This window comes from Cibotium barometz, chromosome 47, assembly GCF_041138505.1.
Source record: "Cibotium barometz isolate CiBa-2024 chromosome 47, ASM4113850v1, whole genome shotgun sequence".
Taxonomy (NCBI): Eukaryota; Viridiplantae; Streptophyta; class Polypodiopsida; order Cyatheales; family Cibotiaceae; genus Cibotium; species Cibotium barometz.
Genome location: NC_141092.1, coordinates 7,773,699 through 7,917,877, shown reverse-complemented (window position 1 = coordinate 7,917,877; position 144,179 = coordinate 7,773,699). Strand labels below are relative to the sequence as shown.

The following is a 144,179-nucleotide window of genomic DNA, read 5'->3' as shown; positions in this document are numbered from 1 at the left end:
CACAGTAAAAGCACACAATGTCCTTTTTAGATCTAGATTTGCTTCTAGACTTGCCTCTTTTGTCTTTGTCTCTGTCCTGTTGTCTACCTCTGACATTCATAGCACTAGAGGCTTTAGAACCTGCTCTATACTGCCTATTCATGTCCTCCTGCATGATGGCACCCTCTACATCAGCATAGACCTGCAAATGATGAGAGTTGCTAGTGGCCGTGACAAATGTATCCCAACTAGGAGGCAGACTGACCAAGAGCAATGATGACTTAACCTCATCATCCAAATTCAGCCCATGCTGAATAACATGACTGAAAGTCTTATTAAACTCATTCAAATGAGTCAATACGGATTGCCCTTCTCTCATTTGCAATTGCACAAGCTTCTTCAACCAAAAAACTTTGCTAGAAGCGCTTTGCTGTGCATACAATGTCACTAATCTCTGCCATACATCCCATGCAGTGTTCTCATTCCGAATGCTCATAACGATGTCATCGCAACATGTCAACATAATAGTGGCTTTAGCAAGTGTGTTTAGCCTCCACCATTCAGCATCTGTCATAGACGAAGGCTTCCTGCCTTGCTCCTGAATGGGAACATATTGCTCCTTGAGATACAATATGTTCATGCATTGTGTCTGCCACACATCAAAGTTGCTAGTTCCCTCTAGCTTCTTAATGTTCATCATAGATGACGAATCTGCCATAATGTCCAAACAACAACAACAATAACAAGACAATAATGATGCTCAAACGCTTAGCTCCTTGCAAGCAATCAATGCCGCAAAAGAGTGAAATGCACTACAAGTGCACAACCTGTACAACGAGTGCCCCCAATCGGCTACGAATATAACCTGTATCTGTCACCCAAAGAGAGTACCTCCCACTTCAGGTAAACATCTGATACATGTGTCAAATACACAGGACTCTGAGCATAAGTGTCCAAGCAAGAAACCGCAAAGCGACGGTTCTTCACAAACACCTGCTCAATGCTAACCAAACAATAGCAACCTGTTTGCATCCGTAGCACAAAACAACAATTGTATACATCAGCCCAATGATGTGTGAAATGACCAAACATATGTGCAAACGATCCTCTATCTGTAGCTTAGATAGGCATCCAGCAATCGTACATATCAAAAACAACCAAACATCTAACTGAAACGAGCTGTTTGGACACATAAAGCAAGATGTACACTCAAGCTTCCAGTTGAAAACTCATCTGTTTGCTGTTCACGACTGAAAAACGGGCTGCTCGGCTCTTTCTCCGACGCGCGATGTGGAATGCCTACTGCTCTCCAATGCACGGATCTTCCATAGCCAAAGCTCTGATACCAGCTTGAAGAGAGCGGGAGAGTGAGAGAGAACACACAGAGAACCAGAAAGCCAAAGAGCACACACACAAGATAAGGGGTTAATCCACAATTGTTGTGTGTGTTCCCCACTCACACTTGTATATAACTATAAGTGACATAAGTGACCGTTACAAGTGGGTACATGGCCGGACCCACACAGCTAAGAGAGAGCTATCTAACTAAGGCCCAGAGCCATTACCCCAACAAATATACCCAAAGATATGACTAGACCCAAAAGTACAATAAGCCTAACTTACCTAAATGACCTAACTAACCCAAGTGTCCTCAGTGCACGAGTCAACACTGATGCACTTACAGGGAAAGGTTTTGAATTAGTTGTCGAACTGTTGCAATGGTCTATTGCAACTCCTTGACCAATTGTATGTCTGCGTGTTGGACGGACCCTTTGCTCATGATCTCCCGAATCACCTTTTGTAGTCCCGCGATATCTTGCAGATGCATGTCAATCTGATCTTGATGCTTGCTCCTATTTGGTAGCACCACGTGATGTCTTCCACCACATTATGAACAAGTTTTGTGTGCCATCACCGCCAACGCCGTCACCCAATCTTCACTCTTCCACGTGCCAAAGCATCCATTCATGCAGCCTGATCCTTGCACCATCCATAGGCACATGATCGTTGAAACTGGAATCAATGGGTTTTCGAACAGCACGATCGCCAGTGTTGAACAGTGAAAATAATATCCATACTTTTGCACTTAAAGATAGACTTAACTCAAATAGACATCTCAACCAAAAGAAAACATACTTTTTTCATTATCAGACAACTTGATGTAATCACTAGTAGCTTTTAGGGCAGCGTCAACACTGGGTACAACCGTATTACAGGTACTTGCATGAATACCAAATTGATGACATTTCAGATCTAAACAGTATACCCAAAGATTTGACTAGACCCAAAAGTATAGTAAGCCTAACTTACCTAAATGACCTAACTAACCCAAGTGTCCTAAGCGCACCAGTCAACATACTCACCACTGACATTAAGTTCCCCCAATGGGCAATTCGAACCTGCCACCAACTTATCCAACTATCCACGGCTGGAATATCTAAATCTCCTCACCATGCCAGCCCTCCACCAATTCTTTTAGTACAAGAGCTTCTTCTTTGGTATTTGCAGTTCTCCATCTCTCACACATGGTTTTATGTTGTTCCCTGATGTTCTTTCTCGACATATTTTCTCGTGTGCAAGTTTAGACTTTGCTCCCAAACACGATCTCTCGGGACCTACCATGTCTTTATCTGGTCGTCCATTGTATACTTCTCTTACTTCATTCCAATTTACATGTGCTTCATCTGCCATAAAATCATAGAAATTGGCTCTCTCATATCCACTATGTCCCATTGTCTTATTCAACATATTCCAGAAAAGGACTTGAGACTTACAAAGTTTCATTCCAATTGGAGTCTTTGGCGGGTCAATGTGGCTCATCAATTCATATTCTGATTCCATGTGTGGGTGAATGTGAATATTTTTGGGAATCATGCATGCACGCCCATGCTAACAGTTTGTGATCACCATGCAACTTTATAGGGGCATGGAACATAGCTAAGATAATACCGTTAAAAATTTTCACCCCAATTAGAGTCTTGGGCATGTCAAGGTGGTTCATCGATTCATATTTTGATGCGATGTGCACATTGTGCATGTGAACATTCGAGAATCATGCATCGCACCCATGCTAATGGTTTGAGATCACCATGGAACATTGCAGTGGAATGAAACATAGCTAAGATACGATCCTTGAAAAGTTTGATCCCAATTAGAGTCAATGTGGCTCATCGATTCATATTTTGATTCCATGTGCACATCATGCATGTGAAATTTGTGGAGTCACCCATGCTAACACTATGTGATCACTCTATAAAACTTTGTAGGGGTGTGGAACATAGTAAATATAAGACCTCTTCAAAATATCATCCCAATCAGAGTCTTGGGCATGCCAATGTGGCTCATCAATTCATATTCTAATTCCGTGTAGGTGCACATGAATATTTTTTGGAATCATACATGCACATCCATGCTAACAGTATGTGATCACCATGAAACTTTGTAGGGTTACGGAACATAGCCAAGATAATACCCATGAAAAGTTTCAGAGGCCCAACACACACATACTATCATACCCCACATCAAAACTTGTGCGAAGAACTTAAAGAGAATCTTTTTTAAAAATAACTTGCACTAATTGAAAAAAGATTACGAGCCTAGATGTATGTGTAAGAAAGAGCAACTGCTAGCTATATATCCTCATGTATTTGTGTGTGTGCATGTGAGTGTGTCTATGGATGTATAGCAAAGTGTGTAGGCTGTAAGGTTTATTTTATTAAAATAAAGAACATGTTAATTTCTATGTATTGAAAAATCGAAAAGTATGACAAGAGAACGTACCAGGGGGAGGTATGGTTGGTAGAGGATTGTTGAGAAAATTTGATTAGAGTTTGGCTTTTCATGAGTATTCACAAGAATATGTTTGGGGAGTTTTGCTAATTAAGTAAAGAGGCCAAAGGCCAAAGTGAGTCAAGAGGCCAAAGGCCAAAATGACAAAGGGAGCTATGTGCAACCTTCGACAGTTTTGCAGGGGAAATGTAAAATGTGTGTTTTAGAAGACCAAGACCCATAACATAGCATAATGACAAAAGGATTAAGGGTATAGTGTTAGGAAGTGTGTCACATAACAATTGTCATAAATGTATCAAAAAACATTTTTTCATAAAAAATTACTAGGTACAATAAAAGAAAATTGTGAAAATAAAGGGGTGCTCCCTTTTGTTGAAATGATAGAATTTTATTGAAGAGAGACGTCTGCATACCTGCCACCATCCAACAAAAAACATGGGTAAGCACCAATGTAATTACGTTGGGAAGATAGGTGTCGTTCGACACCTCTCCCTTGTTATCAGGGTCACAATAAAATTTAACTCAACTATCAACAAACGAGAGTAAAGGAAACCAAAAGTGATGTGATCAAAAAATTCCATGCATAGAAGTGAACTGAATAAATTCAAATACAGGGGGTTTATGATTAGTGAAACCATTGAGAGTGGGGATGCTAATTCTTTGCAAAGATATGATTTTAAATTTCTTTTGGGGAAGGGTAGAGAATCAAGAATGATATGTGAAAAAGTGTGGGAGTGAAATTTTGTTTAGGAGGGAAGTAAATAAAAGGGATTAGAAGGTGTGTGAAATTTACAAACCCCACGAAACATGGCACATGAGACTCCTCAAATTTTCATATAAAACTTCTCAGAAATTCGAGTAAAATTTATATTTTCCATAAAAAGTGAAACCATTTTAACTCCATGCATAAATGGTAGAATCAAGGAGATGTCCTCGCTCCATGGTTGGGGAAGACTTACTTGCCCCATCCAAACCAAACAATGTGTTAGAACAACATTGCCTAGTATGGGTAGACAAGTAATACATGTCTTACCTAGCTTGTTATCGCTTATACCAAAGAAGAAAACACTCAACTAGATTCCTTCATAATCATCATCTTCAAGGGGATATTTTGATAACAATAATTAAGGGCGTCAATTTTAACACATATAATCATTTCAATAGTCATTCTGTAGGAAGGGAAATAAATGTTCTAAGACCATATGAAATGGCACCATCAAGTATATGTGTAGGCGTATGTATGTGTCTGTAGGTGTATGTATGTGTCTGTAGACCTGCGGGATCCACAAGGGTTTATCATATCGAATCACGTGAGTGCAAGGGAGGGGGGTCATACAAGGGAAGGAAGGTACATTTTATAAGGTATGGTACCGTATATAGGGGGTAGATAAGGAAAATTTTCATGTGTTTGGTGCACGCATGTGACATCCCCTTATTACTACTAGTGAATCCCCCCGGTTTGTAGAATGGGGGGGTTCACCATTTAGGTGTGTGTACATGCCAACCCAATGTAAAAATGTGTCAACAAGCCTGTATGTGTGAATGTGTGTGTTCATTTGTATTGTGTGAATGTGTGTGAATATGCATGTATTACAACATAGTGAATGTGCACATGTGTAAGTGTATATGTGTAACCTCTGTGTGTGTGTGCGTGCATGCATGCATGGGCGTGTGTGTGTATCACCCTATCTCGAGGGACTCCACATGATGGGGGCAGGACACCCATCAATTGGTTTTCTATCCCACACCAAGTACTGTGAAAAAAGTACTCAAAGTTGATCATAAATGTTTACGAAATGGTTTTATCTCAAGTGTTTTCCACATGCATATTGCACTAATATCACTAATCTCACAAAGGTCATTCCACAACCAACTTGGAGACAATCTAGTCGAAGCACTATGATTATGTGGTGAAAACCCTAGCAATGGTTACCTCATGAAGAATATATCCATCTGGGTCTAAGATGTATCATGAATTTGTATCGCTACTCCTACATACATCTTAGAAAAGTTAGAGTACAACATGGCACCTGGTTAACCCAGCCAAAGGTTAACAGGGTTAATAAGTGTGTGTTTTAAATTTACAAACCCCATGAAACACGGCACATGAAGAGTCCTCAAATTTTCATATAAAACTTCTCAAAAATTCAAGTAAATTTTATATTTCCCATAAAAACTTAAACCATTTTTACTTCCATGCATGAGTGGTAGAATCCAGCAGATGTCCTCACTCCATGGTTGGGGAACAATTATCTGCCACTATCCAAACCAAACAATATGTTAGAACAACATCGCCTAGTATGGGTAGACATGTAATGCATATCTTCCCCAGCTTGATATCACTTATACCAATTATATTTTCCATAAAAACTTAAACCATTTTTACTTCCATGCATGAGTGGTAGAATCCAGCAGATGTCCTCACTCCATGGTTGGGGAACAATTATCTGCCACTATCCAAACCAAACAATATGTTAGAACAACATCACCTAGTATGGGTAGACATGTAATGCATATCTTCCCTAGCTTGATATCACTTATAACAAAAAGAAAACACCCTACTAGATTCCTTCATAATCATCATCTTCAAGGCGATACTTTGATAACAATAATTAAGGGTGACAATTTTAACACATATCATCATTTCAAGGGTCATTTTGGTAAAGGATGGAAAATAAATGTTCTAATACCATATGAAATGCACCATCAAGTATATGTCGAGGCGTATGCATGTGTTTGTAGAATGGGGGGTTCACCAATTAGGTGTGTATATGCCAACCCAATGTAAAAAAGTGTGTCAACAAACCTGTATGTGTGAATGTCTGTGTGAATTTTTATTGTGTGAATATGCATGTATTACAAGAAAGTGAATGTGCACATGTGTAAGTGTATTGAAAAGTGAATGTGTGTGTGTGTGTTTTAAATTTAAAAACCCACAATTGGCACATGGAGATTTTAAAGATAATTCATTATCAATAAAAGAATTTTTTCTATACCAAGAGCTTATTCTTGACAAGGGTAGGAATCCTTTGACAGTCTCCCGCTCCTACGTCAAGAATTACTTACTTGTCACCATCCAAAAAATACCACGTGTTAGGAAAGCATAGCATTCATTGGGTAGACAGATAATGTATGTCTTTCCCGGCTTGTTATCGCTTTACCTACGAGAAAAACACTTACAATGTAATCCCTACAAGGAAAACAAGATAGGTGTCTAAACAAGGATTCATGTTTTTGATTTGTGGGAAGTTGAATGGTTTTTAATCTCCCATTTATGCTCCTTGAATTAGAGGGTTTCACTTGGGGGGTTTCCACACAACCCAGGACTTGTTGATGGTACTTATCCTCGTAACGAGACAATGGGGGGGGTAGTCCACTCTACCCATCATCCTAAGAGACTCTAAAAAGATAATAATGAATAAAAAACATATATATGGGGGATATTCCACTCTTCCTTTTGGGGGGGTTATACCCACTCTACCCAAAGATTCTTAGTTGTTTATACTAGCCATCCGTTATGGAGGCTTAAAAAAGAAGGAAATGGGATGTAATCCTCTTTACCCATCCTTCTTATGATTAGCTTGGGGGGGACTTTTAAGCAACTCTGCCCAATAGTAAAGAATTCCAAATTTATATGTTTTTTGTCCAAGTAAGAGATACTTTTTGGGGGGGTTACATCCACTCTACCCAAAGATTTCCAGCTGTAAATACTAGCCATCCGTATTAGAGGCTAAAAAAGAAAAGAATCCTTCTTATGATTATCTTAGGGGGGAACCACTCTACCCAAGAGTAAAGAGTTCCGAATTTCATTTTCCAAGTTAAAAAAACTTTTTTTCTTTTTTTCTTTTAAGAAAGGAATTAGTTTCTACTTTTTCCATAATCTTGAGACATAAGCATTTTTATTTTTAAAAAACTCCATGGATCTAAACATGCTATTATAGAAGGCTTTAGATGTCCAAAAAAGGTTATAAATATTTTATTGTTTTGGATTTCCAAGTTACTTCCCTAGGAATTTTAGTATTGTAAAAAATAGTGATAAATCTGAAAGTTACTTTTTCCTTTTGAGGGGAGGCAGAAAGAGTAATTTGTTACTTGAAAAAGTTCAGCTGATTCAACTTGTAAAACACCAAATGATCCATTTAATTTTTCATGTACCATATATCAAACACTTTAAGTCATACTCAAAAAATTCAATTTTAAAGTTTCAGAAATAATGAATAATATTTTCAAAGAAGGTGTACTAGAAAAGGTATGTGAATATGCTACTTCTTACACACAAAAATTCCAGGATCTATACACCTTCAAGAAACCATGTAATAACTGCCTGGGGGGTTTGTAGGGTCCCCAAACGATCCATTTAATTATTCATGTACCATATAATACGTTCTCATGTCATACTTGAGAAATAATGAATGATAAATTTGAAAAGGTATACTAACAAAAAAAAAATTGAATATGTTATCTCTTATGAGAAAAAAGATTCAAGGAACTTCATACCTTCAAGAATCCATGTTACTTTTATACATACCACTTATTTTTCCTTTTGTATGAGAAATTTTATATCAAACTTCAAAATGTTTGATAGTTTTTGGAATTGAATCTACAGCATGTGTCCTGAAAAGATTTTTTAACTTGATGTGGGTGCATTTTTAATGAATATCAACTGAACTTCTTCTATTTGTTTCTGGGAAAGGACCAGAAAACCTGGAAAGAGACCATGTCTTTAAATCATCTGAAATGGACCAGAAACACTGGAAAAGGACTAGTGGTACCAAAAAATTCTGGAACAAGGCCAGAAAGTTATATTACAAGTAGAGTCTTTGGAGTGTGATCTCCATTTAGGTCTAGGTTTAAATACACATAGGGTTCTCTATTTATATTAATATGCAATTAATGGCTTCTCGTTATTTGTATGGAAATCTTTTTAATAAAAAGATGTGTGGGAGATGTGTATAGGGTAGGGCTATCCACCTATACCCCTTCCTGATTACCTTTACATTATCCTTTTATCTTTTATAGGAAATAGATATGTATATGATAATAAGGAATTCGTTCTTATTATCTGTTGTATATCTTAGCGGAACAAGGGAAGTCTTAGTCAAAAGAAAAAAAAGGGGGGGGGAATTACTTTGTTGTGGAATATTACATTCGTTGTAGAATTAGATTTAGGTAGGAGAGTATATTAAAAAGAGAAAAAATACTAGCTTTATACTGATGGTCAAATAAGGAGGTAGTGTCTAAACTAGTATTAAAGTCCAAATGTTTGTATGATTATCTAGAAAAAAGGGGTTGTTTTTAAAACTATTTTGGAGAAGTGCATAACGTAAAAAGTTTGTATGAAGATTTAGGAAAAATTGGAGTTTATAGAAACCTAAGGAGATACCTTGGGGAGAGTTTCAGAGCCACATGTGAAAGGAAATCAATGAAAGAACTTAGTTGGAGGTTTAAAAGTTTGAAGGGAGGTGTATAAATACTTAAGTGGGTAAAGCATAAAAATGATTATGTGTAAAAAACTAATAAAAATAGGTTCTAGGGAGATGTGACAAGGTGTACTGTGTGTATATGTGATTAGTGAAGTAGCAAAGTGTATATGTGTGTGTGTAGTGCATCATTTGTTTTTTTGGTCTTTTTTTAAGGTATTAAAATTGGCAAATATAAGAAAATTTATGCATGGAGAGGATGTATATTAATATATTGGGTTATGTACTTTCAACAACAAGCAAGTTCAAGCTAACTCTGTGTATATATAGCGCATCACTTGTTTTTCAACAACAAGCAAGTTCAGGCCAACTCTGTGTATATATAGCGCATCACTTGTTTTTCAACAACAAGCAAGTTCAGGCCAACTCTGTGTATATATAGCGCATCACTTGTTTTTTTTTATTTTTTTTAGGTATTAAAATTAGCCAATATGGCTTGATGGTTTGAGGGATCTAGTCTTGTTCAAGCCAACTTTGTGTGGCCTTAGAAAACAAATTCAAGTATAACTCTATGCCAAGCCTAACAAGGAAGTTCACACTATTCTAAATACCTTCTTGTGACAAACTTGTAGAATTGTACTTACTATAACTCTATGTTGCACATAACTAGGAAATTTATAGTATCATTATGTGTTGAGCATAACTAGAAAGTTTTCAGTATTCTAAATAAATTCTCATGACACACTTGTAGATTGGTATTTTTGGAAACATGACCACTTTATATTATTTAAAAAGTAAACTTAAGTGTCTATTATCCAACTATACAAATAGTACAACCAACCACGTCAATCCTATGTTTAAATGTGAAAATCAAGGCAATTTGTAGATTCATAAGTTTGGAAAGAGAGCTATAGTTGGAAAGGAGAGCTACAGCCTAGAAGAGTAGAGAAATTATATGTCAATTTATAAGTTCAAACAAAGATCTATTACCAAACTCATTCAAGAAACATATGATCAATTATAGCTAGAAAGGAGAGCTACAGCCGCCACCCTGAACAAGGATCTATTACCACAATCCTTCAAGAATCATATGAATCATCTACAGTTGGAAAGGAGAGATATAGCCTGAAAGAGGAGAGAAACTATCTATCACTTTGTAATTTTGAACAAAGATCTATTGCCAAAATCATTCATGAAACATATGAATTAACCACTCAAGTAATGTTCATCCAAATACATAGTAGGATCTACATCACTATATTCCTTCATAGCAAAATTTTATTCACATCTCAACCAAGTATTGTAACTAATTTCAAGAAATATGGGTTTTCACAGCAACAAAATGATTTTTTGTTTTCTACTTACCTCAGCAATATACCAACAATGGGCTGTATAAATACAAATTCTCAATAACTACACCTTACATTTCCATATCTAGTCCAAATGACTTGAAGTCTAAGGCAAGGTCAAAGGGATTGAGAATAGAGCAAGAATTGAATGAAAAGATCCAGAAGCCAAAAAAGTATTGAATCCCACAAACCACCTGATGGGAGATAAGCTCCAAAACAATCATGGTGGCAAATGAGGAAAAACCATAGAGCTCAAGTATACACTGATTAGTAAGCCCATGAGTGCACAATGTCCATGATTCATAGTGATGATGATGATGATGCTGAACCTACTTAGGATGGCACAAAATGAGTATAAAATAGTGCTAGTGTTGGTAGAGGCAAATCAAGACTCAAATATTTTAAGGAGGACCCAAGTGCATATCCTCACACCCTTTATGACAATTCCCACACCATTCATGAGGGTAATCACTTTCTTCATTTTGTAATCCAATGACGAATATTATATGTATCCCAAAATCTCAATAAATCTATTAAGGTGTACATTTCCATGCCTAATCTAAATGAGGGAGAATTACCAAATTTATATATTAACCAATATCAATAGTAGAGTTACCAAATTTTACACATTTGTATCATTTAGGTAGATTTGGAGAAGTGCAATCTATCACCAAACCAATAGATGTCAAGGGGAAATCAGTGAGCATACCTAGTTGCTTGCCATTGAACCACATAGTTGTATTATTGCATGTATGTTCTTGCAAAAATTTTCTTTTGTATGTTGAGGCTGCTTTTGGTGCTTGGTAGGAGTGGAGGTTCTTGATATGGGGGGTATATTTCTTAAAGGCCCTCCTTGTGCTATGCAGTACATGGGGGGTATATTTCTTAAAGGCCCTCCTTGTGCTATGCAGTACATGGGGGGTATATTTCTTAAAGGCCCTCCTTGTGCTATGCAGTACATAGGGAGGAGGGAGCAGATTTATGATATCACTTTGATTCGTGACACACATGTTCCTCATGAGGATATTTATGTGGATCATAGTCATGATGATCATTATTTTGATGATGATACCTATTATAATGTTGTATCTGAGTTTGAGTATTATGATGCTCTAGATTATGATCTAGATTTCATTTCCTACATGGTAGCTCCATGATGATTACTTTAGAGGATGATATAACCATCCATGCTTTCTTGATGCTTAGATCCTATTTGGCATGGTTTTATGGTGATGATCTTTCACCATGTGCTTCATCGACTTATTCTTTTGGTGGTATGCCTTTCTTGGCATGTGTTTCATCTGGAGGATTGACATTGTTATATCTACCAATTGCTGGAGGTTCTTCATCGACATATCTTTATGGTGAAGGGCTATTTTTAGCCTACGATGCAGATGCTCGAGCTTCATACAAATTTTTATATGGCAGTTTTACATGGTCCACTCCATGCTCTTGGAGTGTGGATCTCAGTATTGATTCATGGTTCCATATATTCATAATGAATGCTATAGCATGGTATTGCATATACCTCATAGGATTTCATTTTTTGCATACATCTATCATCTATGTGGGTTCAATCTTTGGATTGGGAATCCAACAACCCACTGGGTGTGCTAGGCGTTGATGGTGTGTGCACACACCTTTATCACTTTAGGGATTATTCTCACAAAGAGTGATATGAGGAGGTACTATGAGGAGTCATATGCCTATTGATGTACGAGAGGATGGTTGATTATGCAGCAGCAACATTCATGCATTTCTCTCTCTTGCACGTGTGTTTGTGAGTATGATGTGGTGTGAGTTCTGTATAAGGAATTTTCCTACCTTATACACTTGGGAGCTAGAAGAGTGACACATAATGCTAGCACAAGCAACACATATGAAAATATGGCATACTTTTAGATATAAGTAAGTATGAGTCATATGAAGACTCCTAACAAGTGAAGAATTCAAATTTTGCGAGAGTATTACTTCTAACTTTATTTCCATCATAGAGAGAGAGGGGGGGACAGAGGGTGAGAGAGAGAAGCAAAGATATATTAACATTAAAAAAGATCCAAAGTCCCTATGAGATCATGAATTGTACAATAATACCCATGGGTATATAGTGCCACATGAAAGCTAAAAATTGAAACACGACTTTAAAAAGCCTCCTAACAAGATCTAATGCCACCTAGAGAGAGAGAGAGAGAGAGAGAGAGAGAGAGAGAGAGAGAGAGCCTAGACAAAGAGATATTAATATCTACAAATGGGCCTATGAGACCATGAATAGCACAATGAAACCATGGGTATACAATGCACTTGAAAACTAAAAAAGAACATGAAATATAAAAATTTAAAGACATGGAAAAAATCATAGTAGAAAAAAATAACATGAAATATAAAAATTTAAAGACATGGAAAACATGGAAAAAATCATAGTAGGCAAAATAAGACAAATAGAAAGTTGAGTCCTACATGAAAAAGCCAATAGTTTTTAAATTAAAACTGGGTAAAATTTGAGTACAATCATCTTGCCTTAGAGCAGCGACTTCCCGATGGAAGATCTCACCTTAGAGTAGTGACTTCCCAATGGAACATGTAATGGAAAACTTGCCAACTCACATCTAGGATGACCAAGTGGTTGGTTATAGATAGTCTACAAAAGCTCCTTCTAAGACTCCATATGGTTAGTAACCATTACATAGTTACAAACCCGCTTGTGTACTCTACTTACACCTTTACGCTTCTCAAAAATAAAGTTTGACTACACACCTATTACTTCCTTACTACTATTTATCAATCATGCTATATTCCTATATGTGTGTTTATGCTCCTCAAAGATAAAGTTTGATTGCACTCATATTACTTCCCTAGTACTATTTATTATCAATCATGCTATATTCCTATGTGTATAAGGTTAATCTTTATGCTCCTCAAAAATAAAGCTTGATTATACTTCTGTTACTTCCTTACTATTATTTATCAGTCATGATATATTCCTATGTGTGTAAGGTTAACCATATATAGAGCATGAAAAACCCTACTACTACATGTATTATCTCTCTCAACAATGGATGGTGCATCAGAGTAAATCTCATACATGGCCATGCTAAGATCAACATATGTTGGCGGGTGAACCAGCTCTAAAAGATCATGCCAACGGTCTCCACCAATGGTCTGCAGCTCAGTGCTAATAGCAGTAAATCTCATACATGGCCATGCTAAGATCAACATATGTTGGCGGGTGAACCAGCTCTAAAAGATCATGCCAACGGTCTCCACCAATGGTCTGCAGCTCAGTGCTAATAGCCTGCTAGTAAGGCTTTGATGGGCCATCATGGTCATCAAGAGTTCTTTCTTGGATAACGGTTTATTCTTTATCTTGGGGGCTAATGGGTGTACCCGGTTGAGTCCATGTATGCTAAGGACAGGAGCAATAGTAGAGAGAGTGTACTTAAGTGTGAGTATGAAAGTTTGAGTCTGGATACTACAATCTGGCATTGTATTGAGTAGAAAAATTTAGTTAACAAGTATGAATATAATTTAGAGACTCCTTCGGTTGTATGTCTTGTTTATGATCTAGAAAGTGAGTAGTTTACTGTGGTGTTCTCTGTACTGAGCCTCTTAGTCATTTTCTGGAACATGGATTCTTATGGACTCTCTTTGTTTCCATTCATAAGTTGTGGCATGTTAATGTTTCTTGCTTCTACATCTCATCTCATCAGCAATCCAAACGTTATATTGAATGTAGCCTAGTCATTAGGAAATTGATTGAGATATTTCTCGTAGACTTGTGTGGTGCTAGTCACCACCTTATTGCATTGGGCACAATCGGATAGCTCAGATGCAAGACACTAGCTGGGTGGTCTTGAACCACTAAAGTGTCAAGTTTGATCAAATGATGACACTTTTAGCGATCGTACTGGGGAAAGTGGTGCTAAGAGATAGGAATTTAGGAAACAAAGAAAGGCAGTAGTGCTAACATGTATAAGCTACATGGATTTTGGGTGGATAAATGGTCTACCTTTGTAGCCAAGGGTTCTACTGTCAAATGTCTCATTCAATTCAAATGTGTGGCATTGATTACTACGAATGTTACTTCATAGAATTCTAACCCTGTGTATAGGTGGATACTCTTTAGTGTCATATTTGTATGACTATCCAAGGCATTTTCTTGTCATTCAACTAACTCACTGATGTTTAGTTGATCGAGTAGAATTTAAGGCTTTGCACTTGGCAAATGGCTCTAAATATTGGGCTAATTCTGGTTGAGAGGGTTGTTCTTGAAGATTTCCATGTGGTTTGAAATTGAATGATTCTATAAAATTTATGCATAACCTTCTTTAATTTTTCTGACTATTGAATAATGCTCAAAACTCCACTTTTAGCATAAAAATATCGGTAGAAATGTGAGGGCATAAGATTTACTTATGCATGGTGAAGTTGAAGCATATGTACAATGATGGTCCAAAAGTATTATGAAGAAATAATAATAATAATAATAATAAATAAATAAAATATACTTCTGTTCCAGGAAACATCATCTCAAAGCTTGTAGTGAGAACCGTGGTTCCTAGATCTAGGCGTCTTTAGAGCACGCTGCATCTCTGCCTCTACATCCTTCACCATTTCCAGCGTCACATGATCTCCCGGCATGCAGACGATGACCTCCACGGACACCTCCACTCTAGTCTGAGCAAACTTACGCAGCTGGCCGCCTCATCCACAGGTAGTTTAGCAGACGCTGTAGTTGGAGTTTCATCTGAAAGCTTTAATGGTGAGCTCTTGATCCTCCTGCAGGAGCAGCTTCTTTTAAACCAATCTGTCACCACATCGCGAACACGCCTACGGCCAGCCACTGTCTGTTTAATGATACCTGTTTCTATGTCTATCGATATGACCCCCAGGTCGGTACACGCCGATGCAGCGATCTGATCAGTGTCACCGCCGACTTCATCATCGCCATCGCCGGCGGCCGCACTTGGGGCATCCTCACCGCTTGCAGACGGCCGACTCAGCATTAACTGCCAATTGACAGACTCCATGATAAGCTTGTACCTCGAGCAGAGGTATAGGAAGGTTGCTACTACCATCGCATGGATCAAACTTCCTAGATAATTTAGTGTGATGCTTCCTGGAACAGATCCAGTGAAGAAGCTTTCCCAGCTTTTCTTCTTCAACTTCACTGTCAATTCTAGCAATTTTCCTTCCATTGCCTGGAGGTTCCTCAACCTTGTTTCTAAGGTATTCTCAAGCTTTGCAACGGTTCTCTCCATGGCGGGTTCGTTCTCTCTTTCTCTCTCTCTCTCTCACATAAATTTGAAACACCTCTACTGTCTGGCTGAGAATGAGAACTAAATGAAGTCAATGAGCTGTGGAATCTTAAGAATCACTCCACAAGAAGAGCAACTACTCGGAACAAACTTCTAGCCGCACATGACTCAGAAAAAGAGAGAAACGAGGGAGGGGGGGAAGGAGACGGAGAGAGCTTATTGTCCAAATTTCACAACACCTCACTCACATCCAAAATGCGTCGTACATGTCAATTCACAACTTTGCATTTTTTTCAAAGCTTCTTTTCAACATTACCCAAAATGTCTCAATTCCATGCAAATTTTATTCAAGCCTGTGGCGTGAATTTCAAAACATGTCAATCCTCTGTCAACCTCATACACTATTGCACGTGCAGTGTGGTAATAGCTAAGAACAATAGAGAGGAAGGAACACCATAGCGAACAACATCCCGCCCTTTCGGTGGCTAGGCATTTTCGGTGGCTAGGCAAGCCTGTCTGGTGAGGGCATTCACCCCTCTCTCTCTCTCTCTATATAGTAATAAATAAGACACCAATACAATAGTATGCATATAGATGGGTTGGCGAATGTTTTTATATATAAGCCTAAAACTTTAAAAACTTGGGTGAATCTTTAAAATTTTCCATCTTACATGGTAGTACTTAGTGTACTTTTGGCTAATTTATCTCCAAAACCCACTAAAAACTAGAAAATTTTGGGCAATTTTTCTTTAAAAAGTATCCGACGAAATAGTTCGGCAATATCAAAGACCCCTCTAAAATAGCCCTTGGGCTAAAAGTAGCCCCTAATGTTTTACTTGTCTCTCTCTTCCTTCGACTCTTCATGTTATTATAGGCTGTAGCATGCAGCTGTGGATTTAATTTGATGCTCTCTCTCCCCCTCCCCCTTGCAAATACACTTATTGATATATAGGTCTTACTACTAGTGGATATCATTGATATTTCTACATGTAAAAATAGTAAGTATTAATTTGATGTTCTCTCTCCCCCTCCCCCTTGTAGATACAATTATTGGTATATAGTTCTTACTACTAGTAGATATCATTGATATTTCTAAATGTAGTAGTATTGATTAACATGTAACTATACTAGGTATCGACTAAACATTTAATAGTTATTGGTATATATACATCTTACTACTCGTGGATCCATATCTTTAATATTCCTATTTGTGGAGTCTTATCAAACACCGAGCAACCTTTTTCGAGCTATTTGAAAATTAAAGCGAAAATTTGAAACAAACTCCAAAAAATTAGAAGTTACCCGATAAACTTTTACAACTGAAAACAATGCAAAATGAAAAGGCCAATTGAAACACCACTCCAACTACAATTTTTTGATTGCACGGAACAACACCCCCAACAATATCTGCATTAAACAAGACCGACTGAAACAAACTCGCCAATCATGGCTCACAAGACAAAAACCATGTGTTGCATTATCCACTACATGCACCAAAACAAATCAAGTTGAGCCACACCCATTGTCTATAAAAACATGACGAGCCTGACATTGATATACATGGTCCTTCTCAAAACGTGCATCTCCAGCCATGGTTCCCATTGCTTTGGCATACTCTGGCAAAACACTTTGGATAGAAAATAAAGAATAAAAATTATTTAGTTTTTGCAAATTCACATGTTTAAGTATATCTCTATATTGTAGATCAAACTTGAATGTTCCTGTGTTTAAACATATGCATGAAGGTAACCAAAATAAAAAACTGGGATCCTCAAGCATTGACCTAATGTAAAACACCACTAAATCCATAACAAAATAGAGTGACATTAGTCCCAAGCGCATCAAAAAACAAAGCTAAATAAATAGTCATCAATGTAGCACTAAATAAGATCTAAATACTCACTAATCATATGGATTCTGTCCCCACACAATCATTAATATCATCATCCCAATCATGTGAACTGCTAGCCTCCCCTTGGCCTCCTTGCCTCTCCTATATAGAAGCAATGGCTGTACTTATGAAGACAGAAGACCCTCGTCAGAGTCCATCAAAGCGCATAAACAACCTGACCTCAAACATGCCTTAAGTAGAGGAGCTATGCCACAGTCCAACTCAAGGCAAACACCACCAAGACAACAGAACAACTCCAAATACCCTGCAGTGAAAGTAACGTTGCGCTCACTCCAAAACACCACGGATCTCCACACCCCCGAGATCCCTAGCACGAGAAACATCAGGCAAATAATGGTATGCCACCAAATCCATAGGATGCATGTGAAGCGCCTCGAAAAGAGGTGCACTCTCCAAGCAGTAAATCGCGGAATCATACCTCCTCATATGCGAACTGCAAAGAGCATAGAAGATGTCTACTACAATAGGATGACAAAAACCAAATGAGGAAAAAAAAACATATATACCGAATAAATTTCCGTGGAACCACTACTAAACACACTACCTCTGTCCGGAAACCACGAGTCTCATAGTATTCAAGGGTGAGTGATGCGTGACAATAACACGACGCCAAATCTCCAAATCCGATGCATGGCAATAGTGCTCAACCCAACCCACTATCTCTCCTATAAAACATAACATAACTTATATCAACCAAATTGCAAGACAAAAGTAAATGCTTGGCAAGTTTCCAACACATGCAATATTACCTCCAATCGATGCCATAATCAACAACCAACCAGAACCACCAAGAGTCGATGCAACCAAACCAACTCCATACCACACATGGTCCTCAGATAATGTATCGCACAGGGGCCTAGAGTCGGTGACACTATCTACCACCACCAAAAGGGAGGTCCAAATCAGCCGCCCAAGAAGCTGATCTCCCTTTCCTTGCTGCATACAGTCTACCCTTGGGTGAGGATTTTTGCATGTGCTCATGAACTATGGTGTAAGATGCATTCTTTGTGCCATTTATAAAACCCTTGCTAATAGCAATATAATCCCCAACAATGGCCAAACACTTTGGACCATCCCCACACGACATATCCGAAACTGGCACATGTGGATGGTAGACATATGTTATCATTCTTTTAGAAATGATCGAGGTTGTTTTGCCGTGATGAAGGCCCTTATCTTGAAATCAATCCAAAGAAAGATTTAATGTCAAACAACTTTCCTTATTCATGCCATTGTCGATAGTCAAAAAGCAAAAATCCCAAGCTCAATTTTAGAGAGGTTGGAAAAGGCTTACCATCATCATGAGCATCCTCAATATTCATGTCTATCTTTGCATCCAATAAGTCCACCTTGGCTGCTCTTCCACAACTTTGTCTTTGTCTTACACATGTAAAACAAATCAACAAGCAACTCAAGACAATGACCAATAGTTAGTAGATTCCTACATTGATAAAGAACACGACTAACCTCTCCTTTGTGTAGGTCTCTTTTTCTCCACCTCCTCATCAACCGCCTTCTCCACATTGAGAGGATGCCCAAGCTTGAAATACTGATGGAGATCTTTCTCCCGCTCCAAAACATGACCTTTCTCAAGGTCAATCCACCAAGGGCACATCTCCAACTCCCACTTAGACAACTTATGCATACTTTGGGGGTATATACACAAAGCCTCATTATCTAGAGCCAACCATTTCTTTGCTCTTACAGTCATGACAGCCAAATAACCCCTTTCTTTCAAATACACAAAATATCTGAAAACGTTAAAAAGCAACATATGATTGAGAATGGTTTTTTGATGAGTTAAAAAAGAATGTAGCATCTTCTCAAGAACATTTCCAATACCACTTGCAAAAAAAAACAACCTATAAATCAACCTCTACGCAGCTATCTTTTCTATGTCAGACTTCTTTGCTACCTTTTCAGCACTCTTTTTTGTTGAAATATACAAGTGAATAGGGTGTGTGCGGGAACAAGCCCTTGGTTAGAGGCTGTAAAAGAGAATGTGTAAATGTGAAAGAACCTGTGAAAAGGTGAGAAGAATCTACTGGGAGAGAATAAAGGGTAGCATGAAAAGATTTAGGAAGTGTGGAGATATTCTGGGAAAAGTGAAGAGGTGGAGAGAATCAAGCAAAAGAGGTGGAGATATTCTGGGAGAGGTGGAGTGAATCAAGGAGAAATCAGTGGGATTAGATGCTTGGATGTAAACTCTATAAATTGAGGCATTGGCTTAATGAGAATTTGCTGGTTTTTGATTTTCCATGCCTACATTAAGCTATTTGCTAATTACTCACTAATTATGTCTTAATTAGTGAGTATAAACTCTATAAATTGAGGCATTGGCTTAATGAGAATTTGCTGGTTTTTGATTATCCATGCTTACATTAAGCTGTTTGCTAATTACTCACTAATTTACTAATCACTTGTTAATGATGTTGATTCTAGTATTTGATCCACCATAGCTCATCACATTGCTCTAATTTCAACATGGTATCAGAGCCATGCCTAGAATCCATCATTTTGTGAGCTCATTATCTTGCTAATTATTTTGCTAATTAGGATTAGTAGAAAATTATAATTTTCTCTCTTTTTTCAACTCACCTCTGAGGGGAGGTGTGCTAGACACTGGTCGCGGACTATCAAGTAAGAGGGAAACTTGGTATAGGGTCTAGGTGTTCTAGGAGGATTCACTTGAGGGGAGGTGTTGAAATATACAAGTGAATAGGGTGTGTGTGGGAACAAGCCCTTGGTTAGAGGCTGTAAAAGAGAATGTGTAAATGTGAAAGAACCTGTGAAAAGTTGAGAAGAATCTACTGGGAGAGAAAAGGGTAGTATGAGAAGATTTAGGAAGTGTGGAGATATTCTGGGAGATATTCTGGGAAAAGTGAAGAGGTGGAGAGAATCAAGCAAAAGAGGTGGAGATATTCTGGGAGAGGTGGAGTGAATCAAGGAGAAATCAGTGGGATTAGATGCTTGGATGTAAACTCTATAAATTGAGGCATTGGCTTAATGAGAATTTGCTGGTTTTTGATTATCCATGACTACATTAAGCTATTTGCTAATTACTCACTAATTACATCTTTGCTAATCACTTGTTAATGATGTTGATTCTAGTATTTGATCCACCATAGCTCATCACATTGCTCTAATTTCAACATTTTTTTCCCTTGTGTCTTGGCCTATCTCAAAAGGGAACAATTGCTTCCTCTTCTCAGTCTTATCATTAATAATCATAGAGCAAGCAATCATTGGGCACCACCATGCCATTAGGCTCATCCACAAAATCTTTAAGGATTGGATTTGTCCCTTGTAAAATCTTTAAGGATAGCATTTGTCCCTTGTAAAATCTTTTCAAGAGTGACCTCTTTTCGAAGCCAGCTTCAAAACAAAAAGAAATCACATCACAAAGGAAAGTATGCATATGACATATTTACAGATTTTGAAAATTACAAATAACTAAACACAAATAGCTATAGAAAACCATGACTTACTTTCTATAGACATGATCTCCGTGCACAAGGCCACGCATATTTTTGGTTGTCTCTTGCTTGCCTCTCTAATAAACCCAACCAAAAGATTTTGGACTCTATTGGTACATCACACAACGCTAACAAATTCAGCTTCTCCAGTGTTGCAAAGCTACCCACATCCCACTTTAAGGACCACACTTTAGCCCACCATGCATCACCATGATTTGGATCAATAATGTTAAGGATCTACACAAATGGATATCATTCTCAACACACTATGTCCAAAATTAACATTGTCTTGAAACACAAATAGAATCACACTATATTAATCTCAATAGAAATGCAATTCATCATTGCAAAACACACTACAAAATACCTTCCCTATGTGGTCACCATATCTCGTAGCCAATTCCTCTATCTCCTTGGGTTCAATTTTTTTCACCTCTTCTTCTTCCATGGTCAAGCGCACTTGCTCAAGCTTTTTGTTCAAGGCCTGAGTAATTGGTACCTTCACATAACATCGAATCTCATCACATAACAATTTAAAGCAAAGCATGAGTATTAAATAAAGATTAAGCTACCAAATACTCATATTTTAAACAAGCTTGCCCAAGTATTTACAAGTAAGAGAGTACCAAGGCTTGGTTCCCTTTGTATTCTTCTTTTTAATCAAAGTAATTAACTTTCTATCTCTCTCTGGCAAATCTTTCATGTAATCATCATGATTGGCAGCACTAATGTTGGCACAATTCCCAATCTCGTCCCGCAAGGTTATAGTTACCAAAGTATGAGTATTCAAGCTTTAAAAAATGGACATAAAAATTAACAATTTGCACGAGCAAAACACCACATGATCAAGATTTTAAACATAAATTTATAAGCAACTTACTAATTTATCCTTTGAAGGCTTGCTATTAAGAGAGAGCGATCTCACTGACACGTGTAGGATCAATGATCGTACACAATACACGATAGTGCTTTGCTCTTGTTTGAGAAAATCTTTCTTTGATAGCTTGTGTCCAAGCCACCATACAATGGTTGCCCTCCCACACATAAAACATCCTACCCACTATGTGCAACTCCGGTCTACTTCTTACCTCCTCCTCAAACTCCCTATTAATGTCACGCCAAATAGCATCCCATCCACTAGTAATCTCATCATTCACATAGGTAGTCTCTTTTCCTCCACATGTCTAAAGAGAAACTATAAATGCTCGCTTTTCTGGCACATATCCCTCTTTGCCAAATGCAATCTTTAAACCAGAAACATATTCCCTTAAACCCCTAACACGAGCATATGGAATAAGTCTGCACAAAGGGATCATAAGACATTGAAAACAACTAAACAGTCTAAGTTTTTGCATGATATCTTCACCTTTGTCAATGTAAATCTTATTCTCATCTTTGTTGTCCTCCAATGTAGGCACCTCCAATCTCATCACATAAGGCACAATCTGTAAGCGAAAGATCCATGCCCCCCTTCGCGCATCGAATTCTAGGGTGCTAGTAGCGGAAGTAGCACTTCTTGCATCAAGCAAAGCCTCTCACTCCGGGCCTCGCCCCCACGGATATCCGAACAAGAGACTAATCCTTCGGTTCTTCCAACCTAGGAAAAACTTCCCTCACCCAGTATACATAGGTGATTCCTACAGGATATTTTATTCTAACGTAGTCAAGGTCTTCACTAACCAAACTAATCCGACCAAACCCATAAGTCTCATGGTCAGATCAAGGAAGAGACTTGTACTTGGATCATAGAGTCCAACACTTTTTCCCTCATCATCAAGAGGCACAGTCGTTAATTCTTTTCCATAGAACAAGGGTTATCTGAGATTTACTTCAACTATCGTAACTTAACAGAATTGAGTCTCATTTTAAAGATCCATCAGTCCAACCTAACCCCATCCAATCCCATGGGTTAGCCAACTACCCAACCACTGAGTCATAGGATCCATTTAGGAATTTGGTTATGTTTTGCCCTAGGTACCAGGAAAAAGAGTTCCCAGGCCCCCTAGCCGCCCCGGCACTTCAAGCAAAGTTCAAGATAGTCACACCACTTACACACCTAATATGACATTGCCTTTTTCACAAATTCAGCTGTCTTTTTCACTGATTCAGCTGTCTTTAAAACAATCTTTTAATGAAACCATACTATCACTGATCATAATCCTCCAAAATATCTAGCTTGAATTCTAATTTCCAATCATTCCTTCATCGGTGTACCTTTGGCATCATTGGCACCAGAACGCTCACCACCTACTCACTCATGGGCCTTTTCGATAGTTCCTAGCTCATAGTACCCGAAAATATAATCACATAAGAAAATCTAGATAGACTCTCCATTGAAGATCAGCAAGATCGACCAACAAATCCATATAAAAGAGCCATGGACTCATCCGTTGAGGACCAGCAAGGTTAATCAACCAGATCCATGCCCGTATTTAGAAAACAACTCTACCACCTTGTTCCATTTTTCTTCCTTGACGCATGCATGGGTATCTTTGGTGACCCAAAGCTCGAGCATCATATGGTCAGTTGGTCGTTGATGCCTTCGCCACCTTTGCTGCCTTGGTCATGGATGCCTTTGTTGCCTTCGTCTCGTGGACGTGGACGCCTCTAGGCTCCTTTTCGCAGGTCACCTAGCGCTTCACTCATAGGCCGCTTCCTTGGTCCCTCATCCACTGTACCGAAAGCTCACCATTTAAATCGAACCGAGGCTGGTCAAGACCTCAGAATGACCTTGCTACGCAAGACGTTCTCCGTTGACTCTCTGTCAGCTATTGCAACTTTATCACTTCGATCTCAATGACCTCATTCACAAGATGGTCAAAATGCTTCCCCAATATTCTTGACATAAAATAATCATTTAAAAACAGGCCATAAATATAGTTTCTAACAAACTCTCATCTTTCCACATTGTTCCACATCATTTCTCGTTATTCCACATTCTTCTACATCAGTTCACATATTGCTTATTCCACATCTAATCATATGTATTCCCATCATCTTCATCCATTCTCATCCAATCACATCATATTACATCTCATCACATCTATCCTCATCACATCTACCCATATCCACATCACATCACATCCCATCCATTCACATCCACCCCGATCCACATCACATCCATTCACATCACATCTCATCCATTCACATCTACCTAGATCCACATCACATAACCTTCATCCACCTTACATGTCATCCATCCATTCACATTACATCACATCCATTTATATTCATTCAGATCCACACCTCATCACATCACATCCATCCACATCACATCTCATCCATTCACGTCTCATCACATCACATTCACATTCATTTACATCTCATCATATCATATTCACATCACATCCATTCACATCTCATCACACCCATTCACATCCATCACATTCATTGCATCCACATCACATCACATATATTCCATCCACGTCTATCCTTATCACATCACATTCCACATCTATCCACATCACATCTCATTCATTCCATCCACATCTATCCATATCTCATCACATCCATTCACATATCACATTCATTCACATCCATCCATTTATTCACATCCACATCCATCCACTCATTCACATACACATCTATGCATTCATTCACATTCACATCTATCCACATCCATCCACATTCGTTCACATTCACATCCATCCATTCATTCACATGCACATCTATCAACATCCATCCATTCATTCACATGCACATCTATCACATCACATCTCATGGACATTGGTATATGTTCATTGCCCGCCTCTCAGCATATATCTCACATTGATGTATGGTGCACATTTGTACGGCCCCCATTATTAGGAGAAGCCATTCGTGCACATATCTTCAGTGGGAACCCCAACTTAGATGCTAGAAGGAGTCATAGTTATAACCGTTGATGGTTAGGAGATGATGAGGGGTACGAGTGTTAACTAGGGTCCACCCGGAAAGGTATACGAAATATTCCTTAGAGTATTTCCTCAGATACTAATTTCATCATTAGTGGGCGGTGGTCAGTTGGGACGCATTATGAATATGTGACCGGTGAGTCGTGTCGATGCAGCGTCATAGCTGCCCGCATCTTGGACGCATCCACTGCACTACCTACAACACTATAAATGGACATAGTTGGCACAATCTAAGGCATCCAATGCTTGTGAGCATATATTCCCTATACTCTCAGTATGCCCTCCATATAGAGTCTGTCTAGATCGCCATCTAATCTCTACACTAGAGCGCACAGGTGGATAGCACCATCATATTGTACCTATCTCTTATTTGGTATAATCATAATTTTAAAGTTCTCTAAATTCCCTCTATTGCATTGTCTAGTGTACTTTCTCTTGCTATATCCTTTTTCATTGTGCCATATTCTTATACCTACTCCCTCTGATTCCCAGAGCATCAGATCCCACCAAACAACTAGTACTCAACAAAGTGCCTTTCTTTTTTGAAACAACAACTGTCTACTTCCAGTGAAGAATCTTTGTATGAGACATGAGTCAATCAAACTTAGATCCGAAAGGAGGATTTGTGGACCAATCTAAAATGGAAAGTGTCATGGTCCAATAGGCACCAAATTCACCCACCAACTCTATCAATAGTGTTGGGAACATCGTAAAAAGAGCTTTTACTTACCCTATCTTTGAGAGTTCTAGTGTGGTGGGCATGTGAGTAGGGACCTCCAGGTTCACTCAAAACGAAACATTTCCTACACTATTCAAAACCATGACTTTTAGAGAGCTTGGTGGAGGGATGGTATAGAATTTAGTAGAGGCATTGCCCACAAGCAACCTAGCCCAATCAACCCCACTGCAAGTTAGACAACAACCTAGGGTCACATTAATATTGCCAAATAAAGACCCACTAGCAGTAGGAGAAGTAACTCCCCAAACAAGATGGTCCCCTGCAATAGTAAACCAAGTGCTGGGGGGAGTATAAAAACCTATCCTAGAATCCCGGAAGGGACAATCACCCATAAAACAACCATAAAACAACCAACAACCGTCAAACAAGTTTGTGAAGCTTGTGGAAGAATGGATGACCCCACCAAGATCTATGCATTTGGTATTTGTTTAAAAAACAAAGTGGACTAGTGGTTTAGATCACTAAACCCCAACGAGAAACAAGCATATGAGATCTTTAGAGAAACCCTTATACTCCAATTCTCTCCAATCAGAGCTAGATGGAGCCCAATATTTCAAATCTACAAGCTCAAGCAAGAAGAGGGGGAGTATAAGAGATTATATTACTAGATCCAAGTACCTTCTAATGAGGTGCAGTCCTCGTCGAGAGAGGCTCGATGATCTATCAATGATTGAATGATTCATGATTGGTCTAAAAAGAAAAAGACTGCATGACCGTCTCTATAAATCTAGACACTACACCTTTGAAGAGTGTTGCCCCATGAGGCAATGAAACTAGTAGACAACTTGCAGGACAGGGATGTTGAAGTCATTCACCCAAATCAAGAAATAGGGGAAGGATCATCTAAGGCCTTAGGTTTCAAAGGAACCCAAACATCAAAGGAAAATATTCTTGTCACCAAGGACATGGGTATTGAAGAGCTAGCTGATAAATTTCTTAACCACCTAGGCCAATAATGGCAAAAATAGCAACCTTAAGGCACTCTGCAACCCGATAACCCTCATCTATCCCCTAGAAGAGACATGTTTTGGTGTGCTCTTTGTCAAAGAAATCATGCAAGCACACAGTCTCCAATGTTAAGACCTAAACCACAATAGTATTGTGCTCATTGTCAAAGGTGCGGGAGTCATGATACTTCTCATTGTTTGTACCAAGGTAACCAACGTCCTGAACTACCTACACCAAGGCAAGTCCTACTCCAAGAAATAACCAACAACAAGCACAAAACCAAGTACCTATGTACCAAAACCCTTTACAAAGAGGAATGTATAGATAACCATAAATGCCATTGCCACCTTCGATATTACCACCTCAACCAGTTCCTCTTTAGGACAACACCAATACAACAATTCTCAATGATGTTACCTATAGACATAATGAGTCCATACCAGGAGACCTACGAGCCATATGACTCACCTGATTCATACAGTTAATACGATCCATATGGACATCCGAAACTGACTCAAAAGATTGACTACACTTCTTTTTTTGAGGCTATGATACAACAAAGAGCACGAGATCTCAATAATATGTCATGGAGGCCACCTCTTAATGTTTTCATTGCAAGGGCCTGCACCGTATTGCTGAGTGTCCACAAAAAGCTCAAGTTCCAAGTGCACCTTGACAACATAATCAAGTGCCAAACCCAACTGTCATACCATATGGTGGCACATGCTACAAATGTGGATTTGAGCATGCTTATAAGGATCATGCAAATAGGGTGACAACCACCCTAGTTGGAGCACTACAGATTACACTGTCAATGAGCCTTAATTTGTACAAGGTGGACTCATTTCCATGGTTCCACTTAATGTAATAACGAGGCTTCAAGCCAAATCAAGGGCAAAAAACATCCAAGGCTACTATTAAAAAAAAAGCTCAAGCCTCAACTTTAAAACAACCTGCTAAGAATGATAAAGCCTAAGCACCAAAAACAATAGAAAACCAAAAAAACCTAATGGACCAGAAACCATGGGTTATAAAAAAATAAGTCCAAGAGCACCCAAAAATGAAATGCACGATCAAATGTTAAAGATGACAATGTCATACGTTTGAAAGGGGTTCAAAAGAGAGTTGAGAAGTTGCCTCCCATGGAGAAATGACAAATGATCTCCCGCCTAACCAAACTCTTAACACATGGAAGAAACCCATTGATTATGAAAATCCTCCCACCAAGAAACTTAAGGAATACCTCAACCTAGTGTTGGAAAAACAGAGGCTAAAACAAGCTCAAGAGCTTGTATGACAAGTTACGTTGACCTAGAGCCAATCTTAAAGCAAGCTGTTGAGTATGAACCACTGAGACAACAAGAATTTACACCAGGCTCTGATTTAGAACTAGTTGTATAGCTAACAAGAATACCTTAGGACTTGGCAAAGGTCATTTACAAACCAGTTTCTATAATAAAAAGGCCATAGAAAGTCCCAATTTCAGAGCCTCTGGCCCCCAAACCATTTCACACAAACCACACATTGCTTGACTCAATTGTGGAGCCACCAATGGAGAATCATGAAATACCTCCAACACCACCACATACAATCTTCTCAGAGGTGATCGATGATGAATTTATATCATCCCCTTCGGAGCTAAAATCTATGAAGGATTCTTCAATATATTTGCCGTATATGATTGTAGGTCATAGCCCACCTCTAAGTGAATGTGAGTACCAACCATGGGATATAGCAAAGGTCTCCAAGCCTTCTTGTCCTTGAAAATCCATTTCCTAATACGTTATCTTTTAAACGGTAACATGCAATTATGGAGATACTTATTAAACTGGATGAATGGTAATTTAAGAGCCCATGTGGAAGATCCAAATGAGCTTGAACCATTTCCAATGGGACAAAATCCAATGTCTAGCAAAGAGCTCTCTCTCTCCCTCACACTCTGAACACTCTCTCTCGCTCCTCTCTCACCCCCCTCTCTCGCCATCAATAATTAATCATGATCAAAGACTTATTTAAGAAATGTTCTTAATCATGGTTGCATATCAATTTAAGAACTATTCTCCTCAAGAAAAAATGCATCCACGGACTCGTTGCAATTGAACGGGTTCACCGGATCGCAAGATGAGATCACACTATTGCAATGTGGGCATATCACAAGTGGCCACATGAAGCGAGGTAACGAACACCTCTCAGTCGCAGATGACTATAGGGGTTAGTTCTTCAACACCCGCCAACAATTGTGTGGCCGACAGTAGTGCCATGATTGTAGAAGAAGAGAAGTATGTAAAAGAGAGTTTCGGCCAAGTGGTTGATCCACGAATTGGGTGGAGGACCACTTGGTCGATAACCAAAACCGCCTTCCTAGAGTATCATTTTGTTGCCTCCTTGCAAACTCAGTAATCCGCACACAAACAAGGATTCCATCAAGGGATTAATCAAAAGCATCGAGGAGAGCACATACCAATCGACAATGGCGGGATTCATTGTCTTTGAGGGATTCCATGGCAAATCACCCGTTTCATTTGACCATTGAAGTGTAGCCAGTCATAACCTATCGGTATTATGTGAGTTTAATAACACGATACTAGAGGAGACCAAAGGGTGGCAACACATGGTTGGGAAGATGTTTGTTGTTTGGGATGGCAACCATTGACTCAAAGCTTGGCAAGAATGGGTAAATACCAATTGATTTGAAAGAGAGAGGATTCCCAAGGTTGGGAATCCTAGAGGAGACCAAAGGATGGCAACACATGGTTGGGAAGAGGTTTGTTTTGGGATGGCAACACATGGTTGGGAAGAGGTTTGTTATTTGGGATGGCAACCATCGACTCAAATCTTGGCAAGAATGGGTGAATACCAATCAACTTGAAAGAGAGAGGATTCCCAAGGTGAATTTCAGAGTGGTCTGATTCCTTGAGGAGGAGGCGGAGTTCTTGTTGGTGCTACACATAGTCAACAAGTAAGTGTATTGTACATTGTTTTTTTGTGTATCAAATGAACAAACATTGTATATGTCATCATTTACCTTGTTTAAAATGCATGAAAATTTTTCAAAGTCACTATCATTCATGTGCCGAACACAATGGCACATGATATATTTATGATGTGGCATGTGGGTCTTGCCAATCCACAATCATTGTTGTCAAATTCAATGATGATGATCATGCATGGACCCAGAAAGCGCTTACTCATCGATGACCTAACAGATCCAAGTGATTGAAGTTTCCCATGGCACTCCTGTCACAATTAGTTTTCAAGGTGTGTGCACGCCTCTTTCTCGAAGCATGTTTTGATTTCGAAATATGTTTCTTAAACATAAACTCTTGCAATCGGAGTTTGATGCCACGTACCAAGCCAAAATCAGTGGCTTGCCTGAGCAAGAGAGTAGAGAATACCAAGCTGAATGTAGCCTGGAGTATGTCGTATTGCTTAGGTAGTTTGAAGTGTGTGAATATACTTTGCTCACGTTTCAAGAACCATAGGGTGTCAAATACATCACATTTTACTATAGAAGCATGCTAAAGGCACCAACCACTAGTAGAGAGGAGTGCAACAATGCATTTGGAAAGCTCCTTTGCCATTACTGATCAGTTCCAGAGATGTGCATTGCTACATCTATTATGTGATGCCCTTCGATGAGATGATGAGTAGATTAATGATATACATTGGCTTCCATCAACATAATATATGTGCAGGCACATCAAAGGCACTAACTGATAGGACAAGGCAAATGGTGTCCAGGGTGCTAGGAGTAGATTGCAATGTTAGGGTAAGGAAAGTTCAAATGTGTGTGGCCAAAGAAATCGTAATGACAGCACTAGTGTAAGAAGGAGGTTCCTCACATTTCATTGTGGGGAGCAAGAGTTCATCAACATTGCAGAGGAGATAGGACCACTAGTGGAAGACAACTGGTAGGCTAATTTGGGCAATCAAGTTTGTGTAAAATACTTATTAAAATCTAGATAAGTAAATTGTGATATTTGAACAATTTGATTTTTAGGTTTCGAAGGTCAGTCACTACAACCCGGTGTAAGGGCCTTCAAAACGAGAGCTTTGGCTTGGATGCACTTTTGAAGTTGAAGCAAGAGTGCACTTACAACTTCTTCCATGGAAGCAAGTTCCGAGGTCAAGGTTCCTCAAGTGAGAAGTGCTATGTTTTCAAGATCTACACCATTGTACCCGCTTTAGGGTTGGATTTAGTGAATCAAATGCGACAGACCGGCTCTGGCAAACAGTGACATGCATGGATACAGTTCAACCATTGTTAACCCATTTCTAGGGTTAACAAGTGCTACTTCCATTATCTTATATCGAGTCAATGTAGATACACCAAAAGGTCATACATTCAAGATATGAAGCAATGGTGTCCAAATCTACAACTTTGACGGGTGCTCATAATGGTTTGCTTTGCTAGAATACTTATGGCGATTTTCGCTTCAAGATCATGTGGTAGCAAGTTAGGATGAAGTCCTAAGTGATGTAATTCATGAATATATTATGAGAGTAGTCATTGTAATAGCATTAGGCCTCTTATGCGCCTAAAGTGCTCGGTCGGCCCCACAGTTTAAATAAGTGTGAACACTCATGGCGACCAGGTATATAAGTGAATATCTCCTATAATACAAAGAACTCTCCCATTGTGAAATAGAGTATTTCTCTTGCTAATCTCTCTCTAATCCATGATAGTGAGTGTGTGAGTGTGTGTAGTGAGTGTGTGAGTGTGTGTAGTGAGGTGAGAGGAGGGACAAGTACATGTAGTGTAGCAATGCGGCGGTGTGACGATGCTTGCAGGAGGCACAGTGGAACTGCTACTCAAGGAGTTGTGGAGCTTGGAGACATCAAGGGTTATGAGCTCGGCCAATGGAAAGATCCTCACAACAGTTACGGTTCACTAGGTAATCTTCTTGTCGGATGTTTTTGAAGGGGGTTTGGGTGAACCATAATATTTTTGGTTCCGCTAACGAGGAGCCAGTCCTTGGCTTTTTCCTCTCTTTTCTCTCTAATCTATGCAAACCCATTGCCCATTGTCTTGATTAGTGGCTTCCCACAAAAAAGATGTGTTTTTTATGGAGATTTGTGACAGTGTGATTTTGCGAGAAATAGCTCTCTTTTTTCTTTTTTGAAATGATAATTTTTTAGCTTAAATGTGTTGTTTTGTTAGTTTTAATCTAGTTTTTTATGTTTTTTAAGTGTGTACATAGAGTGTGTTAGGTTCAGTATTCATCCATTGCATTAAACAATGCAATGCATTGCAATTTTGTGATTTTTAGCTCTCTTTAGAGTTGAACATAGAGATAGAACCATTACTTTTTGCTTGATTTGTGGGTTTGTTGTTTGATTTGTATGCATTAAAGTGTTAGCAAGTACTAGGGGGTAGTTTAATCATTTAAAAAATTTCTTAAAAACTCTTGAAATCAATTAATCTTCCTTAATTGACTGGTTTTTATAGTTAAGGGGTGATTAATCCAATTCAAGAGGTAAAAAAACTAGAAAATGTGTTTTTTGGGGGGTTACAATTGATCATGTAAGAGGTTAAAATTAGTGTTCTTCAATGTTTTGAGAGTGTCTAGATGTATCAAAACACCTAAGTACATCAATTTCTTCATCAATTGGAGGAATTTTTCTCTTTTGCTCAATTTGCATAAAGAGAAGGGACTAAAATTAAGAGTTTAATTAATCTCCAATTATGGACTAATTTACACATTAGTTGAAGCGCAAAGCTTAGCAATCCAAGGATCTATCTAATGATGTGCTTAAAGGTGTGGATTAATTAAAAATTAGTGGTTAAAAATCCTCAAGTCTAAAAGGAGAGAAAGATTAGTGGATGGATTAATCTTTGATTAACTCTTAAATACTTTTTTTCATAACTCATTAAGGCTAATGAACATTGAATGAAGTTGGCAAATGGCCACTTTTGGGAGTCATTTATAAAGGATGTAAGGGAGTGTCATAAAAGTGGACTTTTCTTATTCCCACTTACCTTTTTTGGAAAATGCCCATATCTCCCTAATTTAAAATTCAAAAAATATTCCCTCCACATAAGGAGACTTGAATTTCCCTCGACTCTAAAAAAAAAAACCGTAAAATACCCATTTCACATTTTTGTAAAACACCTGTTTCACGTCCGTGAAAAAGTCCGCGTGTTTTTTTTTGTGACACCCATTTCATGTTTTTGTGAAACACTTGTTTCACATCCATGAAAAGGTCCTCTGCATTTTTAAAAAAAAATACGTGAAACCCCATTTCACGTTGTTTTGAAGCATCTATTTCACATTCATGAAAAGGTCCTCTGCGCGCAATTTTTTTTCCCGTGAAATACATTTCACGGCCTGACTTTCACGATGTGAAACATGTCCATGAAAAAAAGAGTAAAGAAAACAGCCATGTTCGGAGGCTCATATCTCCTAAACCATGATGCACGCATGCTAGTGCTCATCGGAAAGCTCACATCAAGCTCTTTGAAAGTTGTCGAGCATCCGAGGGCAAAATCCATCGTTTTGGCCTCCAACCAGCAACCTCAAAATTTGACCTGGAAATTGAGGTTAAAAGACGAGCCTTGTAGCACTAAAAATTGTCCAAAATAGCATTTAAAAATACCATGTACCATATTTCGACTATTTTTTTAGTGTCTAAATGACAAAATCACAAAAAAATCAGAGAGAAAGTTGTAGTACTCTAAAAATACCACAACTCTGATACAATGTTTTTTCAAATTCTGTTTGGAACACATTAAAAAACGGCTTGTGAAACAGGAAAACTTTTTGGAAAAAAAAAATCATCTTGAGACACTGATGGAAAATAGGTTTTGAGACCTCTTCCATTTGGGATACTACTAGCATGCACTTTTTTCTGAAAAAGTTTATCCTAAGGGGGCGTTCACATGCACTTTTGAGACCTTGGCTTCCATCTGGGACACCTGTGGCACACTTTTTTCATAAAAATACCTCTAAGGAGATTCACGTGTGCTTAGCGCCTAAGCAAATCAGGGCAAACAAGCCCTTGTTTGACGTAAAAAAAGCTGCCAAGTCTCCTAAGGCTGTTGCGGGCTGTAAGAACCTAAAAAGCAAAAAAAAAAATGCATGTGCTCATTAGAGAGCAATCGGCAACATTAAGATATGGCAATGATAAATGGGTCAAGTGGACCACCACTCTCATTGAACCCAATTGGCTGAAATCTTCGAGCCAGTGAGACCCATGCCTCTAATGCTCCTCCCAAGACAATTTGCCATGCCGGCAACAAGCGTGTCATCAGGTTTTACATCCCATGTCACATCAATCCCTCTGAGATTTGGTCCTTTTCTTAGCTCTACCACAAGTCCTAAACCTTTAGAAATGCTAGAAACCAACCCTTTGCAACCCCCAAATACCCAAACCTTGGACATATTGACTAATCTAGGAAGGGGGATTGCCCAAGGACTTAATGAGGTCCTAACCACATTAGCACCCACACACAGCCTCAGCGACTCATCCAAAAACACGGTCGTATACAAATTTCCAAAATCATGGGCAAGTAGGATGAAACAACTGATCCTCTTCAATTCATACAAATGTTTGAACATAGATGTGAAGCCTTTGGAAATCCAAACTGCCCCACCAAGGTACATGCGTTGAATCTTTGTTTAGTAGGAAAGGCTAGTCGATGGTTCATCACATTGATGTCTCCAATTGTTATGGGCTACCGCACCTCCGAAGAGAGAACTCTACCCATTCACAATTGGAAGAAGCAACAGACAACAACTATCATTGGGATACTTACCAATGCTTCGAGCTCACATCCCTTGAGACTCTGCAAGCTTGGAAGCTCGACTCCTCCAATCTCTACCTCCAGGTTGTCACCACTAAGTCGCTCACACCACAATGCAAGGAAATCTTCCTCTCACTCTCTAATACACATGCATGGAAGAGGAACATGTACTAGAGCATTCTCTCTCTCTCTCTCTCTCTCTCACACACACACACACACACACACAAGACAAAGCAAGAGCTCTCATAGCACAAAGGGGAATTGTGTTCTTTCTTTATGAGAAATTTCCTTTTATACATCTAGCCCTTATTCACACTTGGGCACCCAAAACTTAGTAACTAAGGCCTTGGGTGGTCAGTATCTCAAAATGTACAACCTTTATAGTGCCTTTACATAACACTTATTAATGTCCTCAATTGGAGGATTAACGTCCCTCCCTACACCCGCCGATGTACATTCTGTGTCCTCAGAACCTCTTACCTAGGTTGGAAGACCTGGTCGTCGAACTCATGTCTGAACTCATGTCTGTAGAAGTTCCAGCGGGATTGAAGCTTTTTAAGGGTTCTTATAAATACTGAGTGTGATGGCGAGAACCCACCCTAAATTGAACATCATGATCACATGACATATGAGGAACACAAAAAGCAAACTCAAAAGAGCATGCTTAGCATTGTTGAGTGTCATACTGGATCACCGGTTGTGATTGAACCTCATAATGTCAAACCTAAAAAAGCTACCAGAATACAAAACTAGAGGAGGTTCGCTTCCCCTTTCAAGATGAAGTCATACTCTCTACCGCAATAAACTCATCAAGCCAAGAAGAGTCATCAAAGAAAGATTGCATGAATGATGTAGTTGAAAAATCATGTGAGGAATTAGATGAATCCCTTACGGAATTAGCAGTCTCTCAAATCCTCATTTAGAGGAGTGCTCTTCTCTCGTGGAGCTAGCATAGCTTAAGCCCTTGCACCTTTAAAGGCTAACTATGAGTTATACCACGACCTCAAGAGCTACATAGCACAGGCCTATAAGGATGTGTAAGTTTCTAAACAGACCTCAATTAAAGTTTAAAGGACCGAGTGTGCCATTGTATACATTGGTTACTCTTGAAAATTTTGAGAGCCAAGAAGAAGATGAAAATAAATGGGAAAATGAAACCGAAATGGGAACTGAAACTGAATCGGATACGGGAACATCCATGTTTCCACTTGAAGATTCCATCATGGTATGGTTAGATTTTCCTATGGAAAATGGTGTTAAGCATAAATGCACATTGATTAGCCCTCAAGCTATTCATAACAATAGACATGGGTGTCATCAAGACAACCTAAAATTATCCCTAAAGACAACGGTCTTGCAAGAGGTGCCAATGTACAAAACATTGAAGTTCCAGATTGCTTTAGCTATGCTACTCAAACAATTGGTGGAAATGTGGAATTTAGATTCCATTACCCCTAGATCCCCTTGAGTATGATGTCATCCTGGGTGGCACTTGGGTACATGACTCGTGGTATTCAATTGATGAATCCATGCAAACAATCACGTTAAACACTCTTGCACAGCAGACATTGTGAAATTGCTCTTATAAAGGAGGAAGAGACCTTGGAGGAACTAAAACTTCCAACATATCTTACTCACAATATCCCAAGAATTATGGTTGGATTTTACTTTACAATAAAATCACCACAGTCGAAGCATAGCTTTATCCACAACAAGAACACAATCTCATGACCCTCAAGTTATGGGATATGTTAGAGGTCAACCAACACTCACGGCTCATCCAGAGAAAAATCCTTTTAAAAAAGACATCAACATGCCATGTTTGGGGTACTTTGAACAAACAATGTATATAGAATCTAACCCCCTTGCTTGCAAGTTTTTTGTGGTTGAGTATGTGTTGGAAGAAAATTTGATCTTAACACATAAATGAACTATAGCTGCCCAAGCAACACTGTGCTTTGCTAGCGATAATGATGGTCAATGACACAAAGTTGACAACACCATACTCCAAGGAAGAGGATCTAACCCTCATGGATTTCTATGATGCTGAACGCAAAAAGATACAAGCCACTTCCTCGAAATCTCCTCTACACAAAGACCTATCATCTGCAGCATCAATGACCAACTCCGATACAGCATCTTCCCCTTGAACTCCATCCTCACCAACAATATCTAATGTCAAAACCTTACAAAATCAACAACTATTTCTAAAGAAGTCTCCAAGTGCAACCATCTATCTCTAAAAAGGAACCCAAAGAAAAAGCCTCAACCTCAACAACTCCTCATTAACCAACCTTGTCAAAAGAGCATGATGCATGCTCAAAAGCCTCATCATGGAAAGCCATTCCACAAGAGACTCAAGCCTCATTGTCTCAAAAATGCACCCATGAGTCTCAAACCCACAACCTCAGTGCCAACCAAAGTCAAGGAGCACCCCAAACCTTCCACATCATCCAAAAATAAAAAACCACAAAAGCCAAGATGAAGGTATCTTAATGGTATCAAAATGTGGGTGGAAAAGAAGCTACTTGTAGCTCATGGTGGCTACTACAAAGGTGTCAATCCAATTTGGATGACTCAATCATCAAAGCATCTTCCTCAATGCAAAAATCAAAGTCCAAAGAACAATAAAAGTACTCCACAACATTATCCACAAGAGCCTATGCGAGTTCCTCAAAGCACTCCAACAATTCAACAAGTGTGGGTACCAAAAAGATTACTATAAGCTCAAGGCTACTACCAAGGTAATACCAAAGCTTGGATTCCTAAGCGCATCAAGAAGTCACCCAAACCTGCTCAAATAAAGAAGCCTCAAAGGAATCAATCCCATTAACTCCTAATGTTCATCAAATAACAATGGAGACTTATGAGCTCATCAAGGACAAACTCACAATGCTCTTTTCACCCATGTGGATGAGAAGCATGAGTGTAGAAGGTACGCGGTAGACATTAGAACTTATTATTCTCTCAAAAGAAGAGTAGCCTCAAGAACCTATTGCTTTGAAGGTGGTAACAAAAAAATAAAAAAGATAAAAATTTAGAAAAAGATTTTTTAAAAAAGAAAAAAAGAACAAGACAAAAACACAAGGAAGTCACATAAATGACCTACCGAAAAATGGTAGAATATCACAAAAACTCCCAACGATCTTCAATCGCCAGTACATTTTGTTAAGCTTATAGCTTACTATTCTTTTGGCTAAGTTAATTTAGCAGCTGCTCCATGAGTACACATCAATACTCATGCACTGGAAGACATTTTCACCAAATCCTCATAATCGACAACTTTCCAAGTACATCTCTAGATAGAGGGGCCATGGTGGACGAAAGCCTAGTCAATGGTATTTTCCTTCAAATTGCACACCTCTTCATATAAAAACTTGAATCTTCACAACACATTGATCTCTAATCCTTCCTGAAGATATCTAAATTATCCTCGCAAGTCGACGTAATTCTTTCATGCCTCGCCAACAAGTGGCTACTTCAACAATCAGCAGCTCAATAAGAATCTATTAGTTATGTTTCGAGGGAGTTTTGGGTGAGCCATAACGACCACATCCGTAATGAACATCAGATTAGGTCACCATGGCTTGTCATGCGTATGATCCAAGGTAGCATATTACCAATGTAGAGTATTTCGATAGTTAAAGCTAGCTAATTGTGTAACCTCTTAAATGACTAGAGTTTTCGCGCAGCATACAGGATCTTCTACGATTGCGACATGTGAAATGAAAGAGGAGGATATCGAGGCTCAGGCTAACTGGAAGACAATTTGGCATGTGTTCAATGGTGGAAAAAATAACAAACTGTTAGATAGGGAGAGGTCTTGCCTATTTCATTAGGAGCAGAGCATGGTTTCCCACACAAAAAAGTATGTGTGTGAGGAGTGGTGCATGGCTCCTACCAGTGAATCTACATCAAGGGAGGCTCAATTAATACATCAACGGTCGCACAATGGTCATGTGATGGATAGAAATTTGTCAGCAATAGACTCTTGGTTGAGCTAATGGGAGGTGCACATAGCACATTGGGATTCAGTCATGACAACGATAGAGAGAAGTAATGATGGTCCAAATACCCCAAGAACAAACCTAGCAAAAAGAAAGCATGGAAGTTGGCTAGCAAGGGAAGGATATAGACGCAAGATTTCTCTTTACAATGCATGTACTACCGATATGAAAAATGCAATTTTGCAAAACACAAAGGCAATCTCTTACTCTCAAGGGCAAGCACATAGGGAGAGGTCCGAGCTTGGAGAAACTAAAAGAACAGTGCTCTACAAGCCTAGCCTAAGTGGTCTGAATAGTTAATCAGGAAACTGGAGAACATCCATGTATAAGGCGCCTACTCCTCTCACGAGTGACAAAGAAAGTGCACGTTACAAGAGACTGCCTAGTATTGGGGTCATTGATATTGATGATGAGGCCACGCATCATCGACCAGAGTACAACACATATGTAAGAGACCACAAGTATGTTGGGAGGCCACAGAAGATCAATTTCAAGGAGCATGATACAAGCAGTACTCCAGAGAGAACAACGGAAGTCACAGAGGGCAATGTCATTGAGCATAAGGTGAATGAAGCAACGTGTGTAATCCAAAGGACATGCATTGGCAGCAAGGTCACATGCAGCGAAACGCCTCATCAGGATAAGAGGTGTGGGAAACACATACCTAGATCTGCTAAGGGTGTGCCTGCACCTTCCTTTGAAGGCTATTGCAAGCACCCTAATGGTCTCATTAGACAATGGATGTGGTTCTGCCCTGACCATGTGCTTCATTGCTATATTGTGGACAATAACATAGACCCAAAGCCCAATCCACCACCCAAGATATGGCGAGTTGCTATAGAAACCAATCTCAGACAAGGAGGTATATTCATTATGGTTGGGAAGGTGGATACCAGGTGGAAAGCAAGAATGTTGAAGGTGTTATGTCCACCCCATCACATAGCAATGAGGCTTCAAGGTTCTTTACAACAACTGCAACTTCAAAATATCTGCCACATGGGTCTACTACTAACATAGAGACTGGTGGCTTAGGCATGCAAAATAGCATAAGAGTCACGTATCGCACATCGATATCAGAGGAAGCAGCCAAAAAAATAAAGGCCGCTTTGAAAATGAAAGCTATGGTGGTAGAAGAAGTGTAGAGTGAAGCAAAAGTATGAAGTTTTCAAGATCGAATCACACGGGGATGATGCACATGTGGAAAAATATGATGTGCATGTGAAAGATGAGCCGTGTTATACATGTCCAGATTTTGCAAATAGAGAATCCAAGAAGAAGCAGTATCTTGCATGCAAGCACTTATACTTAATTTATTTATGTGTGATAGGCTTAAGCCAAATCGAGAATATGCTCATCCACCAACCTATCCTATCTAACCTTGAGCTTTACAATGCCTTATCTCGTAGGAAAACGTACCCTAATTTGGACAATTGAATGCATAGATAATCAGTTGACCTCTAGTATTTTGAGACCTATGTAACCTTTGTTGGAAGTTGTAGAGGGTTCAATTGTGCAATGTCTAAGGCTTCCCCCCCTCCGTCCCTCTTCCCCCTCTCGCTATGGGTTGTACATTTTCAAGTAGGTCCAGTATTGTAGAATGTTGTCATGTAGATGAATGATATTGTCATGTAGATGAATGATATTGTAGAATGTTGTCATGTAGATGAATGATATTCACATTACGAGCATTTATGGGTTTGAAATCCTGCAACAAACAGGAGAGAATAGAGAAGGTGAAGGTGCTCCAATACATACTCGCTCTTTCCCAAACAAGTTCAAAAGATGCCTTTATTATTGGGGTGTAAAAATTCAAGAAAATATGCCTTTATTATTTGCATTAAAAAAAGATAAATATTGTTTTTTATTTTGTTTGTTGAAAAAGAAGAGTGCACCTCTCCCACTGCTATAAATATAGAGGTAAGCTCCAAAGCACTTTGTTATACACCATTACCACCAAGCCTTGTTAGTAGAGTAAACCACCAAGCCTTGAGTAGAGTAAACCACCCTAAACCCTCCTTTTTGTTTGTGATGGCCTCATGAAATGTTAGCATTGAAGTTGCTGCTGCGCGTATCCACCAGAGGGACGCCACCAATGCGGAGGTCAAGTAGAAGATCATAGATGGTGCACAAGTATGGAAAGGTCTCACATCCTCCACTTCTTAGAAATGATGATGCTATTTCTCAAGTTATTTTTTTTATTATAAAAGTGTTATTCTTACTAAATTTGATTTCTATGCATAGAATTTTTTTATTACATGGTCCCTAATACGTGGGGCGTCTCTTGATTTACATACATGGCAATAATTGCATTCCCATTCCATGAATTTGTCACACAAATTCTTACAAAATTACCACTTGGATCCAAGCATTTTTTTCTTCCCAATGTTGTGCACTTGAGTGTATGTTCCCTATGTTGTTGGACAAGCAAATATATCAATTGAAGAAGCCTCACATTGTGACACATGTGGATCTAAGGTGTTGCAATCCATTACGTACTAGATATATGTATTCACCACATTCACAAGCCATACGGGGTTTACTAAAAAATCTTCATGCTATAAATATAAGAACAAGATTCAAATGACGTTTTACACACTAATCTTGTAAGTTTTATACCTCTAAAGGGCTTCTATAAATATACTACATATTCACCAATTAAAATTTAAAAAACCTTTTAACACTATATATGCAAGATGTAATACAATATAATACAAAAGCATATCATACATGTCCAACAACCTATAAAAAATAAGAACATATCTCAAAAAAAGATAAACAAGACATGAATCACCACTAGCAAGAACCACTACAACCTAGCAAAGGACTCATAGCCTAAACTACGCTATGTAAAAAAGAAGTCATATCAAACAAGTAGCTTACACCAAGGGAGTAGCACAACCCATTGAAGGATCAATACTTCAACGCCTTACACTTCAAAAAAAAAAAAAGAGATAACAAAAGACAAAAGGACCAATTATGTCCAATAGTAGGACAAATTGTCCAATCTATCGCATTTGCTTTTCTATGGCAAGTGATGTAAGACAAGAAAGGACCAAAACTGCCCAATAGTAGAGAAAATGGTTTATTCACTCACATACATAATTATATTGCTCTATAGTAAGGAATAGCACTATCCAATAAAAGACTACTAGTCCAAGCTAAAGCACAAAGTAATCCTAAAGTCTGAACTAAAGCATGCACAAATAGCATACAAATGTAAATCAAGAACAACTACCGCCCAGCGAATGACAAGATGTCCAATCCGTACAGTGTACTCTATGCGAAACGCAAGCTGTGCTATCTGTATTAAGGACCAAAACAGTCCAATAATATGACTAATAGCCCAATCCATAAGCAACACATGGATTTTCTCAAGGATAGCACCTACCTAGGTTGCCTAAACAAGGGGTGTCTATCCAAGAGAAGCATGAAAACACGAGATGTGACACCATGAAGCACCTTTATAGATTTAAATAATAGCCCACCGGGCTTTTTCTCTTTCCCCCCGGCCCTGTTGGGAAATACAAAAAAGCCTGGCAAGAAATAGAAAAAGCCCGTGTGGGAAATATAAAAACCTCAGTGGGCTTTACGTGTATTCCAGGTCAAATATCGACATCGTTAATACAACGTTATTAACATTAATTTTATGCACTATCATCAAGAATTAATAACTTATTGACGGGTTTGTAATCACGTAATTAAATCCCTACTCGCCACTTCTTACAGCACATGAATCTACTTCTCCCTCCACCACCATAGAGGGGCCTGCTCTGCAAACTATGGCAGTATTTACTGGAGACCAGGAGGTTATTACTCCCTTCCAAGAAGAAGCCCTCTACTTACGGTCATCTGGGTAGCCTTCCTTGGCCTTGTGTTTGAAGCTGTCCCTCGCCATGTAGAGGGATTTGCATTTCCAACAAGTTTTCTTGGCACCACTATTGTGCATCATGTCTGTATTGGTTTCTCGAAGGCTCCTCCAGCCACAGTTGTTGTACCTCTTGAGGTGCCTATCCTTAGTGATTTTTATGCTACCAGGGACAATGCTCGCAACATTGGCATCCTCCTCCACCTTGAAGCCTTCTACCTGGGCTCTGTTTCAGCACCATCCACATTTTCAGCTTGCTCTGCTGTGCTGCCACCCACTTCAAGCCATATCCTCTACAAAGGTAAGTCTCCTCGGCATTTGACAGTGGTCGATGCTCCCATTCATTGCATATACCGGTTCTCACTCCATCCCTGGTGGTTCCTGTTTATTTTTCGTCATACAATAACCCTTTCAACCTCGTCCTCAACAATGATGTCCTTTCCACTCTTCATCGACATCTCGGGTGCCAACCGCTGAAGCCTCGGATCCTACTACTTATCTAGCGATTAACGCTACTTATCTAGGGTGCCAACCGCTGAAGCCTCGGATCCTACTACTTATCTAGCGATTAACGCTACTTATCTAGTAGGTAAAGATCTCTTTGGCTCACCACCTACGGCATTCCGTTCCTACACTTTCAACTAGCAGGGGGAATATGAGTGTGTCTGAGCACACTCCGAAGACGTGCCCTCTGCCGCACAAAGATGAAGCAACCAATGGCTTCTCCGACAGTATCTCCCACACTTGCATCACTCATGTTGTACATCTTCAAAGCCCCATTTGATCCGGGCTGAATATGTAACTTAAGCATATCCATCATGCATACATGTACAAACATATAGCGTTCATATGCACTCCGACACCTGTCCATCATAACTTGTAACAACCACTAGCTCATCAAAGTTTGTGTTTGAGCTACCAACAGTCAAGAATCATATTGACCCAGTAGTCATCATCAAGAATCATATTGACCCAGAACTTTGTTGCATCCTCAACAAAAAGCTCGTCGATCTTGCAAACAAGGTTGCATAGCTTGCTTTCTGATCATCTCTGAGAAATTCACCAAGGTTCTCAACATTGTTAGTGATCTTTCCCGGCTTGCAGTAAGGAATAGCGTAGTTAGACATAGGGCAACTCTGTCTTAGTAGAGGTCAGTTTGTTTACCTTCACGAACAATTCAGGCGTAGAAGGCAACGGCCAAGACACCAGAAGCTTGACATATGGTGAAGGGAGAGACGGGCGACACGCACCCGCAGATGGCCAAAATAACTTTAATTGATATAGGCCGCGGTTTTTTTAAATAAATATAAAATATAAAATACCAAGGGGATCTTTTTAATATAAAAATAGAAAGGAGGGTTTTTAAAAAAATATAATAAAAAGGAAAAAAGAGAGTGGGAAAAAAGGAAAAAGAAAAAAGAAAAAGCTTCTTTAATGAAAATTTAGATTAATTAAACAAAAAACAAATATGGGTTTGTTTTTTCAAAGGAATAAATAAAATATAAGGGTTATTTTATTATTATTATATAAATATATATAACAGAATAAAGAAGAGAAATAAGAAAATAAGAGATAAAATAAAAACGAAAGATTTGGGAAGGGTTTAGGGGGACAATTAAAGGGTGGGAAAGAAGGGGGAGCAAAAATTAAGTTTAACAAGGGGTGGGAGGGGGGGCATGCAGGGATGCGTGCGGTGTAAATTGGAGCACATGTGCGCTTCATGGCATGAAAACGTGTGGGCGTAGATGTATGCGGGTGCATACACAGACAATGTGAATGAGCATGCACATGGAGTGAACGTGTGAATGTGGGTGTGTGTGTGGGTGGGGTGTACGTGTGCGCATGGAAAGAGGTGTGAATATACATGCAAATGGGGTGTAGTGCAAGTACGTTGTGTACATGTGCGTACACATGCATGAATGTGAGAGTGTGTGCAAGGGTAAATGCGCAAATGGGAATGTGGAAGTGAGTGTCTACATGGCAAGCTAAACAATGTACAAGTTAGTGTACAAATGAGCACACGTGTGTACGAGGTTTGTTCACAGGCGAGGTGTGAAGGTGTAAATGTGCCTACACGTGAGTGTACAACTGTGCACACGCATGTATGAGGTGTGTTCATAGGCAAATGGAAATGTACATGCAAGGTGTGAAGGTGTAAATGTGCCTACATGCGCATGCGCACGAGTGGATGCATGTGCACGAGAGGATGTGAATGTGTGTATGTGCACGCGCGTGTATGTGTGTGCAAGAGGTGGAAATATGAGTGGTGAAAATGTGTGTGCACATGCCTGTCTGAGATGTGAAAATGTGTGGGCGCACATGTGAAAATATGAAGAGGTGGATGTACATGTGGGCATAAATTCGAGTGCACGTGCGTGTAAATGTGTAGGTGTAAATATGCATGCAACAACAGATGTGAATGCATAAGGGGCACATATGTGGGGTGTGTTCAACATAAATGTGGGTGCACGTGTGTGTGCCAATGCAAGAAGTGTAATTATGAGTGTGTGGGCACAAACAGGTGCAACGAAGTAGGGTGCACATGTGAATGTACATGTGTGAAAATGTGTGGGGAGGGTGCACGTGTATTCACATGTGAAGGTGGGGTGCACGTGTGAATGTGGGGTGCACGTGTGAATACGTGAATGTAAGTGTGTGTGTACACGTGCATGTATGAACGCAGATGAATGTGTATATACAAGTGTGCATGCATGATGCAAATGGGTGGAGTCTGTGCAAATGTGAATGGGTGTGCACGTGTGCAAATGTGCATGCACGTGGTGTAAATATGAGTGTTTTTAGGTGTTTTTTATCTTTTCTTACGTTTTTTGGGTTTTTGTTATTTACTTCATTACTAATAAAGGCTACGTTACATATGTGCTCATGAGCTAGGGTTCGAGGCTTACCATGTGCGTGCTTAATGGGCGAGGACAGAGAATCGTTTGCCAATCCACGGTGAAAACTTGAAGGCCACCAGCGTGGCCGGCTTTGCTGGCATATGAGTTATCTTTCTAGTTCCAGCTTGCTTGCGAGTTGGTGTTACAGCATGGTACACCTAGGTGTTGTGGGATCATGGTGGTCATGATCTTTTTGAGGCATGGGATTGCTCGGTGGAGGCATGGCTTTGGGTTTCCACACCCACTTGGATTTGACATTGGAGGGTACGTTTGTGAGGGTCTTGGGTACAGTTTCCTTTAACTTTGACACCCAGATGTGAGGGTTTCGTTCGTAGAATCTTTGGGCTTCTAACAACTTGGTGGTGACCCAATGAAGCGTCGACTTTTGAGGTGGCACTAGGTATAAGACCGTTGCCTAAATCTTTTTGGCTTCCAAGATAATGTGGAGGGCGAGGTTTTCGAGACTCAAACAGACCAATTCCCTTAGTAGAAGGCCGTGAGCTTGTAGCAGGTTGACGTGGATCCAATGGGACTCAAGGTTTGGGTAAAGCTCTATTGATTGGGGTTCCGCTTGGTAGATCTCCGCTTATAGGTAGGCCTTTGACTGTCAAGTCTTTGCTTTGGTGTTGTACTTCCCTACCTAGCCAGGGTACTCTTGGTAACCTCCCTAACGAGTGATGAGATTAATGACCATGGTGGTGATTGTCTTCGCCAACGAGGTTTTGGATCTCCAAAATGATTTGGGAGGGTGGCCGAGACATAGCAAGGCGAGAGTGTTGTGTAATGTTAGAGGTTACGTGAGGTGGTGGCTTGTCAGTCTTGGGATGTTCATAGATTCTATATGACCTGACATGTAAGACCTTGCATCTCTCATGTAAGGCATTACGAGGATCATGGTGTACAACCCTTCTCTATGAAAATCCATCACCTCGAATGTGTGGTAGAATCTTAGCCCAAAGGTATTAATCTTTAAATCCCTTAGGACACGCCCAAAGGTTTAACCGTGTTGGCATAGCTCATCCTCTTCCTCTGCAAGTTCAAGTTCAATTGTAAGGGCTCTACAATTCCTGTTCATCCAACCAAATAAGTCGCTCCAAAGATGAAAATTTCCTTATAAAAGAGAGCTTGTCGAGCCTAACGAGAAGAAGGATGTGAGGCTTGCTAAATCCGTCGTGCTCATTTAGGTCATACTCACTCAAAGGTGGGCTTGTACCTACTAATGTGTAGGGGATGTACAATGATCTTCCCTGGTGCTTCTAATGGGGTTGAAACGAAATGGTCACCTATCATATCAAGAGAATGTGACAATGATGATGATCCCATGGAGGGCAAATTTTCAGATAAAATCTATTAAAGCAATTTCCTTTTTCTGGCTTTGGTGATTTTTATATACACAGCATCTTTCTTTCCACAAGTATGTAGTTGCATGGCTTTCTAAATGCACGCTTCCGCGCTCTCTCACCTGGTAAGCAAACTATGAGGGCATAAAAGTCGGTGAACAATGTTCTCGTCTCTCGCTTGAAACATGAGGACTAGGGGCGTGCTCAATTCTCTTCTTTGCTCTCAAACATGGCCATTTGCTCTTGGCACGATGGAGGAGAAACCTCATGGAGCTTGAGATTATCTTTTGCAACAAATTGGGCCGTGGGAAAAGACCCTTTGCCTCATAACAAAAGAACTGTTACGTTTGCTTTAAACTGAAGTCTAATCAGGTGATTACATAGAACTCAAATTGTGAAAATTTCCAAGAAGTAGCTGTAACATTAAGGTACATGCACATGACAACTATATAAAATTAATGTTTTATATTGAGAAGAGATGTAGAAACACACTGCCCACAAATACATATAGGATGGCGTCACCAGGAGCAGCAACAGTAGCAATGAAAACAGAACAACAACAACAGCAGGTTAAAGGAATGCCTTAAATGCAAATCTTGGTGCATGATGCTACGGGGTCGTAGGCACTTAAGGACTCGTACTAAATCCACACTCCTTTGCAGGCTATGCCGACAGCGAGGATTTGCAAGTGCAAGTACGCAATCATGCTGTGAGACATCACAGAATACTGATGCAGATGGTGGGGACAAGAGTGCTTGGATGTTTCCATACAGTAGTACCAATTATTTCAAAAGATACAACAATTACCATGTCATTTACTCCAGTTGTTTTAAATGACCTTGATTGTACTTACATTCTCCCTTCAGGAGGAATGGATCATTCCTATCACAGCCCCACCACAAAGGGGGCCTTTCCACAACAAATAGATACATTACCTGATTTACCAATAAAATCTACCTGCACACCCATAAACACTGCTGCCTGTGGATTCCACAAAATATTGTACTACCCAAGCATGGCAGTGCAGCACCTCAGAAGTAAAAGCTTCCCTCAACAGAAAAAATAGAGGGAATAATAATTGATAACTTTTTTGTACAGTAAAAAGGCTCAATCAAACATGCACATGGCAGCCCAAGGAAATTGCTGCATCTACAAGCATTGAAATGGGCATACCCAGGCCCTGTAGATTTTGGATCTCCCGTGTGACACATTGCTCTACCAACAGCTTCCAATCATCATCAGTTCCATTGTCTTTCTGATTATTCATACTTGCTGACTTTGAGTACACATCATTTTGCAAGAGGGTAATACTCAATGCCCTGACATGTGCACTATTATGGGACAAGCAGTGAACAATTGCAGGAAGGCGCCTCTGCAAATTGTGAAAGCAGAGAGAATTTCTCTCTCTCTCTCTCTCTCTCTCTCACCTTGTATACCATGAAGAGATTTACATGGACAATTTTTCACTTTGGTCTCATAGGCCCATTGGGTCTTTAGTAGACGCTCTCTGCTCTCTCTCTCTCTCTCTCTCTCTCTCTCACACACACACACACACACACACACACGCACGCATGCGCGCGCACGCCATGCATGTGCGCTTGCATCACACGCATTGGGGGAGAAGGGGACAAACAAACATCTTCTGTCCAAAGATGAATAAGTATTGGAAGTTTCCCTAGTCCATTCAATCACTTGCTAGCAGTCGTCCTCTCTTTGAGAAACATGCCACTATAGACTAGAAAAGGAGAAGGTAAGGGTAAGAAAGTAAGTTGTGTTAGACTCTTCAAAAACGAGCTGGAGCTCCTACTCTCTCTCTCTCTCTCTCCATGTCAACCATTCGTGCAACCCGTCCCTTACCCAACCTGTGCCAACCCCCCCCCCCCCCCCCCCCCCCCCAAAAAGAACAAATTTCCCCCCCTTGTCACCTTCTAATTCTGCTGCCTGCGCCTTCTGTCATCCCCTTATCTGCCAACCTTCTCCCACCCATCACCTTCACCTGGACCTACCTCCTGCCTTCACCCTGCCCCTAGCCCACCAGCTGCCCCATATCCACCACCTCGACACCCACCCCACCACACACATGAGCGACACTGCCGATATCCAGGCCGCCCAAATTGGGTCTCAACCCTCCAAGTGCTCCTCGCCTCTCCAGAGAACATCCTCACCACATTGTCATGCTCCAGCTACTTCTTGCAGCGGGTAGACTTCCTGAGCAATGTTTTGCTTACCTCCAGATGGGCCACCTGGCACGGGTTTGTCCTCACCAGCGCACGAGAACAGGACAGTCATCAAGAGTCACAAAAGAAGGGGCATTAGACACACAGCACAGCTGTGACGCTCTGTGATAGCCTAATCCTCTCCCCAACAGCCCCTCCTTCTCCGGGAGCCGCGAGATATTTATCAAGCAGTTCGCTTGACCTGTAGTGAAGTCCTGATGTCAGCATGGCTGAAGGCTGCTGGCCAGAACATACTGACTGCGAAAAAGGAGAGCCACAAGGTAGGCTCTATGGTGCATTGGTTAGAGCTAGTGATTGGTTGAGCTAGAGGTACAGAGTTTGAATCCCGAATGTGAAAGTTGCCACCTCTCTCTTGGGTGCTCATTGGGGCACAGAATTTTGGACTTAGAATTTTCCCTTGACGTACATGGACGGTGTAACTATTTGGCCCTCCTAGCTCTATTTCACATGATGGAACACATGCCCGGATACATGGACAAGTTGATGAAAGCATGGGAACAAGAATCATGAAGTTGGCTCAAGAAAAAGCACCAGTCTAATTTGCAGCGGAAGTCTTGTATTGGAAGGATCCTGTCACACAAATGCTCACACCGTCTTCTATATCCTGAGTTTCGTGAGTTTAGTAATCCACTTTAATACTTCAAACTTTAAAGAGATATGAGAGAGAGAGATGAGAACTGTACACCAGATTGGGTCCCGAATTACCCACTGAAGGGCCCCCTATCCTGATAACCAGATAGTATTTGCTTTATTACTTTAGAGAGAATGACTGTGGACTGTAGATAAGCCTAACACAAGATCTCAGAGGATCGGAAGCCTGGCTGAACTGTACACAGCTATTGAAACACCTCAATGAACTGATCTCGAGCCTATGCACTCTTCCCAAGGGCATGAGGAAGGGCTGCACACCTGAGGCTGAGAAAGGACTGCGGTGGACTCTTCTAAGCTATGTAACTATGCTGTAAATGCTTATGAATGATATGTTACCTTCACCAGATGACTGCAGGGGACTGATTGAAGCAAAACGCAAGCTCCAGAAGGGCTGGGATTAGTCTAGGTTGAAGGCGGGGAATGCTCCTAATGCTGAGGATGAAGGCGCCTAGCTTCTGAAGACTGAATGAATGTCTAAGCCCTATGCAAGCCTATTTATACTAACTAGGGGCTGGTCAAGTTGGCTGGTCATTTATTTAATAAACTTTATGTTTATAAATGACATTAAATGCTAAATAAATACCATAAAATATAGAAAAAATACCAAATAAATCCTAGTAAATTCCCTAAGGCTTCTGGGATGTTCTAAATGATACACAAGCATATGAATGCATATTATGCAAGATGCAGAGTGCTTTCTAATGCAAACCCTAAAGCTTCTACTAACTCTACATGCATGAATGATTCTCTCCAAGTGGGTTAAGGGACTTGACTGACTGACTGACCCGCTAAGGCTAAGGAATGACCTACGTAGCTCGTGCCTGACTTATCCTAGACTGAGGATATACAATGGGGTCACGGCGTACAACAAATATCATCCTACTGGGTTCTAATAATGTACAAATGTTGCACTGCTGATGATGAGCCAGTTTGTCACCATGCACTGAGTGCAGAGTGCATGTGACATTCCCTCCTGCTTAGCTTGGCCACAGGTTCATGGCTTCCAAGTAATCCACCAACAACTGGGGGTACTCCTGGAAGAAGAACTCGTCTAGCCATACAGCTTCGTGGGTACATCGATCTCGGAATTTCGTATAGAACTGACATATCCATCGACCGGAACCATGCTTCCAACGATGAAGAAGGATATGCTCGCGCTCAATAACTTCTGCTTCGTCTACCTCATCTGGGTGCTGTTCATCTGAAACATCAAACACTTCTGGACCAACATATGGTTTTAGCCAAGAAACATGGAAAACATCATGCATTGTCCAACTGGTAGGCAATTTTAACTTCATGGAGACATCACTTAACTTTTTGACTATTGGAAGAGGGCCAAAACTATCGAATGAAAGCTTGGGACAATGTTTGCCCACTTGTTTCAATCTTTGTTTCATGATGCACTGAGAGACCCAATCCCCTTCCTTGAAGTAGATATCTCGTCTAAACTTACATGCCTGTCTGTGAACTGAATAATGGCCAGGCTCAAAATTGAGGGCCAAACTGGGTTGAGTACCAAACTCTGCGGAATCGACATACTGATCTTCTAAGTCTTTTCCAGAGATGTTGAGAATGGTAGACTCTTGACTGGTCTGGATGCTGGTCTTTCTACTAAGAACATCTGCTACTGGGTTATACTGACCAGGGATGTACTTGATCATTCCTCCAACTTGTTGGAAGAGCTGACCCTGTCTAGTGTGCTGAGCACTCCACTGGGCAGTTGGCATCATCGGGAGCCACTTAAGTGTTTGGTGGTCTGTGGTGACTGTGAAAATGTGTCCATAAGGAACAGGTTTCAAATGTTTGAGAACTAACTGCTGTTCTAGATTGCCCATGAAAGTCTTGGAAAGACAAGAGGGAAACTTGCTAGGAGGTTCTACTAACTGTGGGATACTGGGTAGGAGATCATCCTTAAAAATGTCTGAATGAGAAAGGAGATCTGCCAACTGAGGGACTGAAGATGATGAGACAACAGTTATTGATGAGAGAGAAGCTGTCTGAGCATAAATTAATGCTCCTTTCTGTTCCCTTGCACATAGCTCGTCGGGCCTGGAGATGAGAAATCATAGGAACGCCAAGAATGCTCCTATCCCCCCCCGAATCATAACAGGCTCTGGAAAACCTTTAGAGATAATAAAGGTGTCATGCCCCCAATTGAGAATAGGTTCATACTGACGAAACCACTGGATTCCTAAGATCCCAAAAGAGGAGAGACAATGAAATCTCGCTGGAACGAGGCCCTTTGAACTTGAAAAGAAAACTATTGTGCCTGCTCAAATATGTGGGTGCGGAGACCAGGTGTAAACCCGTCTACCTCCAAATGATAGGGCACTAAGGTACAGCTCATGTTGGTAGCCAACTAGGGAGAGATGGCATCCTCAGAACTGCCCATGTCAAAAAGGATTATGAACTGTCCACTTTTGGCAGAGCCATAAGCTCGGATCAGGCTTTTCTGTGTGGTTGTTGCCTCACCCTCCTGCCTGGCATCAAGTACCATGGATGGCATGGAATGCATAGAAGGTAAGATCTAAACCGCATTCGTGGCAGCAGGCAGGTCTGGAGGAGCAGGGGATAGTGCGGCAACTGTGGCAGATGTCTCTTTGGAGGCTTACTCCGCTTGCCTTTTTGGACAATCCTTCTTACCATGCCCAATGGTATGACAGAAAAAACATCGGTTTTCTAACTGATATTGACTTTACTCCTCTGGAGGCTATCTTCCTCCAGTGATGCCTGCTTGAGCCTTTTCCTCAGGGGTCTTCTTAGGCTTGGATTCCTTACCCGACTGTAATGACTGCTTGGGCTTGCCTCCGTTTATCTTCATTTCTTCATTTTGAGCGAGAGTCAAAGCCCGGTCATATGTACGGGGTTCGAAGTTACCAACTGTGAACCGGATGTTACAATCCAATCCACGAATGCATTGCTCCATCTTGGCCTACGCAGATAGCCCTAACTGCTGTGCTAAAGTAATAACCTTTTCGGAAAACTGAAGCACTGGGGATCCGTTCTATCTGAGTCCATAGAACTCATCTTTCAGACCAGTCATGTACTGAGGCGGGAGAAATCTGGTCTTCAAGTCATGGACAAAGATGTCCTAGTCAAAGGCTATGACACCTGTGGCTCGGTCTGTATGAATACTAGACCAATGCTACCACCAAGTGACTACCTCACCAGTGAGATGGGGAGCCGCTAAGTGGACTTTATCTTGTGGGTCTGTGATGCTGGCTAGTGGAAAATGAGCATTAAACTGATGAATAAATTGATTAACTAATAAATGATCGCACTTACCATCATACTTACTAAAGTTTGGTTGACTGTAAACGACGGTGGTTGATGCTGCTGCTGCTGCTGCGGACTGCGGGCTGGTGACACCTATGACTGGGGAGACTAAGGAGAGCTGCTGACACCTCAAGTGTATGGCCTCCTTTTCAAATTGGTGCTCGAGTAACATACGTTCTCGATCAAGCTCACGTTGGTGTTCCCGAGCGGTGAGTTCAGCTTGACACCAGTCTTCGTCGATCCTGCGTTGGGCTTCCTCATAGTCCCCTCTTTCTGCTTTTTCTTCTTTCCTTCGGGCCTCATTCTCTCTCCTTTGTTGTTCCATCTGAAAGAAGAGGGAGATGTAGTCGGCTGCTGCTGGAGGCGAAGAAGGACGTGCTGCTGCTGCCTCCAAGAGTTGGAGACGCTCCATGAGCAGCTGGTTCTGAGTTCTCAGAAGAGCTATGGTGTCTGCTGTAGGCGAAAGAACATGGTCTCCTTCGGGGGAGACATCTTCCGGCTGATGAGTACTCTCTTCTATAGACATGATGCAGAAGTCGGTGGTCGTGCCGGAACGCAATCTAACCATCCAAGGATGCCCGCACGCTAGGATACGGTGTGTGTGGACAAGCTGAATCTGATACCAATGTAATATGCAGCGGAAGTCTTGTATTGGAAGGATCCTGTCACACAAATGCTCACGCCGTCTTCTGTATCCTGAGTTTCGTGAGTTTAGCAATCCACTTTAATACTTCAAACTTCAAAGAGATATGAGAACTGTACACCAGATTGGGTCCCGAATTACACACTGAAGGGCCCCCTATCCCAATAACGAGATAGTATTTGCTTTATTACTTTAGAAATGAAATGAAATGAAATGATATATTAACGTCTCTAAGAGGCCATAGTGGCCTATGAGACCAAAACTAAGAGTACATCTGAAGTTGCTATCTCATCAAAGAAAACAACTACATGAGACTAAAAAGTACAATAAACTGATTGTCCTACAGTTATAAGAACAGAACTGTAAGACTCCGAGATGATACTGAGTAGAAAATACTCAGAAATACTGAAAAATGTATATCAGGTAGATCCATGTATGGTGATCAGTCGAAGTGTTGCCCTCTCCTTAAATCAAGTATCTCCGCCATGGGGCTGTCTAGAATGGAGAGGTCGTAGAAGCAAGGTAGGCGCCTCCGATGCCGAGCAATAATGGCTCTAATCTGCCAATGGTGAGGATGCCGTGGTCGGAATCCTGGTGGGCGTGGCCGACGAGCACGACACAAGATAATTGCTCTATCAGTGGTGACTCCCTGGGAGCATGGTCGGTGCCCTAATAGCCCAATGGAGGAGGTTTCAGGAGGTGTGTGGGCTCGGTTGCTGGTGCTGGTGCCGGTGCCGGTGCCGAAGAAATCTATCAAGGTCCTCTGTCTACTGCGCAACGGCCCAAAACCCTCTCGGAAGAGGCAGTGATATATCCCTCGGATCTCATAATAGACTATACATCGGCAAATGTAGTGTTCCTTTGTCTCTACCTCCTGGTAGCATAGCTGACAAATGTGGTCATCCAAGATCTGATGCACATATCGCCCTGTCTCAATCCGTAGCTGGTGTGATGAGGTCCGGATCTGTCCAATGGCACAACGTATCCCATGTGATAGGTGTACATCCATGTACGTCGTGCGGGTGATAAAATCATCCGATGAGAGGTGTAGAAAATGGCTCTTGTAATAAGCCATTTTCGTGCCCAAGGGCTCAAGGGGCTAGTCCATGTCCTCTCTGTGTCAACTCTAATGATATCCATCTTGATCAAGCGGTTTTGCTCTGAGCGGGTGAGATCCAAAAATGGACAATCCAGACTGTACTGAAAGGGTGGTAGTGCCTCTATCCGCAAACCATGTAGGTCAAACCATGATCTCATCTGAGCGTACCAACAATGAGCATCTCCATCCTCTGCCAACTATATGGATGAGGTCAATGCCAATCGGGAGTACCTTTGCTGAGGGAGCTCCCACAGCCGCTATAAAAAGGTAACTGCCTGGAATAGGGCCTTGGTTACTACTAGTGGGGAACCCAGCTCAGCCCGAACAATCTCATGTGGTATTGATGATTTGCTCCGAATCATGCGGGCAATCATCATAATCAGTGGTCTCTCCATTTGCCTTCATCCCCTCATCTGTCCCTCTCTGAGATCTGTGATCTATACTGGCCCCAAAATTGGAGCTCCGTACAGGAGGGTCGGTGTGACAAGCGTATCAAATAGCCACAATTTGGTGCGTGGTTCCTGAAACTGTATGTGTGTGCACACTGCCTCTGAAGTGCCGCTAAGGCTGCATGCCCTCGAGCTAATCTAGCTGCTGCTACCTCCTTCAGGGAGAAACGCGGTCCTGTGAAAGTAACTCCCAAGTAGACATACGACCTGACGTACTCTACCGGCTCCCCTCGGAAAGTGAACTGAGGCTCTGATCTCGTCACCCATGCCTGTGTGGTGTTAAACACCATAACCTTGGTTATCCCAAGGTTCACTATCAGATCTCTATCCACACAGAAAGCCTGTAATGCATCCAGGTGTCTCTGTAATCCCTCTGGAGAGTCTGAGATTAGCACAATATCATCAGCATATAACAAGATGGGTATCAACACCCCTGCCAGGCATGCCCCTGGGCCTCCCAATCTATCTACATAATTAGAGACCGCATCAATGTACAGTCCAAAGAGGGTGGGCGATAGCGGGCATCCCTGCTTCACCCCTATCATGCTGGTCACCCTATCAGATAGTCCGCCTGGAGCTCGGACTCTACCTGTCTACAAAGCATATATCCCCCACTGCATATCCTCGGGTACCTCAATGTCATGCAATCTGTGCATAAGCCTGGCACGTGGTACGGTATCGAAAGCTTTGCGGAAGTCCACAAAGTAGCAATATATCCTTCTCTTCTGTGCCCTGCCCTCTTCAATAAGTGCCCGAAGTGTCAGTATGTGATCCAAGGTAGTAAATCCTCTCCTGAAGCCAGCCTGTCCATGTGCTCGATAACCATGCCTCTCTGCCCATCTCAGCTCCGACTCCAATATAGAGCCATATAATTTGGCCAAGTAATGACCAATCATGATCGTCCTCTAGTTGCCTAGTACCATGGGGTCCCCACTCTTAAAGAGTGGTACAATGATATGCTCTATCCAGCTTGTCGGGAAACCCTCACAAATGGCTCGATTAAACACATGTACGATGAGCGGAGCCAAAGTGTCTCGTGCATATGAGAAGTGCTCTCCAACTAGCCCATCATGATCCTGTGCCTTTCCATTCTGTAACCCGTCTATCGCATCTAGCACCGTCCGCATAGTAAAAAAGGTGTTGCTAGCCGGTCTATCTCCCAATGGAGGGGGGGTGGGGGGCTGTCCTGGTGCATCATATAGCTCTCTAGCATAAGTATGCCATGCCTCAGGTGCAATAATCAAAATACCAAGCTGTCTGTCCTGAAACATCTTCCATGCCCTCTTGTTGTCCTTCCCCAGGAAGAGTTGGTAGATCTCCTCCTCTAGCTTAGCCAGATAGGCTCGTTTCTTCCTCTGCACAAGGCGCCCAAAGATCATCCTGGCCTGTCTATGCGTGTGAGACCCAATGGCAATCTCACGCTGTAGCTATGCTCGTGTCTCACGACACTCATCATCATACCAACTGTTGTGTGGGGCAGTGCTACGGGGGTGGGTGGAAGGGATCATAGTGCAGGGAAATGCATATGAGGCGGATGCATGTAGTACACCTGCAAATCCTCTCGTGATCTCGTCCAAAGGGCTATGCGGGTCTAAAGCGAACAAGCCATCAGATCCTGCATCTCGATAAACCCCAACTGTCTCACGTGTAAACTGATATCTCAGGTACCTAGGTAGATGAGTGGCTGGCCCATCTCTCGGGGATCTACCTACTAGTGTGAAACTCAGGTATGCATGATCGACTGCTATGCCAATGGGCCTACTGGAAATCGTGAAACCCCACACATCAGGTATCAATGAAGGAGATCCCATCAAGTAGTCCACTGTGCTCGCTCCCCCTTTAGAGTTCCAGTGTGTGAGAGCATCTGATCCTTGCCATCTCGATAAGACCAACCCATGTGCACTCCCGAGTGTGAGAAAATGCCTGCCATAATCTGTAATCTCCCCCTCATCCTGTGCTGATCTCTACAACCCTACATCCTCTGTCGTGATCTCCTGGTACATAGCCTCTTGAGTATCATACAACTCTGTCTGCTCTGTGCTCGTGTGCCTGTACGTACATAACCTCTTAGAGAGAATGACTGTGGACTGTAGATAAGCCAAACGCAAGATCTACCACTATGCCACGAGCCAAGGGCACCATTGGAAAGAGGAGATCGAGCCGGACCAAAAAGCTAAAAGCCGCTTTTCCAAAAAGCAGCTTTAGGGCCAAAAGGCAAGGCCCTGAAGCCAGAAAAGCAAAGCACAAATACTTTATTAAAAGATGGGTAATATTTTACCAATAAAAGTAGAAGAAGCAAAAACAAAAGCAAAGAGTAAAAGGTAAAAGCCAAAGCATGGACAAGCTTTTGGCAAAAGTAAGGCTTCCCCAAGGTATAAAAGAAGCTAGAGCCCTCTTGTTTGGACATCAAGTGGGTGGAGTGTGCGGAGATCATCATCAACATCACCATCTTCAGGCTTGTGCCACCTTGCTCCGCCAACTCAGCTCGTACGTCGCGGCCCAATGCATGTGCCACCACCGCCACTCCTTGCCGCCCTCAGCCTCCACCCAGCAGCACCGCCCTCAGTCGGGCGGTGGTGTTGCCACGTGTAGACTCCAGCTTTCAACAAGAAATTTGACTCCCAATTCATAAATCCGCCATCAAGGTTAAGGGTTCCGTCACCAACTTGGTGTTTGCTTTCTTGAGGATTTTCTACAGATTGGGCATTGAGTTTTCTTGGACTTGGATCATCCCTGTGGTGTGCTCGAAGAGATCTCGTGCCTCGACATCAACTTCGACCCTGATATCCTACATCTGCATATCTGTTTGTTTTGTATTCATTGATCGTATTGATCCTTGCCAGCGTGCATGCCGATTGTTCCTGAATAAATTCCTAAAGTGGGCGGGGCGTGTTCTCCGCTCAGTGTGGTGTACTGTGCAAGATCTCTATTCCCTTCTCTCTCCCCCCTCTCTCTATATATATATCTTTATCTCTTGGACACGTGGTAGAATCTGTCTCAAAGCATGCCCCACAGGGCTTATAGTGGTATCAAAGCAAGATTTCTCTTGAAAAAACTTTCTTGGCGTGACAGAGCCATGTCGAGAGCAAAGGAAGACCAAGGGCCTAATGAAGGGAGGCCAATACAAGACTAGAATCTGTCTCATGGCATGCCCCGTTGGGCTTACAGTGGTATCAAAGCAGGATTTCTCTTAAAGAAACTTTCTTGGGGTGACAGAGCCATGTCGAGAGCAGAGGGAGACCAAGGGCCTAATGAAGGGAGGCCAATACACGACTTCAAGATGGGAACCAAGGCCATCAATCTATTTCTCATGAAACAGCTACCATGGCATCAACAAGAGTATCAAGATTTTCAACAGTTTAGAGAGTTTCTCCAAGACAAAGATTTCCTTGCTTGGAGAGCCAAGAAGGAATAAGACCAAAGAAGAGCTCGAATGTTTGAAGATTTCATCAAGGATCGAGCCATCGAAGCAGAAGAAGTAGAAGCTACCAAAGCTTATCTTCGGGTCAAAGAGTTACCATTGCGGAAGGATCTAGAGCTACCCGGTCTATTTCTCGTGGAGGAAACAAGGAGGCTATTCATAGGCCTACTTTCTCAAATGCAACTTCTTCGAGACATGTAAGGGAAAGGAAGGCAAAGGAGCCTACATCAACCAGCAAGATGGACTTCAAGCCGGGAGAGAAGAGCGTCAAGTTTGATGCTTTTCATGGAAAGCGGGATACACAAAAAGCATTATCTTTTGTTAAGCAATTTGATGGTGCTTTTGGAGGAGAGGACTACTCTGAAAAGTCAAAGCTTCACATAGTTCGCATGCACTTGAAAGATGCCGTCTTGAATTAGTGGCTAATAGTAGTATAAAAAGGGACTGAGCCAAAGACGTGTACCGACTTCAAGACTATGTTCAACAAGAAGTTTCTACCCTCAAATTTTGAAGCAGATGTGCAGAAAGAGTGGGATGAAGTAAAGCAAAAAAGTGACTACAACTCAAGCTTTGGAAAGCAACTGGCCTAGCAGAGAACAGACATTGAGCTATATGCTCGAGAATGTCTTGTACCATGAGGGTCAAGTTGTGGCCTATTAAGTCTTAGATGAGGATTTCAAGGATTGTATTGGAATAGATTGTATAATGGAAATTTTGTGACTTTTCCTATCATCAAAGAAGATTCTTTTATGAGGAAAAGTGACTACAACTCAAGCTTTGGAAAGCAACTGGCCTAGCAGAGAACAGACATTGAGCTATATGCTCGAGAATGTTTGGTTTTGTCAAATGGTCAAGCTTTGATCGACAAAAGCTAGCAGGATTATTGCACCCATTGAATGTTCTATGGGAGAGTATTGCTTTGGATTGCCAAAGTTTGAAAATCGGAATGATGGTATATGGACCATTTCACGATACCAAGAAGATCAACAATGTATGTTATCAGTTGGACCTTTCAAATCATTGGAGGATATATAACGCCTTCCATGACAGTTTATGGAAACCATGTACAAAGTTGCCCTAATAGGAGCCTGCTTTGAAGGATCCACCAGGGGTGGAAGAGCCAGAACAAACTCTTTTTCATTCTATGAGAAAAAGAGGAAAGACAGTGGTCAAAAAGTTCTGGCCAGTGCTTGGAATACCCAATAGACTCGAAAGATGCATATACTTGTTTGTTGATTGCTTGTGTCTAGTTTTTGCAGAAGGTAAGTATGCATTTATTTTATCTAACACATGAGACAAGCCATGAAGACGTACCATCAAGAACAAAAACATTGGTCAAAGATAAGGCATAGAGACGTTGCTAGATGAGCAGATGACACCACATATATGGGAAAAGACCACATGTACAATCTCACCCGACACAGCTAGTATCGGAAAATATTTGGAATATATGGATATATTTGGAACATCTGGATATACTTGGAACACTTGCAGTCCGCAGTTGAGGACAACTGCGATGTAAGAGGGAGGGAAAGTAACTATTTGGCCCTCCTAGCTCTATTTCACATGATGGAACACATGCCCTGACACATGGACAGGTTGATGAACGCATGGAAACAAGAATCATGAAGTTGGCTTAGGAAAAAGCACGAATCTTAGTGAAAAAGCAAGAAAAAGCAAAAAGTCAAACTGTGAGCCTGCACCATTGGAAAGAGGAGACTGAGCCGGGCGGACCAAAAAGCTAAAAGCCGCTTTTCCAAAAAGCAGCTCCACGGCCAAAAAGCAAGGCCCTGAAGTCAAAAAAGCAAAGCACAACAACTTCATTAAAAGATGGGTAATATTTTATTAATAAAAGTAAAAGAAGCAAAAACAAAAGCAAGGAGTAAATAAAAGGCAAAAGCCAAAGCATGGACAAGCTTTTGGCAAAAAGCAAGGCTTCCCCAAGGTATAAAAGAAGCTAGAGCCCTCTTGTTTGGGCATCAAGTGGGTGGAGTGTGTGGAGAACATCATCAACGTCACCATCTTCAACCTTGTACCGCCCTGCTCAGCCTATGCGCCGCCGCCCCCCTAGCCACCTTTTGCACTACCCGCGGCCTTTGCCTAGAAACGCCCCCCCCTCAGCCGCCAGCGTTGCCACGTGTACACTTCAACTCATAGTTGTCACGATACGAAAATACAATACCCTACGGGAATTTTTTGTACGCTATGAAATTTTGGGATACCGTACGATAAAAAAATTTACACTTACAAACTATGGAGCTTCAAGCTTGAATGTGAGGGAAGGTTGGGCAGGGAGGAGTCTACAGTGCTTGAGGAACCAGAACATGGAGATGTCTCTCCCAGTTGGATCTCCCAATTGTCTCCAAAAAACAGCCTGCATGGGGAATGCGATACCAAAGGTCTCCCAGTGTAGCGTTTATGACTAAGCAGCCATCCTTGCATAAATACGGGCAGTGCATCTAGGGTGATAGATTTAGGGACTCGTCTGTAGATCAAAATGGCCCTTTCCAAATCTTCTCCCTCGTACATAACTTGAGGATCTGATTGTCTAGCCTACCTATACCAGGGATCTCCAAGTGATGTAGCAAGATTCTCTCATCCTACTAATAAAGTGTACACTACCAATCTACCTTGCCAATTTTTTTAGGTCTCTCAGCAATCCCATATGGAATACTGAGTGAACACGAAAGTTGCGAAGTATTGCCGGCATTTGCAGGATTTCTAACTTTTTTGAGCATTTGGATTTTTTTTTTTTGAAGGTGGGGAGGGAAAATCGTATCGAACGAAACCGTGCGGTACCGTACCATACCGTTCGTACCGGTACGAGGAACAACCCTGCTTCACCTTTTGGCAAGAAATTTGACTCCCAATTCATAAATCCACCATCAAGGTTAAGAGTTCCATCGCCAACTTGGTGTTTGCTTTCTTGAGGATTTCCCAAAGATTGGGCATTGAGTTTACTTGGACTTGGACTTGGACTTCCAGAAATTTGACTCCCGATTCTTCCATCACCAACTTGGTGTTCGCTTGCTTGAGGATTCCTACAAATTGGGCATTGCCTTGGACTTGGACTTTGGATCTGGTACTAACCTAGTGAGAGATTCTTGTGGGTCATCCCCGTGGTGTGCTCGGCATTAGAGATCTTATTCCTCGACATCGACTTCGACTTGGGTATCCTACATTAGCATATCTGTTTGTTTTGTATTCATTGATTGTATTTATCCTAGCCAACGTGCCCGTGGATTATTCCTGAATAAATTCCTGAAAAGGGGTGGGACCTATTCCCTGCTCAGTATGGTGTACCGTGCAAGATCCCTATTCCCTTCTCTCTCCCCTCTCTCTATATATCTTTATCTCTTGGACACGTGGTAGAATCTGTCACAGCACACCCCGCTGGGCTTACAGACATGGACTGCACCAGAGATGGACGGAAAAAAAAAAGTGTAAGTCAACTTGGCCAGCCATTTGCGAATAAGACAACGGGAAGTGCTTCATATTTGTTGGGAGGATGCTCCTCTCCTCCGGCTAGCCGCACTAGGAGGAGAAGGCTATCTCCTTCCCCTCTTCTTCTTCCCCATCCCCCTATTTTTGCATCCCGTTGTTGGCATAGCATTAGCCCCTAAAAAATTGACGTTTTTATTATTATTTCCACTTATGTTTCCGTTTCTCTTTCCCCCTTTCCCATAGCCTTGACTGGAGGTAGTGGCACCTCTCCAAATGTGTGTCATTCTCCACCTCTCCCACCCCTCCCCCATGCGATGTCACAGCAGCCGTTTTTCATTTCCCTTAACTGTTGAGTGGAACAAAACCTCTGTGGAGCCTGAAGAGCCTAAGCCAGGCTAACAGCTTTGCACATCCCTAGGTGACCTCAGAATTCCAGAGGCTATCGGCCAGTGGTGGTTGACAGCTCGAATGGAACTCGAGGCCTTTAAGGAGAAGACCAAATAGGTACATTCCTTTATGTCTTCAATCTCAACTTTGCCGCCGGAAGGGGGATATTCAGGTACATCGACAGCAGCACAATTCACCCCGATGAGGTCTGATCCCAAGCAAGCACCAAGGAGACGATCCTGTCTTCACGCATCGGCGCTCACCTTGAGGGTTTGCGGCCTTGGACTGATTCTCAAAACTCCCATTTCAAAACCCACCCCCAAAACCTTGTGTGCTAAGGAGAACCCTTTGAGGGTTCGCAACCTCTTTTCTTAGCGTTTTGGATTGCCTCTTCAAACGTCTGTTGTCTGGCATGCAACACAAGATTGTAATGAGGGAGGAACTTCAGCGAGCTCTCATGGGGGGAAACTTGGACATTCTCATGATTCAAGAACATCTCTTGACAGCAGATCAGACTGCGTGCTGCAGGAAGCTTCTCACAGGCTGCAGTCACACTTATTGGTCGAGGGCCTTTGGCCCTAAAGGAAAACGGGGAGGGGTCTCCATCTTCCTCAGCACCCAACTCCTTAAAAGGTGGTGAACTCCGGTACCATCGTTCGAGGTAAAACCTACTAGGTGGTGCTTTCTCTTGGGAAGGACTGGGTTGGCCACATCAACATCTATGCCCTAAATGGGGCGAGACAAGACCGACTTCTAGATACAGGGACAACAGGACCCTCCCCACGCAATCATTGGTTTGCAGTGTAGGGAGGAGCTTTAACATGATCGAGGCTCCAAAGGATTGTAGTGGTAGCAACACCGACGCAACTCTGGTTGGGCCTGAGGAAGGTGCGCAGGAGGAATTGCTCTTTGTGAGGGACCATGACGCTTGGCACTCACTGGAGTATGGCCGGCTGCCCCTTAGTCATACAATTCTCCAAATTTGATTGCCTTGTTTGCCGCTTGAACCTGGCCCATATGAATTTCTATGTGGATGAGTGGATGTGCGACCAGGGCCGGACAGTGGGCATTCTTTCTGGCACCACCATTTTTTATCGTTTCTAATTTTACTGCATAAGCCTTCAACAAGGTCATGCCCTGTGAGGCTTGCAGAGGGCCTCATCCATCTGAACCCAAGGAGCGGGATAACAGACTCAGCTGCGACAGTGATGCCACATCCCCTCCTTGGAACCGCCTACAAAATCCTCGATCTAGCCTCACCTTCCCAACCTCAACCATGATACCCATGTCATGTGGGATAGGAGCATCCTGGATAACATCTTCACCTTTTGAGAGGCGACCACAAAGGATGAGAGAATGCTTCGCACCCTGCACTTGAAAGGCACTAGTCAAAGAATTACGTTGATGAATGCAGCCATACCTAACCACTGGATCACAAGGAAGTTCATGGAAGGGCCTAATCACTTATGGTTTGGGGTATTCTTAGGGACAAGGGTACCTATTCAAGTCATATGCCTTCCCACCTCGGGTGAGAGGATGATGTACCAGTCTTATACTCCATTCAAGATAGATGGTTCTTGGAGAGAAGTCCTGAGCAAGATATCATTCAGGGTCCAGCGGTCCGGCCGGTGAGAGATATGATCATGCGGGTTACTAATCTTTGATCTTTCAACTGACAATGGCACCAACAGTGGGGTTGGGAACCAAAGAACTAAAGGCATCCTGGGGGCTATATGGGTGCCTAGCTCACTGTTGAAACTATCGAGACTGGTGTGCAAGGGATTTCTTGGAGCCAGAGACTCCTGTACAATGTCATGGGGAAGACCATGATTGGTTCCGGCCTTGTCACCTACGGTAGTTGCCTTGGGCACGGAGGGTTGCAAAGTCTTGAGCATTCCACTATTGTACTCTTTCTCGGCGTGCTAAGATTGGGAGTTAAAACATACGCACATTTTCTTGGATCTGCATGTCTAGGAAATGTCCTCTCTTGTCCTCCTCAAATTCGCTCAACTATAAAACAAAGTGAGTGACTTTGTTGGCAAATTGGAGGACCGATTGTGCGTTATGGCACAATCCCCTAAACTCATCCTCAAGCCACTCAAGATAATGAGGTGGTAGAAACTGCTTCTTGAGGTTGGTGACAAACTATTCCAATTCATAGGCAGCAACTCCAAACTGGAATTTAGCTTGGGCCCAATGAGTCCACCAAGATATAGCTTCACCCTTAATGTAGCAACTAGCTAACACTACTTTCTCCACATCCGACTTTCTACGAGCAAAATAAGCTTCACACTAATCAAACAAGAATACAAAGCTATGGGATTGTTATACTTACCAAAATTCACCTGCTCATGGAGATGAGTGCAGAAAGTCGCCGGTACCACACCCTTTTGTTGAGAGCTACAAGGAAATGCTTGTGTTCCACAAGTGGTCTTTGGTGCTCCTACACGATGGCACGAGCTACTCCTTAACAGTTCGCCTATACCCGAAGCTCAAGCGCCTGTATCTACAATTCAAGTGGAGAGCATGCTTGCTGCATTTTGGAGTTAGTCAAGGTAGGGATCTGGGAGGGATCTAGGTGAGAACCGGCGACAAGGGGGAGGAGGAATAAGGAAGAAGAGGTAGTCCCTTCTCTAGGGCTTGGATCACGGCTTTTTCCTCACGCAATTAATTTCCCTGTTGCTTCATGAGAAGCATAAAATCCTGGAGTATCATTTGCATCCGGTCCCCACAGAGAGCATTGCTCCTTGATGCCGTTGAGGTAGAAGTGATAAGTCTTATTGTTGGTTCTGGTGTTCTCTCTCATCGTCGCAGTAGGAATGGTCAAGGTTCTTCCCAACCGCAAATAAACCATCCACTATGTGTGGGAAACGTTTTGGTCACTTCCAGAGGCTGAAAACAAACCATCCTTCGAAGACAGTCAAACCGGAATGGGAAGTGCTTCCAGCGTATAAAAAAACAGCCACACAAGTGACTCTTTTTTCTTGGCTGAATTTCTTCACCAAAAGGCAAAGCGCTAATACCATGTAACATACGGAAGCTTACAAAGAAGGATTATACTTTCAGCCCCTTTGATCTTGACGATGAACAGCACAACGTAGAGAAGATAAGAGAGCAAAGAGAGAAGAGAGACAAATACATGGGATTGGGTCACAAATACCCTCTAAACGGCCCCCACCACGTATGGTGTGTATCTGCTTTATTGAATGAGCAGACTGACAGACTGCTGCCTGAAAATTACCAGGACTGAATTGACTTGGATACCGTCACTTGGCTAAGACAGCTTGATAGTCCCTTGATCTACGCTTTCCACCTTTCCTTTAGCCCCTTCTTCGCTGTTCTAGCCCTTGGACATCAGCACTTGTAGAGAATATAAGATGATTTATGCTTGGGGCTGGAGATCTGTTACGTAGGACCCATATATGCTAATTCGTTTTCTCTTGTAGTTGTCGGCCTGTTCACGAAGACTGGGATATTGTAGCTTTTAATCAGTGGCTTTCACACGTGTGACCACATAAGCCCTTGCTGCTAGCCGACTGCATTCCAAGTGCTATGGGCTGGACTATGGTAGCCCCAATAGCCATGGGCTCGTTCATGACTCTTGGATAGGTTGCACATGGCTCTCCATGAGATAGTCTTCTACAATGCCTATCCCGTGACCTAGCTTGGTGCCCGTGCATCTGGCTCAAAGCCTAACAAATGTCCAATACACCTCTACGTCACTCCAAAGGGTTACAGGCATGTCGACAAGCACTGACTTCATGTGTGGGGGACATGCACATCTGACCATGACCCTCTCCAGTGGATCCCTGGCTGAGTTTTCCCGAACAAGGGCACCCAAAGACCAGTTACCACTATAAGACTTGCACCTACTATGCAGATACGGCCACATGGCATACAAGTGTGGGATGCACATGACAGTTCCTCCAAATGCTCAAGAGGAGTGGGGCTATTTGCTGCTCTAACAAAATATCAATGCCCACCTTTTGCATCCAAGATAAAACACAATCGTGCCATGAGGGTGCCATCTAAACTCCTCAACAAGGTGTCAAGCCGGGCTGGGAGCGCTACCAACGCAGAAGCCACACCACTTGTGCGAGTTGATACTCACTCTTGGAGCCAAGAAAAACTACTCCATTTCTGCTGTTGCAATGCAGTGGAGGTTCCCTTCCGACACCCTAGGGTATGCCGCACTGTCATCTACAAACTCTGCATCCAATATAGCTCCTCCATGGCGCGAATGGGCAAGCGAAACCCCTCACGGCCTACATGTTGTGCTACAAGAAAGAAACTCATGGCCTCAGCCACGAAGAGGAATGGTGCAAGTAGGCATCCCTGGCACACCAAGAGGGAAATGGCAAAATGCTCTTCTCAACTGCCCTAAAGAAGGACCTGGTCTAGGCTCCCATGTAGAAGGCCACAACTCCTCAAATCGAAGCAGACAAGAATCCAAGTCTCAGCATGGTCCCCTCCAAGAAGGCCCAATCAACTCTATCATATGCTTTCTTGAAGTCAAGAAGTAAAACAGCCATGTTCTCTTGTCATGTGCATGCAGATGGACATGACAAGCCGGGGTGCCCGCAATCCTGTGCCTCTGGATCCGCCGCCCCAGCCTCGCTGTGTACTGAAAAAAGGGGGTGCCTGGGCTGGTAGGGATCTTGCCAAAGCCACTCGCCTGGATCCCACTGAAGGCGAATAAGAGGCCTGCTGTCCCAAGCCCATAATCTCCAAGAATAGTCCTCCCCTATCGAGGCCGGTGAGGGGTCTACATGCCACTGTCTCTGATGAAAGCCGACCACCCGCACCCTCTGAAAGATACAACCCTGGAACTCATCCAAAACTAGTCGGGTCCTCTGAAGCTCGCCTCCCTCTCCCACCTCGAAGGTGAGTGGGGCGACTCTCTCTGCTAAGCCGCAGACCGCTAGAAGGATCTCATGCCGAGTAAAGCCCATCCACTGTGGAGGTGGAGGGTCTTGTACTGGAGTCCGCCACTCCCGGGGGATGGCCGCCTCAATGTCCTGCCTCATCAACTCCCTGCCCCTCATCCCGCTGAGTGTCCTCTCCTGAGCCTCTAGAGGCAGCTGCTGAAAACATATCCAGTCGTCTAGGGATTGGGCTGGCCCGGAGCTCAAAGGGCCCCAAGACACGTGAGATCGCGATCCAACCATATGACCACTGGGAAGTCGGATCAAGGGGTTCCAGATCAATGGCTGCCTCAGGCGCTCCTCATCGGTGCCCGGGGGAGTCTGGAAGAGTGACGGCCTCAGATGCTCCCAGGCCCTCAGAAGGCTAGCTGCAAAACGCTCCTCGAAGCCAAGGCCCACTCCTCTGGATCGCTGCTCTATAAAGATCCACCTGATGCTGGGGGTCCAGGGGCTACTAAGAGAAGGAGTGCGGCTGAGAATCCTGGAAACAAGAAACTCCTTCCACGGCTCAGCGCCTGGTAGGAGGCCACGAACCACCAACTTGCCAAGCAAAGCTTGGCTCTGACAAATAGGATCAACTATGCCCAGGCCGCCTCTCTCCCTCGGCTGGGTGATCACAGCCCATGCCACCTTGGCCCTGGCGGGCCGCCCGTCGCCACCGGACCAAAGAAAGTTCCTGATGAGCCTCTGCACCTGGCCAATACACGCCCGCGAGAAGGCCCAGCAAGAAGTGATGTACCACATGGTAGCAAGCAGGACGTGGTTGGCCACAACCACTCGGCCAGCCAGAGATAAACGAGCGGTACTCCAATACAGAAGCTTCTTCCGAATGCTCAGAAGAAGGGGGGCTATCTGTTGCTCCGGAGATATGTCAATGCCCACATAGCATCCCAAATAGCGCACTGTAGTGCCGGGGGGCAGCCACTGAAACCCATCAACTGGCCTCCAAGTCGGGGGGGGGCACAGAACTGACCCACAACCCACACGACTTGTGCCAGTTGATCAAAGCGCCCGAAGCTCTGCAAAACCTGTCCATGGCTGAGGCGAAGCGGCGGAGGTTCTCCTCCCCTCCCTGAAGATAGACAGCAGTGTCATCCGCAAACTATGAGTCTAGGAGCTCCTCCGAGGTGCGGATGGGGAGCTGGAGGCCCCGCAAACCTGTATCCTGTGCCGTCAAGAAAGTGCTCATGGCCTCCGCCACAAAAAGAAAAAGAAAGGGCGCCAAGGGGCACCCCTGCCGCACCGAGCGCGATAGCTGGAACCTCTCTCCGCGCACGCCCTGTATCAGCACCTGGCTATGGGCCGATGTGTAGAGTGCAGAGACCCCACGGATCCACTGAGGGGGGAAGCCCATCCTCTCCATAGTGCCTTCCAAGAAGGCCCAGTTCACCCCATCATATGCCTTCTCGAAGTCGAGAAGGAGCACTGCCAGATCCTCCTGTCGAAATCTAGCCAAAGCCGTAGCCTCCCAGAAAGAGAAGATGTTATCCAGGATGCTCCTATCCTGGATGAAGCCTGTCTGCGTGGAGTGGATGATGTCCGGAAGGTGAGGCTGAAGCCGCCTGCTGATCGCCTTAGCTAGGACCTTGTAGGCCGTGCCTAGCAAGGTGATCGGTCTCCACTGTCTAATCTCCAGTCTGTCTCCTCCCTCTTTGGGGATCAAGTGAATCAACCCCTCTACCATGCTGTCCGGCATGTCTCCCGACTCCATGATCTCCTGGAATGCCAAATTAAACCCCTATGCAAGAGACCCCAGTACCTCTGGAAGAAAGCCACTGAGAGACCGTCCTCACCAGGGCATTTGCCCCGAGGAAGTGCCTGAAGAGCCTCCTCCAGTCCGTATCCGAGAAGGGGGAGAGAAGGGAGTGCTGCAAATGGGCCGGCACAACCGGTCTCGTGAAGCTCCAGACTGCCTCCCGAGCCCCTCTCACCCTGTCATCTGCTGGATCAGCAGAGAGCAGATCCCTGTAAAAATCTGTGGCGATCGCCCGAACCCTAGGGGGATCCACCACCACCTGGCCATCAGCCTGCCGAAGACGCCTGAGACCCTCTCGTCTGAAGCGAGGCCCTGTCGCCTCAAAGAAGTCTCGAGTCACTCTGTCTCCAGCCTGTGTCCAAAAAGAAGCCCAAGCATGGAATCGGAACTCCACCCTCATCTCCTCGATGGATCTGATCTCTGTGCGAGCTGACTCCATCTGCTCTGAAATCCAAGGGCTCGTAGGCTCCCTCTCCTGAAGTCTCTGAAGGGAAGCTAGACTCCTCCACAAGCTCCTCTCCTGCTCTCTGAAAGCCTCCAGACGGTCCAGGGCAGCCTGTCTGAGCATTCTACTGATCTCCTGCAAACCCCTGTCAAGATCGCTGGCTGCCGATCCTCTCCTGAACTAAAGCTCCTGCCAGACCTGCTCAACTCTGGTCGCAATCTCGGGCTCCTCTATGAGACAATCTGGAATCCGGACGCTCTGGCCTCGCTCTCCTCTCGTGGGGTCATCGATCTGGAGAAGCACTGAAAAGTGGTCTGAAAACGAGGAGCCTGCAAGTATACCCACAGTGCCACCTCTATCGCAAGCCCACTCATCAATGTAAAACCTGTCGATGCGGGAAAGGTTAACTCCTGTGGCCCGTCTATCCGAGCGCGAGAAAGATAAACTCCCCTGCAACCTGCCAAACTCCGAGAGAGTCCACGGATCCTGGCCTCTCACCTGCAGCACTAGTTCCTCCCAGGCAGCGAGCTCCGGCCCATGAATGGTCTCCTGGCTGCCCCCCATCCTGTCCTCTGCATCCTCCAGCATGTTGCAATCCCCCCCTAGGCACCAATGGTCTGCCATGGGGAGGGACTGCCTAATGGTGCTCCAGAACTCAGCTCTCCCGGTTGCCCCATTAGGGGCGTAGAAGTTGAGGAAGCCAATGCGGTCTTCCCCAACCCGAAGGATGATCCACTGCGCTCGACCCTGGACCAGAGTGCTAGAATCCACAACCTCGGATAGAAGCTGCTCGCTAACTGAGATGCATACTCCACCCTGGTTCCCCTGGGAGCCATATGCCGGTGACCAAAAAGTGTGACTCCTGCCTGGCAAGATCTTCCCGTAGGTGCGGGTACGCCCGGCAGAAAGGTGGTGCTCGTGGATGAAAAGGATATCTATGGGTCCTCCAACGAGAGCCCTCTGGATCTCCTGGCGAAGTCTGCCCCGACCAATGTAGCAGCGAGGTCCACCAAGACCCTGGATGTTCCATGAGAGGATCCTCATGGATGAGCTATGGCAAGTGAAGCAGCCGCCACTGGCTCACCCCTCTCAGCCGGCCCGGATGAGCTGCCCTCCACTCTGTGAGTCTTGGGCGCCGGCTTGGAGGGAGAATAGTCACTGTCAGTCCGGGTGCGGAGTCTCTCCAAAAAAAGGGTGACCTGTCTCTGTGTCCAGCCCCACTCCGCCTTCGCCCTGTCCAGGGCATAGGCGTGAGACCAATCCTCTGCATATATGTATCTAAAGGCAGGCTGCACCCTCGGGGCGGCGTGGAGGAGAATCAGTAGCACCGCCTCAACTGAGGTGTGGACCGGATCCGCCCGCCAATCTCCTATGCCAAACAAGCTCATGCGGGCTGAGTGTAATCGGGTCTGCGATAGGTCCGTGAGCCCCAGGTCACTGAAGTGGTGAGAAAACTCCAGTATCTGATCACGCAAAACTTCCTCTACAGAGTTGCAATCCCATGCTGTGTCTGGGGCAACACTGAGAGGAAAGGAGAAGGCCACCATGCTGCTCACCACTGAAGGAGAACGAGAGGGATGGCACACCACGCAAACTCGCAAGGGCGCGACCAGTGTCTCAAACGGGCCAGCATCCAGCTGGAGACACCTGAAAAAACCATAATCCACTGGGAGCCCCATCACTCGCGGGGGCCCCCCAGGGGAGGCTGGAGAGAACTCTGTGGCGGGCGAAGCTATGATCGCCATTTCCACCGGCCCGGAGTGGCGGTGGAACAGCCGCTGAACTGAACTCTGGCCTACCCAGCTGCGTTGCCCCGGGGCAGTGGGTGGTCTGGAGGAGTATCCTGGAGAGGCCGAGGGAGGGATGGTGGCTCGCGGAGAGGAGGGGGGAGAGCGAGGAGAGGATGGAGAGGCATCTGCCAGAGGAGAGGAGTCAGGGGGGGCCGCCGGGGGAGGCGGGAGGGGGGGGCTGGGGGAGGGAGGAAGGAGTGCTCTCCGAGTGAAGGGAAGAGGGGCCGGGGGTCGCAGAGTGCGGCTCGGGATCCTCAGGAATCTGCTCCATGGAGGGGGCGGGGCCCCCCGCGGGGGGAGGCGGGAGCGGGGTCTCCACGTGGGGGGCTCCACCGACGGCCTCAACGGGCACTGAAACTGAATCCTCGTCCATCGGGGCGGGATCTGCTGGCCGCCTATCCCTGACTGGAGCATAAGTGCGGGTAGGTGCCTGGACGCCAGCCGGGGTCGCCTGTCCACCAGCCTGTCCGCCAGCCTGTGCTGCCTGCTGGCGTCTGCGACAGTCCCTGCGGGCCGGGCGTTTCCACCGGCGAACCTCCTGCCATCCGCTAGCCTCCTGGGACTGCGCGGCATCCTCTGCCGGAGCCTGCTCGTCAGATGATGGCGCCTGCTGAGACGAGCCAGGGATGTCCGGTCTCTGAGGTGGATGGCCACCCCTCGGACCTCTTGAAGGGGGTCCAGAGGCGGCAGAGCGTGAGGGATGAACCCCCTTGCGGGGACAAGCGCGTGCGAGGTGGCCCATCTCCCGACAGATGTAGCACTGGCCGGGGAGGCCCGAATACTCCACGCGCTGTATCAGATGTCCTCTAGAAAGACAAGGGAGGAGGATCGTCTTCGGGAGGGACTCCGGTGAAGGAACCACAACACGAATGGCCGGGAGTCCTGCTGCCCGAGCTATCACTGAGGCCGCTGTCTGAGGCGTCTCCGCCACCTGCCCGAACGCCTTGCCAATGGATGACAAGAGGGGCAAGTACTCCCTGTGGAGTCCAGGAAAGCAGATAGTGATGGGGAAACCTGTCGCGCTTGCTAGCGGGTCAGAAGTGGGGTCGAAACCGTGAGTCCATCGCGCCAGGAACGCCCGGGATGAGCGGAGGGCAATGGGGCTCCGAGCCAGCACCGTCTGAGCTGCCTGGGGGGACTCGAAATCCACCTGGTAGTAGCCACGTCCCAAAAAATCGACGCTGACGATCTTGGCAGGCACGCCAACGAGGCTGCCTTGCAGAAGGTCGCGAAGCTCTCTCCGCATCGGACGGCTACCCACTATCTTGCAGACCAAGGAGGAGGCCCCAAGAGCGGATACTGTAGAAACAAACAACTGCTGATCTGCAGCTGTGAACTCCAGACGGAGACTGGAATCGGCAGGGGTAGTCGGAGCGGCTTCCATGGAGTCCTCCAGAGGGAAAAGGCCAGAGACCGGGGTCACCAACGGGAGGGACACAGCCCTACGAGGAAACGGAGAGGCGGAAGGTGAGAGGATAGCGGGGGCGGAGCGGGGGGGGGGGGGGGGGGGGGGGGGGGGGCTAGCGGTGGGAGGAAGGGCGAGACGGAGGGGGAGGTGAGGGAGAAGGCGGGGGGAAGAGCCGCGAAGCGGAGGAGAAGGCGGGGGGTGGGGGGGGGGGGGAGAAATGGCGGGGGAGGAAATGCGGGGAAGGAAATGGCGGGGGAGAGATGGCGGGGGGGGAGGAAGTGAGGAAGGGGGCGGGGGGGGGAGAGAAGGCGGGGGACGAAGCGAGGAGAGTAGAAGGCGGGGGGGGAGATGGTGGGGGAGGAAGCGAGGAAGGCGGCGGGGGGGAGAGGCGGGGGGCAGGGAGGGCGCGCGACGGCGAGGGGCAGCAGGGGGAGGGTAGACGGGAGGGGGGGGGATGGGGCGTAGCTCGCAGGAGCAGATCGCGCAGCCAAACTGATTCCGACTTTCCATATTTCTTGGCTCAAGAAGTTTGTGGAGGGTGATTTTCTAGTTTTAGATGTTTTGGATTATGTTCTAGAAATCGAAGATGAACACATACTCTTAATTCCAGAGACAATTCTTGATGTTAGACAGAAAGAAACACGACATAAGCTCACTATATAATTTTTGGTTAAATGGAGAGATCTTGATGATTCTGATGCTACTTGGCAAAGTGATGAAGACTTATAGGAATATGCAGAACTTCTTTGGGAATTCTTTCAAAGACAACCATCTCTTCTTTAGCCGGAGTCTTATTTTAAGTGGGAGAGAATGTCACGATTGTGACCAACTCTCTTAATCTCTCCCTAATTACCCCTTAATCTCATTAACTGTAAAGACACCTGTGAAGGGTCTCACCTTTGCACACGGGTCACTATCAAAGGACATGCCTATTCATTAAAGACACACCCCTAAGTCCTAAGGACATAACTATTGATTCAAGAGCCACACCCCTTCACAAGGATGTGCCTCTTCATTTGTACCTTTTCGGCCTCTATTTAAGAAAGGCCCCTGTCTCAATGCTATCATTTTGTCTTTTCCTGTAGTGTTTGTCTTATGTTCATTAATCAAGTCTTTAATCATGTTAATTAAGCTATAAAAGCTTTACATTGTGTGTTCTTTCAGCCCTAAACACCTTTCATAGGAACACATAGATGCAAAATGCAAAGAAGAGATGGAGAGAGGAGAGAGAGAGAGAGAGCTGTATTTTCAGTATATTTGTAATGTACAAAAAGGTACAGATTCTTGGCAGCCCTAGGCATGCCTAAAAAGGTGGTCTTGACTCGATGAAGTCCTAGTCTATGCTCCAATCCTTGAAGGTCTGAATGACTCTAATGATTCTTGGCTGAGCCTTTTAATAGGCCAAGAATCACCCTCATATGCTGGCTGACAGCATTCGGCCAGCAGAAAAATTACATAAAATAGTAACTCCAGCCGTGTGGCACTCCAGTACCTTGCGGACTAGGTCCTGATCAAAAGATCCTTTTTGGTGTCCTTTGGTGCCTTGCTCAAGCCTTAAAAGTTATGTTTATCTGCTGCCGTTGAGGTATTACCCGTGGGATTACACCCAGTGTCCTGCCCTCGGTGCGGCCATGCACAGGAGTCGCAGCGGCACTGCTTATGGGATTGCCCACACGCACAGCAGGTCTGGCAGCGCGCTCTCAGGATGGTTTTTGCAGGCTCGCCAGGTGAGATGATGGCGACGTGGGGTGCGGTGGCTTGGGCCACGGACAGCGGCCCGACCCTTGGATACGAGGACGTCCCTGGCAATGTGACCATCCAGGTCTCTGACAAGGCGATGGCGGTGGTTCCGACGCCAGACTTCTCTTCGGCAGTCTCCCAGGAGGGGGACGGGCACAGATGGGAGATGATCAGCAGCATGACGGCTTGGCACATATGGAGAGCCCGATGCAGGGAGGCCATAGACCGCCAGGCGACTCCACCGGCGGAGGTCATACAGGCCCTCTGGGTGGACATCATTCACACCTTGAGAGGACACTGGGGGAAACTTCAGGGCGACTCGGATCGCATGAGAGGTTGCCGCAAGGTGTTCCTCCGCACTTGGCAGCCTGACCCTTTCCTCATCGCGAGGGGCGAGGATGTCACTTGGCAATACAGGCCTCCAGTTTGGCTCTTCACACCTCCAGCATGTACTACTAGGTAGCCCCCCCGCCCCAGAGAGCGGCCAGCCACGGGGGTGGAGCTCCGGTGTTCACTGTGTTTATTATCTCTCCTTGTGAGGTGAGCTTTGTAGCCTTATGGCGTTTTCTCATTAACTAATAGAAGGATCGTTTTTCCAAAAAAAAAACAAAAAAAAAAAAAAAGAAATATGGAAAGTTGGATTAATTCTACCCCAAGAAGACGGCAATTCCAACTTATAACTAAGAGATGAGTTGTCGCTGTATCTTCTGAGATTCCGTAAAAGAAACTCGATATGGAGCACGAGTAGAGGGAGCACTCCCAGGAAGGAGATCAATAGCATGGTCATCTCGTCGCCGAGATGGGAGAACCCCGGGAAGCTCCTGAGAAAAATGATCCAAGTATGGAGCAAAGAAAGGTTGCTTGAGGTACATCATCTTCGTATCCATGTTCTCGTAAGGATCTTTAGCTGAAAAAACCATTAAATGTGCCACTCTTGCGGACCCACCGTTTTGCTTGAAAGGCTGAAAGAGTCAGTGTAGAGGGTTGGTCTCTGATGCCTTCGAGTGCCACAACGCTTATCATTTTGAGCAAATTGTATGGAATGGTTCCGGATACTAATGAGGGGATCATATTGATACAACCATTCTTGACCAATAATCATATCATAATGTGCCAAAGACATGACTTGAAAATCCAATTTATCACGATAGTGCTGAATTCGAAAGGAGAGATGTTTGGCAACGGTGTTACACAAGGATGTGGAACCATCGTCAAGCTCTACTTCATAAGTTACAACACTCTGAGAAGTCCGAATCTTCAATCTATGGGTTAAGGTGGCTCCCACAAAGTTATAAGAACACCCACTGTCTATAAGCACATAAATGGGGTGATTGGAAATAGAACCTTGAAGAACCGAAACCTGAGCAGACCACTGGGGTAACGGTGAAGGGGCAGATTGAGTTGTGACAGTAGAGGTGATCCCCGAAGCATGTGCAATAGCATGGTGATTAACCGCATGCTTTCCTTTGTCAACAACTGGCTGGGGGTTTCTCCTCGGAAGTGAAGGGTTCATCATTAGAATTATGTCAATGGCTCTGATACCATTGTAAAGCTTTTATAGCTTAATTAACATGATTAAAGACTTGATTAATGAACATAAGACAAACAGTGCAAGAAAAGACTGAATGATTGCATTGAGACGGGGCCTTTCTTAAATAGAGGCCGAAAAGGTACAAATGAAGAGGCACATCCTTGTGAAGGGGTGTGGCTCTTGAATCAATAGTTATGTCCTTAGGACTTAGGGGTGTCTTTAATGAATCAACATGTCCTTTGATAATGACCCGTGTGCAAGGGTGTGACCCTTCACAAGTGTCTTTACAGGTAATGAAGGATTAAGGAGTAATTAGGGAGAGATTAAGAGAGTTAGTCACAATCATGACACAGCTTCCGCACATGTGACATCGGTATCAAAGCTTCATGTTAAGCAATGCAAAAAATAGATAGTGTCCCAGATGAAGGTGCCCAATCCAAGGAGAATAACGCAACATGGGTCGAGACCCCCCGAAGCTAGTTGGTGTCAAGCAAACCCAAGGGGAGCGTTTCATGAGAATCAGTAGCCATTTTGGGGCTGCCCAAGAGGCTTTTATAGAGCACTCCAAGGGATGAGAATCATCCAAGGGGTGGAGCCAAGGATGCCAAAGACAAGTCTTCAAGAAGAAGGATTCAAGTTTGTGTTTAGGGACAGGGCAAGAAGGAAAGGGGACAAAGTGGAACAAATGTACAAATCTGCATCAAATTTGGAGTGGAATTGAAGACACGGCAAGGTTTTTCAGTGAAAAGGTTGCCAAGAAGGGATGGATGACCGTGTGGGAGACCATATGTGGAGACCAGGAGATGATGACAGTCATCCAGCGCCAGAAGTTGGAATCCTATCATCAAGTTTAGCAGAAGGGGATGTCATGTGCATGTACATGGACATGCTCATCCCATGGCTACTCCCTGAAGGGTAGCAGATAAACATAACTTTTGACGCTTGAGCAGGGCACTGGAGGACACCAGAAAGGATCTCTTTTTGATCAAGACCTGGTCAGCAGGGTACTAGAGTACCACACAGCTGGTCAGCAGCAGAGTTACTATTTTATGTATTTTTTCTGCTGGCCGACAGCAGTTGGCCAGCATATGAGGGTGTCGCTCGGCCTATAAAAAGGCTCAGCCAAGAATCATTAGAATCATTCAGTTCTTTAGGAGTTGGAGCATAGACTACGACTTCATGGAGTCAAGACCACCTTTTTAGGCATGCCTAGGGCTGCAAAGAATCTGTACCTTTTTGTACATTAGGAATATACTGAAAGTACAGCTATCTCTCTCCCTTCTCTCCATCTGTTCTTTGCATGCATCTATGTGTTCCAATGAAAGGTGTTTACGGCTGAGAGAAGACACAGAGCTTCCGCGTCCAACTTAGCCTAGTGGTGGTTGTCGCCTCCCAAAACGTGAAGATGTTATCTAGGATGTTGCGGTCCAGGATGAAGGCGCAGGCTGATTGCCTTTGCCAGGGTCTTCTATGACATCCCTAAGAGGGTGATGGGTCTCCACTGTCGGATCTCAAGGCGATCACAACCCTCCCTCAGGAAAAGGCATATCAGACCCTCAGACATGCACTCCGGGAGTAGGCCTGTCTGCATAACCTCACTGAAAGGAGCCTGAAAGCCAGCTCCCATGAGGTCCCAGTGGCAAAGGAAGAGCGGACGGCAGACCATCCTCTCCTGGGCACTTCCAGTGCAGAAGGGCCTCCATTGCAGCTGCTAGCTCGATGTCACAGAACGAAGAATCCAAGTGTGTCCACAGGTGCTCTGAGACACAAGGCTGGATATGGCTCCAAACTCGCTGGGGCGAGAAGCCTCTCTACAGGAATCTGGGTCAGCAGTGAGCAGATAACTGCGAAAGATCGAGGCTACCTCCTGCACCTGCTGAGGCTATGCTTGTCCTCTGCCTGGATCCAGAAAGACACCCGTGTGTGGTATCTATACTCAAATCCGCTGCTCCTCTAGGTGCGGGCTGCCTCCATCTGGGCATGAACCCAAGGATTCTCTGGGGTCTGCTCCTGAAGCCACTGAAAAAAGGATAAGCTGCATCAAGAAGGCTCCTCTCCTGCTCTCTGAATGCCCTGAGGCTCTCCTGCACAGAGGTCTGAAGGAAGGAGCTACACTCTAGTAGCGCGGCATCCAGATTGATCACTTCTCCAAGAGAGAAACTGTGGGAGGTCCAAATCTCCTCAATCCAGGCAGAGATGGAGGGGTCCTGAAGCAAGCAGTCTCAAATCCTGGCTGTCCGCCTGGCCCTGCTCTGCAAAGGTGAGATTCACTAGTGCGTGATTGGAGAATGTCATGCCGACAAGAGACCATTCATGCCTTTCACTGCTCAGTGTGCTCTTCTTTCACAGTGCATGCAACAACTGTCTCAATGTCTTTCTAAGACATATTCCGTCGTGAGAATCTCAGATTCTGTCGTGTTAACCCCTCACAGGTGATGTGGTCGATTGGGTGGAGTTGGACTCAATGTAGGGTGGCCGACATAGGTTGACCTATAGACTGTCCCTACGTAGTATATAAAGACACGATCAACAGCTTCCATCATGTCCAGATCATCAATTTTGAGATCTTTCACTGCTCAATGCGCTCTTCTTTCACAATGCATGCAGCCTCTGTCTCAATGTCTTTCCAAAACCCCATCTTAGCTCCCTCACAGAGCGCACGGGTGGAAGGCAATCGCTATCAATTGTAATATCAGTTGCAATGGCAAATCAATTTATTCTCCGTGTCCATCTTGCTAGATCTTGTTCTCCGTGAAGGTCATGCTGTTTGTGTTAACGCACAAGTTGTAATTTCTTAATAGACTCACACAGGATGACATCCATTAGGCCATTACAATTGAATCTATGGAGTAGGATCGCTTGGTCTGACATTTAGTACCTTTCATACTTTGTGGGACCAAGTAGGTAAGCTCACATGGCTCTCAGATGGCCATATGGTGAATTCAAGCATACAGAGATGAGGCCCTCTCTCCACATAAGGATTGATATAATTCCTCTTCAAACAAAGCAATACTTCAAGAGAGTCTGGTTTTTCTTCATGAGATCAGAGTGTACCCATTCCTTTGACTGGGGACACCTATAAATAACTTTGTATGGTTCCTAAGCATCTGGTATTGCATGTCAAGCACAGGACCTAGTTTCCACATCTTCCTCCAACCATTCTCACTAGTTCATCTCTGGTCATTCCACTTCACACAGATCTTTACAAGGTCTTCACTATAATTAGCTTTGTTCTTTCTTACTTAATAGAAGTCTCTTTTTTTGCAAAAATAAATAAGCTTTGCGAGCACCATCTGCAGCAGATTTAGGTCAGCACAATGGATAGCCTTGAAGACGTGTTCCAAAATTGTCCACAAAACCCCAACAGTTCAGAAAATCACAGCACGTTTACTAAAGACATTCCTTTTCTAGATGAAATATTGGTAATCTTGACATAGACCTTGAAATCATCATGTGATTTTGCTAACTATAGCCATACACAGAGTTCCCAGTTGCTTTAGTAAAAAACAAAAAATGAAGCAAGGAAGAGAAAGAGAATTATGATCCAAATGTATCACCTTTAAAAGGGTTGATAGTGATTCTACAGCAGGGAGGTTGATAGGTACCAAAAGTTGGGTAGTAACTGCCGCAGCCTCAAGCAACTGTGAAACAGCTTTATTATTAAAAACATGTGACAATGGAAGGATACCAGAAACTAATGCCCCAGCTCTGCCTCTAGGTTCTTTAGTTGAACGAACTGGACCTTATCATGGACATGGAAATTTAAGCTAACGGTTTGTCAACTTAACAAAATGCTAGCAACTCTTGCAATATTAAAATGCATCTTCACATTTTGATGATACCTCTAATTGTGGCATAGCACAAGCTTCACCATCTACAGCCATCCCTTCAGTCGCTCGTTCAAGGATGGCAGAATACTTGGCCACTACTTTCAGAGCTTCAGGTGCATTGTGCAGCCGTAGAAGCTCAGTTAGAAGGCATACAATGCGCTTATTCGCTCTCCACACATCCACAAAATCTGGCACATCGTCATTACCTACCCAGGGTTCTAAGTCTCTTTCAACCTGCGCACACATGTACAATGTCAGCAAACAAAGTAGTCCTTTTATAAGATAATCACTGTCAGTGTCACTAATTATTAAGCTAAACAAAGAAAAACCCCCTAAACTAACAAAGCCTTGGGCTGCCCAATATGGTTTCTCATTTGCATATGCATAACGCAGGCAGAAGGGAGAGTAGAGAGAGAGAGATATGCTGGAAATTCAGTATATTCATATAGTACAAAAAGGTACTCCTAATCTACAGCCATAGGCTGCCTTCATAAAAAGGTGGGAAACACCCAAAATCTGTCCTAATGATGGACCCAACTCCTAAAGAGTTGAATGACTCTTACAATGAGCATATGTGCCTATTTATAGGCCTTGGGCGATAGCTCCTTGCTTAGTTATGTACAGCCGACAGGTCTTCCTCTTCATCCCCTCCAAGCCTTGCTCCAAGTCCACACTGGCCTCTACTGCACTTTGTGCTCCAACTTCTCGTTCTTAAACTCTTTTTCTTGGTTGCCCCTTCTAGATTAACTCTGAGAATGTCCATGGCATTTTATGCACATGGCACAGCTTCTCAACATTCGTCTTGAGCATTTGACTTTTGCATCAGTAGATTTTGCTTGGTCAGTTCATTTAGCTACGTTAGTCAATTCTGCCTTGTCTATAGCTCAGTCCTTCGTTTTCCGCATTCAGTGTTTGGCTTTTAGTCTCTTCAGCATTCAGCGCTTCGCTCTCCGTCTTCAATGCGTGGCTCTCGGCTTTCAGCATTCAGCACTTTGCTCTACCTTTCTATCTTCCGCTTCCTCTCTTCAGCAGTCAATGCTTCGCATTCCAGATTCAGCTTCCATTTAGCACTTCCGACCTGCTGATTCCACGTGAGCATCGGACCTGCTGACTCCACATCAGCTTCGGAACTATTGTCTTAACGTCAACATCGGATATACTGACGCCACGACAGCTTCGGATCTGTTTTCTCCACGTCAACTTCAGACTTGCTGATTCCACGGTCGCTTCCTTCTTGATGATTCCACATCAGCTTTAGTTCAGCTAATTCCAACCTGGCACAACCCTCTACAGACATTTACGATACTTTGACTCCCTTGCAAGCACTACTTGTGTCAGCTATACTTCAGTCTGCATATTCCTTTGCTCTGCAAAATGTTTGGAAACACCAGTGAGTTGTGTCAGCTATCCATTGAGGACAAGTTGGATGGCACCAACTATCTCATGTGGGTAATATGATGCAACATGTTCTGGTGGCAAAGAACCTGTGGGTCTATGTATTTGGTGCTGACCTCTGGCCTATTGGGCCCACATCTGCTGTTAGAGCACGTCCAGTGGATCCGCTGTTGGAACCAATGAATCTAGATTTAGTGGCAATATACAGCCCACACCTGTTCCTTCTACACTGGAACAACTAATATGGGATGCCAAACATGCACATGCACATGCACATGCACTTATTGCTCTGTCTTGCAAATGGCAAGTTGTTTCTCACATCCGATCGTGTACACCCGCTAAGAGTGCAGGGGATGTCCTTGCCTCTCTATATCAGATCCGCAATGAAGCCCGAGTTGCCTATCTCCGGAAAATGCTTGCCTTGGAGCATCTGACAGAGGATGCATTTCTGACCTGTGTCAAGGATCTGATAAGGTTATTCCAGACAGCTCTCGTCTCCACCGTTCTCAATGGCCTGTCTGAATTATATCAGAGTGTGCTACCACACTCCGCCTCGTGATAAAGAGCAATTCAGAGTTGTATACTGTTGATGAGTTGGTGGCACTTATGTACAGGAAGAGAAATCTCGTTCCAATCGGAACCATATGCTTGCTTCCGATCAAGCCTTTGCTACCTCCCATCATGGCAAAGGTAAATCTCAAGCTCCATCTCGTGCTAAACCTAAGGGAAAAGCACCAACCCAATCAAATAACCCTAAGCCCAAAGAGGAGACAGCGGAGAAGAAGAGATGCAATTACTGCCGAAACCTGGTCATATTCTAGAGGACTGCCGAAGTAGAAGGACAGTGAGAAGAAGACAAAGCAGCAAGGACTTGCTGCCACTACAAGTGACACTACAGAGGAAGCTAATTTTGCGCGTGATGGCTATGCACTGACAGTAACATGCAGTGATTTGCCTGCCTCTTGTTTGTCCTTGTCGAATGTTGACTAGTACTTTGATTCTTGTGCCACTAAGCACACTACTTGCATTTACTTCATGCAAACAATTATTTACTGCCTTGAGAGATCCTTCGTCAGGTGGAACAGTTTTGTGTCCTAACAATGGCTTCTATGCCATCAAAGGCATTGGCAATGTGGAATTGACTTCATGATCTAGGGATCCTTATACTCTTGCTGACAGCTTGTATGTACTCAGCATCCATGTCATTTCCATCTCAGCACTTGCCAAAGCTAGCTTAAAGATCCAGTTTTCTGATCATTGTTGTTCCATTCACGACAAAACTGATTCTGATGCACTTCTTTTGTCAGGTACATCACGCAATGGCATGTACAAGCTTGACATGTATGACAGGAGTACTAATTCTCAAGAAGATGCCTTGATTGTTTCCATGCCACAGATTCAGCGTGACACTGAGCTTTGTCATGCTCGGTTTGGTCACTTGAATTTTCCATCTCTTCTGCGGTTACAGCGTCAAGCTATGGTTCATAAGGTGCCCCCTATGCAGCTCCCCCACAAGCATGTATGCAAGGGATGTATACTGAGAAAGAGACATCGTCAGTCCTTTTTGAAAGATAGCACTGTCTGTACTACTCGCCCATTGTAGCGAGTGCATAGTGATCTTTGTGGTCCTATGCAGGCTCCCTCTTTCAGACACGCGGAAGCTCTAGGAGTCTTCTTTCAGCCCTAAACACCACTGAGAACATGCTGATGCAAAAACACAGACAAAAGGGAGAGTAGAGAGAGAGAGAGAGAGCTGGAAATTCAGTATAATCATATGGTACAGAAAGGTACCCTACATCTACAGCCATAGGCTGCCTTCTTGAAAAGCTGGAGTTCACCAAAACAATCCTAGTACTTGACCCACTCCCTAGTGGAGTGAATGATCTAACTCAATGAGCACATGTGCCTTTTATAGGCCCTTGGACCCCTTGGAGTGCTGGCCGACTGCTCGTCGGCCAGCCAACTAGTCATAAATCCCATGTACTGATGCGCTTGCACCCACCTTCCTCTGGTACAGCCAACTCTCCTTTGGTTCAGCTGACAGACCCCTTCATGCAACCGACAGCATCTTCTTCATGTCCTTCTCCTAGTCCCATACTACCACATCTGCACTTTATGCTCCAACTCCTGGTCTTTTTCTGGCTGCCCCTTCTAGACTAGCATCAGGATATGTCCATGGGCAAACATGCACATGACATTTCATTGATGACTACACACACTTCTGCTAGGTGTATGGTTTGAAGTCAAGTCTGATGCCTTTTCAGCTTTCCATCAGTTTCATAAGTTGTTGACATTGTGTACCAAGAGGGAGGGGGGGGATATTTGTCGAATGAGTTTACTTCTTTTGTGCTGTCTCGTGGCATTTCTCATCAATGTACTACTCCTTATACACCACAGCAGAATGCTGTGGCTGAACGCCGGAATCGGACACTCATGGAAATGGCCAAATGTATGCTCAAAAGTAAGGATCTGCCTTCTAGATTTTGGCTTGAAACGGTCGTGTGTGCCAATTATGTACCGAACCGCTATTCGATTAAGGCCTTGAAATCTAGGACAGCTTATGAAGCTTGGAATAACAGAATTCTAATCATTACTTATATGCCCGTTTTCGGCTATCTGACTTATGGATAGCAAAACTGCATTTCTGAATGGTGATTTGCAAGAAGAGGTTTATGTCTCCCAACCTCTTGGCTTTGTTCAACAGGATGCAAAGCATCAGGTATGCAGATTACGCAAAGCACTATATGGCCTTAAACACGCTCCTCGTGCTTGGCATCAAAAGATACATGCATACTTACTCTCTTGCATGTTTCAGAATAGCCCCACTAAGAGAATCCTTTATGTCCGCGAACGGGGATCATCTCCTTATCCTAAATCTTTATGTGGACGATTTGCTCATGATAGGCCCTGACGAGGAGCACATTGCAGTTTTCATCATTGACCTGTAGAATACATTTTTGTTAGCACTTTCATCCCCAGTTTCTGCTCACTTTTAGTGCCCATTGGTCCCTTTTGTATGGCCCTTGATTGTGGGCTGGCCACCCCTTTTTCTCCTATTTTTCTAGGATTTTTCCTAGCCTTTTTGGTATTTTACCAGTCGGCCAGTATTAGCATCCCCAGTCGGCCAGCATACCTCACCTATAAATAGGAGGTGCTGGCCTCTCACTTTTCATTCAATCTTGTACATATTTTCTCCCTCACTTATGAGACTTGTAGTGTGTCTTGCTTGGGACTGTTTTGCTTCAGTATATTCAGCATAGTTTGCTCCATATCTCTCTCTCTTGCACTCTCTATTCAGCACACTCTAGTGCTCCTTTGCTTCCGCTCTGGGCACTCTTTCATGGTATCATCACTTCCGGTTTAGCAATCTCTTTGCTGCCCCAGATTCAGCCCTGTTTTCAGCACCCTCTCCTCTGCGTTTTTCTCAGATTTGCAGCCCCTTTGCTGCTGCGTTTTCTGGACAGCACCTGCTGGTCACATCTCCTACATATTGGCTTCACCGACACAGCCATCAGGTATTCTTTGATCAGCATTTTCTTTTCCACGTGGAGTTTGGACATAGGCGGCCTGTTTTTTCAGGACAGCAGCCTTCTTTGTGCTGCGTTTTCCTCTCCAGTGGTCTTTCCCCTTTGCAGAGGGGGTCTGTTGTGTTTCGGGCTTTGGTGGCACTCTTGGTACCTGTGGAGGACACTTCTTCTTCAGAGTTTGTGCATTTTTTTGAAATTGAGCCCAAGCTTTTGTGATGGCTGCACCGACTTCTCTTCATATGTTTGCTGAGTCTGCCAAGTTGGATGGTTCCCACTACACTCTATGGAAGGTGAAGGTGAAATCGGCCTTGCATGGCATGGATCTTTGGGATTGGCTTATTACACCGGCCAATGCCACCCCTCCCACCCTTGCTTCCGGTGGTGTGACTCAGGCACTGATTGATATTTGGCAGTCGAATGATCGACGCGTTTTCTCCTTTCTAATGTTGAACTGTCAGGATTCTGTTCTCTCTCATGTGCGTACAGCAGATGCTGCACATGAAGTTTGGAAGGCTTTTGCAGATCTCTATGAGATTAAGTCTCCGGGTCGGATTTTGGCGTTGAAAAAGCAACTTATGAACTTACCAGTTTCTGCCTTTCCATCTTTATCTGCTTTCATCTCGAAGATGAAAGATCTCCGGGACGAGCTTGCTGTTTGTGGCAAGGACATCTCCACAGAGGACATGGCTATTCGGCTGCTCTCCAAACTTCCAGAGAGGTTTGATGCATACCTTCGGTCTCTTGTTTCTTCTCCTCGTGCTGTTCCAGTTACTTGGGAGGAAGTTCTCCCCTCCGTTATGCAGATTGAGTCTCACTTTGAGGAGCGGACTGGCACCTCTGGTGGCCCTGATGGAGCTTTGGCAACACGAGATAAATGGAAGAATCAACAAAAGAAAGGAAAAGGGAGTTTTGACAAGAACTCCAAGGATTCCGACAAGGATAAAGACAACAAATCTTCAAAGAATAAGGACATTGAATGTCATTATTGTGGCAAGAAGGGTCACAAGTCACCCCAATGTCATAAGAAGAAGCGTGATGAAGCAGCAAAGAACTCTTCCTCAACGGCGGTGTCTCAACCCAAGAAGTGTGATGGCATTCTTCTCTTAGCAGATACTCGGCGTATACTTGCTCTTGTGACTTCTCAGTCACGGTCTTGGATTGTTGATAGCGGTGCTACTGCTCATATAACACCCCATCGAGATTGGTTCGAGGACTTCAGTGCCAGATCACGCGAGATCACTCTAGGTGATTCTTCTTCCGTGCCAGTGACATGGCACTATCCCCATCTTCCGCTCTTCCGAGGACAAGAGGTACTTCTCTGACGTTCTGTATATTCCAGATTTGGCTTTTAACCTTTTGCCAATGAGTGCTCTTACAGCTCAGGGTGCGGAGGTGATCTTTTCTCGTTATGAGATTACCATTCATGATAAGGAGACTGGTAGCATCTTGGCTCGGGGGGTCCAAGATAGTAGTCTCTACAAGTTGACCGCTCTGCTTTCTTCTGGTGCTTCTTTTGGTCTTTGGCATGCTCGGTCAGGCCATTTGAGCTATCAGCTTCTGCAGCGAGCTTCGAAGGATGGGTTGGTTGAGGGATTACCGACCATCAAGGCTCCTTCTTCTGCTTGTTCCTCTTGTTTACAGGGGAAGCAACACCGAGCCGCCTTTCCGAAGGAGGCGACACACAAATCTTCAACATCACTTGCTCTCATTCATGCACACTTATCTGGTCCTATGAGTACCGCGTCTTTGAGTAAGGAGTTGTACATGCTCGTGATGGTGGATGATTTTTCCAGATATACTTGGGTTTTCATTCTGAAGACCAAGAATGAGACTTTTCAGCACTTCTGTGATTGGAAAGCTGAGGTGGAAAAAGAGACCGGTCACTTGGTCAAGGCTCTCAGGACCGACGGAGGGGGTGAGTTCACATCCCAGGAGTTTAAGCAATATTGCAAGACACATGGCATTCGGAGACAGCTTACTACATCATATACTCTATCACAGAATGGAGTTGCCGAGAGGAAGAATAGGACCATTATGGAGATGGCCCATGCTATGCTTGAGCATTCTTCATTACCTCAACGTTTCTGGGCTGAGGTGGCTTCCATTGCTGTCTACATTCAAAACAGGTCTCCTACTACTGCTCTTCTCGATAAAACTCCATATGAGGTTTTCCATGGTGAGAAGCCCTCTGTTGTTCATTTCCGGATATTTGGGTGTGCGGCGCATGTTCATGTGCCTAAGGAGCATCGCTCCAAGTTGGACTCAAAGTCTCAACGCATGACTTTTCTCGGATATAGCACTGTGTCCAAGGCATATCATCTTTATGATCCTCAGGCCGGCAAAGTTGTTGTGAGCTGTGATGTGGTGTTCGACGAGACTCCTACATCTTCAGAGGGGGGTGGTGAGCTTCTTCTTCCTCCACCTCCGTCTCCGCCTCCTTCTCCTACTCCTCCCGTGGCTTCTGTTCCGCCTCCAGCTGTGGATTCTCAGTCAAATGATCATGACTCTGCTCCTCCTCCAGCAAGTTCAAGCACATCTGTGCCTAGATGGTATTATCAAACAGTTCGTGTTTCTGGGTTACGTGAGCTTCCTTCTGCTCCTCCGCCCGGTTCTCTCCGACGTTCTTCTAGAGTTACAGGGAAACAAATTCATGAGGGCAACATGTTTGTTAACTATGCTCTTATGTCCTCTATCATTAATGGTCCTTCTGATCCCACTTTTGTGGACGAGGCTCTTTCACATGAGCCTTGGCGTCATGCTATGCAGGCAGAGCTAGATGCTATCAAACGGAATGGCACATGGATTTTGGTGCCTCGGCCACTGTAGCGTACAGTGATTGGTGTGCGTTGGATCTTCAAATCGAAGTTCCAAGCTGATGGTAGCTTGGACAAGCACAAGGCGAGGTTGGTTGCCAAGGGTTATGCTCATCACCCTAGAGTCGACTTCGATGAGACCACCTTGCAGATGAACGTCAAGTCGGCTTTCCTTGATGGAGAGCTTACACAGGAGGTTTATGTTGATCAGCCGCCGGGATTTGTTGTTCCAGGCAAACAGGATCATGTGTACCAGCTGAAGAAGGCTTTATATGGTCTGAAGCAGGCTCCGCGGGCTTGGTACCAGCGGATTGATGAGTTCTTTCATCAGAAGCTCGGCCTGCGCCATTCTCATGCTCTATATCCTCCTTGAGAGGGGATTGATTGTTATCGTTTTGGTCTATGTTGATGACCTCATCTTTACAGGTTCTTATTCTGTGAGGATCCATTCTGTTATGGATGCTTTGGAGACAGAGTTTGAGATGATGGATCTTGGCCTCTTGCATTATTTTCTCGGCTTTGAGATTTGGCAAACCTCGAAGGGCATTTTCTTCTCTCAGCAAAAGTACACACGGGAGATTCTCGACAGATTTCAGATGACTGGGTGCAGACCATAACTTCTCCTATGGATATTGGTGAGAAGCTTTCTCTTCTTGATGTTTCTCTAGGGATTGATCAGGGACGGTATCGGGTTCTCGTCGGCAGCTATTTGGTGTGGTTGACCTACTCCCGATTGGACATATGTTTCGCAGTCAATTTATTGAGTTCTTTCTCATCCAAACCCCATCAGCAGCATTGGCGGAGTGCTCTCACAGTTCTTCGGTACTTGCATGGCACTCTGGACTTTGGCATCTTCTATGGCCAAGGATGCACTCTTGTTGGATGGTTTGATTCAGATTGGGCTGGAGATCCAGATACTCGGCATTCAACCACTGGTTGTGTTTTTACACTCGCGTATGGAGCCATTTCATGAAGCAGTAACAAGCAGCCTACTATGGCACTTTCCTCTACTGAGGCGGAGTACTGTACAATGTGTTATGCTCCATGTGAGGCGATATGGTTGTGGAGATTATTGGAGGAGCTCGGCTGTCCTCCTACCAGATCTACTCTTCTTTGGTGTGACCATGCTTAGTTAGTACGAAAGGTACGATACGGTACGGTACGATAAAATACGGTACTAATTGGTACCTTAAAAATTTTTGAGGTACGGTACGATATTAGTACGTTTTTTTTTTAAAAATACTTCCTAAACTTAAAAATTGTAGACAAGAAGTTACAAAATAGTAGAACCATGAACATAATGTCATCATGCCATTAGAGTACAAAATTGCTACAAAAGGATAGGCCAAAAACTCATGGCATGGGCGACCGCCAACATGCGTACATACATGATACAGTATACTACATACTACAATACATCATCGATGGGCTAGAAGGAGATAGATGCCCAATGCCTAGAGAGCTATAACATATCAAAAGTCTACATCATCACCAACATCTACATGATCATCAACATGATCACTACTAGAGTGTCCATCAAGAGAGTTCTCTGAAGAGGACTCTTCGAAGGTGGACGAGACACTCTGGGGATCATTCTCGCTAAGTAGGTTGCCATCATCATCAAACAAGGGCTCTCTAGGCAGTGGGGTATCATCATGAGGGGGCAATGGAAGCTCACTATAGAGCTCCATGAAGATTGCCTCCTCCTCCTCATCAGGCAATATGATCGCTTGCCTAATATGGCAATGGCAAGTGCACACGCTCCTGACAAACAGCTTCCTATAGGCTGCAAAGGGCGATGAATGGCTCTCTAGAAGACTGAAATTGCTCCACGCAACAACAACAACAACAACAACAACAACAACAATAACACCACCACCACCACAAAACCCCCCCCAAAAAAAAATCGTACGGTATCGTACGAATCCGTACGGTACCGTACCGTACAGTAGGTACGTACGATTTCAGTCGTACGACGTACGGAACTAACCCTGGGTGTGACAATCAGAGTTGCATCGCCATCGCCAAGAACCCTATGTTTCATGCTCGTATGAAACACATTGAGATTCAGTATCACTATGTTCGTGAATGGGTTCTTGCTGGAGATTTATGTTTGGAGTATTGTCCTTCAGCGGAGAATGCTGCAGATTTGTTCACCAAGCCGGTTTCTCACGCTTCCTTGGCTCCTCATCTTCGGCTTCTTAGAGTTTGTTCAGCATCTGGTGCTGAGAGGGGGTGTTAGCACTTTCATCCCCAGTTTCTGCTCACTTTTGGTGCGCATTTGGTCCCTTTTGTATGGCCCTTGATTGTGGGCTGCCCACCCCTTTTTCCCCTATTTTTCTGGGATTTTTCCTAGCCTTTTTGGTATTTTACCAATCGGCCAGCATACCTCACCTATAAATAGGAGGTGCTGGCCACTCACTTTTCATTCAGTCTTGTACATATTTTCTCCCTCACTTATGAGACTTGTAGTGTCTCTTGCTTGGGACTGTTTTGCTTCGGTATATTCAACATAGTTTGCTCCATATCTCTCTCTCTCTCTTGCACTCTCTATTCAGCACACTCTAGTGCTCCTTTGCTTCCGCTTTGTGCACTCTTTCAATTTTATGTTTCCGACATGGGTCTTCTGCATTATTATTTGGATATCCAATTTGTTCCGACTAAGGAGGGCATCATGTTATCTCAAAGAAGATACATTCGACAGCTCTTGGAGCGATTTATTGCAAACCTGTTTCTACTCTTGTGAAACCCAAGCTCCGATTATCCATTGAGGGCTCTTCTGAGCCCTTTGATGTAGCCATCTATCAGCAAGTTGTCACATGCCTTATATATATGTGCAATACCCGTCTCAATGTTCACTATGCAGTGTCGCAATTGAGCAGGTTTACACATTGTCCGAGCACTCGGCATTAGCAAGCAGTGAAGCGTGTCTTTCGCTACCTTCAAGGCACTCAGCACTATGCATTGTTTTACAGCACTACGTCTTCTTTATGCTTGTCTGCTTACACACACACTGATTGGGCAAGATGTTCCGACAAAAGAGTGTCAACCAGTGGATACCATTTCCTCCTTGGCAGCTCATGCATCTCATGGCTCAACAAGAAGCAATTGACAGTAGACGTGTCCAGTTGTGAAGCTAAATACAAGGCAGCCTTCACAGCTACTATGGAGTGCCCCTGGCTCCGCCGTCTTTTGGCTAATCTTGGTATCGACCGGGCAACAGTCTGCTACCACCCTTTACAGTGGCAGTCAGAGGGCATTAGCAGTTGCATGGAATCCAGTTTTCCATGCGCGGACAAAGCACATTGAGGTGCATTACCACTATGGCTCCATGCTAGAGAGATAGGGTCAACAACCTACGTGCCAACATAGGCCAATGTGGCAGATGGTTTTCCTTTCCAGGGAGAATTTTGAAGCTTTCCGACAAGCTCTAACCTTATTATCTCTACCAAGGTAGTCTGCTACACCCTATATCCGTTCACACCATTCACTTAAGGGGGGTTTGTTAGCCTTCTGCCTCTGGGAAGTTCAAGTGTGAACAGAGCTGATTACCATGTGCTGGCATGGGGTTTTTTCCCATGAGAACACACCCTTAGTGTGTTAGCAGCCACGTCAGCCCTACTAGGGATACTAGTACATTATACTCCACTCGCTCATTATCATATTGAGTACATTCTAGCTATCGCTATCGTCTATGTTGCTCTCTAAGCTTGTGTGTGTGTTTTGTCTATGAGTCTCTGTGCAAAGCATCTCCTTTCACATCCAACAGCATCACAATTATAGATCAATCTAATTAATGATTACTAATCCTAACAAAAGATATAAATCTCCTTTGCTGAAAACAGCTATTGGTTCATCATGGAAGCGGAGTACTCTGGTGCGGGCAGAGGGCATGACGTTCATGGTCATCCACACCACCTTCTTAATGAACTTGCTCTCACCAAGCGTGATGGGACCATCATGTACCGTGCATCATAAATCAAAGGGATGAAGAAGAACATGAACTATAATGGACGGCCTCCACAAATAGAACTGCCTTCCAGTCATGCAAATCCTACAGTGGCAGCAAAAGAGGCAAATGACCTTGCCATAGTTTTGGTCATGAAGGATAAAGTATGGAAAAAAGTATGGCTTAATCTTTAAAGACTATGGCTTAATCTCTGAAGACCATTTGACAAGAGGGAGGAACTCCATGCTCTAAATGAAGCAGCACCGTTCATGTTTCCCCTACTCTACCAGTTCAAGGGTTGGGCAACTTGAGGAGGCCACCACACAGGTGGTTGTAGAATTAGTGCTAGCGTGCAAGGTCTTTTAATAGGGAGGTTGTTTTGTAAAGCATGATTATAGTAGCAATCAGTGGTAGAGCGAAATGCTAGTGCATAGTGCTTGCCACCCGAGGTAAGTGATGGAAGTAAATCTGATTTACATTTGGAGTACTTGTTAATCACAACGTAATCAAGTTTTTATTGTTGTGCTTATATTATTCATCCTTCGTTGGCTCTATAAATGGCTTGCATTATCAACAAGAATTCACCTAGCTTTCCTTTGTTCTCTACTTGCTGCCCAAGCCCTCTTTCTTCCACCCCTTTTGCTATGCTTATTCTCCTCTGCAGTTCCCTTTCTAACTCCTTTTTTATTATGTCTCCCCTCTGACAAACAAACAACAAAAAAAGGCTTCATGCAAAGAGCTCTCACCTGAAACATGATTGCTGAAGCTGCTTTCTCAGGGTACACGGAAACAATATGGCAAAGTGCTTCCACAACCTGAAATCACAAGCTGTATAGATAAATATTTCATATAGATTAGATCAGGGAAAAAAAAACCTCTGATCTTACATTGAGCATATACTACTGGCTGAGGAATCTCAGCCAGTAACCTATATTTCACATAGACTACATCAGGAAAAAAAAAACTCTGATATTACATTGAGCGTATAATACTGACTGAGGAATCTCTTACCTGTCGCCACCCTCTTTTGGCAGATGTGCCCTCACCACCAGTACGAACCTCGGGTGCAGTTATCAATCTTTTGCAAAGCAATGGCACAGCTGCCACAGACAAGTCTTTGTTCTCTTGTAGCACGGTTGTTACAAAAGAGCCTACTTTATCATTCAACCCACCGTCTTTCTCCATGCACAGAAGTGAGACAACATCCGATGCGTCTATGGGTAGGTTCACCAGACTTTTCTCTACACAGGTCTTCAAAGTGACATTAATAGGGTTCTGCTTTAGGTCATCAGAACTTTCCACTCCTCTGTCACAGCCATGGCAGACCTGCAGTGTCTGAATGGCATCCTTAGTCTGAGAAACAGTACCACGTGCCTGGACTCTTGCCCCATGGACTGATTCAATTGTACTTTTAACTACGCACTCCTGGAAAGCTTCTGTTTTCATATATTCATGTGCATGAGAGGCCCCTGAAGTGTCGACCACTGCAGCCACAACCTTTCTATTTCCTTCAACGAGTGCTAACACAGAGGCAGCCTTGGCAGACAACTTAGGTTCCCATGAACAACGCATTATGGCTGTCAATGAATGCATGCATGCCTTTGACTTGCCTAAAACCTCTGATATATGGGCAGCAACTACAGCAGCAGCAACAATATCCCCTAAACTGCTGCTCCCACTACCTGGGATTATGTAAGATGACTGCGGAACCAAGGCCAATAACGCTTCTAACAGTCTAAGGAGCCTCATTGCATTATTCACTGCAGAGACAACACCACAATGGAAACTACTTAAACTCTCAACACCACAAGAATTACCCACTTCTGATCCTGCTGATTGAAATGAGCTCTGCTTGGATGTACCTAACATAGGTGCTGGTAGAGAAAGAATCTGTACTTCACATGCCAAGGCACAAACTGCAGCCACGACGTAAGAATCAAAAGTTGAGACTGCCCCCCTCTCTTTCCCAGAAATGCATCCTGAAGACCTCAACATGGACCTTGTAGAAGATCCTCCGTCCTCGTTTAATCTGTCATTGGAGAGAGAGACATTTGACTTCTTGTTGCCATATTGTACTGCATCATGGCTCAGGCAAACTGTGAAAGCTACTGAAAGGAGTTGTGCTGCAAGATCTGCTGATGGGCATGACTCTGTGAACAAAGAATGCACCATCGCCCGCAGCTCTGTGCTGGCCATTTGCTTTAAACCAAATCTACCCAAGCCAAGTTGAGTTGTTCTTACCAACCCACTTCTTTGCTCTTGATTCTCTTCAGTGGGAACCGCTCTTTGCAAGATTACTTCAACAGTGGCAGTGAAAATCCTTAATAAGCAAGCTTCTGATGGGCTTCCATGTGGCAAATATTCAAGCACCCGAAGTAGAGGCCGGAAAAGATTCCATGACAAAGGAGGAGGCTGTAATGGTGTTGCCAAAACAAGTTCTGGCAAATTAGCAGCAGAGGAGTTACGAGGAAGAAGCCCATAAGCTGCCTCCCAAAGTGTGCATATTTGCCACTCCACATCTGGTCCATGATCACACATCAGGGAAGCTATGCCTCTTGCAGTAGCCTCTTCAGTGGCTTTCGCAGCAGCACTGACCATCTTAGGAGAAAAAAAACATCACAAGGATTAGTAGTGGAATAAGGACTTGCTATGTACTGCAAAACAAAAATATCCGCACATTTTCTTCAAAATTACCTGCTCCCTTGTTCTTTTAACCGGATGCCTTGAAAATCCATACACTGACTGCCTCCCATGATGATCCTGAGCATGCCCAGGTGGAGGAAAGAGCAAAGCTGGTTGTGAAAACACCCGAAACAGCAAAGCTGCTGCTGCATCTGCTGCAATTCCTGACCGCATGGCCATAGCTGCTCCAACCGGCCGAAGAAAATGTAAATGCAACCAGTTTCTAGGAAGCTGCAAAATAATATGGAGAAAGATCTCAGATAAACCCTGCACAAAGACTAAAGTTCTAAATGGTTTATCAAACTATAACTAATGATGTTACTACTCAGATGCCTAATGATACCATCATTCTCACATTACTTTAAATTCTGCTCCATGACCTCGAAGTGTTTCACTTCTTTTTTGAGTTTAAGGTATATACACATTTGCAGTGGACAACCCACTGTATATTAAATACACTAGAGACTAGGTATATATACATGCAAAGTGATCACCACCAATCAAATACACTAGAGATTAGGTGTTCAAGTTTACCTACACTTTTTTCACCCCGAAAAAGAAACTACTATGAAGTACACACTCTACATGGGCCCTGAGAATGGTGCTCCTCACAGTAAAACCTCTAGAAGCTCACAGCCTCTCTCCTAATGTTGCTTGAGCTCCAAACCTCCGTGAGCTCCGGTTTGCTCATCCAATTGGCAGTCTTGAAAGGGGGAACCGCACATGGAATGAGCTTATGTGATGATCATAGCTAGCAACTTGAATGAGAGATTCTCCTGCAAAAGATGACCATGCCCTACCTTGAAACTCCTCGTTCTTCAACAAGCCCTACAATAACACCACATTCCAAGACTAAACAAACACCATGAAAATCCACTACTCTGACAAAACCAACGATCTTTCCTATTGCCAATGTTATGAGGCTCAGATACATAAAGCTCCTCATGCAAGCCACAATTCAAGAAGGCCGTTTTGATGTCCAATTGATGCACTATCCAACCATGATGTGCTGCCATAGCAATGATACACCTAATGGTGGTCATTCGAGATGTGGGTGCAAAGGTCTCATCATAACCTATGCCTTTCTACTATGCATAGCCCTTTGCCACAAGTCTGGCTTTGTAGCGATTAACCCTACCATCAAACTTTTTTGGATCTTGTAGACCCACTTCATACCAACAGCTTTCTTGCCAAAAGGAAGTCAACTAAATCCCAAGTGTCATTCTTCAAGATGGAATCATATTCCTGTTGCATGGCATGCATCCAATGATGATTCTCCTATGCTTCCTCAAAGGAAGCAAGTTCCTCGACATTGCAAGTAGAGGAAATGAGAGCATGATCCACAAAATGCCTAACTGTATGGCCAGAACTAGCACGTGTTTGCCTTGCCAAAGGAGCCACTACAATGCTTTCCCACAAGGTTTGCAACTCTAACGAGGCATTGGGGTCTAATTAACTCCTCTATATAGGGCTAAATAGCCCTTGGTCTCCCCTTATCCCCCATCTTTATAGTGGTTTCATGGGATCTTCAATATTTGGAAGGGGGGACCCAGCCAATTATTGGGCTCTATCCGCGTGCTGTGCCTCCACGCTGTGTGTGGTACTCTGCGGTTCCGCGTTCTTTCATGGTATCAGAGCCCCGTCGGCTCCTGCTCAGCATCGGGCTTCGCACCCGGGGGGGTATTTGTCATGTGCACACCCGTGCCGTGGCTAATCCTATACATGAACAATCTTAATCCCAGATTAGTCAGTAATTAAGTCAACATCAAAATCCTCATCATCAACAACCATAGCATTACATCATCATCCTCAACAGAAGCCTCAGCTTCATCAGTCATCTTCATCAGCACATCATCATCATCATCATCAGCAGTATATCATCATAATCAGCAGCATCAACATCATGGGAAGTCACAGGGGGGCTGTCGGCTGGCAGCAAACATCATGTCGGCTAGCAGCAAAGCCTTGTGCAGCAAGCGGCTAGGATCTATAGAGAGGGCAGCAAGTGTGGCACAACCAAAAGACAAAAGCGCAACTTCAATCAACATTTTTTAGGGTTTTTTTCGTTCATCCAACAGGCCAACAACAAGTGGCACCGATCAACCAGCTAACATATATATAAGCATCCAGTTCATAATCAATTCATTCATCAAGTTCATAATGCAATCATCAGTCTCATAAGTCAATAGGAGTTATGTAGAGGCCAAAGGTCACCCCTCCAGAACTGACCAAGGGCTTGCATCATGTACAAGCATTTATGCAACCTTTTGGTACCATATTAAAATATGAAAAACCCTGACACTAATCTCTCTCTTTTTCCCTCTCTATCTTAATCATGTTTAAGCAACACCATTGTTCTTAATCAAGCTTAGGGTTGTAGATCAGTATAGCAAAGGCTTCCGCGCATGAAACATTGGTATCAGAGCATTCAAGCTCAGCCTACAAAGAATTGTCCCAAGGAAGGTGCACAGTTCCAACAGAAAGGATGGAGCTTGGTAAATGGAGTGGTCTGCAACAACATGCGAAGCCATAGGAAGCATTCCCGAAGGGTATGCATGTTGGAGTATGCACAAGCGCAAACATACACAATAGAAAAGAGAGAGGTAGCAAAAAAGATAGAGAGCTTGTGGACAAGATCATCTTTTATAATAGCACAAAGCTTTACAATGACAATAGCCAGCAAAGGGTGTTGCATTGTGCTTGGATTGGATTAGAGAAGTGAATAATGGGGAGGCCCCTTTTATAGTGCTGAGAAGAACTCGCCGATTGCTCCTAGAGCTGGCCAATTGCTCCACGACTAACTAAAATAGCAAACAATAGTATAAAACCCAATAAATAGGTATTCCCCAAAATACACTAAGATGCACAATTTCTAACACCCCCTCTGCAGGCTCATAGTGTGCAAGAGTCTGAAGAAGATAAGCTGATGAAGATGCAACCATGGACCCTCTAGTATTGCAGATACCGGAATCACCTCGGAGAGAGCACCTACCAACCTGTTTCCACGAAACAAAACGCCACCACAAACAGCAAGGAACTTTGCTTGGCTCCGAATTCCCACACAAGTGTGTGGCAAACTCCAAGAATAAGATGATGAGTTGTTGAACACACTGTGCCCATAATACCCAATAGTGGTCCAAAAAGCCTCAAACAATGAACTCAAGACAGATCCTGTCCATAATCTCTGCTACACCAAAGATGAACATATCCTGCCAGTAACTCGTCATGGATAACTTTGCCTTCATGAGAAATGACTGCATAAAGCTACCAGCAAGAAATACCAGACCGTAGAGTTGCCCTTGCACAAACAGATCCTCGAATTTGGACCATACTTGATGAGCCCTGGTAAGAGTTTGCACGACCGGTGAGACGTCCTTTGTGTAATGGTCCGCACAAGCACTAAATGCGCCTTTGAATCACGATTCTCCCAGTCTTGTAATCCCGCAAGGAATTCATCCTCTTGATCGTGGGTCCACCTCCTCGATTTCTGAGGACGTTCGAGCTTCTTCTCACTACCCTGAGCAATCTCCCATAAACCCTTATGGATGAACCAAATCCGCATGTTCAGCTTCCAATGGGCATAGTTGGTTCCGTCCAACTTGTCATCCTTGTTTGTACAAGGGGGGGAGCCATATCCACAGCAACAAAGTCTACAAATCTCAGCACTCCAAGACTCCTCTCGTGCACTTTCCAACAAAGCGAGGCACCAGGACCAATCAGCCCCCTCTCAAATCTGAGAGAGAAAGTGGTTGGACAGCAGCAAAACAGTCCACCAAAACTCACCAGAAACACCCAACCAGAGGAAGGGGAAACCGGGGAAGAAGCAGAGATCTTAGGGCCACTCGTTGGGATGCACCACCCGCAAAGAAACAGCTTCCACTACAGTCAATGCTGTAAAAACAGAGAAAAGCAGCTCTTTCACCGCGATCAAACACTGAAAAATAGCACCAAGAAGCTTGCTAACGACACTTGGTACAAAGCAGCAACAACAGGACAGCTTGGGGAAGTGAAACGCTGATGAAGAAGAGCTTCGGGAGCAGAAAACGTAGCTATGTTGAGAAAAAACACAGCCACTGTTTGGATCTCCAGAAAACACAGCAGAGGGAAGTTTCACAATCACAAAGAAGAGTGCAGTCGGGTACCTAAGCGACTGATACCATGTTGGAGTATGCACAGGTGGAAGCATAGACAATACAAGGATCAAAGGAGATAGAGAGGTTGTGGCCAAGATCACCTTTTCTAATAGCCAGCAAGAGGTGTTGCACTGTGCTTGGATTGGATTACAGAAGTCAATAATGGGGAGGCCCCTTTTATAGTGTTGTGAGGAACTGGCCAACAGCTCCTAGAGCTGGCCGACTGCTCCACAACTAACTAAAATAGCAAAAAATAGGATAAAACCCAATAAATAGGTATTCCCCAAAATACACTGAGATGCACAGTTTCTAACAATGTACGCAGAACCAATACATCATTAAGCTTTCAAATCAATTCCAAAGGCCTAGCAACAGGCATGATCAATTCCGACAGGTGTGGAAAGCAATCTTGGCGATAGCAGTCGAACAAATGCTCAGTTCTTCAACAAGACTTGGAAGTGGAGATCAAGAGTGAAGATGTTCAAACAAAAATATCAATTAGTTAAAGTCAAAGTCAGTAGAAGGTCAAAGTTAGTAGCAGTCCAAGGAGAAAGAATGACAGTGTCCACCCCGTCATCAAGTTTAGCAGCAAGTAATGTCACATGCACACCCATGCCATGGCTAATCCTGTGCATGAACAATCTTAAGCCTTGACTAGTCAGCAGTTAAGTCATATCATCAGAATCCTCATCATCAACAACCATAGCATCACATCATAATCCTCACCACAAGTCTTACCTTCATCAAGAGGATCAGCATCATCATCATCCGCAGTAGCAGCATTGAAAGAGTGCACAGAGCGGAAGCAAAGTGGCACTAGAGTGTGCTGAATAGAGAGTGCAAGAGAGAGAGATATGGAGCAACTATGCTGAAAATACTGAAGCAAAACAGTCCCAAGCAAGAGACACTAGAAGTCTCATAAGTGAGGGAGCAAAATATGTACAAGATTGAATGAGAAATGAGAGGCCAGCATCACCTATTTATAGGTGAGGTATGCTGGCCGACTGGGACAGAGAATGCCGGCCGACTAGCGCATGTATGCTGGCCGACTGGTAAAATACCAAAAAGGCCGGGAAAAATTCCAGAAAAATATGGGAAAAAGGGGTGGCCAGCCCACAATCAAGGGCCACACAAAAGGGACCAAATGGGCACCAGAAATGGGCAGAAACTGGGGATGAATGTGCTAACAAGCATATCATCATAATCAGCAACATCCACATCATGGGAAGTCACACGGGGCTCTCGGCTGGCAGCAAAGCCATGTGCAATAGGCGTCCAAGAGCTATAGAAAGGGCAGCTGGTGTGGCAGGACCAGAAGACAAAAGAACAGCTCTAATCAGCACTTTTCAGGGTTGTTGTCGTCCATACAGTAGGCCGACAGCAGGTGGCACTGACCGACCAGCTAGATGTTATCATACTTGGGGACTTTAATGCTCAAACGGCTCAGTACCAGACCTCCTTCTTTGACACTTCGGAGGAGATGTTGGAGAGATAGATGTGGAGGAGATGTGTTTGACCCGGAGATCGCGGGATGAGGTGGAGTGTACTGAGTATGGGAGATACCTCTTGGAAATGGGGACTACACATGGGCTGGCCATTTTAAATGGCCTAGAGAGGTATCCACTTGCCATTGGCTTTACTTGCTTTCCACACAGACATGGGGCCAGCACAGTGGATTATGTTTTAGCCTCGCCAACCTTCATCCCGAGTATCCAGGATTTTGCGATTGGCCCGAGGCCCATCGGAGTTACGGTGGATCATGCACTTCTCTCCTTTACGGTGGATTTCCACTTCAGTACCCGCCAGGTTGGGCAGTCCTCCTATCACCCGAGATATACCTTCTGTAGAGAGACTGATGGAGTATACACTGCAGAGATCTATAGCTTGTTGAGTGCAAAGGATCCACAGAGGCCATTAGCAGAGCTCACACAGATCTTGACATCGGCTTTACATACAGCTGCAGCGACGGCCTTCCCACACACGCAGCCCACAGTACGACCACGTCCTGGGAGCATGCCCCAGAATAGTTGGTATGATGATGACTATAGGGAGCTCAGAGCTTGGCTACAGAGAGAGGTGGCCACAGGTGTTACTACATATAGACAGTCACGCATCATCTTCCGATGCCTCATTTGGCAGAAGAAGAGAGCATTCTTAGCTCGGCTGGAGAGAGACATGTATCAGCTGTTTTTGAGTCAGGATTCTGGGGAGGCCTGGAGATTGCTTAGAGAGCAACCCCCCGCCTCCGGCCATTACCTCTCCAGATACATGGGGCGAGTATGCGACCTCCCTCTACACAGTACCAGAGCAGCCACCACTACCGAACCCTCCAGAGCCTTGTCCACCCACTTCTACCTTCTTCACAGCAGAGATGGTGAGGAGGGCCATCAACAGATTGCATACAGGGAGGGCACAGGATCATGAGGGCATTGTAGCCGAGCATTTCATACATGCTCGAGATCTGATTGCAAACTTGCTAGCTCTCATGTTTAATAGAGCCATGTGTGAGGGGTTTCCTGGGACTTGGAGTACTTCAACGATTGTGCCGGTACTCAAGTCTGGAGATCCGAGCCTGCCGACTAACTACCACACCATTATGATTGGTCACTCGCTGGCCAAGCTATATGCCTCTATTCTTGAGCAGGAGTTGAACAGATGGGCAAAGAGACAAGGGGTCCGAGCTCAGGGACAAGCCGGTTTCAGGAGGAGATTCTCTACTTTGGATCATATCTTTACCCTCAGGGCCATCATTGAGGAGGGCAGAGCACATGGGAGGAGGATCTACTGTGGCTTTGTGGATTTCCGCAAGGCCTTTGACACAGTGCCCAGAGCTAGACTGATGCGCAGGCTACAAGACTTGGGGGTTCCATGTGAGCGCATTTGGGTTATTATGGCACTTTATGAGACGGTAGTTGGGCAGGTGCGGACTTCAGAGGGTCTCTCCCAGCCAGTACACTCCACTATAGGGGTGAAACACGGCTGCTCGCTCTCTCTGACTCTATTTGGACTATACAATGATGAGATCTCTGATTATATTGGGACAAGAGGAGACAGAGGAGCCCAGTTGGCTGGCACTTGGATACCTCTAACTCTTGTATGTTGATGATATTGTGCTTATAGCAGACTCACCAGAGGGTATGCAAAGGCACTTGGATACCTTACATGCTTATGCACAGGACAGTGGGCTCTCAGTTAACCTTGGTAAGACCAAGGTTATGGTGTTTAACACTATAGCTCAGTGGGTCTGGAGATCAATGCCTATTTTCACATATGGGCAGGAGACAGTGGAGTATGTTGACTCATACACATATCTTGGAGTGGTGTTCACTGGTCCCACATTTTCCATGAGGGGGGCAGCAGAGGCCAGATTGACTAGAGGATATCCAGCACTAGGAGGTCTAGAGAGGATGTGCTCACAGGTACACTTTCAGGAACCACGCACTAGGCTGTGGCTTTTTGACACGCTGGTCACATCGGCTATGCTATATGGAGTATAGATCTTGGGGACTAGCCTAGATCGTCACAGTCGATCAGGACGCACATACGATGCATGGAGATTGATGGAGAGACCACTTGTGTCCATGATCTCCAAGATGATTCGAGCTAAGGCCTCGGTACCCCATGAGATTATCAGAGCCGAGATGGGAGCACCACCGATCGTAGTTGAGGCTCTTGCCAGATCAGTGTCCTTCATTCATAGCACCTGGGAGCTTCCCCAACACCGGTATGCACGACTTGCTTTAGAGTCCTCTCATCAGCTAGCCATGGAGGGAGACACTTCGTTGGTATGCGCAGATAGCATCCTGGTTTGAGCTCCATGGGTTCAGTTTAGACAGACTTCCACCCTTCCAGTACTCTCTGGAGGCACCCTCTCTCACCAGATTAGTAGAGTCATCAGACAGGACCTCATTCAGCTGGACACTAGGAGGACATGGCTAGAGCCCTCACAGGAGTTGGGGATGAAGATGGCTTTCTATAGAGACCATCTTCTCCGCACCACTGAGGATGGCTTTATACTTAGACCGAGCTACATGGATACCCATCTGTCTCATGGATTGAGGTGCGCCATTGGGCAGATCCGCACCTCTTCACATCAGTTAGAGATGGAGACAGGCATATTTAGAGGCATACCTCCAGGGGACAGGATTTGTCAGATTTGTTGGATAGAGCCAGAGACGGAGGAGCACTACATCTGTCGTCGCACAGCATATTATGAGATTCGAGGGCGCTACCATTGCCTTTTCAAAGAGGGATTTGGACCACTGGCTAGAGTCATGGACTATTGTGATTAGAGAAGCTTGGGTTTTTATCTCCTGGAGATCCGCAAGCTCAGAGAGTCCATTATCAGGAGCAGACGCTCGACTGGCAGGGAGTCCACACAGAGACAGATTACTGACTTCTTTAGAGGGACTACCCGGGAGGACACACAGCCGACAGCCCGGCAGTGGGCACCCCGTGGGACTCTAGTTGAGAGAGCTATCCAGTTGGGCAGATCCAAACGCCCGAGGGCTCGCGGATCCTCACATCGGAGACGGTGCCTACACCAGAGGATTCAGAGCATCATTGCGAGGCATCGGGCTCGTCTGACCAGGCATCTCACTATGGCAGATATCCAGGCCATCCGGCAGAGACCCATGCTAGAGCTCCTAGGATGATTACCACTCTAGCCATATACTGTTGTACTCACTGTCACTTTTGTACTCCCCCATATTCATGTATTCATGTATCCATGTACTCATGTACCCCATTTTGACTAGTAGCATTAGCTTCCCACTCTCCCTAGTTGCTGCTTCTAGATGCTCCCTAGTGATGTATTGTAGGGCTAGATACTTACCTTCAGTTCTTTCTTTTCTTTTCCAGATAGTGTATCAGATGTCATATGGTCGTAACTTTGGTCTCATAGGTCACTTTGGCCTTTTGAAGACATTACTATAACATTTCATTTCTCTCTCTCTCTCTCTTTACGCACACAATGGATATCCTCCAAACACCATAGCCTTTCAAGCAACCCTCATACCATCAAATGGTATCAGAGCATGCTAACCTATTGTCATCACATGCCCCTTGCTGCTACTGACACATCTGTCACCACCTCTACCTAGCGCCACCGTCTTTTCTTGTTGATGCTGCCCACCTCCACTAGCTTTGCTCACCTCTGACTGTGCCACCCTGATCCGATGCCCATGTCAACTCTGACGCAACGCCTAGCTGTCGCCAATGCCGCTGCAGTGAGCGTTGCCATCTGTTGAGCTGCCCATCATCAACTCCCGCCTAAGCAACACCTGCTCTGCAACCACATGGCGATCCACATCCAGTGGAGCGTCCGTCAACAAACGTGGCACTGCCCACATCAATGACCTCCATGGAGTCAAACAAGAGCGGAATTACAATGGAGAAATTCAATGTAAGGAATTTCCTGACATGGCAAACAAAGATGCATCTTGTCTTAATTAGAGATGGTTGTAGATCCGGATATACAATGCAAGGCATTGCTTTGCAAGTTAGCCGTGAAAGATTTCCTTCCAGGCACTAAGCCTTTGAAGAATTTCTTTATGTTTCACATTTCTAATTGTACACCTCTTGGTGGTGGAGATTGGATGCTCAATTCACGTTTCATCTTTACTGAGGCAAAGTATAGGGCACCTTCGTCTCCACTTATAGCTGCCATTATCAAAGTCTAGAGCAACGTGAGACCTTTTTTGAGACAGAGGCTTATGACGCTGATAGACAGCCCATAATGTGGAATGACCTCATTAGAGATGAGGTTGGGAGACCTCAAGGTGGGTCTAGATGTATGCAGTAGCCAGGCTGGGAGAGATGTGCATCGAGAATCATTGCCTGGAAGGCTTTCAAAAGTATTCCTATGGATCAGAGACTTGCATCCACCCAGCACCTAAGAGGAAGTTGTAGACAGATCGATCAAATTGATGTAGCTATAGTGTATACCTTATGAGTAGCATATTTCACAATCAATATCATCCTACCTCGCTGGGTGTTTTCTCTAGGACAGGAGCGCCATTACAGGTGTTAGCCTTAATGGATCAAGATGAGGAGGGAGATTGTGTTTTTTATTCTATCCAGCCAAGATGGAGATTGTTGAAATGTGACATGCACGAAATTAATCCTCGCACTACCTGTGATATTGTGACCCATGGGTCTTGGTGCTTATGGTTGCATGGTGGACCGTGGATGTCCTATCACACATCTTCATTGGGATCCTCGTGAGTGGGAGTGGATTGATGCAACCAATCCTATGAAGAGTCGGCCTTTCTTCCACTATTGTCTGTACTACCAAGCTCCTTTTACTTGGATAGAATCAAAGGGCTCCTACAATCAGGCCACATTGGGAAAATTAAGGCATCACCCCATTGATTCAAAAGAGGTTTTGGCACAAACTTGGGCACTCATATAGGAGGAGCTGGATCTCCCACTTCTTTTGCTTATTCTTACATAGTGGCCTCCCCATTAATCAGTGAAGGGCTATTTTTGAAGCAGACCTCACATGTCCCATATGCCTGGTAGCTTCTGAGACAGTACAACATTGCATATTGTGGTGTAGAGCTACTCAAAGGATTTGGGGCTCTATAGCTCAACTTATCTGCAAATTGAACTGCAAATTGAAGAGAGATACCATTTACGTTACTTGGGGTGTTGTTGCTTGGCACACTCAATTTGGTCCACAAATATTTTTTGCGGGCAAGGATGTGGACACCACCATGATGATATGTAGAGGTGTGGCCCAACGCTGCATGCTTCTGGATATTCCTCATACACAGTATAAACTACCTCTGCAGAAAACTGATACTACTTCGGAGATCATTGCCAATATCATAGCTTGGCATATTTGGAGGGCCAAATGCACAGAGGCTATCGAGGGCATTCAGATATAAAATGCTCAGTGCATTTGTACTATATGTGGAAACAATATTCACTCTCTTATGGCCACATAGGCTCATATATGGGGATATTCCTCATACATAGTATAAACTAAATCTGCAGAGGATTGATACTACTCTGGAGATCATTGCCAGTATCATAGCTTGGCATGTTTGGAGGGCCAAATGCACAAAGGCTATCAAGGGCATTCAGATATACAATGCTCAGTGCATTAGTGCATTTGTACTATATGGGGAAACAATATTCACTCTCTTATGGCCACGGCCACATAGGTTCATATACGGGGACCATCCAGATCCATAGACTCAGCCTAGCCCCATTCAATCACATGGGTCTAGCCTTCCACCCACTCAGGACTCTAATGGCACCTTTGTACCCCATATTGGTTAAGATCACCCTACATTCTAGGATGAGGTTTTTTTGTTCCAGCTTCCATCCATGATTTTGTATGGTCTATTCATACTTTGTAAAAGTCTCCTTTCTGCCCCAAAAAAAAAAAACAAAAACAAAAAATGAAGGAGAATTGGAGAAACTAACGATGACGTTTACATAGAAAATCCCACTCTTGACTAATTCAATCAGCTCTTGTGCTAGTAAAGCTATTGAGATTCCATTAAGAGAATCATTACATCACCACCATTTCCTTCAGGGGGTCATGACAAAGATACAAAGGTTACCTTTTTCTTATGGCTAGGTGGGTTGCCTGCAGTTACAGGTTCAAATCCGCAATGTTAGAGGTTGTAACATTCCATATGGGATGTACAGAGAATCACAAAGTATGGCAGAGAAAAGCACTCCTCATGTCCTTAATCACCATACTACATTAGTTAGAGGTCAGTTGTGTGGCTTTCTGACTTGAGGGACAGTACAGCCCCACAATAGTTGCTTTCTATGCATCTTGTGGAATCATTCACACCACGACCCTGGTCCCAAATTCTCCCATAATGCTATATCATTCTGTGGTGGACATCAAGTCAGAGATTATCCTCAGTTTGACAGCTTGGTAAATTTGGAGGCCAGATGCACAAGGCCTTGAAGGATACATAATGCAGGCCCTTTGAGTTATTTGCTCTGATTGCCCTCATACCCTTTCCCTGTACCTGGTATTTCTAAATCGGCAAAAACCACACAAAGAGACTTCCTCCTGAGCATCTGAAGTGACAGAACCTCTCTCCATTCCTTGTAAACAGCCTTATGGATTGCATTATAGCAGGCCATGCAACGGCTTCCTATCTCTAAAAAGTCTTCAGTAATTTAGAGTGGGCTTATATGCTTCAAGAAGGGGGCCTCAATGGATCCAGAGGGGGCACTACTACCAGACATCTGGATTCTCAGGTTGAGATGGGTGTTAGCTCTACACAGTAAATTCCACCATGTCTTAGGAACTCTAGTATTGAAGCTTGCCAAGCTTGATCTGACTTATTAATATATCAATAATCAGATTTTGGTTACAACAAAACTTGTACATTGCCTTGTGCTGGTGCTTTTCCCAATCTTTTCGGGAGAGTGATTTGTCTGAACCTCAAAACAAAACAAAAATCAACTAGTTCTAAAATGTTTAGAACAGAAAAATCTGTGACCGACCTGCATTGATGAACTGTAATCTTCAGCTGCTCGAAGTAGCTCCACCAGTTGCACTGCAGCATCGAGAGCGTCAGGAGCCCACGATGGTGGAGCTTCAAGAAGACCTAGAAATAGTCGCTGAGTTGCACCAGGTGTGGCAATGGCATAGTATCTGAAAGCAAGGATATAAGATATCACTTACAAGTTGTGTGAAAAACAAGTTGGCATGCTATTACCACTCTTAATAGAGTGGAAAATCCTGTCAATGGTTTTTGAAAACAGACCTGTGGAATAGTCGAGCGAATGGCTCAAGTGGAGGTAACCCTGCAACCAAGTGCTCATCCAGAGCAGTAGCTGGAGGAGGAAGCAATAAAGCTGGGACAGCTGCTGCTGTGAGATCAGCTGTTTCATAGCGTGACACTTCATCATCACAAACACTAAGAATCACAGCAGCACCATTTGCAACAGCCCATCTAGGAGTCGATGGCATCAGCTGAGGATGTTTTCCAGGTCCCTTGGTCCCAACTACACAAACATTCACCATTAGTTAATCATCTCCCTCTCTCTCTCTCTCTCTCTCTCTCAAAACAAGACTAGCTCACTATAGCATCAAAATACACTTGACCATATGGAACCCCCTTGCATGGGAGTACACCTGTATTCAGTGTCTAGATGGGCACGTCTTGCTATACCCATCAGCACTAAAAAGATTTGGTCCCATGGGCCATATTTGGACTCCATGGATGTCAATACTAACATCATCATTATCATCATCTCTCTCTCACACACACACACAGCCGAGGAGCTCATACGGAGACCCGGAGAGGAGAGGATCTGCCGATTATCCACACAAAGGTTGAGACAGAGGAGCATTACATATGTCGCTGCCCAATATACTATGAGATCTGCGGGAGGTTTCACTATCTATTTCATGAGGGATTTGGCCCACTCTCCAGGATCATTAACTTCCCGGACCAGCGTTGCCCAAGCCTCTTCCTGCTTGAGCTCTGCAGACACGGACACTTTCTTGAGAGAGCTTTGGTCTCAGCCACCGTAACCCTTCCCTTGCCAGCCAACCGTCACCAATTTCCTCCGGACCCAGGAGATGGAGGACACCCATACAGTGGATCTTGTGGACCTGCCTTGGGCTGCTCCGGACCCACCACCTCATACTAGGCCTCCGCATTCCAACGTGCCCAATGCCCCCGCCCCCGGAGTCAGCCGCGATCCCCTCATCAGCTCCAGATCCAGGACATGCTCCACCGCCATCAAGCTACCTTTCCACGCAAGTGGCTGAGGCAGACCTCTCAGCCATACTCATTAGCCACATGCTTGATATTTTGGAGAGTGGTATACCATCTATTGGGAGCGGATGCTCCTCTCGTATTCCAGGTTCTTGGTATTCCATGATGTGTTTCCATGGACAGTTTTGTACCACCCCAGTGAGATAGCTATGTTTTGTTTCTGTTTTATTTTCCATTCCATGATGGGATATGCCATGGACATTATTGTATCACTTTGGTCTCATGGGCCCATTGGGTCTTTAGTAGATGCTTAATATAACTTTCTTTCTTTCTTTCTCTCTCTCTTGTATCACTCCAATGAGAGTTTTTTTCTATTTCTGTTTTATTTTACATTCCATGATGAGATATGTCATGGACATTACAATATCACTTTGGTCTCACAGGCCCATTGGGTCCTTCGTAGGACATTTAATCTCTTCATATTATGAGATCCGAGGGAGATATCACTGCCTCTTCCGAGAGGGTTTTGGGCCGTTTCGCAGGGTCATGGAGTTTGAGGATCAAAGATGCCTGGGATTGTTTCTACTTGAGCTCAGGAGACACAGAGAGACCCTCTTGGCAGACAGGTACCTAGACAGAGGACCCTAACAGATTTCTTCGGCACCAGCACCAGCAACCCAGCCCACACACCTCCTGATACCTCCTCCATTGGGCCATCAGGGCACCGACCACGCTTCCAGGGAGTCACCACTGATAGAGCAGTTATCTTATGTCGTGCTCATCCGCCACGCCCACCAGGATCCCGCCCACGGCATCCTCACCATCGCTAGATCAGAGCCATTATTGCTCGGCATCGGAGGCGCCTACCTCGCTTCTACGACTTCTCCATTCTAGACAGCCCCATGGCAGAGATACTTGATCTAAGGAGAGGGCAACACTTCAACTGATCACCATACATGGATCTACCTGATATACATTTTTCACTATTTTCCAATATTTTCTACTCAGTATCATCTCGGAGTCTTACAGTTCTGTTCTTATAACTGTAGGACAATCAGTTTATTGAACTTTTTAGTCTCATTTAGTTGTTCTCTTTGATGAGACACCAACTTCAAATGTACTCTCAGTTTTGGTCTCATAGGCCACTACGGCCTCTTAGAGACGTTAATATATCATTTCATTTCTCTCTCTCTCTCTCTTGGCGTGAGATTGCCATTGGGACTCATGCATAGACAGGCCAGGATGATCTTTCGGCACCTTGTGCGAAGGAAGAAACGAGCCTACCTGGCTAAGCTAGAGGAGATCTACCAACTCTTCCTGAGGAAGGACAGCAAGAGGACATGGAAGGGAAGATGTTTCAGGAGAGACAGCCTGGTACTCCCTATGCTAGAGAGCTATATGATGCACCAAGACAGCCCCCCACCCCCCCTCCACTGGGAGCTAGACCGGCTAGTAGCATCTTTTTTACTATGCGGATGGTGCTAGATGCGATAGACAGGCTACAGAATGGAAAGGCACAGGATCATGATGGGCTAGTTGGAGAGCACGTCTCATATGCACGCGAATACTTTGGCTTCGCTAATCGTATATGTGTTTAATCGTGCCATTTGTGAGGGTTTCCCGGCAAGCTAGACAACACATATCATTGTACCACTCTTTAAGAGTGGGGACCCCATGGTACCAAGCAACTATAGGATGATCATGATTGGTCATTACATGGCCAAACTATATGGCTCTATATTGGAGTCAGAGCTAAGCCGCTGGGCAGAGAGGCATGGTCATCGAGCACAGGGACATGCCGGCTTCAGGAGAGGATTACTACCTTGGATCACATACCAACACTTCGGTCACTTATTGAAGAGGGCAAGGCACAGAAGAGAAGGATATACTGTTGATTTGTGGACTTTCGCAAAGCCTTGGATACTGTACCACGTGCCAAGCTTATGCACAGATTGCGTGACATTGAGGTACCTGAGGATATGCAGTGGGGCATATATGCTTTGTATGAGTTTGTGACAGGCAGAGTCCGAGCTCCAGGCGGACTATCCGATATGGTGACCAGCACGATAGGGGTGAAGTAGGGATGCCTGCTATCACCCACCCTCTTTGGACTAATTGCGTGACATTGATGTACCTGAGGATATGCAATGGGGGATGTATGCTTTGTATGAGTTTGTGACAGGCAGAGTTCGAGCTCCAGGCGGACTATCTGATATGGTGACCAGCACGATAGGGGTGAAGCAGGGATGCCCGCTATCACCCACCCTCTTTGGACTGTACATTGATGTGGTCTCCGATTATGTAGACAGATTGGGAGGCCCAAGGGCAATGCCTGGCAGGGGTGTTGATACCCATCTTGTTATATGCTGATGATATTGTTCTAATCTCACACTCTCCGGAGGGATTGCAGAGACATCTGGATGCATTACAGGCATTCTATGCGGATAGAGATCTGACAGTGAACCTTGGGAAAACCAAGGTTATGGTGTTTAACACCACACAGGCATGGGTGACGAGATCAAAGCCTCAGTTCACTGTCCGAGGGGAGCTGATTATGTCAGGTCATATGTCTACTTGAGAGTTAATTTCACAGGACCACGTTTCTCCCTAAAGGAGGCAGCAGCAACTAGATTAGCTCGAGGGCATGCAACCTTGGGGGCACTTGAGAGGCAGTGTGCACACATACAGTTTCAGGAGCCGCACACCAAATTGTGGCTATCTGATACACTTGTCACACCGACCCTCCTGTACGGAGCTCCAATTTGGGAGCCCAGCATACATCACAGATCTCAGAAAGGGACGGATGAGGGATGGAGGCAAAGGAGAGACCACTAATTATGATGATTGCCCGCATGATTCAGAGCAAATCGTCGGTACCACATGAGATTGTTCGGGCTGAGCTGGGTGCCGCACCAGTAGTGACCGAGGCCCTATTCCAGACATACCTTTTTATAGCGGCTATGGGAGCTCCCTCAACAGAGGTACTCCCGATTGGCATTGACCTCATCCATACAGTTGGCAGAGGATGGAGATACTCATCGCTGGTATACTCAGATGAGATCATGGTTTGACCTACATGGTTTGCGGATAGAGGCACTACCACCCGTTAAGTACATCCTGGATTGTCCATTTTTGGATCTCACCCGCTCAGAGTAGAACCGCATGATTAGGATGGATATCGTCAGAGTGGACACAGAGAGGACATGGACTAGTCCCCTTGAGCCCTTAGGCATGAAAATGACTCATTACAAGAGCCATTTTCTACACCTCACCAGATGATTTTATCACCCGCCCGGCATACATGGATGTAACACCTATCACATGGGATACGTTGTGCCATTGGACAAATCCGGACCTCATCACACCAGCTGCGGATTGAAACAGGGCGATATGTGCATCAGATCTCAGATGACAGCATTTGTCAGCTATGCTACCAGAAGGCAGAGACAGAGGAGCACTACATTTGCCGATGTATAGTATATTATGAGATCCGAGGAAGATATCACTGCCTCTTCCGGGAGGGTTTTGGGCCGTTACGCAAGGTCATGGAGTTTGAGGATCAGAGATGCCTAGGATTGTTCCTACTTGAGATCAGGAGACACAGAGAGACCCTCTTGGCAAACAAGAGACCGAGCCATGATATACCTAGATAGAGGATCCTGACATATTTCTTCGGCACTGGCACCCACACACCTCCTGATACCTCCTCCATCAGGCCATCAAGGTACCAACCACGCTCCCAGGGAGTCACCACTGATAGTACACTCGTCTTATGTCGTGCTCATCAGCCACACCCACTAGGATCCCGACCACAGCATCCTCACCATCACCAGATCAGAGCCATTATTGCTCGGCATCAAAGGCACCTACCTTGCTTCTACAACCTCTCCATTCTAGACAGCCCCATGGCGGAGATATTTGATCTAAGGAGAGGACAGGACTTCAACTGATCAGCATACATGGATCTACTTGATATACATTTTCAAGTATTTTCTAATCAGTATCATCTAGGAATCTTACTTACAGTTCTTATAACTGTAAGACAATCGATTAATTGTACTTTTTAGTTTCATTTGGTTGTTCTCTTTGATGAGACACCAACTTCAAATGTACTCTCAGTTTTGGTCTCATAGGCAATTATGGCCGCTTAGAGACGTTAATATATCATTTCATTTCATTTCTCTCTCTCTCTCTCTCTCTCTCTCTCTCTCTCTCTCTTAGTATCTACTACCATATTACATGCTTCAGCCGCACGGCTACCTGGTAACTCAGTGTTCACATGATCATCTTTATAGGTAGCTAGTTTTTTAAAAGATTTTTCACCACAGCTCAGTCATTTTGTCTGTGTCATTTCATGGACTTATTCTGGTACATTTTGGTCTCATAGACCCTTTGGGTCTTTTGAAGACGAAAATGCAGCTCTCCTTCCTGTAATCCGATGGAAGGGTTAGATTGCAGATGATTACAGTTGAAGCAAAAAGCCATCGAACATGCTGAAGTTTGAGCAACCCATAAAGAAAGCAAATGGGCTGTTTTTTGAGATGGAAAAGCTCTCATCCAAAATTTTCACAACCCGAGACCAGCTGCTCGTGTCGTCAACGTAGTCTCACCAAGCATCCAACAACCTCCAATCCAGCATGTTGTAAATGTTACATCTAGCTAGTGGCATAGTAGATGAACACTAGGACTTATGTTTTAGTTTGGTTTGATGTTTGATGTTTCATTCCTCGGACTGGAGATTCGGCAAAGGACCTTTATGGTCTTCATTTATGTATTTGGTCTCACGGGTCATTTTGGCCTTCCGTACACATTAATAGGACTTTCTTTCTCATAGTATGGACTACAATATCACATGCTTCAGCCACATGGCTACCTTGTAGGGTATTCACATGATTGCCAAGTCTCATAAGCTGTCTCCTAATCATCTGACCACATTTGGCCACCATCCAGTGTGTAAAACTGGGAACTTCTGGTTGCTGAGGTAACTCACCACAATGGCTACTCTTGTCATATAGGGGTCCTTGGAAAACAAAGCACATCAGTCACCCGCAGCATGAGGGTGGAGCATTGAACAAATGCTTTTCCAACAATGCTCAAAGGATTTCTTACACTGTCTTTTGGAATGCCACTTCTTCAATCCAAAAGTCATCAGATTTGATGTAAATGCTCCTCATTCCACTACAAAAGTTGTTTTTTCACTGTATCTTTTAGAGCCATCAAAACCTCATTGTATCCACATTATTCAGCTGCAGACGTCGTTTTCTCCGTATCTTTTAGAGCCATCAATTAACTTGATTGTATCCACTCAATCCATTCAAGAATAAATACATCTCATGATGAGCTACAACATCCAATAATACATTTCTATATGCCAATGGAAATGGGTCTCTTTTAGTCACTCCATTCATGTTCTCTAATCCACATAAACTCTAAGTTTCCCATTTTTCTTTGAAACATTAATAATTGGTGATTACCAACTAACTTTATCTATTAGTTAGATGAATCCAATCACTAAGAGCTTATCAAATTTTTCTTTGAAACATTAATAATTGGTGATTACCAACTAACTTTATCTATTAGTTAGATGAATCCAATCTCTAAGAGCTTATCAAATTTTTCTTCCACTTGCTTTTGTGCAGTTGGGATTCATTCGTTAACACTGTTGCTTACTTGAAATGGTGTCTTCCTTGAGAATTGATAAAATTTTAGATCAACACCCATGATAGCTTTGTAGATCCATGCAAAAACATTTACAAAAATATTCACATATGATTTTGAAATTTGAATCCAGCTTTACATTGACTCAGACATTCTTTAGATCCTAATCATTTTTAAGATTCATATAGCTTTGAGATCATCCTCCTTAACCCTTCAAATATGATACGTCTCTTATTATCAGCTTCTCTGGCTGCAACCAAACCTTCTCACCTGTTGTTGGAGGCTTTAGCTCTCCTCCAGCTGCATACTTCCCCATTACACCTCCACACCTTTATGAAGCAGAAAAGGCAAGTCAGTGAGCAAAGAGAGAAGACTAGCTACAAGGAAAATTAGGTGCAGATGGTACATAGGGTAGGCAGAGAAAACCCACTTGACTTTGTGCTATGTACATGCAGTACTGCAGCCTGCCTTAATTTAGCTATCAGGAAAATGTTTTCTAAACATATGACATGAATTTGAAAAAGTGGAAAAAAATTAGCAGACTGGCTGATTCCACTTACCATCGGAAATAGTCACTCTTGACACCCAATGGAGAGGCAAGTAGACTATCCGTTATCCAAGGAGTCAGCAACCTTGTAGGCATCTTTCTTTCTTGATTTTGACGAGCTTGTACTTCCTCGACCACGTGACCTGGAGCTGCACTGCTTGAGGTTGCTTCACAGCCAGTAAGCTCAGTGGATCTCCGAACAATCTGACTGCTCTCAGCTTTGGAAATTGGGCGATTATAGTGTGTTAGGACTCTGAGAATCTCCCCACAAGCAAGAGCCCACTGCTCAGACAAGTCTTTCTGCAAATGCTTTATCCAAAAACAGAGTTTCACAAGTAAGCGAGCCTTAAAAGTCAAGCCTGTTTGCAAACATCATTCATATAAGAGAAATCAGCAATCACTTCCTGTGGCAAGATATGCTGTTGCATGCCACATGTTGAAGGCATACCTCACTTGATGGGCTGAATAAAGAGATAAAAGACCCAAAAGGTGGTGCTCCCTTGCTGTAAACAAGAGTTCCATCAATGATGCAAGACAGAAGCGCATGTAAAATGGCATGACCATGCTCAGGATGATGCAAGATAAACATTGCTGCAAAACATAACATCAGCTAATAAATCATTAGATTGGTATACCTCTAGCTAACTTAGGCATATGTAGAGGACAGCATATCTACATGATACATCTAAGAAATCTTACCCAGTATGTCATCCAAGAGAGATGCCTCTGCACGAGGATAGTGACTGCGCACCAGCTGTTGATTGTGCATGCAAAGCCATCCAGGGATATAGAATTAGCATTGAATTAGTTATGACGGTGTGCTAGCTTTTGTTGAAAAAAGAACCACTTACACCTAGTCAAAAGATTAAACAGAGCACAAAGTAACACCCATGATTACCTCACTGACATCATTCCCAAAAGCCTCTGATGCAAACTGTGCAAACAATTCCACATACGCCAATATCTCTGTCTGGAAATACACCCAAACCAGTATGAGAAACATAGCTTTGGAACTAAAAAACATTTTCTGGCAGTTTCTCAAGTCAAGAGAGAGCCATATAATATTACCTTACTGTGGCCTCAAAAACATGTGTCATGGCTATTGATGTACTGTACAGGGAATATCAGGATGAGTGTGAGCCCTAATTCTATAACAGGACAAATCCTCAAGTGTTCACTCGGACATGGAACCACCAAGATAGTTTAGGTTCACGGCTATGATGGGAAAAATCAGTAGTACTCAAAGGCAAATGGTCTATGAGTAAGACACGTTGGGAACAACAGTGAACACACTCTTATGAGTGGATAAGATAAGTGTGCCATGTGGCATACACTTATTAGAGTGTGATATTTGTATGGGTCAAAGATAAGGCTGCAAGCCTACAAAAGCATTGTACTTGGAGAGTGAACAATCAAATCAATCTAATTACATCATTGAGTCGTTCGACACTCTCTTTGAGCATTCTCTCTCTCTCTCTCTCTCTCTCCCCCCCTCCCCGGGAGTCGTGCGACCACGCTCCCAGGGAGTCACCACTGATCGAGCATTTATCTTATGTCGTGCTCATCGGCCACGCCCACCAGGATCCCGACCACAGCATCCTCACCATCGCCAGATGAGAGCCATTATTGCTCGGCATCGGAGGCACCTACCTCGCTTCTACGACCTCTCCATTCTAGACAGCCCCATGGCGGAGATACTTGATCTAAGGAGAGGTCAACACTTCAACTGATCACCTACATGGATCTACCTGATATACATTTTTCACTATTTTCCAGTATTTTCTACTCAGTATCATCTCGGAGTCTTACAGTTTTGTTCTTATAACTGTAGGACAATCAGTTTATTGTACTTTTTAGTCTCATTTAGTTGTTCTCTTTGATGAGACACCAATTTCAGATGTATTCTCAATTTTGGCCTCATAGGCCACTATGGCCTCTTAGAGACGTTAATATATCATTTCATTTCATCTCTCTCTCTCTCTCTCTCTCTCTCTCTCTCTCTCTCTCTCTCTCGCGTGCGCTTGACCCTATTTACTCCAACCACATCTACCACCACCTCCAAGATGTGGATCCTTATGCCCCCCTACTTGTCCTCACATTCATCAGCAATCTCCACACATCTGCCACCACTTCTTCTGTCTGCACATGGCAGTCTACTACCAAGCCACCCTGAGGTTCTATGCCCCAGAATTGTTGGTATGATGACAAATGCCGAGCCGGACGCTCCCATCTAAAAGCATGAGGTACGCATTGAGCAAATCACGAAGTGCCAAGCACAACGGATTTCTCAATGCCTCATCCAAAGCAAGAAACAAGAGTTCCATGCTCAGAAAGAGAATGAATTATACCAACTCTCTTAGGGCCGAGCTGTAAAGCTTGGAGGAAACTTCAAGATCCCCCATCCCCCCCCCCCCCCCCCCCCCCCCCCCCAAAAAAAAACACCTATCACCTAACTGGACACCTAGCACTCCTATGCAGCGTGCACGCTCCCTCTATGATATCCCCCATCAACCACCTCCAAATCCCCATCCCACCACCTCCACCTTCGTCGCAAAGGGTATGGTCCTCAAGACCATACATAGACTACGTAATGGGCAAGCCTAGGTCCACAAGGGACTCGCTGCCGAGCACATCTCACATGCCAATGATACTCTGGCACCCCTACTAGCCTAAATGCTCGATAGAGCCCTCTCGGTCCACTAACACCATCACCCCCATCCTCAAAGATGATCCACTTGATCCTAATAACTACATGACGATCATGATTGACCAAACTCTATGGATTGGTGCTAGAGGCAGAGCTCAGTTCATTTGAAGCCAAATAGTGAAGCAGAGCCTCACAACGAACAGGCTTTCGGACGAGCTTCTCTACCCTTGACCACATCTTCACTTTCGTGCCATCATCGAGGAGGGCAGAGCACGACATCGAAGCATGTACTGCTCCTTTGTGGATTTTTGATATTATAAGAGCCCACCTCCTACACCATCTACAAAGATAGGAGTCCCATCTGACAGGGTTTGGAGCATCATCAACCTCTATGAGTCCGTCATCACCGGACAAGTGAGGGTCCCAAGAGATATGTCGCAAGAGATTTCGAGCACCATTGGGGTGAAACAAGGCTGCCCTCTATCACCCACTATTTATTTTCTTCACGAGGTTTTATTCCATTCCTAGACACATGGGAGTTTCACCCGGCTACACAACCCCCATACTACTCACCACACACACCCGTGAGTACCACAAGTACCACCCTTCCAAATATTGGCCACTTTGTAGGCTGTGGACAAGCAGCGGATGAACCTCACAAGTTAGTCGCTCAGCCGATTGGAGTGAACACCCTGCACAACTTTGGTAGAGCTACGTCTCACAAGTTGAGTTGCGATCTTTGATGTCCATGGCAACCATCATCCCTGATCCAGAGCGTGAGCTTGAAGAGCAAGCATTGCACATTGTTGTCACCGCAGGATCACCAAGAAGAGGGTGGAAGCAAGCACAAGCATGATCGGACAATCACGCCCTAAGGTGTGGAGATGGCAATCTACGTGCCCACCTGCACGCAAACACATCGTTAGTATGAGGTGTCCCCACGAGGATTTGAGCCCAAGACCTCCCTTAGAAAGTCCAAAGCCTTATCCGCTACGCTACCGCCTAGGGACTAGGGACATCACACTGTTTTTAGCATGTACATGTCACATGCACCCTATATTGAGGTGCTATGTGACACCAACTTATCATTCAATGTAGCATTCGTATATCAGTAGTAACCTTTTAGGAATATTTGTCGTATGTCGTGGCCCCATTGTGAGCCCCCAGTCCGGAACATGTCAGGCACGAGCTACGTACCCACTTGGAGAACAAGAATATAAGTCAGCTGAGGTTAGGGCATGTCAAAGTCAGTCCATTAGTTGCATAACACAAGCATAGTGTTCCTAGTACTCCAATCATGGTGCAGCAGAAGAAGAAAATGACAAGTAGCAATATCTTTAGCACTTCTTTAAAAAAATTGCAATCCCATACAATCCCAATACAGCCCAATCAATATTATACATGCCTTTTCTATATTTAACTTGGTTAAGTCAAGGTAACCTTTTGAAGAAGCTTCTCCTATATCCAAAGCCCGATTTCTGCCAATAAGATCATTGACGGTACACCCATTGTGCCTAACGGAGTGTATAAAAAGTTAAAACCTTCACACTCCTCATTTTCAAGGGTGAACAGAAGATAGAAATCGATTTTATTACTACCTTTCTCTTGAAATGGCAGTTCTGTTCAGTCGGGATGGTGATTGCAATGTGGGACCTGAGAGAGTGAGAATGGATTGACGCTAATACTCTATTAGGAGCTTTCCTTTTTAGAGCACATGAGTTTTAGAGAAAGATATTGCACCTCTTCATTTAAGACGGCTAGAGAAACCTTTAAAGGTATGAGTGGCCATTCAACTGATTAAGCGTTGGCTTGTTTCTTTGATAAGACATGCACATTTTGCAAAGAGAGAACAAATAGCTCTTTCTCCTTTCCCTTCCGACATCTAGCAAGTGGGTGTCTCTTGGGACTTCTATACACATGGCTAGGCTAAATCTCACCTTGCCCAACATCTTCTCTGTGACCAATTACTCCCTCAGGCTTAAAACCCTAATGCCTTCAGACTCCCTAGGCATTCCTCGTTCATATTGGCCCCCTCAAGCATTGGCTTTATCCTGCATACGCCGTTGTGAAAGTCCCAAACACAGGACATGTAACCAGACATGACACACAGGCATGCAGAGAACCTTGGTGGCAAATGCAAAAAGAATGTATTTTTGGCCACAAATGCTGAATCCTGTCCTGGTCTTTGTTAGTGATTGTCAAAGTTATCAAAAGTTGTGAATGTCCCATTGTAGAGCAATTGATACTATTAGAAATTCCAAAAGCACATTTTGAGCAAAGTAGCATGAATTTAGTAATTTACTATCAATCTACCTCCAAGTGTGGGAAAGCGATATGCACATTGCTTAACCATGGTGGATTATCTCAACAAAGTTGTGATGATGTTTCCTTGCAAACCCATTGTCATGGTAAGAGATAGAGCTAGCGCCATGGCATTAGACCACATATACATGTCTCCATTACTATTGAGCCAAAGAAAGGGTAGACTAGGTGACTGACCACTAGTGAGCCTTACCTGATAGAGTGACAAGGCCACTGAATGACAGTGACTACTGAATCGCACACAGGTGGCTTGGGATGAATGCATGTGCTGAGAAAAACGCCACTTGGAGGCACTAACCTGTGAGAATGGGGAGGCTGGGAACCTCAGTGCAAGAAAATACGTGTGGATACTAGTTCTGGGGCTCAGTCAGTACGGACACCTTACTGCAGGTTTGAAGGACCTTTTAGGGCTGGCGGGACTGCCTCTTGGGCAGCCCAATGGGTACCCAAAACCCGGCCAGGACTCAGTAGCATTAAAAAGGCATTTTGATCCCTAGTTGGAAAATTTAGGCTTATATCACTGGGATTTGAGAGAAAGGCCAACCAGCAGAGAGAAAAGCTATAAAAAGACCCCCAACCCCCTTATTTTCAGTCATTCCCCATCTCAGCCCTGGCCCGTCATTGGAGCAGCAGACAGCCCCTGTTAGAAATGCAAGTCAGTCCACAATCAAAGTGTTGACCACATTTCGTTGTATCTCATACTGATCTTCTGCACAGGCACCCTTACATTTAAAAATTCGCCGCCGAAAGTTCTTACTATTTTCCTCTGGACAGAGGAAGACAGACCCTAAATATTCGAATTCCCAACCACATCTGCAGCTCCAAGGTGGTCGCAGGATATCAGTTTGGACCTTCATGTGCAGCTTCAGCCCAGAGTGCAGAGCTGTCACTGCATGCACTTGACAGGATGCATCACAACTTCATGAGAGGACAAGTAGATGAACAATGGCCGCTATGTAGAGGAAGGATGAAGAGAACCCTTGCAATCTTTGAAATCATGCTTACTTTAGCCCGAGATGAGCAGAGTCATTTGCTAGAGGGCAAAGCTGCTTCCCTGTTACCAGGGAAGCTCTGGGAGTCTCATATTACAGCGCTGTATGAACTCCATTATACTAGTTCCACAGACCGTTGAAGTGCTTTGTTTTAAGAACATAACATATGACCACAATATATGGAATAACCGGTCATCGGTCTATCATCACGCCATGCAATCCCACATTCTTCCCCTATCCGGCTGCATTGATAAAGACTCCTTCAACCTCAAGCCTCCAGGACTTGACAAGGTTTTGTGCAAGCACATAGCAGCCCATGAAATGGATGTTATCTCCAACCCTCCAGCACCACAACGTCAATGATCATAGCTATACCAATCAAATTGCCATAGCACTAGCCACCCAACCAGATAACCAGAAAACTGCTGAGCTGGGTAGAACTTCACCGTACATATATGCCGTGGGAGAAGGATGTAAAACAGCAGGTTGGACAACCCCATGCTCTCAAAACAAAGCATAGCCGTACGTACAAAACAGCAATTTTTTGTCCATTACATCCAAAAACAAGATATCCATTCAGCTTCAAAAATCTTACCTAGGGTAGGCCGAGCGAGGCAACCGTATCTGTTGATGGGTTAGTTGACATACCTGTCGCTGATCCAAGTCCTGTGGAGGAGGCCTGACAAGGGAAGACGACTGCAAGCTTCGAATCCATTTCTGGCGAGGAAGAGACATGGATGTGAACAGAGCACGGATGCAATTTGTTCTACTGGTTCTTAGGAAATGCTGAACAGAAGCTTCACTGAGAGCTCGATACAGCGCGTTGATCAACCCGCAGAGCTGTGCTTGCATTTGCAGGAGAAAATCACCATGAAGAACAGAGTTTTTCTGCGCAGAAAAGCTATGGCGTTTTCTAGGGTTAGAGGCAGAGCAAAACAGTATAAACGAAGAGACAGGAAACTGTGATCACGAGAGAGAGAGGGGGAGGGAGGAGGAGAGCAACAATCATCCGACGGGGCAATCCCCTTGTGACGTGCTCTGGCGATATTTGCCATGTCAGCCTCCACTGGCTGGCTTCTCGGCCAATTGTTTTTGAGGTGCTAGTGGCCACGTCATCGAATCATAGAGACCGGCAAAATATCTCCATGCCCAAGCTCGCGAATATCCAACGGTCGCCATCCCGACACGCTTCCCCAGAAACGCGTTGGATGCCTCCCACGTGGCCATCTATAACCTCAGCAACAGATATTTCCAAATATGTGGACCCCGGACTAACACGTGGAGTGGGCCATTCCGTTGTTGGAGAGAGAGAGAGAAGGGGAGCGGAGGAGAGAGAAAGCAGGGGAGGCAAGAGAAAATAGAGGAGAGAGGAGAGGGGGGGGGAGAGAGAAAAGAGAAGAAGAGAGAGGGAATCAATAGAAAAGGGGAGAGAGGAGAGAGAACGTGAGTAAGGGCAAGCAATGAAATACAAAATTCTTTTCTTAAAGGGCCTTTTTTTATGGTCCCTTATTTTAAAACAATAATTAAGGCCAAAAAAGACAATGGGCTCCTAAGCAAAGAGTCTGGACTACGGTTATATGGTTGTGCTTAGGTCCAATCTTTCACTCCTCTTCTTAGTTCCTTTGAAAAAATGTGAACCTCCCGAAAAGAGACGCATATCTTTTTTCGCAAAAAGAGACTCATATCTTTGTTGTCCTAAAATAAAAGTGAAGTTTTCATGAGTTTGAATGTTTACATACATGTCCATTGTATATAGTTTGTAATGAAGGAATAGGATAGGGATTGTTGAATGCAAATTCATTAATTAGTTTGGGAGAAAAAGAGCATTGAGCCTTGATTTGCTAAGGTTTTTTACCCTTTAGAAGTCTTAAAAAAGATCTTCAAATATTAAATGGTACATCTTTCTTGCCTCATGTTACTAACGTTACTTTTGTTTGTGATTAGTTGCTCCTATGTCACTGGTGTTGAAACGACCCTGTGAAGCTAGTGATTATGCTTAATGTGGTTAATGTTCTATGTTAGAGATCTTGGACATTGTCAAACGGCAAGTAACGTCAAGTTGTTCATTAAATTTTTATGGTTAGTGTTAAATGCAGACTGTGAAGTTATCGCTACTACTCGATGTGCTCTTTGTGCCATATTAAAGGTCGTGGTGGGCATAGCCAAAGTGTTGGGCCTCCCCACAAACCATGCACATAGAAAAGGCCTCACATAAACAAGGGATGATCTCACAAATGGGCTTTTCTAGTTGGGACAAAATGTGTCCATGGACTTTCAATCACAACCTTGACTAATCACTTATATGAGAACACCAACTAGACGGCGAATAAATTTTTTTGCTACTATACACAACCAAGCAAATTGTTCTAGCAGTGAACAAAGGTTGGGACTCAGAGATGGCAAGTGGAATTTTTTCCCCATAAGGAATTTTCTCATATTTTTTAAATAATATCTATGGAAGCAAATCCCTCAACGTTAGAGACGTCTAGGAGCTATGATGGAGCTATGAGCGTCCAAACAAACCATGCACATAGAGAAGGCCTCTAGTTGGGCCAAAGTATGTGCACGGAGTTTCAATCACAACCTTGATTGATCACTTATATGAGAACACTTAGCAAGACGACAAATGAAAATTTTTACTAGTGTACACAACCAAGTTCTACTGGTGAGCAAAGGTTGAGACTTAGAGAATGGCAAGTGGAATTTTTTTCCCCCAAGGATTTTTCTCATGTTTTAAAATAATATGTAGGAGGTTGATCTCTCGTTGTTAGAGACATTTGGGAGCTATGAATATTTAGACATAGTACAGGCATTAGGGACTAGCTTATGCTGTCTTTTTATGCTTGCCTTGGGAGCTATGAATATTTAGACATAGTACAGGCATTAGGGACTAGCTTATGCTGTCTTTTTATGCTTGCCTTTGCCATTCTTTCAAGTCTTGGGGCTCAGAAGCTTGTTTGGAGAAGATGAGGTGGTGCAAAGGATGGAAGGGAGAGAGGAGGGAATGGTTTGGTAGGATTGCGTTCTATCTGTAAAACCCTATTCATGAATTCCAATACCATGTTGTCCACTACCTTCTATAATGTATCCAAGCACCCCATGCACCAATGGCATCCAGCAGATATGGTCACAATGTACCCCTCATTTTTGCAAATAGGAGGCTTTTATTTTAGGTCATGTTACTACACTAATTGTTCAATTTTATGCATTTTTAGCTTACCCCCAACCTACACATTTATTTGCATTTTGAATGACTATGGCATGACCTTAACAAACACGTCATAAAGCATACTATATCTTGGACACCCAACAAAATTTAGAATTTGCTTTTATATTCTTGAGAGAAACCTTTTAGGAAATACAAGTTTAGAATTTGCTTTTGTATCCTTGATACCTTTAACTAAAAAATATGACCCTTTACCCTACCACTAAGCCATTAGTCAATGGACACCTTGTGAGATACCTTAAAAGAGTGAGCCGACCACCTCTCTTTTTCCCTTGTCCTCGTGGTATGTGCTATACCTTTTTGTGATTAAATAAGCATGCCAAAAGAGACCTTAGGTATTTTTGAAAGGAAGCATGCTCAACATGTCAATCCCACAACAATTTAGTATAAGGAATGTGCAAAAAAACAAGAATATTTGTGACTATTAGAAATCACCAATTTCACATATCCACCAATTTAGGACTTAGATTTACACAACCTAAAGGTATACCTTTCGAAGTAGCACCCTAAGTAAATAAGACTTCTAAAAAACTGTCATATCACCTATCTTTTAGGAGGGTACATGTTTTTGCAAATGTATATATCATCTCCTTTAAGTAACACATACTTTTAAGATGAATTTACAACACCCCTAGAAAAAGTCAAAATGCATTAGTGTGAATAAGAGAAAAATGCATCTCAAGTACTATATATAGTAGTGTAACTAAACCTAATTACAAAATTTATCTCTTATCAATTGAGGCTATATCTTACTCTATTTGTGCTATGCACCAAAAGGAGGCAATGTCACAAAGCTGGGGGGGAATGTCTACATTCAATTTTTTTTCTATGAGGAGGTGTGTGTTAAAATTAATTCATTGTTGTAGGTGAAAATGCTTAGGTGTAAAGGGTGTGCAAACAATTCTATAAATCCTCACTAAAGAAATGCACTCTTGCACCATGCTTGTAGAGCAGTGTTGTCTTTCTTGAGAAACTTGTAGCCGTTTATATGGTAATGATGTGTGTACATAAGCTAATAATGGGCTGGGGCACTTTTTCTCTCTTTAGGAGGTTTTTTCCCCTAAGCGTATCTACACATTCTTATAAGTGTGTGTAAGTGACCTTATCATGTCACTTCACTTAAACTTCACTCATTCTCATCAATCTACTTTAAGTGTTGTGCTTCTCTTTGTCTCTCCTTGCTTACTACATATGTGTGTGTGTTGCTACTTCATCTACATCCTATAGTGTGATGTTAACTATGTTAACAATGTTAACTTAGATTTTTTCATTTTTTGGGGCTTTTCGGGCATGTTTAAGCACTCATTCACATGCAGTAAGGTTTTTGTAGACATCTTGGGGAATGTTAGTTCAAACTGTCTTTATCTGATTTTGGGTTTTCTACACTACAGCTTTTCGGGCATGTTTAAGCACTCATTCACATGCAGTAAGGTTTTTGTAGACATCTTGGGGAATGCCAGTTCAAACTGTCTTTATCTGATTTTGGGTTTTCTACACTACAGCATTATTTGGTGTGCAAACAGGGTTATCATCGTCATTGACATTGCATCTTTAAACTCATCATCATCAACAACTTTGAAAGCATCGTCATCATTGGCATTGATTTCTACATTTTCAAGCTACAATTTTACACTCTAGATTCTACCATTTTTCATACACTTTGCCAGTTTCCTTCGTCATCGGTGATCTACTGGGCATGCCATCTTGGTTCCATTTAGTGGACATTGACAGTGCATGCAGATGGTTGGGATTTTTGTATTTTGTGTTAAGATTTGTTATTTGTAGGCTAAAATGGTAGGTAGTGATGTGTTTTGGATACTTTCCGCCACTGGGATAAGCTTGATAGGACCAACTACCCGTTGTGGTCCTATATGATGCATCATTGGAATGTTGTTATTGGCATTGATGCACGCCCTATCTTGCTAGCACAAGACACTACAAGTACTTTGGATGGTGATACTAGTTCAAATATAACTATAACATCTACCTGTGCACCTCCTATAGGGGAACAAGCTAGGTAGGATGGTAGAGATGCATAGGCACATGAATTGGTGGAACTTTCTATGGAAAGGAGAATTATTCCTCATATTCACTCATATAAAATTACGAAGTAGACTTGTGATGTGCTTGCTACACTTTACCAGGTGCATAACGAGGCACGAGTGGCTTACTTTCGCAAAGTATTTAGAGTCTAAGCATATGAAAGAGGGAGATTTAATAGATGAATTTCTCACAAGGATTAAAGATCTCAGGGAGCAATTTGCATGTATTGATAATGCTTATTCGGATAGTTCATTGGTGTCTATTATTCTCAAAGCTTTACCAAATTCAGACCAAGATTTTATATCCACACTTTGGCTCATGTTGACGAAGGGTAACCCCTATGCCCTTACGTTTGATGAGTTGGTTGTAGTGCTCTTATAGGAAGAGCAATCTTAGCAAAACCAAACTACTATACATGTGGGAGATCAAGCATTCGACGTACATGTCACAAAGGTAAAGGCAAAGCCTTTTCTCAGGGCGACTATAAGCCAAAGGTAGAATCAGCCCAGTCTTCTTGTACAAGGATGCCGAGAAGGGAGGTGATAAGAAAGGTAAATGCAGTTATTGTCAGAAACCAGGCCATTATATAAATGAATGTAGGAAAATGCTAGAGATAGAGAAGAAGAAAGAGTCAGGCATGGTTGTTAGGGGCTGATATATGCATGCTAGTGATAGATCCGCACATCTGGCATTTTGATAGTGGTGCCAGTAAGCACATTGCTTCTTTGCGTGATTTGTTTTCCTCCCTTGAGTTTGTTCCTCAAGGAGGCACAGTCACATGTGCAAACAACTCCTCATACTAAGTGAAAGGAGTTGGTAAGGTTGTGCTCACTGCTATAAATAGTGGCATAATCACTCTCTCAGAAGTCTTATTTGTTCCATGCATTAAAAGAACTTATTGTCAATCTCTCCCATTTCTTAGGCAAGCCTAGTGTGGTTAGATTTGTTGATGGGGCAGGTATACAGTTTATGATCTGAGTGATGGAGACCACTATGGTATTCATTACTCTAAGCTATGGGATTTACAAGTTGGATATGTATGAGAGATTGGCACATATAATGCTTGTTGACTATGTATGACACATGAAATGAATGACATGGAGCTATGGCATGCTCGCTTTGGTCACTTAAATTTTGGGAGCTTGTTACACCTTAATAGGCAAGAGATGGTGTCAGAGTCACCAAATCTTCAGGCCAATGTCAAACATGTATGTGAGGGGTGCATTTTGGGCAAGATGCAATTGGCACAACTCTCGAAATATGGATCAGTATATAAGGGGTGTTCAAAAATTATAGGTTATACATAGTGATATATGTGGTCCTATGAGGACACAATTAATCAGGGATATCTCTACTTTGTGTCTTTTATTGATGACTACTCTAGCCACACTTGCGTGTATCCATTGAAAGCAAAGTTAAAAAAATTTACAAGCTTTAGACACTTTGTTTATATGGCTAAAAATGTGTATGCACCCTTCGTATAGATTGTGGGGGGGGGAGTATATTTCAAAAGAGTTTCATGTATATATAACTGAAAAAAGAGGCATAAACATCAATGCATAGTGCCTTATACACCTTAGAAAAATGGTGTGGCTAAGAGGAAGAACATATCTTTTATAGAGATAGCACGTTGCATGGTTGAAAGGCCATGATTTGCCTCATGTTTTTTGGTTAGAGGCATGTATGTGTGCCACTTATGTGCTAAATAGATGCCCCACCAAGACCTTGTAGACAATTACCCCTTATGAAGGTTGGAATGACAGGAAGTCCTATATAGCTCATTTGTGTATTTTTGGTTGTCTTGCTTATGCTTTTCTGTTTAAGAAATAGACGCCCCACCAAGACCTTGTAGACAACTATCCCTTATGAAGCTTGGAATGATAGGAAGTCCTCTGTGGCTCATTTGTGTATTTTTGGTTGTCTTTCTTATGCTCTTCTGCTTGAGCAACAACTAATAAGCTGGATGATGAGGCAATAAAATGCATTTTTGTGGCATATAGCTCAGTATAGACTCTACCATTTGGCCAAGTGAGTAGAGATATCTTTTTTTGAGAACTCAATTCAACCCATGCTTTTACGCAAAAAAAAAAAGAAAGCAAAATGTATACTCACATGACATCTTTAATACATTCTTACCTTTTTATAATGTTGGACAAGTATATGTGGAGAAAATGAATGCTTAACAAGATGCTGCAAATCAAGCCATACAGCTAAAAAATTAGCTCTTGAATCTCAGCCCACAGATCAACCTATTGGTGAGGCAGTTGTGGATGATATAGTGGGTGGATGAGGAAAGGGCAGCCATATAGGCATCCAAGAGTATGCCAAAATGGTTGGTGGAAATATTGCAGGATAGCAAATTAGCTACTTCTTTGCTTAGCAAGACATGTACAGGTTCTCATCATGCATCTTATTCTTTTATGGATCATGCTCTCATTGCCAGTATATGTAATTAAGAGGAACATGTTTCCTTAAAAAATGATTTTGAATGCAATCCATGCAGGATGAGTACGACTCAATCCTTAAAAATGACACTTGGTATTTAGCAAATTTGCCTTATGGAAAAAAGGCCATTGGTACGAAGTGGGTTTATAAGCTTAAGCATAAAGTTGATGGTAGTGTTTCACTACAAGGTAAGGCCTGTTGTTGCAAAAGGTTATGCTCAAGAGAAGGGCATATATTATAATGAGACCTTTATACCCACATTCTGTATGACTATAAGCAGGTGTGTTATTGCATTGACAGAGCGCATCATGGTTAGAATGTACATCAATTGGATATCAAGCCTGCCTTTTTGAATGTAATTTGCATGAGAAGGTTTATGTATCTTAGTCTCATGGTTTTGTTAACAAGGGACAAGAGTCCTAATACAAGTTAAGAAAAGCTTTATATGGCCTTAAGTAGGCTCCCAAGGCATTGTATGAGAAGATAAATGCATACTTGGTTGCAAATGGTTTTTACAATAGTCCAACTAAAGTATCCTCTATGTAAAGAGGAGTAAATAAAAGATTTATATGGCCTTAAGTAGACTCCTATAACATTATATGAGAAGACAAATGCATACTTGGTTGCAAATGGTTTTTGTAATAGTCCAACTAAAGTATTCTCTATGTAAAGAGAAGTAAAGTTTATCTTTTGGTCATCATTTTATATGTTGATGACATGCTTCTCATAGGCCCTTATGAAGAGAATATTTTATCCTTCAAGGTTGAATTACATGTGTCATTTGAGATAATTGATTTGGGCTCATTGCACTATCATTTAGGCATACAATTTATGCAGCCATGATGATGGGCTATTTTGATGTCACAGTTAAAGCACATACAGAGATGATTTACATGGTTTAGTCTTGAAGACTATAAGCATGTTGTTACACTAGTAGGAGACAAAGGCCGAGTCTCCATGTAGGTGAACTAGTTGTTGATGCATTGACACTTTATGCTATCTATGTAATACATGGCTCAGACATTCAATTTAGGGTCTCCTAGTTGAGCAAGTTTATGCGTAGTCCCGAAAGTAAGCATTAATATGTTGTTAAGCAAGTATTTCAATACTTATAAGATACTCACTCCTTTGGACTATTCTATGTTAAAGGGGGTGATAGTAGTCAGTTGCATGCTTTCAGTAATTTCAATTAGGTTGGATGTTATGTTACGTGAGTATTGTTTTGGTTTCATCTTGGTGATTCATGTATATCATGGATCAACAAGAAGCAACCAACAATGGCCACTTCAAGTTATGAAGCTAAGTATAGGGTAGCTTTTATAGCAACTGTGAAGTGTGTATGGCTCAGATGTCTTTTGGCAGATCTTGGTGTTGGATAGTAATTCCACCTCCATCTTCACTGAGAAAGCTAGAGTGCATTAGTAGTTTACGATGAATCTAATGTTTCGTGCTTGCACAAAGCACACCGAGATACATTATCATTATGTTAGGGAGAGACTCATTACAGGAGAGGTTAGCTTGGTTTATGTCTCTACACATGACAATGTGGCAGACATGTTCACAAAGGCTCTCTCACAAGAGAAGTTTGAAGCTTTTTGCAAAGCTGCGGGCTTATTGCCATCATTTGGGGATTGATCAACCACATAATCACTGTACATGTTCACAAAATCACTATATGGAGGATTTATAGCCATTTTGTAAGAGATTGGGACATGAGTTAGTTAGTGTGGGTGGACATAGTGACAAGTTTGGCAGACACACTTTAGTAAGTGTGGACGGACATGGATAAGTGACTATATAAGTCAACTTTTGGTAGTGTGTACACATATTTTTAGACATAATATACTTGCACCTCGTGTGGACTTTGGTTTGAGTTTGAATCTTCTCCCTCCCAAATCCCTTCATTACAATTTGTATGAGAGCTCTTGTTTTGATCCTACTTCCCTCTAATTTTTGAAATTTTTCTTTGACTCTTAAACCCTAACCCTAATTTTTAGAAACTCTTGAAGCTTGCATAGTTTCTCTCCCTTTTTTCCTTATCTCCTCAAGTTTTTCATATTTCTTTTTCATTTCTCTCTCTTTATGTAGTTTTCCTTCAAGTTTTTAATAGTTTTTTTTCCCTTCCTTTTTCAACAAGGGCTACATATATGCCCTCTCCTCAAAGAGGGGATGTAAATAACCATGTGTTGCCTAGAGGTGTGCACAATGATGGTGTGTGTATAAGTGACCTTATCATGTCACTTCACTTATTCTCATCAATCTACTTTGCATGTTTTTCTTCTCTCTATCTCTCCTTTCTTGCTGCATGTGTGTGTGTGTGTGTGTGTGTTGCTACCTTCATGATCTCCACTCCAACAAAACTAATTGTGAGTTTGTCATTATATAGTTTCTTCATGCCCTTGAGGTCCTCTCTAGTATGAAAAACAATCCCTTCTATGATTATCAAATCCAAATTTTAGTGTGCAACGTAAAGTGGTGCATCTTGTTGCTAAATAAATTAATAAATAAAATGAATGCATGCTTCTCAGAGGGGTTCATGGGTAATAAGCAAGAAAATAAAATCATTCAGTATACATGGCACACTCTTATTATATTTATAAAATCTTCTCTCTCATGATGTTCTAGCTTGGGCTTGTTCTCTTTTACATCATACTAATAGAGTGTCTTTTCCTCATCTTCTCGAGTTCTCCCATACATATGTTCTTTGCCACCTTTTTATTCAATCTGCTTCCTTTAACATTTTAGCTATTTAATTCATTACTTCTTTAAGTATCCCAAAGGAGCTCTTTATGTTTTCTTCCTTATACTTTCCAATGTTAGTTGATTGTTGCAGTGTAGGCATTGATTATTGTTGTCTTGCTTGTTGTACTTTCTTCCAATCTATGAGTTTCTTCCTTTTGTTGTTTTATGCATGCAATGAACTATAGTAAAGAACTTTGTACTTCATATGGATTCTTTTTACTCTCTTTATTTACCTGAGTACATGACCAATCTTGAGGACGAGTTTTACCGACTCTCCCAAAATGAGTCATCAGTGCTGGCTTACTCCAACAAAGTTATCACCATGGCACGACAGTTTTTGAGGAAGAAAAATTGAAGCAGTTTCTTAGGGGGTTGCATACTAACATCAAGTTTATCGTATGGAATTCGAGCCTCAATCTTATGATAGGGCCTTGAATCTGGCTCAAAATTAGGAGATGATGCTCAGCAAAGGCAAGCCTAGATAGGCCCGAAACCCACAGCAACAATCATCTATAAATGGTAAGAGAATATCAATGGCCTCATGCATTCTCGCCACTTGGGCCACCATGCTTTGCATCAAGACTCCATTATGGTTCCTTACATGCAAAACAAAATGAGATGATGTTTCAAATGCAATGCTCTTTGCATTCTATGGTGCAACTACAAACCGGATACAAGGATATGATGCATGAGTTTGGGCAATAAATGGCACAAACGGTTAGGCAAAAGATTATAAGCATGCGTGACCTTTTGGAGCATGCGTGAGTTTGGGCAATAAATGGCACAAACGGTTAGGCAAAAGATTATAAGCATGTGTGACCTTTTGGAGCATAAGCTTAATGGGATTCAAGCTAATATGCAGTCACTCCACAGTCCCGTAGTGTGCATGTGAATGCTACTCAATCAAGATGGAAACAAGCTATGGAAGTGGAACATATGGCCGGTTCTTCAAGGGTGGGACAAATGGCATCTAAAGGGGCAACCCAACATGGTTTTGGTAGTAGATTCATGGCTTCAACAAGGGCTACATTTATGCCCTCTCCTCAAAGAGGGGATGGAAATAACCATGTGTGTCCTAGAGGTGTGCACAATGATGGTGTGTGTATAAGTGATCGTATCATATCACTTCACTTGTACTTCACTTATTCTCATCAATCTACTTTCCGTGTTTTTCTTCTCTCTATCTCTCCTTACTTTCTAATGTGTGTGTGTGTGTGTGTGTTGCTACCTTCGTCTCGACTCCAACAAAAATAATTGTGAGTTTGTCATTATATAGTTTCTTCATGCACTTGAGGCCCTCTCTAGTATGAAAAACAATCCCTCCTATGATTATTAAATCCAAATTTTAGTGTGCAACTTAAAGTGGTGCATCTTATTGTTAAATAAATTTAAAAATAAAATGAATGCATGCTTCTCAGAGGGATTCGTGGGTAATAAGCAAGAAAATAAAATCATTCGGTATGCATGATATAATCTTATTATATTTATAATAGCTGCTCTCTCATGAAGTTCGAGCTTGGGCTTTTTCTCTTTTACATCTCCATACTAAGAGTGTCTTTTCCTCATCTTCTCGAGTTATCCCATATATATGTTCTTTGCCACCTTTTATTCAATCTGCTTCCTTTAACATTTTAGCTCTTTAATTCATTACTTCTTTAAGTAGCCCAAAGGGGCTCTTTATGTTTTCTTCCTTATTCTTTCCAATGTTAGTTAATTGTTTCAACTTAGGCTTTAATTATTGTTGTCTTGCTTGTTGTACTTTCTTCCAATCTATGAGTTTCTTGCTTCATATGTATTCTTTTTACTCTCTTAATTTATCGATGGCCTTGTGCATTCTCGCCACTTGGGCCACCATGCTTTGCTTATATAACTAAGAGCGAAGGTTTAGCCATGGTGTACATACACTATAAAGAAGTATAGACACAACATCCTAACTAATAAATATGTTTTCTTGGTCAAGCATTATTATACAGAAGTACATGCACTATCTCCTAGATAACAATTTTACTTTTGTTTCTTTGTTTATATTATAAGCATTAATTTACTTGGTGAATAAGCCTTGCACAATAGGGTGCATCACTAGATGGTTGCTCATTCTTTTGGAATTTGAATTTTTCATAATTGTGAGAAAAGGGTCATTGCATGTTCATGATAACCACCTTTTCATAATTCCAAATAGAGAACCACCTCTCCCTCTAAATGTGAAAGATAATCTTCCCTATTCTTTGTTGTTCCATATTTATCATGTATCAAAATGGAGCAAAGACATTGTCCATGAATGGTCTTCCATAAGAAGATTGTCCCATCAAGAAGGACTGATTCATCAATAATATTTCCTTCTATCAATTAGCAGGAATGCTTCATAAAAAAAGGTCAAGATAATATCATGAGAAGAAGATTTCATGAGGATCAACTCCTCCTTGCTCTTGAACAAGCTCATTATGGCATCATTGAAGGACACTTCATGGTAGATATAGTAGCTTATAAGGTTTTCCAAGCTATCTTATAGTGGCATACTATCCTTAGAGACACAATAAAATTTGTTAAATACTATAACGAGCTAAAATTTTGCTATGGTTTAAGGAGAATGATTACATGCCCCCTCCTGACCAGCAACCCTAATAAATTTGAAAAAATTGGAACAATTATTTGAAAAGTGGGAAAAGATTTTGTTGGTCCTATTAGCTCAATAGCTAAAGAGACCTAGGTGTGCTACATCATCATAGTCACTTTCATAGACTAACATCATCAAAGTTGCTATAAACTACATGATCACCATCATAGACTAACATCATCAAAGTCACTTTCATAGCTAACATCATCAAAGTTGCTATAAACTACATGATCACCATCATAGACTAACATCATCAAAGTTGCTACATACTACATAGTCACCATCATAGGCTAACATCATCAAAATTGCTACATACTATATAGTCACCACTAATTCACAAAGTAAGCTACATTCCATAGTCACCATCATCAAATTCGCTACATGCTACAGCCGCCACTACTTCACAAAATGGTCTAAGGCCAAAGCTACTTCATAAAGTGGGCTACATACTACATAGTCACCATCATAGGCTACATCATCAAATTTGCTACATACTACATAGTCACCACTACACAAAGTGGGCTAAGGCCAAAGCTACTTAAAAATATGATGTGAAAGTGAGATAACCAAGTTCCTTTATGAACATGTGTTCACCTATTTTGGTTGCCTCACTAGCCTAGGTCCCTTTTGTGTCACACAGCTCCCATGAGCAGTTAGAATAGAGACCTTGGATGGGATTAAGATGGAAGGTTTTTTCAATTGTAGCAAACTAAAACACTACTATGGAACTCTCACCTAGGACATGCTCTATCAAATTTATAAGCAAATGGAGGAGAAACAGAGATTAAATAAAAAAAATACAAGGCATTCATTAAGGTGATTGCCCAATAGAAAAAGAACCAAAGAGGCCGTAAGGCTGAGAGTGTGAAAATATTTGTATGCAAAGCTAGTTTTTAACGTGCACATGAAACTGAAACCATAGTGAAACCTACTAATCCAAAACTAGAGTTTTTCCAAAAGGATAATGTAGTAGTGTGGCTAGCTTTAGCTGACACTAAGCTAACTCACAACTTAATGTCATGGGAGATGCAGATCTCTCTAAGGCCCACCAACCCTCACTCCTCCAATTAGATACCATCATCACTGTAAATAATTGTTATTAGTTATTTTGAAAATTGAGTTTTACATTGGAACTAAGGTTATTTATTTAAAGTTCTATGTGCTAGTAGACAATAGAGGAAATCATCCTCCTTGGAAGGGGAAGGATGGTTGCCACTAATTACATATGTAGTTGGCAAAAGAGAATTGTAATGATCGACCCCCCTAATGGAATAATTATTATACCCTTGTTCAAGGATAACCCAAACCTGTCAACATCCCAATCCTCATTTCAATTATATTTCTAATTACATTATAACAACTCAAGTAACTCCTAAAACCAAAAAATCTTATCGCCCCCTTCTGATGAACTCATGTGCTACACTTACATATGTTTAGGTGAATCCCTTGGGATAAAACCTTAATGTCTACCACACCGCAACGCCAACTTGCTAGCTAGAAATACTAGTACATTAGCAAAGTTAATAATGATAGCATCAAAATTATCATCATGGTTGAGCAAGTGATATTCCATTATTACTGATTGAGGTTACATTATATCCCCTCAAGCTATAGCTTCATTTATACATATGTAACATGGTCACTCCTACCAAATGTAAAGATAAGATATACTTTTAAAATAATGAGAGAGAGAGAGAGAGAGAGAGAGAGAGAGAGAGAGAGAGGATTAAATTAATGCAGAATGGACAGAGAAAAAATGTGGAAGGAAGTAGATGTGTGAAAGAAAAAGTCCCTTTGAAAATATGCCAAAAGGTCAACGAGCACTTGCACGAGTGGCTCAGCTCATCACGACCCACCCTAACCAAGAGGTCATGGGTTCGAGCCTTGACACCGTAGGGTTTGTGTATGAGTGGTGTAGCTTCTAGCTTGGCTACATCCCGGGCTTTCCAAAAAAAAAGAAGCCAAAAGAAAGTAGAATAGCAAAACATCAAAGATAGAAAATTCAAGAAAGTAGCTCAAGAAGAAAGATGAAGAGTTGGCACAACAATGTTTAAAATCAAGGCCAAAAACACTCAAAAATTGGCCAAAACCACTTTTTCTTGCCTACATTGGGTTTAAAATTCCATTCACATTGTCCATCTATGTTCGCTTATGTAGATTTCCAAGTTCAACACTGCCTAAGATCAAACCTATAAGCAAAGTTCATCCATGCCTGTTTTAACCACAATCATCAAACCCATCTTCATTCATGCTGGTTTCAACCACAATAAAAAACATCTATGTTCGCTCACGTTGATTTCTAAAGCTCAAAACTATCGAAGATCAAATATGTTAAGGGCTTAGTTGCTCATAGGTTGTCAAATCTATGAGTCGATCTTGGTCAACCCGCCTTCCTACGGCAAGACCATCTGTTTCGATGGGTTCAATCATCAAAACTATTAAAACCATGTTTCCATGTCATGAGCATCAAAACCATATCAAACAACTCGTTTTGATCCAACTTATTCTAATCAACCAATGATTTCAATGCCTCAAACATGGTTTTTAGCCTTTAATCAAATATGGGTGAAGCCTAACTCCAAGCTGTGTATTGAACTAGCTTGGATAGAGTGTTAAAACTAGAGTTATATTTTATCTTTAAGTCCTTATAAACATGTTTTTTATTCTCTTGCACACTTTGTAAAATTTATTTTTTAGCTATATAAGTTTTTCTATGTCTTAAGAATTCTTTTTATCTCCTCCATTCACAAAGTTCGCCTCATTGCGATTGACGTTTTTTTCGCTAAAAATAGCCCTCTTCCTAGCATTGCGCCACATTAAAAACACGTGCATTTACCAAAAATTTAAGGATTAAGTCAAGCACAACAACCAAAACCATGTCAAGAGCCAAGGGTCCCTCTCACAAAGGGTTTGAGAGCTCCAAGTAGAATACTTCATGGAAAGTAGTCCATGGACCTCTCCTCTTGGATTTCACCAAGACCCTAAGATTAAACCCTAATATAGATTCGCATACATTCATGCATAGGCCTTTTGCTTGTTGGTAATAACCAAAAGGTGATGCAAATTGCATAATTTTTTTGGCTCTTTGCAGTGGCTTGATACATCAAGAAAAGATTAGCTTAAGCTATGGATAAAATTGTTTTGACCACTTGAACTTTGTGGGTACCTTGCTCTCTCACCAAGATTTCATGAGGGTCCCTTGCCCAAGCCCACGGGTGCTAAAAAAGAATGTAATTGTGCTATGCGTGAGTTGTACACGCATGGGCGATGTACTTTTTGTGATTGATTCATTTTCTCGGACACGTGGGTTTCCTTACAGCACTTGGGTGGTTTCCTTCCCCAAGGAAACCCAACCCAAGCCAACAAACAGAGGCTCCAGTAGCAAAGTTAAAACATGGTAGTCCCATAACTCCCCAAGGAAAACCCAATCCAAGCCAAACCAAGGCCCTGAGCAACCACTACAAAGGGAACCCTCCTATTTGGGTCCCAAAACTAAGGCAAGATCACTAGAAACCCCGAAATTCCACCATATGCTAAACCTAGGATGCAGTGGCAAAGATGATTCCTCTTAGCCTTACCCATTCCCACTCCCACTAAAATTGAGCCACCAATAGTCAAATTCCCAAGTGTACAAGAAACCAATCTCATCAGCATTATCAAGTTCCCTCATTGTACAAGCATACCATCGTGACCCCATAAAACCCTAATGTCTGCCACACCGCAACACCAACTTGCTAGCTAGAAATACTAGTACATTAGTGAAGTTGGTAATGGTAGCATCAAAATTATCATCATGGCTGAGCAAGTGATATTCCATTATTACTCATTAAGGTTACATTATATCCCCTCTGTAGCTTCATTTATACATATGTAACATGGTCACTCCTACCAAGTGTAAAGATAAGATATACTTAAGAATAATGAGAGAGCGAGAGAGAGAGAGAGAGAGAGAGAGAGAGAGAGAGAGAGAGAGAGAGAGAGAGGAGTCAAGTAATGCAGAATGAACAAAGAAAAAATGTGGAAGGAAGTAGATGTGTTAAAGAAAAAGTCCCTTTGAAAATATGCCATGAGCACTTGCACACGAGTGGCTTAGCTCATCAATGGCCCACCCTAACCAACACAAGCAGTCGTGGGTTCGAGCCTTGACACCGTAGGGTCTGTGTATAAGTGGTGTAGTTTCTAGCTTGGCTACATCCCCTCAAAATGGGGCTTTGAAAAAAAAAAAGCCAATGGAAAGCAAAATAGCAAAACATTAAGGAAAGCATACCTAACCGCTATAGAAAATTCAAGAAAGTAGCCCAAGAAGAAAGAAGAAGTGTTGGGACAACAATGTTTAAAATCAAGTCCAAAAACAGTCAAAAATAGGCCAAAACCACTACATTGGGTTTAAAATTCCATTCCATTCACTTTTGTTCTCTCACGCAGCTTTCCAAGTTCAACACTACCTAAGATTAAATCTGTCAGGTTCAGGACATCAAATCTGTGAGCAAAGTTCATCCATGCCTGTTTCAACCACAGTCATCAAACCCATCTTCATCACTCGGTCATTCATTTTGGTTTCAACCACAATAAAAAACATCTATGTTCGCTCATTTTGATTTCTAAAGATCAAAACTACCGGAGATCAAATCTGTCAAGGCCTTAGGAATTGACAGGTCGTCAAATCTGTGAGTCGATCTTGGTGCACTGATTTTAGTCTCCATTAAAGCCATGTTTCCATGTCATGAGCATCAAAACCATATCAAACAACTCATTTTGATCCAACTTATTCTAATCAACCAATGATTTCAATGCCTTAAGCCTGGTTTTTAGCCTTTAATCAAATGTGTGAAGCCTAATTAGCTGTGTATTGAACTAGCTTGCATAGAGTGTTAAAAATAGAGTTCTATATTATCTTTAAGCCCTTATAACCATGTTTTTAGTCTCTTGCACATTGTAAATTTTATTTTTCTAGCTATATAAGTTTTTCTATGTCCTAAGACTACTTTGAGTTTGACTTTTTTTTTCGTCTCCTCTATTCATAAAGGTTTAGCTCTAGTTCTAGGGGAGATTCTACCCAATCTTGTGTCGATAGTTATCTCTTTTCTATTTTCAAGCTCTCTTGTTTATTTTATTTTGTTTATATAAGGTTGGTGCTTTTATTTTCTTTCTAGCGTATTAATTGCTCTGATTTTTTTTAATTGAGAAATGGAATCCTTCTCTAAGTGTCATAAAGATCCTGACAATGGTATTAGAGCTTTGGGGGACCACTCAAGGATATTTTTTTTTGAGAAAAATTCAAAAGAAAATTTTTACACAATTGTTTGGAGCAAAGGAGGCCAACAAATTTAATTTTGGCAAATATTAAGGCTTGAACAAAGGAAAGAATAATTGCTCGAGGAGAGGCAAAAGGGTTTAGGGCACTGTTAAAAAGTAAGTGAAAAGGTTGATTTACATTTTTTAAGGACCATTGGGCAATAGAATTTTTTTAAAGCCATTGGTTAAAGTCCCAAAACCATTTTTAAAGCCATTGGTTAAAGTCCCAAAACCATTTTTCAAAAACCACTTTTTAGCCTAAAAGCACTTTTGAATTCCCTTCACCTCTAGGCTATGGATGTGATCAATAGGGTTTGAGCACCATTCTTCTATTTTCATATTTAGAGAAGCTTCAAATTTGAGAAATTTGGCAAACCAATGGTGGGGAGAGCTTATTTTAATCCACAATTTTTTTAAAACAAAAATTTATGGTTTTTCTTCCTTCATTGCATGCTGCCTCACAGTGGCACTTCTCTTTTCTTTTTAAAAAAAACTTTGTTGCACTGCCACCACCTAAAATTTCTCTCACTTTTTTGCGATCACTAGTTATTACTCTTTCTTACTCTCGCTATTTTTCGTACCGACCACATTGTTTTTTAATTTTTTATTTACTTGGATAATAGCCTTAGATACTGCTTTAGCTAGGCCAAGCTACCTTATAAGCTGTAATTGCTAAAGCTTAATTTAAGCTTATCTATTTCAAAGCTATAAATCCTTTAAAGCTTGGTACTCTAAAAAGCTTTACAAGCTTTATTATTTCAAACCTATCCATACTTTCTAAGCTTACACTCCAAAGCTTTTTGCTTAAAAAAAACTTTAAAAGCTTTCAAGCTCTACATCCCAAAGCTTTCTCACCTTTTATAAGGCATATAAACCTTAGCTTCACCAAAATATTTTATTAAATCAATAAAGGCCAATAGTTAAAGCTTACAATAGGGGTACATCTAAGGGGTACATCTAAAGTGCAAATCTTCAAACAGATTCAGCATCAAGGATTATCAGAAATAGGAAGCCTTTAAAAGGATACAAGTCTTTACTTGTGACACACGATAGATGAAAAATTGGTACATCCTATGACTTCATCAAATTTGAAGCAAGGCTTGTAACACTTATGTAACACTTATGTAACACTTATGTCAAGTATCTTGTGACTTTCAAGAATCATCCTATTAAAAATATAATAAAGAGATACATGGCGTTGATACCAATGCAATGAAGGGACCTAGGGAATTTCACTCATTCACATGGAGTACACACATGCCCCACTCATCCTAGGGAGTAGCACCTAGACATGGAAAGACTGCCATGAATTAGCCATGAAAGCTTAGGCATAATATCCAAGAAGATAAGATGTCTATCATATCCAATGATATCAAAAAGGTAAAAAGGTACAATCGGCTAGACTAAGGTCACTTATAAAGTGCCTGCCATTTCACACTAGCTAGCAATATGCCCATGCCGCAAATCTATGCTTAAGGGACCCAAGAACCATGTCCCTAGGCCGAAATCCATACATGTGCATGTGCATATAGAATTGCTTCATTACAAACCATCCCCTTTTACAATGATTTCATCCTTGAAATCATTGTAAAAGGGTGGTTGTGCACAAAAAGATATATAAAAAGGCTATATACAAAAGCCAAAAACTACATCCAAAATGCAATGTCATTGTCGTCATCAAGGGCATATGACCCCTCCTAGATCAAATGGAAAGGAATTTATTAACATTACAATTTATTCTAAATTATTCACTATAATATTTTATTTACTGGTGAGATTTTGATACCATAAATCTATTTATTCCTTTATTATATTAGAAATAGTTATATGTCTTATTTTAGAAAAAAGACCAAAACAAGTAAAAGATTTCATCTTGTTTTTAGAAATGGATACCAAGTATCTACATTGTGTTGAAAACACATAAATCTAGATACTTGATATCCGTTTTTCTAAAACAAACAAAGATCTTTTAAAATAAGTAAAAGCTTTTCATTTTACCAATTTGAAAACCTTGTATGCTTGCAATATGAATTATGTTAAAAATGGATAGAGAGCTTGTCATGGGACCTTTTGTACTTCTTGAAGAAATAGTAAAAAATGCACAAATACATCAATGATTAAAGCATAAACTTGAATCTAATTGATTTGATAGAGCATAGAATAGCATAAAATAAGAGAAATAGAACAACATCACTATCAAGACACTATTGGGTGCAATCTCCCCCCTCATGCATAGAATAGCATAAAATAAGAGAAATAGAACAACATCACTATCAAGACACTATTGGGTGCAATCATGCATGTAGCTCTAGTTCCATAACATGAGTATTTTGAGAATTCTATTTAATAAATACCCCAAGGAGCTATTAATAGTTGTGCGTACAAAATTGGGCTTGCTTTTTCACTTTTACAAAAATAGCTCAAACACTAGAACTTGTTCACACACTAAGTGTAAATAATCAAAACTCTTTTAACATATCTGCTAGGAATATAGTAATGCCGCGCACAAGCGTGCACAGCACAAGCGTGCATAAATAAGGAGAAATTTCAGGTTTTTGAATCTGCAGAAAAATTATAGAAAAGATTTTATCTCTCTTGGAAATTTTGAAGGCTTCTTCAACCAAAAATTTTAGGCCTCTAAGAGCATAAAAAATTGGCAATTCTTGGAGGTGCTATTTTGGCTCCGATCTCTTTACCACATCAAGCATCGACAAGATCTTTCAAGTGGCTCCGATCTCTTCACCACATCAAGCATCTACAAGATCTTTCAAGTGGCTTTAAGATTTTTACCGAGGTCAATCGAAAACTCAAGCTTCTTAACCACACTCAGATTTTATTCGGAATTGGAGTAAAAGGATGGTGTCAAGACCAACCATTTGACATGAATTCAAAGTTAAGTTTTCTGTCTTCATTTATTTATTTTCATTATTAAATCGCCTCACTCTACTTGCACAACCCAATATATAAGAGAAAATCTTAGCACTACAAGATCAAATTTCTAGTGAGCGTGACCTCCGACACAAACTAGAGAGTCAAGTGAAGCATTCCAAAAGCACAAGCATAACTCTTCCGATTACTCTGATGAGGGAGGAAAGTGATCATGTTAGACACACTGTCAAAGCTACTTTACATGCTCGGAGTTTCCAAAAAGACTCACGAATTAGCCGAAAGGCATTAAATTTCTAGAATTATGATGGCAAGAAGGATGCACGAGTTCTTATCGCATGGATTAGCTAATTAGATGACTATTTTCAGGCAAAAAGTTATCGAAAAAAGATAAAATTAAATGTGCTTGTAATCACTTGATCGAAAGTGCTACTTTATGGTGGAATGTCATCAAGGAGGGCAAGCATCGACCTTTAACATGAGAAAAATTTCAGAAACTCTTAAAGAAGCATTTTCTACCATCTGAGTACAAGGCTAAAGCGCATCAATGATGGGACACTCTTCATCAGGTTGAAAAAGAGAATGTCCAAGCCTACGTCGACAAATTTTGGGACATTCTTTCACAGGTTCAAGTAATTGGAACAGTCATGGAAAAAGAGTAACGAAGGAAATTCATTGCTGGACTTAAGTCTACCATTAGGACTGATGTTAATATGTTTTATCTGCATGATCTTAGTTCTACTATGGATCTCGCTTTAAATTCTAAATGTAAAACATCTACTTCTAGAGATTTCAGGATGCAGGATAAGTATTTTACAAAGTCTACTAAATCTTCTTTTTCTTCTAGTACTTTTGATAAACCTAGGATGCACAAGGGTAAAGATATGATTAAAGGAGATGCTCAAAAGGATAACAACAACAAACCCTCAAATGGTCATCCAAAGAATCGAGTCTTTAAGTGTTACAAATGTTACAAGGAAGGACACCTTGCGCAAGACTATCTTAAGAAGAAGAAGGACTCCGCACCTATGGCTCGACTCAACGTTATTGAAGAAGATGACAATGATTCTTTCAAGTAAGAGGGTAACTCTGATCCTGATTATTCAGATCAAGGTAAGTTTTCAACTCATGATTTGAAAACTTACCTTGATCTGAATAATCAGGATCAGATTCAAGGCAAAATAAAAGGAAAATCAATTTCTATATTACATGATGATGGTAGCTCGCATGATTTCATTTCTGAAAAAGCATTGAAAGCACTTAGCCTAGATGCATTGTACTCTAGTCACAAAGTAAAACTTGCATTTCAAGGTACTAAGTACAATTGCACAAAAGAGGTTAAGGATTTAGAATTAGAAATAGGTTCACTAAAAGAAAAAAGAACATTCCTAGACGCACTATAAGAGAATCGTTGTTTTTTGACGCTTAGTTTCCACGCTTGGTTGCATCGTTGATATGTGTATCGAAATATTTGTCAAAATATGCATGGAAAAAGGCATGGAAATATCCGTTGAAATATACGTGGAAACAGGCATCGAAATATACGCCGAAATAACAATCGATTTTTTTTAAAAATTAGATTTATATATAATATTTGCTAGTTTCCATCCTCGGGTGTGTTTTAGCCTTCTCTTTCTACCTCTTTGCAAGCATGTGTGTATGAGAGAGAGAGAGAGAGAGAGAGATCAGAGAGAACGAGAGATAGAGATAGAGAGAGAGAGAGAGAGAGGGGGGGGGCCGAGGGAGAGAGGAGGGTATAAGTTCTATCACGCTCTTTGAAGGAGAAAAAATGCTAGCTCCTCCTCCTTATCTAAGGTGCAATTAAGAAAGTGCTCTGTTTTACAAATGAAATTAAAGTTCATCAATCATCAACTTGCTCGTGCTTAGCGAGATCCATGGCTCCAAATAAATCCATTTCTAGAAATACTCCATCATTGTTGTCAATTGGTGGAATCGGTTGTCTTGTAGTAGTAGAAGGTAATTCATCCATGTCGTCATCCTCTTCTAGCTCTAGCATGAGAGCTGTCGATGCATCATGATCATACTTAGCTTCTCTTCTTCTTCTGGATTATCTCTAGTGTCTATTTCTCGTTCAAGATGTATTTGCTCAATTGGTACACCTTCATCCGATCCTAATCTCGTGTTAGCCTCACCTACTTCCTCAACTAGTATGTCTTGTTCTTGTTCTTATTCTTCTTGTTGTTCAATAGGTTCTAGTGGTGTATGCTTAACCATTACATGATCTGGGGGGAGTTCCTCAGCATCTGGCAAACAATCAACTGGTATTTTCACCTCTTCAAATATTTGTTTTCTATGTGGATTTATTTGGATCACAAACAACCATTTATGATATGTCGGGTCTTCCACAAAGATGACTTGCTCACAGTGCTTTGGTAGCACAAATGTGTGCCTTTGGTCAGTCCATATCTTTGTGCAGAGTCTACTTGAAGAAATCCACACTTGTCTTTGTGTACAGTTGCTTGCGCCCCTTGAGTTACCAACTTGAACCATTTCACATAAAACATAAACATATCAAACTTTCTGAATCCAACCTTGATAATATCTTGGATTGTTCCACAATAATCTAGCATGCCTACTTCAGTATTGCCATCACTTGCATTTGAACGACTTGCACTTGGATTGTTCCACAATAATCTAGCATGCCTACACTAGCATGCAGAAACTAGAATACCTACTTCAGTATTGCCATCACTTACACTTGAATGACTTTCTTACATGAAATTAGCCTTCACACCACAATCAAATGTTGTTCTCTTTTTATCTATTCCTTCTACTCGAAAGTGATATCCGCGTGACCAAATTTTTTCAAACTTACAATATTGCAAGCACAATAAATAATTACTTTTATTGTATAAATTCATGAAAGCACAACATAAAAGATAATGCGTAGATA

General features: G+C 42.9%; 1 protein-coding gene across 5 annotated transcripts; it reads right to left on the bottom strand.

Annotated features, from left to right (window-relative positions):
* Positions 1–47,365: 47,365 nt before the first annotated feature.
* On the bottom strand, positions 47,366–121,079 carry LOC147611321 (protein GIGANTEA-like). 5 transcript variants are annotated; one of them, XM_086784387.1, is made up of 15 exons: positions 120,663–121,079; positions 114,952–115,023; positions 114,753–114,807; positions 114,502–114,644; positions 114,067–114,362; positions 113,777–113,835; positions 106,889–107,129; positions 106,626–106,776; positions 94,024–94,242; positions 93,192–93,927; positions 92,341–93,089; positions 92,076–92,144; positions 79,658–79,879; positions 79,373–79,456; positions 47,366–47,985 (listed from the first exon to the last, which is right to left on the bottom strand). In XM_086784387.1, the coding sequence occupies exons 1-15, from the start codon at positions 120,864–120,866 to the stop codon at positions 47,725–47,727; spliced, it is 3,561 nt and encodes a 1,186-aa protein (XP_086640513.1). In that variant the 5' UTR covers positions 120,867–121,079; the 3' UTR covers positions 47,366–47,724. The 5 variants fall into 5 exon arrangements, with proteins under 5 accessions (XP_086640513.1, XP_086640515.1, XP_086640516.1 ...); XM_086784389.1 differs by having other exon boundaries at positions 114,067–114,353; XM_086784390.1 differs by having other exon boundaries at positions 47,366–48,040; positions 92,341–93,927.
* Positions 121,080–144,179: the final 23,100 nt, after the last annotated feature.

Bases quoted from the DNA above. Each gene is read 5' to 3' on its own strand.
- LOC147611321 (XM_086784385.1), bottom strand. From the start codon at position 120,866: ATGCAAGCACAGCTCTGCGGGTTGATCAACGCGCTGTATCGAGCTCTC. The intron at 114,645-114,752 runs GTAAGATTTCTT...TATGTTTTGCAG, and splicing joins TCTCTTGGATGACATACTGG to CAATGTTTATCTTGCATCAT. The intron at 114,363-114,501 runs GTATGCCTTCAA...TTTTGGATAAAG, and splicing joins TATTCAGCCCATCAAGTGAG to CATTTGCAGAAAGACTTGTC.